The sequence below is a fragment of the Schistocerca piceifrons genome, chromosome 1 (genome assembly GCF_021461385.2).
Source record: "Schistocerca piceifrons isolate TAMUIC-IGC-003096 chromosome 1, iqSchPice1.1, whole genome shotgun sequence".
Taxonomy (NCBI): Eukaryota; Metazoa; Arthropoda; class Insecta; order Orthoptera; family Acrididae; genus Schistocerca; species Schistocerca piceifrons.
In genome coordinates, this window is record NC_060138.1 from 833,638,418 (window position 1) to 833,782,596 (window position 144,179).

A 144,179-nucleotide genomic window follows, 5' to 3' on the forward strand; every position below is an offset into this window, starting at 1 on the left:
CGTATTACCCTCCTGAACCCACCGATTCCATATTTTGCTAACAGTCATTGGATCTCGACCAACTTGAGCAGCAATGTCGCGATATGATAAACCGCAATCGCGATAGGCTACAATCCGACCTTTGTCAAAGTCGGAAACGTGATGGTACGCATTTATACTCCTTACACGAGGTATCACAACAACATTGCACCAGGCAACGCCGGTCAACTGCTGTTTGTGTATGAGAAATCGGTTGGAAACTTTCCTCATGTCAGCACGTTGTAGGTATCGCCACCGGCACCAACCTTGTGTGAATTCTCTGAATAGCTAATCATTTGCATCTCACAGTACCTTCTTCCTGTCGGTTAAATTTCGCGTCTGTAGCACGTCATCTTCTTGGTGTAGCAATTTCAATGGCCAGTAGTGTATTTGGACGATATTGTCGTAGCGGGTCGTACACCTGAACACGTCGCAAATTTGCATGCTTTGTTTCGTGTGTTGTCTGATGCAGGACTAATGTGTGCACTGGACAAGTGTGATTTTTTTAAAACCTGAGTTACAGTATCTTGGTCATGCCACAAACAGTCAAACTGTACATACTCTTCAGTCACATTTGATGGCCATACATTACTTGCCAGTTCCTCGCAATGTTACAGAATTGCAGCCAGTTTTAGAAAAAATGAACTATTATATTCGGCTCATACCGAATGGTGCACAAATCGCAGGTCCACTGCACCGCTTGCGTCGCAAGAATGGCCGCTTTGTTCGTACAGATGAGTGCCAAGAAGCTTTTCAAAAGCTTAAAGATGCATCGCTCAGTGACAGATGCTTCGTTCACTTTCATCCTGAGAAACCGTTGTGCTGCAAGTTGATGCTTCAGTACACTGCTTACGGTATCGGTACACTGCTTTAACACAGAATTATTGATAAAGATAGGCTTATTGCTTTTGCATCAAATGTGTTGTCCAAAGCTTAGTGTAACTATTCACAAATAGCGAAAGAGGCATTGGCTATTGTGTATGGTGTCACCAAATTCCGCCACTATTTGTATGGCAGAAAATTCAACTTAGTGACGGATCACAAGTCTTTGTAGTCCTCCTTTCATCCGACAAAGCCGGTTCTTGTACGAACTGCCTAAAAATTGCAACTATGGGCTTTGCTGTCTCCATATCAGTACGAGATTGTATATCGTCCGACAGCTCAACATGGTAATGCGGACACACTTCCGTGTCTTCCGATTCGCCCTGATACAGACTTTGACGGCTCTGCAGCATCTTGTCACATCAGTGCTCAGGATTCTAACTTGCCTCAATCCTTTCCTCTGAACTATCGGAAAATGGCACAGGCCACGGAAGATGACTCAGATTTGAGCATTTTGCTAAAATACATCCGCACATCTTGGCTTCCCTCATTGCATACCCTACAGAACTCTGCAGTGCGCCGGTACTTCGCACATCGGCATTGCCTCACTGTACAGAAAGGTGTGATACGTGTTGAAAATGACAGTGGAAAGTCACGTGTGCTGATCGCCAAAGCTTTGCAAAAAGAAGTGTTGCTGTTAAGTCACCAAGGACACTGGGGATTGAATGTACTGAACAGCACGTCGACACTGCAAAAAAATGGTTCAAATGGCTCTGAGCACTATGCGACTTAACTTCTGAGGTCATCAGTCGCCTAGAACTTAGAACTACTTAAACCTAACTAATCTAAGGACATCACACACATCCACGCCCGAGGCAGGATTCGAACCTGCGACCGTAGCGGTCGCGCGGTTCCAGACTGTAGTGCGTAGAACCGCACGGCCATTGCGGCCGGCGTCGACACTGCACTTTGCAGGGTATGGACACCCTAATAAAACTCATGACGTCAGAGTGTCACGTGCGAGTGGAAAGTCAGTTCCCTCCTCCACAAAAATACTGTTTGGCTCAAGTCACAATCACCAATGCAACGTGTAGACATAGACTTTGCGGGACCTTCTTGGAACGCTCGTTGGTTGATTGTGGAAGACTCTTACAGGAAGTTTCCTTTTGCTGTGCCAATGAACTCGACAACTTCAAGTAGCACAGTTCAGGTGTATTCCTCTATTTTTTGCCTCTAACCTTTGCCTGAAGTCATCGTGTCGGACAACGGCCCTCAGTTCGCGTCAAAGGAATCGAAACATTCTGTAAACGCAATGGCATACAGTATCTAATTAGTGCAACGTTCCATCCACAGTCAAACGGCGAAGCGGAACGTTTCTTCAGAACATTCAAGCAGCAGTTAGCCAAACTACAGACCGCACACACCATGGATCAAGCATTGCAACTGTTTCTCGCCTCATATCGTTCGCACTCATGAGATGGAGCATCGCCGGCAGAATTGCTTCACGGTCGCTGCCGTCGGACACTGCTCCACCTGCTCCATCCTCCTCAGCATCTGCCGCCGAACGAAGGCTGCAAGTATCGCTTCGCGCCACGTGATATTGTGTTTTACACGGTTTTTAACAGCAGCAGACGGTGGGCGCCAGGCGAGATCCTTCGTCTACTTGGCGCATGCGTGTATCTCATTACAGGCCAAGACGGATTGCAGTGCCGACGTCATTATCAAATTCACCACTTTCATGTGCATGGTGATCCTTCTGTATCTCGGCCATAGCAGCCGCCAGAGGATGTCATCACGACACCGCGGGACGACTCCATGGAGACGGAGCCTTCGCCTCCTCTGCCTCCTCTCGTCCTACCGATGGAGCTGGACCCGCCCACACCGCAGTAGCCGACGCCTTCTACTTCTTGCTGTGGTCTTGAGGAGGTGGACGCGTATCCTTCTGGTCGTTTTACAGGGGTATCACCGGAAACCTGACGTTCCGTGCATCCGTCGCTTTGGTGGGGGGGGGGGGGGGGGGGGGGGGGGAGAGAGGAATGTTTCGGCGTTAAGTCAAGCGCCGACACGCCCGTCGGAAACGTTAGAGCTGAGAAGAAGACGTCAGCCAATAGCACGCTCACCGACCCCTCTTTAGAACGACAACGCGACAGCAGTGGCCTCTAGGCGAAGAGAACATAGCGCCCCTCCCGACTGATCGTGGCCCCAGTTCTACAGAAACGTCAAGACCAACGACCTGGATAGAAGCATCCACTGTATTACTTTGAAATCGTATACTGAAGGATATTGATTATATTGCATGTCGCCCTTTGCTTGCGACACATCTATGTATTTCTCAAATTACTGTCATTTTCTGTAATAAAACTCTTTAATATTATCTTCTTGAATTGTTGTCTAACCATCCGAGAAGCAGGCTTCCTAGAAAATGGCTCAAATGGTTCTGAGCACAATGGGACTTAACATCTGAGTTCATCAGTCCTCTAGAACTACTTAAACCTAACTGACCAGAGGACATCACACAAATCCATGCCCGAGGCAGGATTCGAACCTGCGACCGTAGAATTCGCGAGGTTCCGGACTGAAGCGTCTAGAACCGCTCGTCGACAGCGGCCGGCGGCTTCCTAGACAGCCTATCTTTGACAACTAGGCAGGATACAACAGATCACATCATAAAATTGTCAGAGTACTACTTTATCTAAACAAATTATGTCGTGCCCAAATTGCACGAGAAATTTCAGAAAGAAACAAGTGAAAGAAAGCTGTTCCGCTGGAAGCATCTTACTTCCTCTGGCTTGGCCAGAGATGTTATTGAATGTTATCGATTGAATGAGGCATACATGTCTTGTACGTACCCACCACCCACTCTCACCAGGAGGTATCGAGGTACCGAAGGTAAAAAAAAATAGAGTATGTGTGTGTGTGTGTGTGTGTGTGTGTGTGTGTGTGTGTGTGTGAGGGGAAGAGATTCGTAACACAGCAGTTGTACAATAACACAGCTGACGTGGATTTCATTAATCATTAACATAGATTTTTGCGGGGCTGGGGGGGGGGGGGGGGGGGGGCAGGAGGACTTACCAGTGTAAAACAAGTTCACACACCTGGACAGGTATGGAGCAGAGTCATAGTGAAAAAGACGAAAAATATATTTAGTATATCTTCTACAGCTTAGGGTACATAGGCATATATGGTATGTAAAATGAAACTGGTCTGGAAAGTACAGCATGACTGCTGCGCAATTCGCGCTTGTTAATGAACGTCTTAGAGGAATGCTGTGAATGGCCACTATTAACGTCGAGAGTCAACGCTGTACTCGATTAAATTGTGAGATGTGCGTGGCAGCAATGCAAGAGGAATGGTAGCAACAGCGTTTTCAGTGTTCTGCTGTAGCCATTCTAGAATGAGTCGATTATCTAAGTACACATGATCTTTCTACTTGCCCCACAGATGGAGGCAAAGCAGGAGGCCGAGCTGGCCGGAAGATTACACTACCCCTGCTGATTGTCCTCTGCCCACCGAGTAGCTCATCCACCCGTGACAATTGTCAAGATGGTGTGTGCTGTCGGTCCGTCTTGCTAAAAATATCCATACAGTCGTTCATCTGCTGCTACTTGATCCACGTACGACACAAAATGTTTCTGGACATACCAGTTATCATTAGCAGTTTGTCGAAAGAACTGTTACGATTCGGACACCATTGAGACGCAAATACCAAACTTGATATGCGACGGCTTTTCACACTACTGACGGGGATTTTATGATGCATAATGGGGGAGAGGGGGTTGTTTTGTGATGTCACATACTCAGTCAGGGTCCAAAAGCTGTCAGCACTTCATTCAGAATCACTAGTACGCCTCAAAATGCCAATGATCGTCTGGATGCTTTAGCTCCTGCACAACAAGAAATTTGTAAAGATACAGACACTGATTCTTTTCGACAATGTTTCGAAACGACGACCTCATAATTCCCACATGCACAGATAAAAAGTGTTGTGTTTCATCCTTTCCTTTGGAGCAATGTCTTTTAGCGTTTGAAATCCTTTCCGATAGTTACAGGTTTTACTGGCTACAGAGCCCGTTTTGTGTCATTTTCTCACTGAGCTTTGCATTGCACACATTTCCAGTCTTATACTCTTACGCAAACAGTTTAGCTCACGTTTTCCAGGAATGTTGTATCGCGTAACAGTCGACAATTAACACACGCTGTTTAATCGAGAGCATCATTTGCTGTTGGCTCTGAACAGGTCTGCTCCTGTTACTCACTCACACGTAACAACACAGCGAATTCCTCCGGATGGAGCATGCGGCAGTTGCGCATGCGCGCACACGTGACAGAAGCCGACTGGTGCATCTAAATCGTGGTTTCCACCGTTTTCTGTGAGGAGCAGTTCTCCAGTTCATTAACAATGCTCAAAACCGCGCCAGTCTTACAAATATTTTCCTGGCCAATTTTATTTGCACAACTAATATTCACCGACGGAAACAAAATCGCAACACCAAGAAGGAGTTGTTCGACATAAACGAAAGATTGTAGGCGTGTTTCTGCATATGAAAGATTTAAATTTACATTTTGCGTCAGTCGCAGAAGAGTGGCGCTAGTAGCGTTACTGTGAGGATGCAAATCAGGTTTGCTTTAAGTACACGCTGTGACGCTCATGAGCATTAATTGCCTTTGAGACTGGGCGTGGTGCGTTGATATTAGTCGAGAATGCTTTGACAAAGATGCCATTATCAACACGTCACTGAGTTTCAACGAGGCCGTGTAACAGGGCTACGAGAAGCTGGATGTTCCTTCTGCGATATTGCAGAAAGACTTTGCAGGAATGAAGCCACTGTACATGATTGCTGGCAGAGGTGGTCACGGGAATGTACGGTCGCAAGAAGACCGGGCTACGGAAGGCCACGTCGAGGAGTAGACCATTGTGTTCGGAAGCGGCTCTGGTACAAGGACAGCTCCGAGCCAGATGCCGTGTAGCATAGATTCCACTAACCACAAACCACCGCAATTTGCAACTTCAGTGGTGACAAGCGAGGGCTCGTTAGAGGGCAGGTGGAGGTCTGTTGTGTTTTCTGATGAAATCTGGTTCCGCGTCGCTGCCAGTGATGGCCTTGGTGGGTTAGAAGTAGGATAGTTGAGGGCCTGCAACCGACGTGTCTGCGTGCTAGACTCACTGGCCGTACAACTGGAGCTGTGGTCTGAGATGTGATTTCGTATGCCAGTAAAAGCAGTCTCGTCGTTTTCGTACGCACCCAGACTGCAAAACTGTGCGTCAGTGTATCATCCGACCTGCTGTGCTGCTATTTATGAACAGCATTCCTAGCCCACACACCGACGTTGTAATCCAATGTGCTTTACAGAGTGTCGCCACGTTGCCCTGGCCGGCCTGATCACCACGTCTATCTCCAATCGAGCACATATGGGGCATCATCGGACAACTCCAGCGTCATCCACAAACAACGTTAACTGTCCCTGTACTGACCGATCGAGTGCTACAGGCATTGAATTCCGTCCCACAAACTGACATCGGGCACATTTGCAACAAAATACATACACGTTTGCAAGCGTGCATTCACCATTCTGGCGTTTACGTCGAATACTAACGTATCACCTTGAAGAAAATGACTTATTGATGCGTAACCAACAGGGATTTAGAAAATATCGTTCTTGTGCAACACAGCTATCTCTTTATTCCCATGAAGTAATGAATGCTGTCGACAAGGGATCTTAGATCGATTCCATATTCCTTGATTTCCAGAAGGCTTTTGACACCGTTCCTCACAAACGACTATTGTTGTGGATTGGCAGCAGCCAACCCACGGAGTTTGGAGGAAGCCGAAAGGCACGCGTTTAAGCTCACGCAGGCTGGCGTGAGGTCTGGAACAGGACAAGGAATTTAGACTTCAGAAAAAAGGTGGTACTTAGTGGAATACTTAACTTTAATCCATTAATGTTGAACGTAGCTCTTGTCTGCACATTATTTACAATATCAATAGTAACTGAATAATGGCGCCTTGCTAGGTCGTAGCAAATGACGTAGCTGAAGGCTATGCTAACTATCGTCTCGGCAAATGCGAACGTATTTTGTCAGTCAACCATCGCTAGCAAAGTCGGTTGTACAACTGGGGCGAGTGCTAGGAAGTCTCTCTAGACCTGCCGCGTGGCGGCGCTCGGTCTGCAATCACTGATAGTGGCGACACGCGGGTCTGACGTATACTAACGGACCGCGGCCGATTTAAAGGATACCACCTAGCAAGCGTGGTGTCTGGCGGTGACACCACAACTGTTAATCAAATTGCGTGCATATGGAGTATCGTCTCAGTTGTGTGATTGGATTCGTGACTTCCTCTCAGAGAGGTCACAGTACGTACTGATACACAGTATTCATCGAGTAGAACAGATGTGATATCTGGCGTTCCGCAAGGTAGTGTCATAGGCTCTCTGCTGTTTCTGATTTACATAAATGATCTAGGTGATAATCTGAGCAGCCCCCTTAGATTGTTTGCAGATTACGCTGTAATTTACCGTCTAGTAAAATCATCAGACGATCAATTCCAATTCCAAAGTGATCTAGAGAGGATTTCTGTATAATGCGAAAAGTGGCAATTAGCACTAAACAAAGAAAAGTGCGAGGTCATCCACATGGGTACTAAAAGAAATCCGATAAATTTTGGGTATACGATAAATCGCACAAATCTAAGGGCTGTCAATTCGACTAGATACCTAGGAATTACAATTACGAGCAACTTAAATTGGAAAGACCACATAGATAATATTGTGGGGAAGGCTAAACAAAGACTACGCTTCGTTGGCAGAACACTTAGAAGATGCGACAATCCCACTAGCCGGACGGTGTGGCCGAGCGGTTCTAGGCGCTTCAGTCTGGAACTGCGCGACCGCTATGGTCGCACGTTAGAATCCTGCCTCGGGCATGGATGTGTGTGATGCCCTTAGGTTAGTTAGGTTTAAGTAGTTCTAAGTTCTAGGGGACTGATGACTTCAGATGTTAAGTCCCATAGTGCTCAGAGACGTTCGAACCATTTTTAATCAACCCACTAAAGAGACAGCCTGCATTACACTTGTCCACCCTCTGCTATAATATTGCTGCGCGGTATGGGATCCTAACCAGGTAGGATTGACAGAGGACATCGGATAAGTGCAAAGAAGGGCAGTTCGTTTCGTTTTATCGCGCAATAGATGTTAGAGTGTCACTGATATGATACGCAAGTTGGGGTGGAAGTCACTGGAACAAAGACGGTTTTCTTTGCGGCGAGATCTATTTACTAAATTTCAATCACCAACTTTCCCTTCCGAATGGGTAAATATTTGTTGTCACCCACCTAAGTAGGGAGAAATGATCATTACAATAAAATAAGAGAAATCGGAGCTCGAACGGAAAGATTTAGGAGTTCCTTTTGCCCACGCGTCATTCGAGAGTGGAATGGTAGAGAAGTAGTACAGAAATGGTTCGATGAACCCTGTGCCAGGAACTTAAGTGTGAATTGCAAAGTAATCATGTAGATGTAGATGTCGATCACCCTTTCACATTTGCAATGTATTATATCGCGTTTACATTAACCCATGATCTTGTAACGTTAATCATTTAAATATGTTTTTTTTTTATGTTGCAACATTCTTCCGTCAGTGAATGGCTCTGGCGTAGAACACGCACTAGAGTTAGCTGCTAATAAGACGATAGTACACGCGTTAACAGTTTAACGCAATGTCATTGTACATCTATCTATATACTCCACAACCCGTTTATCCCTGTGTCTTGCCTGGCTTCCCCTTCCAGCCTTCAGTGGTTCACGGAAAGAACAGTTGTTGGTAAGCCACCGAGTGAGCCCGAGTTTCTTTGATTTTGCGTTCGTGGTCTTTTCACAGGATATACGTAGAAGGAAGTAATATACTATGTGACTCTTCCAGGAAAGTATTCTGTGGGAACGTAAACCAGTAAACCACACACTGATGCAGTACGCCTCTCTTGCAACATCTGCCACAGGAGTTGCATGAGCGTTTTCACGATGTTTTCGCCCATGTAAGCAAAACTGTGACTAAACGAGCTGATCTTGTTTGGATGAGCGAAATGTTAGCCCGTGTGGAGGATTCTGGTAGAATAAATAAGTCTCGGATTGTCAGTAAAACTGGCCATGCTGAACTGGTGAAATTTTAACGGAAAATTGCACCTCATTCAGTGCGTAATAGTAGCTCCGGATGTTGACTACACGGAGCGAAAAGTCACTGAAACTTTGTAAAGACATGAATGCACGCTATAGGCTAACGCAAAATCGACGTCAAGACCATCAAAGATTCAGCACTTCTCCATCTGGGCAGGAAACTAGATAGAAATAATCCATGACCATTTTTATTCAAATGACTTGGCATACGTCTACGATAATTTTTGAAAACAAGAAATCTTAGTGAAGATGACCTGATGGAGAATTTAAACCGGACGTGTCGAAAACGAGACCGGTTGCATTGAAGATTGCACCATTTTCTCCATAACAGTTGTGTTCTGAAACTGTGGAATGTGTTTGGTGAAATCGTGAGTCTACAGCTGTGGCAAAACAAGTAAAACTGCACTATTGTATGTTCTGCACGAACGAGCGATGAATCTAGTTTATGAAATCCACAGCTCTGATTCGACAGCAAGTGGCTAATTTCCAGTACTGCGTGACTGGCATATTCATATCAGAGCAGAACATCGCAGTACCGGGAGAACGCATTCCGCTGTACCTACGTGAGCCTTACACTACACAGAAGTTGGAATTTACTCCAGAGTTCGCATTCCAATTCACTCTGTTCATGCCCGCTGTGCGTTGCTGCGTTCCCAGAGTACAAAATTTTCTCCTGGTTGAAAAACATCGTACTCCCGTTTGCATTTGTTTTGTAGAGATTGACTATAGTTTTTCTTCGGCCGATTAATGTGGCAAAAGGTAGGCAATAACATCAGAAATTAGAAAGGGGTAATAATACTTATTACACCACTGATGTGTAGTTATTATAAAATTACACGTCACCTCTACGAAGGACTCCGGTTATCTATTTGTGTGAAAAACAACGACTATACGTACAGCTCCCGTGTCCCTCCTCGTAAAGACAATGCTGCGGCGTAGTAATTAGGGGAGCCGTGTATTCTTTCAGCTACTTCCTTGTTGATATGAGATTTTCGTGTTTTGTTTGTCATGATCTTTTATTCTGTAAAGTTATTTTCAGAACTTTTCAAGTTACTTCCTGTGTGCACTATGCATGCCAACAGCGTTGTGATTAAGCAGTATGGTTTGTCTAATACTGTTCAATAAACACGGCTTCATTTCTTGGCAGTGTCAAATTTTTTGGAATCCCGTGTTTTATACAACATCCACAGCATGGTATTTTCCCTAATACCATCGAATTCAAACCGGGTTGGAGTTGATATTTGTGTTTCATTGCTACCGAACACATTTGCATTTACACTGAGGTGGCAAAAGACATGGGATACCTCCCAAAATCATGTCGGGCCTCCTTTTGCCCGGCCCAGTGCTCCATCTCGACATATCATGGACTCAACAAGTTGTTGGAAGTCCCCAGCAGAAATGATCCATGCTGTCCCTGTAGCCCTCCATAACTGCGAAGGTAATGCTGGTGCAGAATTTTGTGCACGAACTAACCTCTCGATTATGTCCCAGAAATGTACGATGAGATTCATGTCGGGTGATCTTAGTGGCCAAATCACGCTCTTGAACTGTCGAGAATGTCCGTCAAACCAATCGCGAACGATAGTGGCCTGGGTAAATGGGGCAATGTCATCCATAAAAATCCCATCATTGTCTGGAAACTTGAGGCCCATGAATGGCTGCAAATGGTCTCCAAGTAGCTGAACATAACAATATCCAGTCAATGATCCACTCGGTTGGACCAGAGGTCCCACATCATCACGAAGCCACCACCAGCTTTCACAGTGCCTTGTTGACAACTTAAGTTCATGGCTTCGTGGGGTCTGTGCCACACACAAACCCTGCCATCAGCTTTTACCAACTGAAATCGGGACCCATCTGACCAGACAACGGTTTCCCAGTCGCCTAGGGTGCAATCGATATGGTCGCGAGCCCAGGAGAGACATTGCAGGTGATGTCCTGCTGTTAGCAATGGCACTCACGTCGGCCGTTTGCTGTCATGGCCTATTAACGTCAAATTTCGCCGCATTGTCCAGAGACTGGCTTGATGCAGTTCTCGATGCTACTCTATCCTGTGCTAGCTTGTTCATCTCCCAGTACCTTCTGCAACCTACATCCTTCTGAATCTGCTTAGTGTACTCATCTCTTGGTCTCCCTCTGCGATTTTTACCCTCCACGCTGCCCTCCGATACTAAAATGGATATCCCTTGATGCCTCAGAACATGTCCTACTTACCGATCCCGTCTTCTAGTCGTGCCACAAATTTCTCTTCTCCCCAATTCTCTTCAGTACCTCCTCATTAGTTATGTGGTCTACCCAACTAATCTTTAGCATTCTTCTGTAGAACGACATTTCGAAAGCTTCTATTCTCTTCTTGTCTAAATTATTTATCGTCCATGTTTCACTTCCATACATGGCTACACTCCATACAAATACTTTCAGAAACGACTTCCTGACATTTGAATCTATACTCGATGTTAACAAATTTTTCTTCTTCAGAAACGCTTTCCTTGCGACTGCCAGTCTACATTTTATATTCCCTCTACGTCGACCATCATCAGTTATTTTGCTCCTCAAGTAGCAAAATTCATTTAATACTTTAAGGGCCTCATTTCATAATCTAATTCCCTCAGCATCACGAGATTTAATTCGACTACATTCCATTATCCTCGTTCTGCTTTTGTTGCTGTTCATCTTATGTCCTCCTATCAAGACACTGTCCATTCCGTTCAACTGCTCTTCCAAGTCCTTTGCTGTCTCTGACAGAATTGCAATATCATCGACGAACCTCAAAGTTTTTGTTTCTTCTCCATGGATTTTAATTTCTACTCCGAATTTTTTTTTTTTTTTTTTCCTTTACTGCTTGCTCAATATACTGACTGAATAACATCGGGGATCTCACTCCCTTCCTAAACGCTGCTTCCCTTTCATGCCCCTAGACTCTTATAACTGCCATCTGGTTTCTGTACAAGTTGTAAATAGCCTTTCGCGCCCTGTATTTTACCCCTGCCACCTTCAGAATTGAAAAGAGTATTCCAGTCAACATTGTCAAAAGCTTTCTCTAAATCTGCAAATGCTAGAAACGTAGGTTTACCTTTCCTTAATCTGTCTTCTAAGATAATTCTTAGGGTCAGTACTGCCTCACGTGTTCCAACATTTCTATGGAATCCAAACTGATCTTCTCCGCGGTTGGTTTCTACCAATTTTTCCATTCGTCTATAAAGAATTCGTGTTAGTATTTTGCAGTGGTGGCTTATTAAACTGATAGTTAGGTAATTATCACATCTGACAACACCTACTTTCTTTGGTATTGGAATTGTTATATTCTTCTTGAAGTTTGCGCATGGTCCTGACGGATATGAAACGTACAACAAACGTATCCGCATGGTCCTAACGGATACGTTCTCTGTACGTTTGATATTGATTTCTGCAGTTATTTCACGCAGTGTTGCTTGTCCATTAGCACTGACAATTCTACGCAAACACCACTGCTTTCAGTCGTTAAGTGAAGACCGTCTCCGTGATGAGAGGTAATGGTATAAATTTGGTGTTCTCGGCACACTCTTGACATTGTCGATGTCGGAATATTGAATTCCCCAAGAATTTCCGAAATGCAATGTCCCATGCCTCTAACTCCATCTACCATCCCGCGTACAAGGCTGTGAACTCCCGTCCTGCGGCCATAAACACGTCGGAAACCTTTTCACATGAACCACCTGGGTACATCTCCATCAATACGCTGCCCTTTTATACCTCGCGTACGCGATACTACCACCATCTGTATCTGTGTAAATCTCTGCTCCATGAATTTTGTCACCTCAGTGGTTCAAATGGTTCAAATGGCTCTGAGCACTGTGGGACTTAACATCTGAGGTCATCAGTACCCTAGAACTTAGAACTACTTAAACCTAACTAACGTAAGGACATCACACACATCCATGCCCCAGGCAGGATTCCTACCTGCGCCCGTAGCAGTCGTTTGGTTCCAGATTGAAGCGCCTAGAACCACTCGGCCACCGCGGCCGGCTCACCTCAGTGTATATCCTCTTTGCCTTAACATAATGCTACGCGTGTCGATCTTGCGCTGCTGATCTTTAGGGGTGTTTATAGACATACGTATTATATTTAGAGATAAAATGTGTTAATTAATCTAGATTAACGCAAAATATTGTACAATTTTTTGCGCTGGTCTATTTATGGAGTGCATGATCGGTGATGAGGGCGGAAGAGGGGGGGGGGGGGGTGCAGGTTGGAAGGAAAACATGTGGAACCTATACTTATTGTTTTGCATCAGTTTCTGCGGTACATTCCGGTGTGATACATGTTTAACAAGTCTAAGACAGTTGTTTACGCAAGATACGAAGTTCGAGAGCTTCACTTGCTTTGTATTTCCTTCTGGTACTCCAGCAGTAATCTTGTGTAACATAAAAAAAATTGTAATGAAACTGCTTACCATGTGTTTCGCTTCAGAATACGATTTTACTTGGAAGTAAACGTTACACACTTACAGGAGTTGGAGAACATGTGGAAAAACCGCTGGAAATATATGCTCTAACATAACTACAGATGCTAGCTAAGCATGAAGGTAGCAGTGTTGTATTTGTGAACGAACAGCAAAATCTTACCCACCTCGTTCAAACCGGGGGGTGGAGGATGAAAACATTACGTCAACTTTTTTATTCAGAAAATATACATATTAAAGCAGTTGGATCTTGAACACTCGTTGCTTATAGGGTGTCTAAGGGATGCTCCGTTCTCGGAATGATATACAACAATTCAGGCAGGTAGCATTAATAGCTTTATTTCTATAAAACAGACTGACAATATTTAACTTTGGAGTTACATCGACGTCGCAAATAACATGCAAACAGTAATTGATCTTCGCTATAGACATAGTCCAATTGAGCACTTGATACGGATCACTACAATTTGATCTGTGAGTGCCGATCTGAGCTGTCAATGATGGCAGGAGCGGCGCTTATATTCACGTCTTGCAGATGCTCCTGGCGCGGCGTGGTTCTTGTCAACGGGCTACTGGCTGACGTTTCCCCACCGCCTTCTCTGGTCTTCCGTTCTTTGTCTTCGTTCCGGCGCTTGTGCTTATGCCAGAACAAAAGCGGACAGCATTTTATTTTAGATAATTAATCCTGAGCGTAGACAGTATTAAAGTGCTCACCAATCTTTAAGGCCTGTCTGAAATGAACTGAATGGAATACTTGTGTACATGCCCGGGATTCCGGATTTGATTTGAAACGAGTGCCGCAAAAGTGTCAGATTTCACTCGGGGAGATCTCTGTTGCGCTGATCCAAACTACTGCATGTCGGTGACCCAGTCACGTTAGTTTCACGCATATAAAGTCGATGTTATTGTGTTCAGCATGAATTCGTATCAAACCTATTGCAATGTGCCTGTTAAGCGGCTTACCGACAAGTCGATATAAATGTGTGAGTAATAACTTAATTGTATGTCAAAGCAAGCTAACAAGAATTCTCTCAGTGATCATTTAATCAGGGGATTGAAAAGCTACGTAATCGTACAGTTCAAAAGAAGGTGCTGCAAGACTACTCTGGAAATGTGGATATTTTGGAAGGTGACAAGCGACTACAACTTTACATCCTGACCGCAATCACTTTAACTATTAAGGCTTCCACTTGACTATCTCGTACATGTGTCTGCTAAAATTGGTTCTGTCCTTTGACTGTATACGTTTTTGTTCATAGCCTGCATTAAAGATTATCACATTTATCAGAATCTGAATGAACCTAAATGCTGAAATAATATTAATGAAAATGCGTCCCTGCAATTATTTTAGTCCATTGTTGATATGTGATTAATATATCAACAGGGGACTGATCTTTTAGAAAAGTTACAGCCCAAATTTGTTGACAAAAAATCGGACAAAACATACACATTAAGCGTGATGACAAATACACATGGCAGTACAAATATGCCACAGACAGTTAACACTTCCCTGTGTGGCAGCTGGTTGGCAAAGACTAAGGTTTGTCTGATTGAGCTATTTACTCTGGCTCAAAACATGGATAACGCAACGTGAAATTATCTAGCACTGGATAGTTTTTCATGGATTTATTATACACAGAAGTTATACTTCGTTGGTGTAGCTGAGAAAAGTAGCGAAAGTGTGATCCTGTTTACCCTAACAAGCCGGAGCACTAGTGCAATACCGCCTTCTCTCGATGTGTGGCAATGTCTCTGGTGACAGTCGTGGTTCAAGCGTCTGCAGGGCAGCGAGGTGTAGCGCCTGTAATTCGCTGTCGAGGGCACGAAATACGCCAAGTCGCGACTGGCGATCTGTTAGATAGATCTCAATTACTCTCTAATGGAGCCCTGAAATCTCAGCAGATTCCAGAGTGACTCTCCCATTCGCTGGTCACACCATGGATCGTTTTGACTGACTCATACGACAGTGCACCCAAGAATAAATGTCTAGGCCGCAGATCTGTCACGAATAAAATTGCCCTTGGCACAGAGAGCTGTCCAAGATGACACAGGTCTAAACTGTTGGTACAGCTAAATCCTCACCACCGGCTAACCAGTCAATACCAGTGCTACTGCTAAGTCATGCTCAGGACAAGTGGCCCAAGTGCAGCCCACTCACAACAAAAGTCACACCATAATCCTCTCCAGACCAGAGTCTGAATCAGAAGTCTTCTGCTGACTTTCCATCAAACCTCGGCAAACTCCACAAAAGCACTTTCACAGGCGTCCCCCAAGGGGAGTTTGTACCAATCACAAAGCTCCGTGAGCTCCATGTCTTCCCTCTAACACATCTGCTGTACTCCTCAGCCAATCTTAACCGAAGTTAACAATATTCTTCTGTTTTCAGGAGATGCAGCCAATTCCCGACTCGCAAATTCCCGTGCAGAGAGGAAGAGACATTAAGCTCCCCATTTGTTTTTTCACACTGCATTTATGGCTGCTCTGAAATGATCTATGTTGGGACACAAATGCACTTATCTCAGTTTAGCTAGGGCCGTTGGTCAGACACCTGATGTTTGGGCCATCTTGATTATGATCTCCATGACAGATGTGTTGTTGACTTTAGACCTACATGGAAATTCGAAACACGCTGCCCTATTGTTCCTGAATCTGACGTACGACACACCAGCGTGGCTTGCACTGTACGTGCTCAACGTTCGCATTGTGCTTTGGCTACGGCACTCTAAAGGGGCCAGAAAAACACAAAGAACTCGGAAAAGGCTTCATCGCATGACTGACGATGGCCCAGAATCCCAATGAACTTTGCGTCTCCACGAACCTAAGCTAATACCACTCGTGATATACCACCCAGAAACGGAGACAGTGGCGTGGCCGCAATCTCGTCATCGCTAAACAGCAGAAGCAACGTGCACTCGTTTCTTGGGCAGTGCATCAGATACGGCAAAGAAAGAGACAGAAATACTCTCACAGGCCATAGTGATATTACGGAAGATACTACCACGAGAAATATACAGCTGAATTTGATGTTGATAATGCGGCCGTTTCTTGTTTGACAGTCATATACTCCTTGGAGCATGACAATGGATAACAACAGTGCGATCCAAAGACATAATGGCCATTTCTCACAAAGATAAATGCATGTTGGACCCTGGGATCAAGTCAGTCAATGTGCAGAAGTCATCATGCCACAGAGAGGTGTCAGTTAATATCATCAGCTGTCACATATGTCGAATTTCTCTTCAATCCTGACTTTGATTTTCATGCAGGCAGTGCCGTAACAACCACGCCACTCATTTGATCACGTTACTCGAGGAGTCATATCATTAGCTAATAAATGACAATTACAAATACATTAATTTAAGAAATTCAGTAAATGAATAATGTTGACTGATCTACGCAATATCACCTAGAATTTGCTGATTCATTGAAGATCTATGTACAAATTGATTCTAAACTATATGAACTACTATAAATGGTTTCACATGACAGGTATAATGAATACCAAGAGATTTCCTTCATTTCAAGCTTTCAATTCCAGTGTGTACACGTGACCGATCCTGTGGATTCGGACAAGTCCACTGCAGACAGGGTATAATTTGTGGCAGCTGTTGCTGCTTGTTAGACAGACAGAAACTTTTGACTAACAGGTTTTGACGAATCAAGAGTTCTCTGACGCGTGCCATTCTATCCCAGATCTCTTTCCGTCTCACTCCTGCCTCACGCAGCCTCCTGAGTACCAGGTCAACAATTTGCTTGTGTTGCACTCGGGTTCTTGGGGGGTAAATCTACGTCTTCACAGATTAGATCTCTGGGTTGCCTGTTCTTCAGAACAGTCACTGGCGCTATCTCAGTGATTTCATGTGGCAACTCGTTCACCACGTCCTGGAAGTCGTGTAGGAAAGCGTCTCAGGTGATGTGTCATTTCGTGCAGTAAATGCAGAAAATGGCTTCCAGGCTTTTCATTATCCTTCCTGCTAGGGATAATTGGGCATGCCATATGGATGAGTCTATCTAGTTAATCCTGTGTTTCCTTAAACCAGCTTTCCATCTCTCTGACAGGACTGGGGTCCGTTGTCGCAGATAATCCTATCTAAATGACCTACCTCGGTGAGGAAATCTTTGCAGAAGACTCTGCACACTGTGCTGTTGCCTTTTTCAGGGGGTTGAAGGTGACATACTCCATTGTTACCAGGATGTAACTATATCCTCTACCTGTGCGCATAAGAGCGCCCATTAAACCGGTTGCAGCAAGGTGTTTTAGTTTCGTTGGAATTATGGGATGCAGAGGTGCCTGTATCGTCACAATATACTGATTTGATTTCTGACAAGCTTTTCACACTGCCAAGTCCTTCCGAATTCATCTGTCAATATCTTTAAAGTGACACAGCATGAGTAATTTCGGGTAACATTTACTGGCTCGAAAATTTGCATGGGTAAGGTGGGTGTGTCCAATAACCTTGTTCTGGGGATACGACTTCCAAAAGCGATTATCTTATATACCATGCTCCCCCCTTGCTGATATCTCTGGAAGATGGATGCGCCCAGTCCAGAGTATGAGCTGTTCGTTGCCGTGCAAAATTCCTCCGCCAGATTGGCGTACGATAAAATCGGTGCCTTAACCAGCGCGGTTTTGAGGATCTTGAATTCATCTTCCTCCACATCTTCCCAGTCTCATGGCGCCTTCTTCCCAGTGAGCTGGCATAATCGCTGTGTAACTAGTTTCTTCACGTGAATGAATCTCTTATAGAAATTTGCAACACCAAGAAAGCTGCAGAGTTGTTTCTCAGTTGTTGTCATAGTAAAGTTTGCTATTGCCTCGATCTTGTCCGGGTCTGGTGAGATTCCTTCCACAGTGATGATATGGTTGAGGAATTTTACTCGTAAGGTTCCAGTACATGACTTCGAGAAGGTGGCAGTTACGACGCATTCCTTGAAACTCTGTAGTATTTCCCTTAAGATCACATTGTGTCCTTTCCACGTCGGTTCCGAAATTAAGAGATCGTCTATGTAAGTGGTGATTCTTTGTTTCACGGAATACTGTAAGATACCATCAAGTCCCCTGACGGAGGAAGCTGATGACACCTTTAACCCGAATGGTAGCCATTTGAATTCGTAATATCTGCCGAGGGCGAGGAATACAGTATATTTCCTGCAGTCTGGGTGGAGTGTAATTTGCCAGAAACTGGACCGTAAGTCGAGGGACGAGAATACTGTTACACCAGGGAAGTTTTGTTGGAGTTTTTCCACCTTCTTGGGACGATGTGTTTCTGGTTTTACGATGGTATTAATTTGGCTTGAATCTAGTACAAAACCTCTTGAGCCATCGGACTTTCCTCCTACTGTGAGAAGGTTTTTGTACACTGAGGATGCTGGTTTAATGATATCATCGTCTATCATTCTCTTGATCGCTAAGAAAACTATGTGACCGTAGGCAAAGGGGATCTGGTAAGGTGGCACGAAGAATCTTGTGTGCTCGTGCACTCAGAATGCATATTCAAGATTACGGACAGCTCTCGTTTTGGCGGGAATACATACGGGTTTTCAAGTAAGATTTCTTCCAGGCCTTCCACGTCATTCATTTGAATGTTTTCTAGGTTCCTTAACATGTTATCAATCGCATTCCGCGCCTCCCGTCGAGTTTCTTCACCTTCGTGCGAGGTGCGACAACGCTCATTACGCCATGATTGATTTCTATCTTCCGCCTGTTTTCTGGTGTAATTCAGGTTGAGCCATTCGGCAGAAATTTGCGCACGTATTGCGTGACCAACATATGTAATTTTCTTGGCAACATATTTTTGCAATGTGAGCTCTCCTCGTCCCACGTCCAATACGGCCTGATTTTGGTTCAGGAAATCCATGTCGAATATCATTTCCATTGCCAGCGAAGGGACGACCAAAAATTTCGCTTCCAAGGTGTGTTTTTCGCAGCCGAACGTCACCCGTGTTTGTATCCGCACTTCCGTGTGCTTTCCTCTCAGTGCGCTATTGATTTTCGGTTTCTTCAGCGTGAGTGATACCCATGGGTGATTTGCAATGCATCTCTTGTACGCAGATTCCGATATCGCGATAACGTGGCTTCCACTGCCCACAATTCCGGTCAGAGTGATGTTGCCTACGGTGACGTAAATAATAGGATGTAGGTCCGTCATGATGCTGTCATGACTTCCTTTTAGTCGAGCAAAAGCTCTCTTGTGTCTTAATAATCTGGCATGTTGAAGCAGCTCGTTCCGATTGTTCCTGTGGCCTTATTTTGAGCTGTGTCCGCAGTAGCCGAGTGCCAGTTCCTCTCTAGACTTCTGCATGGTTTCCCCTGTGAAGATTTGACTGGCCTAATCTGGATATTTTGATCTTTCTGGTTTTCTTGCTGCCATCGATGTTGTTGTCCCAGTTGTTTCTTTGCTGCTGTGGTTCTCCATTATCCCGCTGGAACTGGTTTGGATTTCGTTGTTGTCTCCAGTTTCCTTTTTACCGTTCGATGTAATTATCGTTGTAATTGCCTCGTCTACCTCTGTTCTCCCACGCTGTATTGTTACTCCCTCTATAGATCGAGATGTTTCCTGTCTCTTGCATTTTGTATCTCATTCACATAGTCTAATTTGCGTAACACGGTCTTGAAAGATTCAGTGGAATCGTTGTACCTTCCTATGAAGAGTTGTTGGTAGAACAGAGGTAAATGGAAATGAGCGTATGGCATCGTTAGTTTGACGTAAAATTCCCTGAACTCTTTACATGAGCGACAGCTCTCAGCAACCCTGCTCATACGTTCTGCAACTGAGCCGTCTAAACATCCGCATAAAAATTCCAGCTTGTTTATCAGTGGGCACGATTCCGGTAGCACTTTGCCGTACTGGGCTATCCAACTTTTTGGATGTAATATGTTATTATTTTCTTTATAAACTTCGAAATTTTGAATGGATGTGAAATGTATGTGGTCGAATGGTTCGACATTTCCCTCGTTTCTGCAGCACGCATTTCCATAAATCGCTGCCCAAACGATCCGTGTGCATTGTTAGGGCCTCCTCTTGTTTCGTCATATTCACGGAGTAATGTTTCCGTTCGCCGAAGACGTACACAGTTTGGTTCTGGTTCGGTTTCTGCCATACTTTGCGTCACCGACGGCACGCTCTCTGTCATGCGCCCTATGGCGGCTGGTGTGTGTGTCATTCGCCTTTGTGCCTCATAGTGCGCATCGAAATGTCGTAATGCATTCTCTTCTCTCCTTCCCTGAGCATGAGAGAGTGCTGCCAAACTAGACCGTGATTCTGACGTGTTTGCTGGAATTCTTTTGCTATCTCGTTTTGCTGTGAGGTGATCCGAGTTTTCTCTTCTTTAACCTTCGATATTTCTTCTTGTTTGTTCTCCATAAACTCGATGCCCTTCATGTTCTCGCTCATTTTTTCTTGCGTTTTGTGGACGATCCTTCTTAATCGTTTTTGTAGTGGTAAAAACCTTTTTGCTTTTGCACATTTCTGTTTTGTCCTGTTTTATTTTTTCTTTCGGTAACAATGCGTCCTTGCTTGCACATTGGGCTACAAATCTTGCCGACCTGGCATCGCCTTTTGCCTCGTTCGCGACCTCTTGCGTCTCAGTTAATGTTTTCTTGACGCCTTCTAGCTATTCTTTAACACCCGTGACTTTCTTCCTAATCTGTTCCATACTTTCGACAAGCTGTACAGCTACCATCCCTATCTCCTTCGTCTCCTTAGTGACTAATTCCTTCATCTTCTTCGTGGCTATATCCTCTCTCTCTCCTGTCTCCTCCTCTCCGCATCGAGCATGAATTGCATGAGGGCCTCAAATTGTGATCCTCCGCTAATACCTCCAGGACTAGACGAAGGCGATTATTCACTCTGTGACATATTTTCCGTGAATCTAATCTGCTACTCTCACTACCGGTACGTCTTGCCGTCAGAATCTAAATGAATCTGAGTGCTGAAATAACATTAGTGAAATGGTGGCCTGTTATTATTTTAGTCCGCTGTCGATGGGTGATTCTTGTATAAACGCGGGATTGATCTTTTATAAAAGTTACAGAACAGGTTTGTTGATTAAAATTAGGACAAAAAATACATGCTAAGCGTGATGACAAATACACATGAACTGAAGGCAGTACAAATATCTCACAAACAGTGAACACTCCCCTGGGTGGCAGCTGGTTGGCAAAGACTAAGATTTTCTGGCTGAACTATTTACTCTGGCTCAAAACATGAGTAACGCAATTAGAAATTATCTAACACTCAACAGACTTTGATGGATTTATTCTACACTGAAGTTATATTACGTTGGCGTAGCTGAGAAAAATAGCGACACTGCTATCCTGTTTGCCCTAACAAACCGGAGCAGTAATCCAATACCCCTTCTCTCGATGGGTGGCACTGTCTCTGGTGATGGTTGTGGTTCAAGCGTCTACAGAGGAGCGATGTGCAGCGCCTGTAATTCGCTATCGTGGGCACGAAATAAGCAAAGTCACGGCTGGCGATCTGTTAGAAAGTTCGCAGTTACTTTCTAATGCAGCCCTGAAATCTCTGCAGATTCCAGCGAGTGACATTCCCGTTGACCGGTCTTACCATGGATCAATTTGACTCACTTTTAAGGCAGTGGACAAGAAGATCAAACGTCAAGACGGCAGACCTGTCACGAATAAATTGCCCAAGATGAGTCTGGTCTAAACTACATAATTCTTCATGCTTTCCCGGCGGTCTGTTGACACTGAAAAAACGGGGCTTCTTCCAGATGTTCACGTCGTTCTCACTCGATATTTCGACGGCGTAATTCGCTGTCATCTTCAGGTGCTACCCGAGAATGGTCCTTGAGCGGATCGAGTCCAGTATTTATGCCTGTAAGGCACTGGACACTCCCTAGTCGGTCCGCCCGCATCATGTGTTCTCTCTTTGGTCAGCACCTGCCAGACGCGGCTCCTATAGACCTCTCTGGTCGCTGGTGTTCCGACCACCGTCCGCGCCCGGCTCGGCTGTTCTTTGTAGTCACGGTCGTCATCTGTAGTGTCTGGTGCTCTGTATCCTGGATGTTTCCTTGGTCTTCACTTCTGTTTCTTGCTGCGCGCTTCGTAACTGGTCCGCGCCGCGGCGAGTGTTTCGTTCGCGCTCCGCGCCCGCCAGCCGCGGCTCCAATGGTTCCCTCTGTTTGTTGGTGTTCCGACCGGCGTCCGCGCCCGATTTGGGCGTCCTCTAGGGTCGTGTTCGTCATCTCAGGAGTATCAGAACAAATCTGTAATGTCTGGTGCACTGTCTAGTGGCTGTTTTCTCGGTCCGCACTCTTGTGAAATCTTGATGTCTTTTGCGTTTTCAGGAGTTCAGGAGCCGGATCCCAGGCCGAGCTGAGCTAGTATCCAGTGTCACGGTTGATGAGGTTCTCCGAGATCCTGATCTCGATGTGCTCTTTTATGACACTGTTCCAATATCTAGGGGTCTGTGTGACAATCATGGCGTCAGTGAAGTTCATCAAGTGACCAAGCTCTAAACAGTGTTCTGCTATGGCTGATTTGGTTGCTTGTCTCAGTCTGGTGTGTCTCTGGTGTTCTCTACATCTGATGTCCACAGTCCTTGTGGTCTGATCGATGTATGAAGTCCCACACTTGCATGGTATGTCGTAAATGCCAGGCTTCTGTAACCCCAGGTCATCCTTTACATTCCCCAACACTGTCCCACTCTTAGTGGGTGGGCAAAATACGCTCTTGATGTCATGTTTCATAAGAATTCTGGTGATGTTAGAAGAGATAGGTCCGGAATATGGCAAATATGCCACCCTCTTCGCCTCTTCTGATTCTTCTTCTGGATTCTGTGGTTGACTGGCAGGTCAAAGTAGATAAGAATCTCTAGATAAGAATCCATTCTTGCTTAACACTGGTTGTAAGTGTTCTGTTTCCATCTCCGAAATGTCAGGGTCTGACAGAGCACCCGCTCTGTTGGACTAGAGTTTTGCGTACTCCATTCATCTGTGCCGGATGGTGGCAGCTGTTCCGTTTTTTTCAAAATGTCAGGTCTAAACTGTTGGTACAGCTAAGTCCTCACCATAGGTTAACCAGACAAGCCCAGTGCTAGTGCGAGATCACTCTCAGGACAAATGTCCCATGAGCAACCCACTCACAACAAAAGTCAAAACCGGAATCCCCTCCAGATCAGAGTCTGAATCAGAAGCCCAAGTTTTATCTCTTCTTTCCATCAAACTTCAGTAAACTCCACAAAAACACTTCTGCAACTGCTCTGCACAAGGGTTTTGTGTCAACCATGAGACTCCACGAGGTCCACGTCTCCCCTCTAACATGTCTGCTCTACTCCTCGTCAATTCTAATCAAAGTTAACAGTAATCTTCGGTTTTTAGGAGAAGCAGCCAATCCCTGACTCACAAATGCCCGTGCAGAGAGGAGAAGGCGTTGTGCACCTGATTTGTTTTTTCCCATGGCCACTTTAGGCGGCGTGTTTTCAGTTTCCATATAGCTCTACAGTGAACAACTAATTTATCATGGAGATCATAATTTAGATGGACCAGATGTTACCACATGTCCGACCAGGGGGCCTGGTGAAACAAAGACAAATGCTTTTGTGTTCCAACATAGATCATTTCAGAGCTGCCATAAATGTTGTGTACATTCTAAAATTGTTTTGAACGCCTGAGGCTTCCCAAAAAACTCTGCAAGCAGAGGGACGACACCACCTTATGGCTCCCTCGATAGTGTCTGGTTCATGGTGAACATAGAAACTCGGAATTTTTTTGGCTGCCTTCTCTGTTCACAAACAGCGTTTACAACATTGTTGTACCACGTTGGCCAGGTGACCAGACTTCTCCCACCTTCCTGCCACTACTGTGCAAGAGGCGCCTAACAGGTAGATCAATGTAGGCAGTTTTCTTACATCTTCAGCCAAACGCATTGACCGCCCAATAATGCAAGAAATTCTTGGGCCCAGCATTCTGCTCCTAGTAAAAATACGTAAGCTGCATGTAGCTTTCAAGTCCCAAACGTCAACTGCGATATTTACTGTTGAATACCAAACTATCTGCTAGTTCTCAACTCAAGAAAATACTATTCATAAGAGAGTCACCATAAAGGTCCCACACGCATGAGCAATGCACATGCTCCCATCAATGCCTACTCATCCTGATAACTTCCTTTTGTCTCACAAAAGGTGTCATGGGTGTAAAATCGACATTAAATTGTACGCTTGAATGTGGAGAATAGCGAGAGAGTGACTCGTTCTCTCTTGGTACAGACAGTGTTGTCTTTCATCTGCAAAGCAAGTAAAGGTTAAATGGCATTTAGTTTATATATTGTACATCAATAAAATGTTAATATTTTAGGGATCCATCAAAACAATTTGGAAATTTGTGGTAAGGTCTTACGGGACCAAACTACTGAGGTCATTGCTCCCTAAGCGTATACACTACTTAATTTAACTTAAACTAACTTACACTAAGGATGAGACACACACTCATGCCCGAGGCAGGACTTGAACCTCTGACGAGGGGAGCCGCGCTCCAACAAAACAATTTTTCTCTCTCTGCCTCTGTCTGTCTGTCTGTCCATACTAACTCAGGATTGGCATGCACAAAGCAGTGTTTATAATCCCCTCCTTAAAACACTGTTTAATACCCTTCATAGCCTAATGAAACATGGTTTTAGTGAACTGATTTAATCAGTGTCTAAAACAAATAAAAAAATTCATTTTACGTATTTTTACTGGACTGTGGGGTAAACTTCACTCGCGGGGAGTGTGTGTGTGTGTGTGGGGTGGGGGGGAGGGGGATCCAACACATCTCATGATATCTCACCAAGCGGGGAGGGGGATGTCCAGATTTTAAACAAAACGCGTCACACAATTAATGGACACCACCTAAGTGAATTCGAACGTGAGCAAATTGTTGGTGCTCATATGGTGGGTGTTTCCATAACCGAGGTAGCCGAAGTGTTCAGTGTTCCAAAAGACATGTGTTGAAGATTTACACGGCATGCAGGGAAAGAGAAAAAACATCATCCGTTAAGTCTCAACGTAGACGAAACTGTGTGCTGAGTGATAATGACGAATACTCACTGAAGAGGGTTGAATGTCGTACTCGTGAACCCTGTGGCAGAACAATGCGGAGGAAGCTCGATAAGGTGGGAAATAGGGTTACTGGAATTCCGAAACCACTCCATCAGCTGTGCAAATGCCTGTAACAGGAAACGTGGTGCTGAAGCCATAAAATCTTTACTATGGATTAACGGAAGAAAGTCGGATGAGCCTTACTTCACACTGTTTCCAACTTCTGGACGAGTTGATGACCCAGGAGTGAAACACGGCTGGGATTCAGTGACGATTTGGGCAGCCATATCGTGGTATTCCATGGGTTTCATGGTTATTCTGCAAGGTCGCATTACTGCCAACGATTATGTGATTATATTGTCTGATCAATATCATCCCATGGTCCAATGTTTGTTCCCCAATGGTGATACTGTTTTCCGAGAGGGCAGGGACCCTGTTCACCCAGCTTGCATCATCCAGAACTGGCTTTGTGAGCATGAGGATGAATTCTGGCACCTCCCCTGTCCACCAAGTCACCAATCTAAATATAATTGAGCCTTAATGTTTCACTTTTTTGCAAGAAGTGCGGTAAAAGATTCCATTGAAAAACACACAGGACCTGAATTTATCCATTCCGAGACGACTGTAAGCTGTTTTGAGAGCCAACGGTTTTCCTACACGGTATTAGGCATGGTAATGTTTTTAGAGTTTCCCTATTTTTGTCCACCCCTGTATATAAATATGGCGGTCTTGCAATGTCTATTTGGATGTCTACATCTACATTTATACTCCGCAAGCCACCCAACGGTGTGTGGCGGAGGGCACTTTACGTGCCACTGTCATTACCTCCCTTTTCTGTTCCAGTCACGTATGGTTCGCGGGAAGAACGACTGTCGGAAAGCCTCCGTGCGCGCTCGAATCTCTCTAATTTTACATTCGTGATCTCCTCGGGAGGTATAAGTAGGGGGAAGCAATATGTTCGATACCTCATCCAGAAACGTACCCTCTCGAAACCTGGACAGTAAGCTACACCGCGATGCAAAGCGCCTCTCTTGCAGAGTCTGCCACTTGAGTTTGCTAAACATCTCCGTAGCGCTATCACGCTTACCATATAACCCGGTGACGAAACGCGCCGCTCTTCTTTGGATCTTTATCTCCTCCGTCAACCCGATCTGGTTCGGATCCCACATCGATGAGCAATACTCAAATATAGGTCGAACGAGTGTTTTGTAAGCCACCTCCTTTGTTGATGGACTACATTTTCTAAGGACTCTCCCAATGAATCTCAAACTGGTACCCGCCTTACCAACAATTAATTTTATATGATCATTTCACTTCAAATCGTTCCGCACGCATACTCCCAGATATTTTACAGAAGTAACTGCTATCAGTGTTGTATCGATTTATTCACAACTACATAGTTTCTAAACTCAGTTGTTTCATTAAGAATGTTACACCGTTTCTTTGTATTGTGGATGAGTAATTAAATTTCTTCGATGATATCTATACTTTTACTTTTTCAAGCATGTGTAAAATTTGCAGGTTGCCTTTAATTTTCAAAGTGTGCCCTGTGTCTTTAATAAGTGTTGTTACTGCTGATTCGTTATATTTCTCCAGGCTGTAGCTGTCTGTATATTCTTTAAATCGAGCTCTGAAATTCCTGTCAGTGTGTTCAACATACATATATTGCATTGGTTATGTAAATGTCAGAGATGTCAATATCTCTACCTGTTGGTTTTTTATTGTAAATGTCTCCTACCCACCTCAAACCAACATTCTGTCAACCGTAAGCCATACGTCATTATGAAACAAGGTTACACGCTGCATGCATCTCTCTAGTGGTACGTGGGCTGCTTGTCGGCATTGTTACTTTTCGTCAAATTAGATTCCATAACGTCATTGCCGATACCGCCTAGACAGAATCTTTGTCAGCACTGTCTTTAATTCGTGCGGTTGCATCTCTACATCGAGGTGACAGGTGTAGAAATCTCATAGTTTACTAACAGCAGATAAGTAGTTCGTTTTCGATTGAAGTAACCTATTGGTAAATCATTGAACTATCTCTGGAATAAACGTAGAGATACGTACGCTGACATAGACCTTAAAAGTGTATGCAGACAGTTCCTGGTACCTGTATTGGGCACTCTCTATCGGTACGCATGCTCGTACCTAGGGTTTTATTTGTCATAGGTAGGTAGGGTCAAGTGTTTTGGATAGCCCTTGGTCCAGGGTCCATCTGTATATCCAGCAGATGGATCGTCTTAATGTCACTATTCTACAGCCAGGCTGAAAGTATGAATATTACGCACTTTCTCCTGCTTAGGGACATGGAACAAATCGGTTGGCTGTTTTTTTTCTGCATATGATGTGGTCTATGTTGGGCTTGATGGAGGTACCATTAGTTTCTGAGCAACTCCCCCGAAAACCCCATAGGTAGGGCTTTTTACTATATTTTCGCCGTCGCCAGCGGACCAAAACACACCCGAGGATTTCAAGATGGCTATGCACAGCAAATGCCTGAAATTTTTCCGATATATTGCTAAGATCCCGATCTTGTAAACCTTGAACATGTTTTTGATATCTTTATCCGTTTCCGAGATACAGAGGTTCAAAGTTGCCATACTTCGCGACATAAAAGACGCTCATAAAATCCGGTGTGAGGCGAAATCTAAATAATAAATGACCGCATGCTACCACTTTAACGGTGTATTCTCTAGGCATCAGTCTCTAGGCATTTATCTTCCCGTGTTCCAAAAATATTTATGGTTAATGGGCTGTTCCTTAGTAAGCCCCCAAAAGCGTATTTTACCAGATTTTCGTACCAAAACCTAGACGCGGGTTCCAAGACGGCTATGCAGAGAAAATGGCTGAAATTTTTACAATATATTCCTAAGATCCCGATCTCCACCAGACTTGAAAATTTTCGTGATGTCTTTATCCGTTTCCAGGGTATACAGGTTCACATTACCCTACTTTTACGTGTAAAATATTCATGTAAGATGACGTGTGAGGCGAAAAAGTGGTTCATAAAGTGACGTTGTAAAAGTGTCTCTGTTACCACCAGAAGCATTCTCGCAAACCCAAGTTGTAGAGCTGAAGCCCATGCAAAATTTTTGTGCATTTAACATGCAGTCTGGGGTGCAAAATTATATAGTTTTGCGTAATTTCAATTTCACATAAGTAAGCTATCTAAATTTTACTGACCCCTAAAGTTGTTTTCATACGAATTAAATGCTCTGCTTTGGCACAAAAAAAAGGGAACCAGCGCGAAAAGATGAATATGCTCCTGTTTAAGACTAACTTAAAAGTTGGGTACCAGGTGCTTCCTTCTATCCTCCTCAGTACTTTTAAAATTTTCCTAAATATTTTGGCATGTGAACATAATTGTGCATTTTTATGCGGAGAGAGGAGGAGACAGTAACACTGGGTAAGAGACGAAAAAGTAATAAATACTAGAAGATAGTATAAGTGACTGTGGTACAAAAAGAGCTAAGGAGACAATGGCAGTGTTACAGAAAGAGAGGGACACAGTGGCAGTGGAACGCAGTTGACATTGACGGAACATTGTTAGGAAGAGAGTGAAGGAGATAGTGCCAGTGGGACAAGAATAAAGAGAAGGAGAAAGTGGAAGTGGGTGGATACTGAGAGAGTGTATGACAATGAACACGAGAAAGAGAGGGATAGTGACAGTGAGAAGAGACAAGAGCAGTGGGAAGGAAGGAATGAGGTATAGCAGAAAGAGAGATACGAAGAAAACAGTGACAGACGAAACTAATATTAGTAGAACAGAACGAAGGAGATGGTGGCTGCGAGGTAGGAGACAGTGACACTTGGGGAAACACAAAGAGATAGTGACAACGAATTGTGCTCAATGTGTAAATCTGCTATGTTCCAGTACTCATTACTTTTCCATCTCTTTCCCAGTATCACCGTCTCAGTACAAAAGAGAGCGAGTATGGTCGCATACCCAAATTTTTGAGAAAATTTTTAAAAATGCTGAGGAAAGTAGAATGAAGCAACGGGTACCTCGATTTTCAGTTAGTGAAAAAGATTGTATTTCTTGCGAAAAATTCAATTAAACTTCAGTGCGTATCTCTAAACTGAGCCGCTCGCATAGCGTAACGAGCAGCGCACTATCTTTCGTCTCAGAAAGGTGAGCCAGATACATATCGAATTCACCCAGTGCATTGACGATCGTTAGTCTGGCACGCTGGCCACCCTGAGTGAGGATTTTAGGCTGTTTTCCACGTTCATTCAGGCAATGTCTGCGTTACCCCAAACCTCTGTCACAGAAAATATCATACACGAATAGTTAAAACACGATAGCACACAACACAAATTTTACACGATTCGCAGACAGATGGCGTCCACGACTTCCCTTCCAGAGGGTAACTGACGACAGTGACGATGGAAGGGCGCCCAGCGAAAATGTTTGCGAGGTTCCAAGAGTGTCGCACCATTTAATGCACGTCGCCACTGAGCTACGGCTAACGGTAAACAGTCCCCCTGGTCTGTAACGAATGAAGCTAAGATGTGAAATGCCGGCCGGGGTGGCCGAGCGGTTCTAGGCGATACAGTGTGGAACCGCGCGACCGCTACAGTCGCAGGTTCCAATCCTGCTTCGGGCATGGATGTTTGTGATGTCCTTAGGTTAGTTAGGTTTAAGTAGTTCTATGTTTTAGGGGACTGATGACCTCAGAAGTTAAGTCCCGTAGTGCTCAGAGCCATTTTTTAAGATGTGGAATGATAAACTGTGCGGAATGGAAACGATCTAGGAATTGCTAGTCCTAACAAATCAGTCGAAGGTGTGATCCTTACCAAAATCAATAGGAATAATCAAAGTGTGCGGTTCATTTATCTAACGAAATCAAAGCTGGGTCTCCTGTGACAGTAATTTACTGTTAAAACGCAAAAGGAAAAGATACATGATTAAGAAATGGTACAACAAATTTAGCAAACCAGTAGAAATAAGTGTACATTTGAACATAAAATCCTTAGAATAAATTCAGTTAAATACAGCCACTGAACAGCAAGGCCCACTGGGAAGGGGTAGTGAGAGGGATCTGGTACTTAATGCACGCTCCACCTAAGTAAATCAAACACACGGTTTCATGTTGGGCTTGATGATTGCATGAATCTACTGTGGGGTAAAGGAAATCACCTACAGAGATGTCAAGAACTTGAGTCATGAGCTATCGAACATCAAGCCTGACTTAAGCCAATTTCCCCTCAGCTGTAAAGAGAAACGTGTCTATCACTATGTCAACACTCTCGTCAATTCTGGCAGAGTGGACTTACCATACATCTTTGACACGAGAAGACAGATCGCACCTACCACCCAGAAAATCGAACGTCAAAGCTGACACCTCTAGAGTCTAGGTCGCCTCCCATCTCCACATCTCTGAGATGGAAGTCAAGTGCTCATATATAAGACAAAGTTCCAAGTAGAAATGTGCCCAACTTTCATTAGTAATACTCAATATCTCTGCTGCATGTCATTAAATAAGTGGAAATAAGTCAGTAAGCGCCCCTGAAACGACGCTCCTCTGTGCTCTCCGTGAAGAAGCCCCAAAATCCCCTATTTGCCAACATCAGATTTTGTTAGATGAGCTTCCAGTGCGGTGCTACGAAACCAACCTGGCCTTCTCTCCTTCAAAAAGTTTATCTGCACACTATCCAACCACTAATTTTCCCAAGTTAAACGAATTCTCACAATATGGTAACAAACTTCCACTCTCGAGCAAGGCCACTCTCTCTTTTCTTGGAAAGAAGCGCCCAACCTCCCACTCCGTCTACATTTTTAGACGCCGTCCAGTCATTGTGTGTCCCGCTCTCTCCTTTAGATGTCAAGTCAACAAACTCCGTGATGCTTGCTACGCCGGGTTTCCAAAACGGGTCCAGTATTCTGCACTCCCACAGATGTGGCCAGATGTTATCTACTAATCCACCTGTCCGCACTCTGTTCTTTCACGACCAGCGTCTGGTCTGCAGCCAGCAAGCACTGCAGATGTGATTTGGTGGAATACGGGTGTTGGGGCAAAAGTAGTTGCAATTTTTTTTTTCTTACAGACACCAGCCAGGTCATAAAATGCGTCATACGCAGATGGAAGGACAAAGTGGAAACTACAAGTGTACTGGACACTGAAGAACAAGCGAACATTGTGTCTGCTATATTTATTACAGCAGTGTGAAGGACAGACTGGTTTCATAGCACAAAATGATAACAGCAATAGTAAACACACTGTTGACACTACAAAACTGGGTCTGAAGGCCTTCAAAGTAGTCCCCTGTGGCGTTCACCAAATGCTTCTATGTGGGAGGTGCTGAATACTATTTGCGTCACCACTTGCTGCACCATGTCTCGGGTCATCTCACGCCACTGGTATTATCCGCCGACCAGGGTGGCCGAGCGGTTTTAGGAACTTCAGTCTGGAACCGCGTAACCGCTTCGGCCGCAGGTTCGAATCCTGCCTCGGGCATGGATGTGTGTGATGTCCTTAGGCTAGTTAGGTTTAAGTAGTTGTAATTCTAGGGGACTGATGATCCCAGATGTTAAGTCCCATAGTGCTCAGAGCCATTTGAACCATTTTTGGTATTATCCTCTCACGTCGCAAACTGTTCACAACGTAGTGGCTCATTTTTACGGCGAAAGTTCAGGAGAGTACGGCAGGTGCTACAATTCTTCCCATCCACTGTTGAAGTCTCGTCATTTCATGTGGTACCACCGTGACGTGAATTGGTGCGGCTGCAGCTCTGTCCACAGCATCCAGTATATGGTTTGTTTTGCGATGCCACTTGCCCTCTCTAACTCCAGTAGCGTCCATCGTTTGTCTTTCTCCAGGAGCTACTCGTCACATCGGTCGGCACGCTGACAGGTCGTCCCGAGTGTTGACGATCACCGCTTTCCACACATATTTTCTTACCGATCATGCTACTGTTCGGTATGGGAGGCTAATATTCTCAAGGGCTTCTGTCAATTCACTGTGAAATTCTCTCTCATTTCTTGCAAAGAACGGCTGCTCAACACGGGTTACTTCCATCTCGCCTGAAGCTCGCCATACAACTGATTCCAAATTGTGCTCTGTGCTACTGTCAGAAATCACAGAGCCATTTGTTGTTGTGAATACAGACTACACCTGCATAGCTTCCGTACAACAAACTGAAGTTTCTGATCCACTTACACATCTGCAAGGAAGAACCCTCGTGGTATGCTGTGTAAAAAAACGCATAGGTCTCCTTCAGTTTCAGCTATTTCTGTATTCCCCATTGTTGCAAGCTATTTAATCCTTCCCATCCACCTGACGCCTACCCAATTTCTACGAAAAAGTCATCCTGTTACGCCGATGCGGCGCTTACGGTACAGTGGTCGGTTGCGCATCAGCCTACCTCTGGGTCTGGGCGAACCAGGGGCGGCGGAGTCTCCCTGTGGCAAGGCCACGGCTCTTAGAACACGAGTTAGGGTTAGGCAGTCGCTAGGGGGCCCGCGCTCTCCGACTAACAGGACGTCAGTTGCTGCAGTGGCTAGTTTACCAGCCTAGTATAACATGCAACCTGAATACTCACTTAACTGAAACAACATTGAGAGAGGGAAGTTACGACCTTTCCAATCGTCGGTGTCCTATGTGATTGTGATTATTAAATAATCCGACTGCGGCATGATTGACGAGTGAATATTTACAAACACAACGGCTCTTCAAAAATTTACGGAACTTTGTCCACAAATTTTTCTACCGTTACTTTTTACATAATGTGCATGATCTTCCAAACACTCTCCTCCGCAACTGATACACCGCTCCCAATACCGTTTCCACTTCCGGACGCAGTCTTGATACGCCTCTTTCTAGATCACGCGAATTTTCTTTTATCTTGCCTATCGTTGCCAATCTTCGTCCTTTCAATGGGGTTTTAACTTTGTAAATAAAAAGAAGTCCGTAGGGGCCAAGTCTGGAGAGCACGGAGGCAACCTCCCTACTGACTCATTTTGCCCAACCCAGACCACTGAGGACAGAAACTTGAAGTTTGGAGATGGTGTTGATCTTATACTGTAGCTGTCGTTTACAAAGACAGTTTTCTAAATTTCACACCAAACGGGTTCAACAGGGGATGAAGGTTTTTTGAAAATCTCTTGCTATTAGAGCAGTTTTGAAGCTAGAGCTACAAAACTTAGTATTTCGTTTCTCGGTCCGAAATAAAGAAACGCGTGTTTCAGCAGTTTTTTTTTAAATTTTAACGCCTATGGGCGTGAAACTGGAGATGAAAACTTTAATGGAAATATTTCATTACGCAAGAATTTTTGAAGCTAAATCTATGAAAATTTGTATTTGACTTCTGTGTTTGAAATAAAAAAATACACATGTCATTGTTTTTGGAAATTAAATCCCTCAAGAGGTTAAATAGGGCCACGCAGATAAACTGGCTCATCATCACCCAGTGCAAACCGCTAAGGAAAAAAATTTGGAAGTTGGAGAGGGTATGGGATCTTATACAGTACACATCGTTTAAGAAGTGATTTCTTGAAAATCCATTCCTAAGGCGGTGAAATAGGAGAAGAAAGCATTTTTGGAGAATGTTTCGCTATTAATGCAATTTTGAAGCCAGAACTATGCAAATTAGTATGTGTATTCTCAGTCAGAATAAAAAAAATACGTGTTTTAGCATTTCACGAAATCCAGCCACTGAGGTGGTAAAACGGAGGGTGAGTTTTTCTGAAATAAATTATTGTCAAGGAACTACTAAACCACTTTAAAAGCTGCATCTATGAAAACTGGTATTTGACTTCTCGGTTAGAAATACAAAAATACTTGTTTCAGTACTTTTTTGAAAGTAATTCAACCTCCCTAAGGAAGTGAAATGGAGAATGAAAAGGTTTATGAAATTATTTTTCTCAGTTGAAAATAAAAAATACATCTTCCACTGTTTTTGGAAATTTAATATTTCATTATATTAGAAAATTTATACTAGTATTTCATTATATTAGAAAATTTTTTAAATAAAATCTATAAAAACTGATATTTCACTTCTTGGTTAGATATAAATAAATATGTCTTAGGAGATGATAGTTTCTATGGAAATATCTCAACAAGAACACAAAAGGTACGGTTAACAAAAGCCTTGGACACTAGCTACAACAATCGCTTTTTGATCAGATGTAAATTCGGCAAAAACCATGTTGCTATGGCCCTAATTAGCGTAAAAAAAGTGAAAATTCTTGCAATACGTGAGCAACATAAAAATTCGCTAAAATAAAAACAAAAAAATGAACATACCATCAGTAGTAGGACAAAGTTCATGTCATCCCAAAGTACCGTTATCCAATATGGCGGTGATGACGTCATCCAAGATACGGCCTGTAGACTTGGCAACAGCACATGACGGCATCCAAGATGGCGGTAGTGACGTCAGCTGATGACGCAAGCACTGTTATGCAAGATGGCGTCTTTTGGCGGCTAAGTGCCGTGCCCCCCAGCCACGCCCCCTGGCAGGAAGATTCCACCAGGACAATGCAACACACCATGGCTACCTCCACTAACCTAAGAAAATGGTGGGAAAAACGGCACTTGAGCTACCTCCTCTAACTTAAGTCATCTGACCACCACCTCTTCCTATGAACTGGCGGGAAAGAGACTGGGTTTGTGTTCGACATGTCTTTATTTTCAGTCTTTATTTAAAAAATTAGAGGTAGTACCACCATCAAGTGTGTTCGCCATGGGGTCCAGATTCCAACTGACCTAGAACACAGTACTGCCATCAGAGGGCACTGTCGTCCATTTCTTGACGTAATCCAAGATGGCGGTCTGGGTTGGGGGAAAATGTCACGAAAAGGCCTCAGCCTGTGCTGGACATATGTCTTTATTTAAACAACTTGAGGCAGTACCTCCATCTACTGTGTTCACCAAGGGGTCAGGAGTCCAACTGACCTAGTACGCAGTACTGCCACTAGAGGTCACTGTCATCTCTCCCATGACATAATCCAAGATGGTGGTTTGGAGGGGGAAAAATGGCGCGAAAATTACTCAACCTGTGCTGGGCTGCTGGAGAGAGGAAGGAGTGCACTTTATTTATTTTTGGAATGATTTATTTAGAGATGGATTTCACAAAGTTTATTTATTACCCTGATACCAAACACAGGCTCTGACGTGCTTGAGGTCGCAATTCACAGCCGACAGACCCATAAACTACTCGTAAATTACCGAAATAGCGCATGTTAAACGCTATGCAGACACACTAATTCTAAACTGTCCAAATAATTCACTACACAATACACAGCATGCAAAATACTCGTAAATTATCAAATTAATGCAGTACACTGATGTAGTAAATTTCCGAAATAATACACATATAACGTTCTGCCAACACACTCACAACGCTTAAAGAGCTGAAAAAATAAGGTACTGCACAAACATTCAGTGCATGTAAAAAACGCTTTCAAACAATAGTCAATCACGATGTATCAGAGGCCCAACGTGCACACGTGTCGACGCCGCTGCAAGCCACCGCCGCTGCTGAGCCAAGCACAGCTGAGCAAAGCACAACTGTGTATTTGGGTTCCGCAAGCATGATGTGGCGGCATCCCTTTCATAGTTGACACGTGAGAAATTCCCGTCGAAAATACGTGTTCACCTAGGCACTGTAACTGATGGGATGACGCATAGCTGCAGTGAGGGTCCAGCGCCGAGAGAGATGTGTGCATGGCCACTAAAAGGTTCGCAATGTTATAGTAACAACACAGGTTGCACTATAGAAATATGTTCGACTGCAATTCTAGCTGGACAGCCCATTCATCACTGAATTTACCTGTCAAACTGCTGCTGGTGTGGAAGCACTGTCCACCATTGTTTTCAACAGATGAGACTTTCATCGACAAAAGCTATTTTCTTTTTTTTTACAGATCGCCATATTGCACTGACAGTTAAACCCAGAAAAAGAGCCCTACTTATCGTCAAGTGCGGAAACACTCTTACTCAGTTACACTGCTGTGCCACTGAGGACAGGAGCCGGAATATACTGGAGAAATATCTAGTGGCAGTGGCATGATGGAGTTGCAAATACTGGTTTCTTACCACATTCCCTAGCTGAATTACTTTCTAAGTTTGGTAATTTTATTACGAAGTTGCACCATTGGCAACGTGTAAGTGCACTGTTGGTCTGATATTATATACTTAAGCGATTACCGTCTATATTCAGTGTTACAGTATTTGTCTGGACAAGAAATCTACCTCATTCAGTGATTTGTAAATCAGGTATAGCTTTTAACATGGCTACATGTATGCACCTGTAGAACAAAGACCACATGTGATGGTAATATGGATGTGTTGCTTTGACATTTCGCTGTAAGACGATTACGCCTCTCCTTCTAGGACAAAGTGGTACCACTCACAAGAAAACTTATAGGACATTTCCACCCATCGTTGATTTTCGGTCAGTATTATTTTGTGTCGCCAGTAATCAGTTATTGACGAAGTATTACACTTAGTAGTAGGGGATGTGTGATAGGTGCGCCTTGAGCATCAGGCTTATAAGTTTATTGTTTGTGTTCAGACATGTGTGAAGGAAGTGACTATGCCCAGTTGTAAGTAAGGTATGGATTTGACGTGGAATACTGTGATGGCGAAGGGAGGCATACGCCTAGTCATAAGAACGGTACAGATATTTCTGTTTCCAGAGCCATAGCCATCAGCGGGGTGTATTTCTGATACTTCACTTATTGTCAAATGTCATTCAACTGAAAGCAAGATCGCCAGCCTTAGTGGCCGTGCGGTTCTAGGCACTACAATCTGGAACCGAGCGGTCGCAGGTTCGAATCCTGCTTCGGGCATGGATGTGTGTGATGTCCTTAGGTTAGTTAGGTTTAATTAGTTCTAAGTTATAGGCGACTGATGACCTCAGAAGTTAAGTCACATAGTGCTCAGAGCCATTGTTTTTGAAAACGAGATCCTAACATTTAATTGTAAGTATAACAATCAAATATATATGTAACCGATTTCATAGGATGATTCTGTCTATGCATGGCCTGTGGTGAGAATGATTCACATATCCTGCTAATGGCAGGGTCTGTACGAATGAAGAGGGCTGTTGCAATGCAGGAATGTAGTTCATTTAACCGTGTAGTCCTCTGGATGGTCGAGTAGCGAACTAGTACTTATTATGTGTTGGACAGCTTTCGTGATCAAGTGGAAATTTGACAAGATTCAATATGAATGTATGTTTGCGCTGGACCATTATTCCCTCCCATGTAAATTGTTCCATTGACTGCTTCTTCTCATTTTAATTCCTTATTTAGTTGAGAGAAGACCGGTTGTGGCATGTGCATCTAGCAGCTGGAAGACACATTTGCCAGTTGTCTAGCTATGAGAAAGACCTTATTATAGGGATGATTCAGAATCTGTTACATCACCAACATCAGTATTCACAAGTAGAAATGTCAGATTGCTATAATTTTTTTTCGAGTTTTCACGTAAAGGTCTTAGCAGACGGGATAAATTACTGAGAAAGTACCGAGAAAATGGTATGATATTCTAGCAAACCATACGAAATTACATATGTTCTTGTAATCCCGTAGTCTGGAGATGTATGTAGAAAAGCAAGCAAACAATCACATCCAGACCAGAAACAGTAACACGTCTGTGCCAAGGGGGAAACGAGCCCATCTTTACACAACAGCTCTGAGGGTGACTTCGATCCCCTGAGGGCGGTCTTGTCATTTGTTTAGAGTGGCTGACTACCCGACCTCATGGGAAGTATCTAGTGCCATGAGGATATCTATGGTGATTGTGCTTATGCAGTCTGGCTTCATGGTATATGTACGAATGATGTAAAAGGGGTGCTTTTGTATGGTGCAGGATATGAATTCTATGTTTACTATATTGACATGGTATGTAGTGATATATTCATGGTTGGAGATCGGTTTCATGCTCTCATATTCAAGCTCCTGTCTTCAGTGGGAAAGCACTGTAATTGAGTAATAGTCCTTTCATATTTGATGAGATGTAGGGCACTTTGCAACGTTTAATTGTCGGTGCAGTATGGCGATCTGTGTAAAATTGTTTTTTGCCACTGGAAGTCTCATCTGCAGAAAGAAAAAAAAGGTGGGTGGTGCTTCCACACTGTTGGCATCAGTAATTCGGCGCGTAAATTCGATAAGAGCCAATCATAATGCCCCATTCATCCACAAGACATCCTTTGTGCTGGGATATGGGAGTTTCTACATAGCAGTGAGAACGTTTTGTATGTCGAAAGTGGAAAAGGTAGCATGTGACGGATGGGGTGCCACATTATGACTGCGAGGAAGAATGCATTCGATGTTATTCTGCGATACTTTCGTAAACAGGTTCTGTTACAGCAAGAATTTCCATGCATACAGGCAGTGACAGCACAAAAGCTCATACAAAAGCAAGTGTTAACTATTTCTGGGACACTATACAATTTCCGAAAGGTCGACTTGGTTCTTATTTTACATAGCCATATGACATCAGTATTGCACTGAGAATATTTTTAGATGCACTTGTAATGGTGTGTAGCTACCCACATGCATTTCATGGTGATATGTCAGCCACATTGGGCAGGTAAGAATGGCTAGACGCAGCTTGAATGTGCTGTTAGGATCACAAGGAAGAGAAAGCAGCCTGTGGTATCCTGAGAAGCAATGGAACGGATTTCAGCAGTGGTTGCGAGGGTGAGTCGCTCTGGAAATAGGTCTTTGCTCCTATCCAGTCTTTGCTCCTGTCCTCAGTGGCTGAGCAGTGTAACTGAGTAAGAGTTGTTCCAGTTTTGGCGATATATAAGGCTCTTTTGCTCAGTTTAATTGTAAGTACAATATGGAGATCTGTAAAAAAATAAAAATACTTTGTAGCCAATGAATGTCTCGTCTACAGAAATTAATGATAGACCGTGCTCCCACACCGGCAGCAGTTTGACAGGTAAATTCAGTGACGAATGGGCTGTCCATATAAGTTAGCAGATGAACATATTTCTATACCAGCGACCTGTGGCATCAGCATATCATTTGGAACGTTTTAGCTGCTATACACACATCTCTCTTGACACTGGACCCACACTGCAGCTATGTGTCATCACATCAGCAATGGTGCCTAGGTGAACACATATTTTCGACAGGAATTTCTCACATGTCAAGTATGAAAGGGGTGCCACCATCTCACACTTGTGGAACCCAAACAGACACCTGTGCGTGGCTCAGCAGCAGTGGTGGCTTCCAGCGGCATCAATGTGTGTGTGCATTGGAGGCTCTGAAACGTCGCAATTGACTATAGTACGAAATTGTTTTATACATGTACTGAGTGTTTGTGCACTGCCTTATTTTTGACTGACTAAGCATGTTGGCACATCGGCTGGCCAATGGTAGTACTACCTCTAATTGTTTAAATAAAGACTGCATTCAAGAAAAGACTTATGTCTAGCACAGGTTGATTCCTTTTCAAACCATTATCTCCCACACCAGACCGCCATCTTGGATTACGTCATTTGAGGGATGACAGTGCCCTCTGGTGGCAGTACTGTGTACTAGGTCAGTTGGACTCTGGATTCCTTGGTGAACACGTTTGATGTAGGTACTGCCTCAAATTGTTTAAATAAAGACATACATCCAGGACAGCCTGTGTCATTTCCCGCACTCTTCCCCCCCACCCCCACCCCCCCAAACCACCAACTTGGATTATGTTACAGTACAGACAACAGAGCCGTCTGGTGGCAGTACTAAGTCAGTTGGACTCCAGACCCCATGGCAAACACACTTGATGGTGGTATTGCCTCTAATTGTTTAAATAAAGACCGAAAATAAAGACATGTCTAGCACAGGCCGAGTCACTTTCCTGCCAGTTCCTAGGAAGAGGTGGCTGTCGGGTGACTTAGGTTAGTGGTGGTGGCCCAATTGCCCTTTTTTCCCGCCATTTTCTTAGGTTAGTGGAGGTAGCTGTGGTGTGTTGCATTGTCCTGATGGAATTTGAAGTTCCCACCACAGAGTGTGGCAGGCGGGTATGGCACTTTCCCACCAAAAGTATCCACAGTACTTGTGTCATCAGCTGACGTCACTGACGTCACAGCTGCCACCTTGGATGGCGTCATGCGCTATTGCCAAGTCTACAGGCCACCATCTAGGATGACATCATCGCCGCCCTCTTAGATAATGGCACTTTGGGGTGACACGAACTTTGTCCCACTATTACCATACAGTCAATGCAAGTGAAACAGCAGGCGCTAAGTTAGCCAGTAGTAAAAGAACTGGATCGATGGAGTGGCTCCAGCCTAAATCGTTTCAAGTTAAAATAAGTTTGTCAGGTCATGAAAAAGGCGGACCCTGTACGACGAGACAAAGGCTACAGAAAAAAATGAAGAAAAAGAGGGTATCACGAAATTTCTCCATTGTCTTGTGTTGGCATTCATGTCAAAGGTACCGAATACTGAAGCAACATTCTAAAATACGCATGCATGCATTTCGCTAAACCCTCCCGTATTCTTCTCAACAGACCAACCTTCATTTCGTCTAGACAGTTATTAGAATAATATGTTCGATTTCATACCACTACGTTGGAATGAAACAATTTGCAAACTCCAGAAGCTTACGAGTAACGGTATACGCTGATACTGTTCAGCTTATTCTCTTATTATGAGCATTCTCTTACCTTTTCACACATTAAAAGAAATACGTTCAGTTAGCCAAGTCGAAGTCCATTAGATTCTACCCATGCAGGCACAGTTCTTCAACTGATATTTCTGCCACATACCTTTCGGCCAGCTTCCCAGTGAGCTGACAGACATAGCCGTTCCATGATTAAAATTTACTTAGCACATACTTGAAAAATAAAAGGTCAAAACTCTGTCTTCCTTGGTGATAAATAGTACGCTTTCACTACCAAAAAAATTTTAAACTCATCGATTATGAAAATGGGTGAAGTGGGACACGTGTGACCCATGAACCTACCTACATACATCAAAATTTTCATGTGAACCTAGGATTTTCAGAGTTAACTTTTTAATTATACGATTATTTTATCAGGATGGCTACTACAGAAACAAATCAGTACCAAAACACATTTACTCTTTTGACAATGGAAAACATGAAATATCACACACAAGTTTTCAACATAACATTTGAAGATGCCTTTGACATACCAGACATCAATGTTTTCTAAATTCTATGACTTGCGAATTATGTACAATTCAGCTGAATTACTGCAGTGTGTAGTAATATTTGAAAAGAATGTCTATGAAATAGAAGAAAAAACAGTTAGTTATTTCAGGCATTTTTGGAACGGAGAAGATGGTGATTTTATCTGATTTCCGTGAAACAGACACACTACAAACGCGTGCCGCCAGATGTGATCGCTCACAGCCATCTACAATGAAGACCAAAGAAACTGTCACACCTGTCTAATATCGTGCAGGGTTCCCGAGAGCTCGCAGTAGTGCCGCAGCACAACTTGGAATGGACTTGACTAATGTGTGAAGTAGTGCTGGAGGGAACTGACTCCATGAATCATCCAGGTCTGTCCATAAATCCGTAAGACTACGAGGGTGCGGAGATCTCTTCCGAACAGCATGTTGCAAGGCACTCCAGATATGCTAAATAATGCTCTTGCTTGGGGAGTCTGGTGGTCAGCGGAAGTGTTTAAAGCAGAAGAGTGTTGCTGGAGCCACTCTGTAGTAATTCTGGGCGTATGGGATGTCACATTGTCCTGCTGGATTTGCCCAAGTCCGTAGGAATGCACAATGGACATGAGTGGGTGCTGGTGATCAGACAGGATGCTTACGTACGTGTCACCTGTCAGAGTCGTATCTAGATGTATCCGGGGTCCCATATCACTCCAATTGTTCACGCCACACACTATTACAGAGCCTCCACCAGCTTGAACAGTCCCCAGCTGGTACGCAGGGTCCATAGATTCATGAGGTTGTCTCCATACCTGTACACGTCCATCGTCTCGATACAATTTGAAACGAGACTTGTCCGACCAGGCAACATGTTTCAACATGTTTCGAGTCATCAAGCGCCCAACGTGAGTGTTGACAGGCCCAGGTCAGACGTAAAGCTTTGTGTTGTGCAGTCATCAAGGGTACATGAGTGGGCCTTCGAAAGCGCACATCGATGATGTTTCATTGATTGTTTAGCACGCTGACAATTGTTGATGGCCCAGCATGGAAATATGCAGCACTTTGCGGAATGGTTGCACTTCTGTCACGTTGAACGATTCATCTATGGTCCCAATCTTGCAGGATCTTCTTCCGGCCGCAGCAGTGTAGGAGATTTGATATTTTATCGGATTCCTGATATTCACGGTACGCTCGTGAAATGGTCGTAGGGAAAATCCCCACTTCATCGCTGCCTCGGAGACGCTGTATCCCATCGCTCATTCGCTGACTATAACACGACGTTCAAACTCACTTAAATCTTGATAACATGCCGTTGTAGCCTGCGCCACACACATGTTTTCTTACATAGCCGTCGCCGATCGCAGTGCTGTATTCTGTCTGTTTACATATGTCTGTATTTGAATACTCATGCGTATACCAGTTTCTTTGGCGCTTCTGTGTGCTCCCTGCCGCCGTTGGATAAGCAGCTGCAGCAGCAAGTCGTATACTCCTAGCTCACTCATTCGTTACATAGTTTAATTCTTAATTTCTTTGCGTGTTTTTGGTACTTGCATTGTTTAATTCATAAATTTCGGGCGTATTATAGTATTTGAGGGTTGTAGCATCGCGTTTTAGTACCTCAATAGTGTAAATTCGCGTAGTCGTCTGTCTTCTGTTTTTGTTTTGAACGGCCAGTGTCGGTTGGTCACAGTCAGTGTGCTCCCTGCCGCCGTTGGATAAGCAGCTGCAGCAGCAAGTCGTATACTCCTAGCTCACTCGTTTGTTACATAGTATAATTCTTAATTTCTTTGCGTGTTTTTGGTACTTGCATTGTTTAATTCCTAAATTTCGGGCGTATTATAGTATTTGAGAGTTGTAGCATCGCGTTTTAGTACCTGAATAGTGTAAAATCGCGTAGTCTCCTTCCGCCGCCGAGCAGTGTGTCAGCAGTGCACAAGTAGCAGCATTACTGCATTTACTAGGCAATCTTGTATTTTAATAACCGTTTAAATTTTGTGTCGATTTGTTTGCGCTCTCTGTAGATTAGTTCAGACGTTCTTTGCACAACAGTTTTTAGCGTGGATAGGGACTACAACTGCTGTGTTCGGATGCAGGCTTAGTTGGCGTCCCTTCGCTCCCAGCTTCAGGCAGTGTTGGCTTCGGTCACACAGCTTGAGGCTGTTGCCAATGGGCATCACTGTGGGGATCCGGATGGGGGTTTGTCGGGGACGGCCAGCTCGTCCCACGCATCCCCCGATCGGACTACGACTGTGGTTACCCAGGGTACTGTCCGCATTGAGGCTGATCCCTTACCTGTGGTAGAGTGGGAGGTCGTCTCAAGGTGTGGCAGGGGGCGAAAGACATTCCGGAGGGCTGAACGGAAGGCCTCTCCAGTTTGTCTGACGAACCGGTTTCAGGCTCTGTCTCAGGCTGATACTGATCTTCGGCCTGACATGGCTGCTTGCCCTGTTCCAGAGGTTGCCCCTCAGTCTGCAAGATCCGGGCGGTCGCAGAGGGTGGGCTTACTGGTAGTTGGGAGCTCCAACGTCAGGCGAGTAATGGGGCCCCTTAGGGAAATGGCAGCAAGAGAGGGGAAGAAAACCAATGTGCACTCCGTGTGCATACCGGGGGGAGTCATTCCAGATGTGGAAAGGGTCCTTCCGGATGCCATGAAGGGTACAGGGTGCACCCATCTGCATGTGGTCGCTCATGTCGGCACCAATGATGTGTGTCGCTATGGATCGGAGGAAATCCTCTCTGGCTTCCGGGGGCTATCTGATTTGGTGAAGACTGCCAGTCTCTTTAGCGGGATGAAAGCAGAGCTCACCATCTGCAGCATCGTCGACAGGACGGACTGCGGACCTTTGGTACAGAGCCGAGTGGAGGGTTTGAATCAGAGGCTGAGACGGTTCTGCGACCGTGTGGGCTGCAGATTCCTCAACTTGCGCCATAGGGTGGTGGGATTTCGGGTTCCGCTGGATAGGTCAGGAGTCCACTGCACGCAACAAGCGGCTACACGGGTAGCAGGGGTTGTGTGGCGTGGGCTGGGCGGTTTTTTAGGTTAGATGGCCTTGGGCAAGTACAGAAAGAGCAACAGCCTCAACGGCTGCGGGGCAAAGTCAGGACATGCAGGGACCAAGCAGCAATCGGTATTGTAATTGTAAACTGTCGAAGCTGCGTTGGTAAAGTACCGGAACTTCAAGCGCTGATTGAAAGCACCGAAGCTGAAATCGTTATAGGTACAGAAAGCTGGCTGAAGCCAGAGATAAATTCTGCCGAAATTTTTACAAAGGTACAGACGGTGTTTAGAAAGGATAGATTGCATGCAACCGGTGGTGGAGTGTTCGTCGCTGTTAGTAGTAGTTTATCCTGTAGTGAAGTAGAAGTGGATAGATCTTATGAATTATTATGGGTGGAGGTTACACTCAACAACTGAGCTAGGTTAATAATTGGCTCCTTTTACGACCTCCCGACTCAGCAGCATTAGTGGCAGAACAACTGAGAGAAAATTTGGAATACATTTCGCATAAATTTTCTCAGCATGTTATAGTCTTAGGTGGAGATTTCAATTTACCAGATATAGACTGGGACACTCAGATGATTAGGATGGGTGGTAGGGACAGAGCATCGAGTGACATTATACTGAGTGCACTATCGGAAAATTACCTCGAGCAATTAAACAGAGAACCGACTCGTGGAGATAACATCTTGGACCTACTGATAACAAACGGACCCGAACTTTTCGACTCTGTATGTGCAGAACAGGGAATCAGTGATCATAAGGCCGTTGCAGCATCCCTGAATATGGAAGTTAATAGGAATATAAAGAAAAAGGAGGAAGATTTATCTGTTTAGCAAGAGTAATAGAGGGCAGATTTCAGACTACATAACAGATCAAAACGAAAATTTCTGTTCCGACACTGACAATGTTGAGTATTTATGGATAAAGTTCAAGGCAATCGTAAAATGCATTTTAGACAGGTACGCGTCGAGTAAAACTGTGAGGGACGGGAAAAACCCACCGTGGTACAACAACAAAGTTAGGAAACTACTGCGAAAGCAAAGAGAGCTTCACTCCAAGTTTAAACGCAGCCAAAACCTCTCAGACAAACAAAAGCTAAACAATGTCAAAGTTTGCGTAAGGATGGCTATGCGTGAAGCTTTCTGTGAATTCGAAAGTAAAATTCTATGTACCGACTTGACAGAAAATCCTAGGAAGTTCTGGTCTTACGTTAAATCAGTAAGTGGCTCGAAACAGCATGTCCAGACACTCCGGGATGATGATGGCATTGAAACAGAGGATGACACGCGTAAAGCTGAAAGACTAAACACCTTTTTCCAAAGCTGTTTCACAGAGGAAGACCGCACTGCAGTTCCTTCTCTAAATCCTCGCACAAACGAAAAAATGGCTGACATCGAAATAAGTGTCCAAGGAATAGAAAAGCAACTGGAATCACTCAACAGAGGAAAGTCCACTGGACCTGACGGGATACAATTCGATTCTACACAGAGTATGCGAAAGAACTTGCCCCCCTTCTAACAGCCGTGTACCGCAAGTCTCTAGGGGAACGGAAGGTTCCAAATGATTGGAAAAGAGCACAGGTAGTCCCAGTCTTCAAGAAGGGTCGTCGAGCAGATGCGCAAAACTATAGACCTATATCTCTGACGTTGATCTGTTGTAGAATTTTAGAAGATGTTTTTTGCTCGAGAATCATGTCGTTTTTGGAAACCCAGAATCTACTATGTAGGAATCAACATGGATTCCGGAAACAGCGATCTTGTGAGACCCAACTCGCTTTATTTGTTCATGAGACCCAGAAAATATTAAATACAGGCTCCCAGGTAGATGCTATTTTTCTTGACTTCCGGAAGGCGTTCGATACAGTTCCGCACTGTCGCCTGATAAACAAAGTAAGAGCCTTCGGAATATCAGACCAGCTGTGTGGCTGGATTGAAGAGTTTTTAGCAAACAGAACAGAGCATGTTGTTATCAATGGAGAGACGTCTACAGACGTTAAAGTAACCTCTGGCGTGCCACAGGGGAGTGTTATGGGACCATTGCTTTTCACAATTTATATATAAATGACCTAGTAGATAGTGTCGGAAGTTCCATGCGGCTTTTCGCGGATGATGCTATAGTATACAGAGAAGTTGCAGCATTAGAAAATTGTAGCGAAATGCAGGAAGATCTGCAGCGGATAGGCACTTGGTGCAGGGAGTGGCAACAGACCCTTAACATAGACGAATGTAATGTATTGCGAATACATAGAAAGAAGGATCCTTTATTGTATGATTATTTGATAGAGGAACAAACACTGGTAGCAGTTACTTCTGTAAAATATCTGGGAGTATGCGTGCGGAACGATTTGAAGTGGAATGAACATATAAAATTAATTGTTGGTAAGTCGGGTACCAGGTTGAGATTCATTGGGAGAGTCCTTAGAAAATGTAGTCCATCAACAAAGGAGGTGGCTTACAAAACACTCGTTCGACCTATACTTGAGTATTGCTCATCAGTTTGGGATCCGTACCAGATCGGGTTGACGGAGGAGATAGAGAAGATCCAAAGAAGAGCGGCGCGTTTCGTCACAGGGTTATTTGGTAACCGTGATAGCGTTACGGAGATGTTTAACAAACTCAAGTGGCAGACTCTGCAAGAGAGGCACTCTGCATCGCGGTGTAGCTTGCTGTTCAGGTTTCGAGAGGGTGCGTTTCTGGATGAGGTATCGAATATATTGCTTCCCCCTACTTATACCTCCCGAGGAGATCACGAATGTAAAATTAGAGAGATTAGAGCGCGCACGGAGGCTTTCAGACAGTCGTTCTTCCCGCGAACTATACGCGACTGGAACAGGAAAGGGAGGTAATGACAGTGGCACTTAAAGTGCCTCCGCCACACACCGTTGGGTGGCTTGCGGAGTATAAATGTAGATGTAGATATACCCACCCTATGGTCCGTAACATGTTCCTCCAAGTTCCGATTGCTTCTCACTATATGCTAGCACTAGATAGGTAAGAGATATAGACGTCCCAAAGCTCAAAACTTTGTTTCACTTTAGAGGGCCATATGTATTCCATCAACTACAAAAAAGTTAAACTAAAGCACAAAAACGAGTTTCGTACACACGAGAGACGCACACTGCACAAGGACAGTCAGTTGAAAAATAAAGTTTCTGTTGCTGTTCGCCCGAAAAATGATGAAGCAGTCAGTACAACAAGAGAGTATGAAAATGCTCAATAAAGCCTTTCTGCATTTCCTTATAAATAAATTAGAGTGGCTTGTACAGACGGACCACTGCGTTCTCTGTGGTGAGACAGTACGCTTAACATGCGCTGGGAAGATTAATTAGAAAGAGCGGCTGGTCTCTGGGAACGGCCTCGAGCTGTGCAAAATAATCCTTCCGTAAGTCGCCCAGCGAACGCCAATTGCAGTTAGTGCAACGAGCGAGCTAGATGACTGGCGCAATGTGTGAGGCGCGAGGGCGCTCGCGGAAAACATCGTCCCAGCCGGCGGCGGCGGCAACGGCGCATCGCTCAGGATTATCTGACGGTGGGGCCGGCCTCCGGGGGGCGGATGCGGGGGTGGTCAGGGCCACGCCCCCGCATCAATCACCGCGACGGCTGCGCCGGACGGCGTGCTGTCCGCCGCCCAGGGAAGCGGACAGCGGCGGCGGCTGAGCTGCTCGTGCACCACTGGGCAGCGAGGGACGGGGGACATAGCTCTGGCCCAGGTGCGTACGACGCACGTAGCATTCTTTCTCTCTGCGCATCCCGCAGATTGGATGCTTAGCACGTTACCGTTCTAATTTACACCATCCATCACCACTCTCCTTGCAAAAATCTAAATCTGTAACCGGGTGCTGTGATTATGATGATAAATTGTTCTTGCGGCGGCGTTCAGATCTCTACGCGACCATCGCGTTGTGGGTTTTCAATTGTTACCCCAAATCCCTAAAACCCAATGCGGCAGATACCTCATCCAAGAATGTGACAGCGGATGCATTTCGTTATCCTTGTCCTCGTAAGCGGGTGCTACACCCCTAATGACCACTTCGTCACTCTGACATTCCTAATCACGTATTAAGTGAGCAGTCCATTTCATTTCATAGTTCTTCGACCAAGGAAATGATCGGACTTTTCGTGTCGATAGCAGTGTTGATGTTTTCCATACTTTTCTCACGCAAAATTTTTCCTGTCGATGCGCAGTGACCAGTTTTCGTCCAAGGGGCTGGCAGAGTTCATTCGTTTGTTCAAAAGGGGAGGCTAGCAAGTGTTTTCCACCTTTCGGCCAGTCAGCGAGGACAGAATCGAGGCGCGCGTGCTACATACTTTCTCAAACAATTTTACAGAGACTATGTGGTAAAAAAAAAAATCATTTTTGCTTTTCTTATAGCTTTATATATCAGGTTCATGATGATGTGCCTATTTCTTTAACGGTCAGGTTATTGTGATATTTACGTGGAAGTAAGGCAGTGCGCGAAATTCGGAAAACTGTGCAATGAGAAATAGAGGTCGCTATGATTTTGCGTTTGGTGCATAATATTAGGTCTACAACTTTGCTTCCGCCATTTTGCAATAGACGGCAGTAGCGGCAAGTACGGTTCGGGTGGTTGGCCATAGGTGTAATAAAATAAGCTTAGGCATCTGTAAACATAATGGCATACAACTATTAGTCAATTTGTGATTGCATCATAAGCTTATTCTCGATTAATTACGTCAACTTACGTACCAATTTCTCGCCATTTGCGGGAAGTTTTAATTTTCTGCTTTAACATGAAGAAATCTGCGGCGGTGGCTCTTAAAATTCGGGGTAAAACCAATGGCGAGGGAACTATTAGTGGAAGAACGTGCAGAGAATGTTTTCAACGCCCTAAGAACGGTGATTTTTATGTCGAAGACTGGCATGGAAGTGGAAGACAGAGAGTTTTCGGAGCTACTGGAACAGACGAAAACAGTCACAGGACATCATTATCGAAAGTGATTGATGCGTACGAGCCCGGCACTGAAACACAAACGGCCACAATACAGCGATAGACACGTAAACATAATTTTGCAGCAGGTCAGTGCTCGACCCCAATTTGCAAAACCCGCCAAAATATACATGGAAACGTTGAAATGAGAAGTCCTATCCCTCCCGCCGTATTCTCCATAAGCTTCTCTCTCTGACTACCACATTTTTCGATCAGTAGCATACAGTCTGGCTGACCAGCACTTCCAGTCATATGAACAAGTGCAAAATTCAATCGATTCATGGATCATCACAAAAGACAACCAGTTCCTCCGCCACGGGATTCGTATGATATCCGAGTCTCGTTTCAAATCGCATCGAGCGGTTGGACGTGTACGGGTATGGAGACAACCTCATGAATCCACAGACCCTGCTTGTCAGCGGGGGATTGTTAAAGCTGGTAAGGTCTCTGTGATGGTGTCGAGGAGCGTGTGCAGTTGGAGTGATATGGGACCCCTGATACGTCTAAATACGACTCTGACAGGTGACAGGTGCGTAAGCATACTATCTCATCAACAGCATCCATTTATGTCTATTGTGCATACCGACGGACTTCGGCAATTCCAGCAGGGCAATACGACAACCAACACGTCCATAATTGCTATAGAGTAGCTCCAGAAACACTCGTCTGTCTTTAAACACTTCCGCTGGCCACCAAACTCCCCAGAAATTAACATTACTGAATAAATCTGGGATGCCTTGCAACGAGCTGTTCAGAAAAGATCTCGACCCCCTCGTACTCTTATCGACTTGTGGACGGCTCTGCAGGATTCATGGTGTCAGTTCTCTCCAGCACTACTTCATACATTAGTCGATTCCATGCGACGTCGTGTTGCGGTATTTCTGCGTGTTCGCAGGGGCCCTACGCGATATTAGGCAGGAGTATCAGTTTCTTTGGCTCTTCAGTGTATATAAATGACCCGGCAGCATGCTACAAGAGGGTTTTCGCAGATGATGCTGTTGTATACAGCGTAGTCAAGGTGTTAGAAAATTGTAGGGAAATGCAGCAACACGTGCAAAGGACCGACGCAGGGAGTGACAATTGATCCTTAAAATAAGCAAATGTAACGTTTTGCGAATACATAGTCAGAAATACCCTTTATTTTATGATTACACAATTGAAGAACGATCACCTAAAGTTATTTCCATAAAATACCTAGGAGTATGCATACGGATCGATTTGAAATGGAACGACCAGATAAGATTAATCGCGAGTAAGATGCTAGACTAAGATTCATTCAAGAATCCTCAGGAAACGTAGTTCATCAACAAAGGAAGTAGCTTACAAAACACTCATGCGACCAATACTTGAATATTGCTCGACTGTATAGGTTCCGTACTAGACACGATTGATAGAGGAAGTAGAAGAGATCAAAAGAAGAGCGGGGTCTTTTGTTATGGGTTCATTTAGTAAGTACGAAAGCATTACAGAGATGATTAACCAATTTCAGTGGCAGACGTTGCTAAATGAGGCGTTTGGTATCACGGTGTGGTCTATCGTTAAAGTTTCAAGGGTGTACGTTCCTAGAAAAATGGCTCTGAGCACTATGGAACTTAACATCTGAGGTCATTAGTCCCCTAGAACTTAGAACTACTTAAACCTAACTAACCTAAGGACATCACACACATCCATGCCCGAGGCAGGATTCGAACCTGCGACCGTAGCGGCCACGCGGTTCAAGACTGAAGCGCCTAGAACCGCTCTGCCACACCGGCCGTCCGTTCCTAGAAGAGTCAACAAATGTATTGCTTCCTCCTACGTATATCTCGCCATGAAGGTAAAATCAGAAAGAGGCCGTACAGAGGCTTACTGCAATCTGTTATATCCTAGCCAGTAATGCCACCCGAGCCCGCTGCCAAAAGGTTGGCAGCATCAAAGTCCGGACGCCGTCCGCATAAGCAGCGCCAGCGAGACAGCAAATCGCCGCAAGTCTGCGCGCGCCACCGCTGGCTTCTGGCTTCTTAAGCGCTGGAGTCGCGAGCGCTAGGACAGTTCTGTATTCGCCGCTCAGTTGTATACTCGCCACCGAATTGTGTACTTGCTAGTCAGTTGTGTGTTCATCGCAGCAGAGTTGTTGTTTGTAGTCAGCCGACGCTGACCTATCCACTCCGACTCGAACTAGACAGATTTCTGTAGACACGGAGTTCACTACTGTATTTCTGTATCTTCGTAATAAAGATAAGTACCGACTTTTATTTAATCAGAGTGTTTGGATTTTCATCTTTCTGTTCACTGTTCCAGCGGACCGGTCGGCCCGCTATTAAAAGTGTGGCGGTGACTTCGTAAGCCATTTCTACAGCGAATTGTTTGTCGCTACGAACACCGCCACAAAACAATCCTTCTTCCGGCTGCTGGAGGGGGAGAGGGGAGAAGCGACGGTCGCACACAAAGTAGCCGCCGCACACACTGCATATCGGATTGCTGAGTAGAGATGTAGATGTAGGTGTAAATGGTTCCACATGTATTCGGATCTTTCGGGAACATCTAGTATGAGTTTACAAAGAACACTTCAGAGGAAGTATCTGCGAAAAATTTCGATGTGTGTCGTGGTTCTAAAGAAAATTTTTAAAAAACGTGAAATAGAGAAAAATTTCATCAAAAACCGCTCACTTGTTGAAATAAAATATAACTGGAATGATTTACAGGTTCAATAACTTAGATAAAGAGGCAGTCGACCCATATCCCTCAAGGACGAACTGGAATCACTTATCTACAGACAGGAGCATGTAGAACAACTGCATTTAAGTTAAACTTAAGAAAAAGTTATTATGTTACGCAGGCTACTATGAGACTGAGTTTTTGACTCCAGCCGTAATGTCGACCCATGCCAATGGTGGTTCAGCACATTAGAACTACGCGTTTCTTTTAATTCCAGCCCTGCCACAGTCAGCACTTCACACCCTATTCCCATCCACGACTGGTTAATCGTGGCGACAGGGGCACCAGGTTATGAAACTAAATGTGGGTGCTCTACATCACAGTTCACAAGCGGTGAAAACTAACCTCCTGAAAATCCAGTTTCAAATTCTTTCCCCACACAAATTAATTAATATATATAAAAATTATATTTTTTCATGTCTTAGTGTAAGTTCTAACCCTAACTCATGGATAATGTGTTCCTATGAACAATGGATCACGTAATGAAATGTTCGCCACACTCTCAAGATTCAGGTTTTTTTTTTCTTGTTTACGGATAGCGTTTTCGTTCAGTTTCTATTGCTTCTTGGTATTGCGCAGGTAAGTTTTGAATCATCTAAGAACAGAAAAAGAACGTTCTGGTATAAAGGTATAGTTAAAGCGATCTTTATAAAACATATCAAACCACTAATATTATGATCATGAAAAACTTCCGCAGTTACAGCGGAACTGTTCTTTGACTTCATAAAAGTTCAGGGGAAAGGGTGGAAAACTTTAATTTGTTGCAATGCTTCTTGGAAAATGTCATGCACTGTGAAGGAAGTAATATAGAAGACACTATTACGACCAGTTGTAGATGTTTTTTGGAGTGCTTATGACGTAAGCATGACAATAGATATCGTACGAGATCAGAGATGCTCTTATATGATGATGATAACTGTGCGCAGCCGATACGAAAAGGTAGTGATATGAACCAGGTTAGCCGGCCGGGGTGGCCGAGTGGTTCTACGCGCTACAGTCTGGAACCGCGCGGCCGCTGGTTCGAATCCTGCCTCGGGCATGGATGTGTGTGACGTCCTTAGGTTAGTTAGGTTTAAGTAGTTCTAAGTTCTAGGGGACTGATGACCACAGCAGTTAAGTCCCATAGTGCTCAGAGCCATTTTTTTTAACCAGGTTTGACGAGAAATTCGTTTCTTTAGGTATAAATTTCATTGATTTCGATAATATATTCGTTAATTCCAGCATAAAACTGACGTGGAAACTCAATGATTTGGTATATGTATGTTGCCTGCATTTACGAATCCTAAGGAGACTTGTGATATTACGTCTGCTACATGAAAACACACAGTGAGGCAGGAACCCTTATATGTAAAGGTTGATTCATCGATGTTCATTGTCAGTGATAGGGAAGTAGGTCTGATGCAGAAATTCTCTGATTTACGTAGAAAATTGATTGATTTCGGTACTATATTCGTTTATTTCAACATAAAATTAAGTGCTGCCGGATAAATATAAGTTGGTTTCGATCTTATTTCACTCGTAAATGGAGTGACCAAACAGCTTCCCATAATTTTAAACTTAATGTAAATGGATTTTCTCACCATTTTAAACTTAGGACTTGTGACTATTCCCTCCGTTTTAAACTGAGGATAAGTGAGCTCCGCGGTTTCAAACTTAAGGTAACTATGGTGGAGGAATTTGTTTAAAATGTGATTTCAGATGGGTGAAGGGAAATTATGTAAACTGTAATGAGACAGTGGAAATTGATTAAACTTTTGGCAGGTAGCCTAGCAAAATTTTTAAACTCAGGTCCTGTGGGCTCCCATTTTTTGGATTGAATTGAATTTGAGTTGAACTGAAACTGAATTCAAATTATTTAAGGTTGAATAACAAGTTGAGTGTTCTTCTTCTACTGATTTTTGTTTATTTCAAAACAGTTTTCGGCTTATTGGGCCCAATAACTCCGAAACGAATTTCAACTACTGATTTTTTTTAAAAAATAGGTAGACCAAAAACAGTGCACTTGTTATTCAGCCTTAAATATGGAATTGTTCTCCCAAGAAGTAACAGAAGAATCCACAAATCAGAACAGGAACTGAATTGAATTGTAGCACGAATGGACTTTAACTTAGGACAAGCAGTGTGTGTGACGTCAGGGAGGGAAAAATCCAGTGACCATGTCGAATTTTATACTTCGAGAGCCATGACCGTTATATGTGAATAGCCCTTCAGGTACCTCAGTGAGTGAATATCAGCTTGGGGAAAACACGTTAAGTGGTTTTTCATGTTACTGAAAGTAGGTCAGCAGACAAGTCCAGACTGGTTACTATCTATGGTGTGAAAACCATACTTACGTGTCCAGAAAATAGCCAACAGACTCATACTGCGAGGAGAAAAACATATTTAGTCTAACAGGCATGCTTGGACATGCAATGGAAACGAACACCTTCTGTCCTGGCTGCAAATAGCAGCTCATGCCCGCTCAGTCTGGCATGAGGGCTGGGTAAAACCCATGAAGTCTGGGTACAATGCAGCCTGCACCAGTACGTCAGGTCATCAGGTCATACATCTTGTAACGTCATCTTGGGTACTGACATCATAGAGCTGTATCAGTATGCCTGGTCAGCAATCTTAGGTTGTCACCTTGATTTTTTTTTTTTTAATTTCGGGCCAATAGGACATCGTACTGTCTTGAATTTACCACCACTTTTTACTTAAGTCAGCAGCCCTACTTCCGCAGTCACATACTGTACCAGAATTGGACTATTTTCGAATTTCCCAACCCTTTTAGATTTATCACCTTTTTTACTTTATCATCATTTTTTAAAATTTCCCACCCTTTACTTAGTTTTCCACCATTTTATACAGTGAGAAGTTGGCCAGTGTCAGAGAGATGAAGAAATCTAGTAACAATGCATGATGGCATAGATGATGTCAGAGGGGAGAGCGAGGGTAAAATCTGACAAAAATGCATTTGGTGCCAGAACTGATACAGTCTGCCTCCTGACGCGGCACCAGCCGGATGACGCACAGTGATGTGACGGCTCTCATTGTTGATACGAGAAGCAGTAAGCATCAGGGGATGGACAGGGATGTCGTTGATGCTTGGTGCCGCAGTGAACACGATTTATTTGGGGATAGCTTTTGTGGGATCGTGAGCAGTGATATTGTGGAAACATTGTATTTGCAGGAGCAATCGTTCGCTTTGGGAAAAACCGACTGCAAACCAATCCCCTTTTTTTCGTGCATGTATACCGACGGCAAGGAAAATGCATCGCTAATTATCTTATTAACCCGTGTTCTTTTCGCTGCCAGAATACCGGATGGCCACGTGCTGCGTAAATTGGATGATGACACTGACTGTCATCAATGAATTGACTCACATAACCTAAATAGCTAGACACAGGTACTGTGCTAATACTGTCGTCAAACAAAACTTGTGTGAAGGCGTTATTTTGGGAACATTAGAGATTTTAAATGTATACTCCGCCCACAGGGCCTGGAGGGTTCATTGGTATCGAGCAACTGCTGTGTCACCCTCCTCCAATGGCTTCATTGGATGCAGTGGGATCAGTACGCCGCTCTCACGGCTTTTGTCAGTTTTCGTGACTTACAGTCCACATTCCTCTTTCAGGTAGCTATTGAATCTAAATTCTAAAGCATTCGCCCTGGCATGTTTGTCAGGAGTTGGACAAATGATGACCTTATGGGTTCGAGAAATAGCACAAAATGAGTGATATTGTTTATATGGAAAGTTATACTTGCAAACTAGGCGCCGTAAGTCAGGCAGGTGTGAAATGAATGTGGCAACGGAAAATAATAAACGCTAAAATTATGATTTGGCCCTGTCTGACTAACCCCTGAAGCAGATCTTAGAATCTCTTAATGCTCTTTTTTTTAAGTATAAATTACAATCTAAACATAAATGAATGATGAAGGCAACTAATACTACTAAATGATAAATGTTGTTGTTCAATATATATTTAGTATAGATTAAAACCCACACTTCAACTACAGATGTCTATATTTCCTAACTAAAATTATTAATTAATTGCCAAACTCTGCCCCTTATTATGACTTCGCGGTCTAATATCACTTACGCGAAATGACTGACATCCTCTAAGTACCACACACTAGAAGACACTACTTTCAAAGATGATCTACGGTGCTGTGGAACCTCAGAGGAAATAAACTAACGTGATCACAGCTGTTTCGCTTTTTAGCCCTAATATGCGGAAGCAGTTTGCGATATCACCGTATGTACTGCGTCCGGTGCGTCGAACTGATGGTTCTCGTACTCGTCTGCGACGATGGAAGAACTCTAGCCACAAATAAACTCTTTCAAACACTAGGACGGCAGAAGGTGGTTCTCTGACTCATATACTCTGATACTGTCTTTTCCTCTCTGTGTTCTACAGACAAGAAATGCGAACTCCTAGCCACAAGGACGGAGTTCAGGTGACGTCTCAACGTAAGTATAGGCAGAAGAAGTGCTCTCAATTACTGAACGCTCCGTACTCAACGACGACTTCCAACCCAGAGGGGAAGTCCAGAATCGTATCGGTTCGCAACAGTACAGTGCCCAACTGTCCTAACTACAAACTCTACTGAGAACAAAGACAGCAAGTCCGTCTGTACCAGCGAAGCTGATACCGAGCGACGGTCATACACGGGCGCTCACAATAGAAGACATCGTCTCTCCACCTCTGGCTTCCCAGCAAGGCTCGGCTCCCCACCCTCGTAATTCTGGAAACAAATCATATTCCCGAAACCACGGAATATTCTCCCTCTCTACAGATTCTTCCGAACGTCGACCAACCAACCATATTTTAGTCTTTTGTCGTACAGCGCGGAAAGTTTGCGAGGAAAAACCTATACTTCTACAATGGTACGCTTCTGAGTAAAAATCCTTGGAAATAACCCAGCCTGCGTGGCTCCCGAGGTGTCCCTTCTTCGTTCCTCTCAACTACATCCAAGATTTGCAGGGTTCCCGGCTATCCCTCCGGTCCTGCTACAATAGCGGCCGGCCGCTATTTACGAGGCGTGCATGACAATGTCAGTCTCCTTCAAATATTCATATATATGATGAACAACCTATCAAATGATACGTAATTATGTTTGTAGTTCACGGCAAAGTATGTGAATGAGTGCTTGTAAGTTGCGAAATTATAGACACCTTACAAGCTTACTTTTTTCAACACACTGAATTTCAGCCTTACTGTTAGACGTGGATTTGGTGACCGAAGTGACACATCAACGAACCACGAATTTCAGACAAGTTCAGACTACCAAGATCAGAGGATAGCAATGTTTTTGAACCACTTTGTAGAATTTACTACTGAAAGACAGTATAAGAGTACTCTGACAGCTGGTGTCAGGGATCTGACTTCCCTTTCAATAGAAAATGAAACGATGCGGTTAAGCCTTCAACTATCGCTTATTTCCTCGAAGCAGTCAAATGGCTGAGGAGAAGACGATGTAGCTGCTGGCTGCTTTCGTCATGGTCGACGTCATCGTTGTTGCTATTTTTGTAGTGGGTGTAAGAACTGCTGTTGCAGTTCCATCTTTTGCAGCAGCTCCTCTTGTTTGTAGTGCCACGTGCTGTTCCCACAATTTCAAATACTTAGGATCAATGCAAGATGAGTAACGTCCTCGTCGTCTCTCTACTATCCTAATCGGCATGTATACGAAAATTTCATTACTGCTCGCCACTCAGTGACACGGTGACCGGTGGAAAAATTGCTATTCCGAGTGCTTGGTAAGAAGTGAGTTCACATAGTGAACACCTGACGATAAACAGAGCCCAAATCACACAAGGTCTTCGTAAGCCTACAATATCAATCCTAGTGGATGCTGAAAGAGAGAAAACTGTAGGTCAAGCAATACTCTAACATTGTGTTAATGGATGCGGTCTGAAGACTTCAAGTGATAATACAGAAGTGGCAGTGTGTAACCGCAAGCGCATGTTTAATATTCATTCTACTTTCTGCTTGCGGCGCTTTCGGAAATGCGACAAACTGCGGCTATTTGCCAACTGCAGGATCTAAGATTTCATTTCAATTCTGTGGCTTGGCGGGAAGTACGAATCATCGTTCGATACAAGAGATGGTGATCGTTGTAGTATTTCATGGCCACGAAGCACGAAAATGTTGATAACGTCAGGAATAGAGAATAAATGTTTCGGTTAGGCGTTGTAAATAATAACTTGGACAGTCGCTTCCGGAGAAATTTCGTGAGGTAGACCAGAATGGTCTTGGGTATTAACAACCGATTCAGCTGTGTTTTGGTCCTTCATCACACCTGCAGGTGACATTTTTGCGATGCCTCGGCATGGTAACCTGAATATGTGGCTTTAACGCCACAAAACCGGTAGTGGTACAGAGATAAATGATCAAAATACAGCTGAAGCGGTTATTAATACCCGAGATGTATACTCATAGCTGTGGTTGCCCCAGCTACGAGGTTGTCTGCAGACCAGAATGGGTTCGTGCCTTGTAAGATAGAATAACTGTGTCACAGTGTAGCATATTTTCCATTCCATTGTGGACTACATCAACATCCAGAGGCAAGGTTTCACCACTGTGGACATAAATATGTGTCTCAGTAACCGATGTGATGATGAATTTAGTGAAGACTTACTCGGATAGTATGTTACAACTCAATGTGCATCATCTTTGAATATAGACGATTGGATAAATTTGCAATGGACGGCGGCCGCTTCTTGGCCACGGGGAGCATAAGGTCTCCGTGAGTATTGGTCCCTGGAGAAATTCGTGTTTCGTAACCTACAGTCCCATCTATATAAAACAGTACACACTCAGACATGAGTAATGGACTCACAATCATTTTGGCAATTGTGGGGTCCTACGTGCCATTGAAGTTCATGGTCAACAGAGGGTACAGCGCTGCATAAGGACCAGCGGAATAACTCAGCACCTTAAATGCATCTTGAAGGAAGCAAACGTGTCCATTGTAACGTATGAGGATGCCAAGCAGACGGACGGTCATCAGGTTACCTTTCATTAGGAACGGACGTGCACTCAACGACTGTGATATGCAGGTTTTATTCGACAAATGTAGACGGGTAGTGCCTAGCCATTATCAACGCACCATTTCATAGTATCAGTGCATGTTCTAGTGCCATGTTGTTCTGGTTGACGTACTGGAACATGCGTTGATACTACGAAATGGTAGGCAATAGCCGAAATATATATATAGGATACAGGGTGAGTCACCTAACGTTACCGCTGGATATATTTCGTAAACCACACCAAATACTGACGAACCGATTCCACAGACCGAACGTGAGGAGAGGGGCTAGTGTAACTGTTTAATACTAACCATACAAGAATACACTGAAGTATGTTTTTTAACACAAACCTACGTTTTTTAAATGGAACCCCGTTAGTTTTGTTAGCACATCTGAACATATAAACAAATACGTAATCAGTGCCGTTTGTTGCACTGTAAAATGTTAATTACATCCGGAGATATTGTAACCTAAAGTTGACGCTTGAGTACCACTCCTCCGCTGTTCGATCGTGTGTATCGGAGAGCACCGAATTACGTAGGGATCCAAAGGGAACGGTGATGGACCTTAGGAACAGAAGAGACTGGAACAGCACATTACGTCCAAATGCTAACACCTTTTTATTGGTCTTTTTCACTGACGCACATGTACATTACCATGAGGGGTGAGGTACACGTACACACGTGGTTTCCGTTTTCAATTACGGAGTGGAATAGAGTGTGTCCCGACATGTCAGGCCAATAGATGTTCAATGTGGTGGCCATCATTTGCTGCACACAATTGCAATCTCTGGCGTAATGAATGTCGTACACGCCGCAGTACATCTGGTGTAATGTCGTCGCAGGCTGCCACAATACGTTGTTTCATATCCTCTGGGGTTGTAGGCACATCACGGTACACATTCTTCTTTAACGTACCCCACAGAAAGAAGTCCAGAGGTGTAAGATCAGGAGAACGGGCTGGCCAATTTATGCGTCCTCCACGTCCTATGAAACGCCCGTCGAACATCCTGTCAAGGGTCAGCCTAATGTTAATTGTGGAATGTGCAGGTGCACTATCATGCTGATACCACATACGTCGACGCGTTTCCGGTGGGACATTTTCGAGCAACGTTGGCAGATCATTCTGTAGAAACGCGATGTATGTTGCAGTGCTCTCCGATACACACGATCGAACAGCGGAGGAGTGGTACTCAAGCGTCAACTTTAGGTTACAATATCTCCGGATGTAATTAACATTTTACAATGCAACAAACGGCACTGATTACGTATTTGTTTATATGTTCAGATGTGCTAACAAAACTAACGGGTTTCCATTTTAAAAAAACGTAGGTTTGTGTTAAAAAACATACTTCCGTGTATTTGTGTATGGTTAATATTAAACAATTACACTAGCCCCTCTCCTCACGTTCGGTCTGTGGAATCGGTTCGTCAGTATTTGATGTGGTTTACGAAATATATCCAGCGGTAACGTTAGGTGACTCATCCTGTATATATACGAACAAGGGAACCTCCCCATCGCACCCCCCTCAGGTTTAGTTATAAGTTGGCACAGTGGATAGGCCTTGATAAACTGAACACAGATCAATTGAGAAAACAGGAAGAAGTTGTGTGGAACTGTGAAAAAATAAGCAAAATATACAAACTGAGTAGTCCATGGGCGACATAGGCAATATTATGGAGACAGACAGCTCACGAGCGCCGTGGTCCCGTGGTAGCGTGAGCAGCTGCAGTAAGAGATGTTCATGGTTCAAGTCTTCCCTCGATTGAAAATTTTACTTTCTTTATTTTTGCATAGTTATTATCTGTCCGTTCGTTCATTGACGTCTCTGTTCACTGTAATAAGTTTAGTGTCTGTGTTTTGCGACCGCATCGCAAAACCGTGCGATTAGTAGACGAAAGGACGTGCTCTCCAATGGGAACCGAAAACATTTGATCGCAAGGTCATAGGTCAACCGATTCCTCCACAGGAAAACACATAATATATTCTATACGACACTGGTGACGGCATGTGCGTCACATGACAGGAATATGTTGTCGACCCACCTAACTTGTACACTTGGCGAATGGGTAAAAAGATTCTTCTACCTTGCCCGATTTAGGTTTTCTTGTGAATGTGATAATCACTCCCAAAAAAGTGATGAAAACATAAGAGTTTGTCACGTAAACTGAATATAAAAAATTAAACTTTTCACTCGATGGAAGATTTGAACCAAGGACCTTTCGTTCCGCAGCTGCTCACGTTACCACGAGACCACGGCGCTCCTCCGTTTCCATTGTCCTTTATGTTGCCTATCTTCCCATGAACTACTCAGCTTGTATATTTTGCTTATTTTTTCACAGTTCCACACAACTTCTTCCTGTTTTCTCAATTGATCTGTGTTCAGTTTTTCAAGGCCTACCCACTGTGCCAACTTATAACTAAATCTGAGGGGGGAGCGATGGGGAGGTTCCCTTGTAAGATGGTATCTGTTCTTCAGAGATAATTCCCTGCAGTCGCGCTATCCTCTGTGTCCTCGATGGCTCATATGGATAGAGCGTCTGCCATGTAAGCAGGAGATCCCGGGTTCGAGTCCAGGTAGGGGCACACATCTTCATCTGTCCCCGTTGACGTATGTCAACGCCTGTAAGCAGTTAAGAGTGTTCATTTCATTGCAATTTCACTAGCCGAAATGTAGATTTGTCGAATAAAACCTGTCATTTGAAAGACAGATGGTGTCTCTGTGTGCATATATGTCAAGAGCGATGCAATAATCGGAGAAACTTCAAGACACAGAGGAATTAAAGACATTAGCTGCCAGATGACTTTGATTTATGTCAATAGGACAAGTTGAAACTTTGTGCTACACTGGGATTCAAACCTGGGTATCCTGCTTACCTGGTAGATGTGCTGACCACTACGCCATCTGGACACAGTGTCACCACACCGACACGGACTACCCTAGCATGTCTCCTATCAGACCCAAAATTTCAACTTACACCACACACTACAGACGTAGTGCCCCTCCTCACTAGCTTCATTACTCGGGGCATCTCGCCAGTTCCTGTAAGAGTTGGAACCTGTTGAGCATCCGCACTGAAAGCATCATTTGCCGTCATCATCTAAAATATAAAGGCCTCGTCTGTTCTTTTGGACTTGCCATTGTTGAAAGAATACATGGAAGTTTCGGGTAATCAAATAAATTGAATGAAGTTTTCATGTGGGAGGCATTGTGGACCAATAGCGTTAAGAATCTATACTGGGGAATCATATTAATACATCCGATGTGGTCATCTTGTAACACCAGAGCTCCATAGCTTTACTGACATAAATTTTTCTGTTTTGTCTGTTCTACCTTCTATCATTAAGATATTGTAAATATTGTTTGATTGCATTAATAGCACAAAAGTGTTCGCTCTTTCCTTTGTATAAACTTTGATGTCATAGTTTGATTCTATGCAATGTAGTGTATCTGCCATTAAAATTCTTTGTCTCATCTGGAGGGAGACAAAACTAACTGTATATATTTGGAATTTGGGCGAATACTTTTTGTAGAAATGTCAGTATGTGCAAATGTTTTGTTTTATTTAATATGTTTGTAAACTGCTGACCTTCACTTAGGGTTCTTAGTTATTTCGTATGTAAAAGTTGTTGTGGCTCACCTCGGGAACGGAACTGTGTAGCGAGCGCAAAATGTGGTTGGCCTAGGTAGAAAAGGTTGAACAAACAGTCAGTCGGGGATGAGCTACCAAACTATCAACTGTTCATGTAAAAGTTGTGTATTGTACTAGTTCCGAGAGAGGATTTTCCTGACGCTTTCCAATGCCTCGGATGGATGGATAAAGAGCTGGAAAAATTCTGGAATTGGTAACCAAGAAATGACAGAGTCCAGAAATTCTACCTGCAAATCCACCTACCAACATGCAATCGCCACCACTTTGCGCAACCAGTGTAATGGAACACTATAGTAAAGTACAGTGCAGGATCAGCTCATTGGATGTTTTAGTGTGCACAAATATAAGGTAACTTATACTCGGACTCTTATACCTACCTTGACTTTTATGCCTAGTTACACAACCACTTAGGATCCTTCCCATGCTAAAAGTGATTAACAAGTGTCCTTATTGAAAGAACAATAAAGCTCAGTCTTTTAGCAGAACTGAGTAGTATAGTGAATAATGCTTGCTGAAAATAATTTTTCTGTTAAAACTGCTTATTAAAATTTTGTTGCCAACTTCTAAACTGAAAGTTCTCAAAACTGAGGTTTACAAAGTTTTGCTTAGTAAGTAATCACAGTGCAGTCTGTTGAAAATCAACCAAAGGTGAGCTATTGTCTTATAACCACATCAAGTTGTGTTCTACTGCAGTAAGAGTTGAGAACTAATACTGTTGAAGATTTCATGCTCATACTTCTTAAGGGCTTGTTTCTTTAGTGTATTGAAAGTGTGTTTAGTATTCTCTGCTACAGTGGGCAAGATTAAGGGCCCCCCTCCGCTGAAAGTAGTTCAAATGCACAAAGTTACTTCATTATAGCAAGTTTCAATTACTCTTCCTACTCAAGTGAACTTCTGTACAATATTGGACTCCTCTTGTGTACTAAAAGTGCATATTAATGGTGTAACAGGATCAACAGTTTGTCTATTGTGCTCATGCTAGATAACGATTAATAGAAAGACCACTATCTATGAAAACAATAATTTATTTATCCAAAATACAGTGAGAAGTAATCTATTAGTGAATTCCATTTAATTTTCATTCTAAATAAAAAGGTATTTAGCTGAGAGAGACTTAACCTATGACCAGTTTATAATTTTGCAGTGAAATACATTTACAATTTTTTGTCCGATAGGAAAATGTTTGAAAAGTACTTGAACTTATGCCCAATTTACGATCGTGCAGTGAATATCAACAGTAACATTATTGAGACCATTCAGTTTGACTAAGTCCTCAAGCTAATAGCGTGTTTTGTTATCTGCTATATTTATGTAAATACACTCCTGGAAATTGAAATAAGAACACCGTGAATTCATTGACCCAGGAAGGGGAAACTTTATTGACACATTCCTGGGGTCAGATACATCACATGATCACACTGACAGAACCACAGGCACATAGACACAGGCAACAGAGCATGCACCATGTCGGCACTAGTACAGTGTATATCCACCTTTCGCAGCAATGCAGGCTGCTATTCTCCCATGGAGACGATCGTAGAGATGCTGGATGTAGTCCTGTGGAACGGCTTGCCATGCCATTTCCACCTGGCGCCTCAGTTGGACGTGCAGACCGCGTGAGACGACGCTTCATCCAGTCCCAAACATGCTCAATGGGGGACAGATCCGGAGATCTTGCTGGCCAGGGTAGTAGACTTACACCTTCTAGAGCACGTTGGGTGGCACGGGATACATGCGGACGTGCATTGTCCTGTTGGAACAGCAAGTTCCCTTGCCGGTCTAGGAATGGTAGAACAATGGGTTCGATGACGGTTTGGATGTACCATGCACTATTCAGTGTCCCCTCGACGATCACCAGTGGTGTACGGCCAGTGTAGGAGATCGCTCCCCACACCATGATGCCGGGTGTTGGCCCTGTGTGCCTCGGTCGTATGCAGTCCTGATTGTGGTGCTCACCTGCACGGCGCCAAACACGCATACGACCATCATTGGCACCAAGGCAGAAGCGACTCTCATCGCTGAAGGCGACACGTCTCCATTCGTCCCTCCATTCACGCCTGTCGCGACACCACTGGAGGCGGGCTGCACGATGTTGGGGCGTGAGCGGAAGACGGCCTAACGGTGTGCGGGACCGTAGCCCAGCTTCATGGAGACGGTTGCGAATGGTCCTCGCCGATACCCCAGGAGCAACAGTGTCCCTAATTTGCTGGGAAGTGGCGGTGCGGTCCCCTACGGCACTGCGTAGGATCTTACGGTCTTGGCGTGCATCCGTGCGTCGCTGCGGTCCGGTCCCAGGTCGACGGGCACGTGCACCTTCCGCCGACCACTGGCGACAACATCGATGTACTGTGGAGACCTCACGCCCCACGTGTTGAGCAATTCGGCGGTACGTCCACCCGGCCTCTCGCATGCCCACTATACGCCCTCGCTCAAAGTCCGTCAACTGCACATACGGTTCACGTCCACGCTGTCGCGGCATGCTACCAGTGTTAAAGACTGCGATGGAGCTCCGTATGCCACGGCAAACTGGCTGACACTGACGGCAGCGGTGCACAAATGCTGCGCAGCTAGCGCCATTCGACGGCCAACACCGCGGTTCCTGGTGTGTCCGCTGTGCCGTGCGTGTGATCATTGTTTGTACAGCCCTCTCGCAGTGTCCGGAGCAAGTATGGTGGGTCTGACACACCGGTGTCAATGTGTTCTTTTTTCCATTTCCAGGAGTGTAGTTTGTTCCGATCTGTTGGCTCCAACCTTAACGTGAACATACTGTATTCAGGTGCCAGAGTTCATTGCACTCGCGAGTGGCAAAGTATAGGTTGTGTTTGTCCGTTGAAGTTACTCATACCTATTTTCTTGAACAAGAATGTCAATGATTCTCATGCCTAATTAGGCTGGCGACCGTTTTCTTTATCCTTTGAACAGTGTGGATAGGTTAAATATTGTTTATTACTGTTTAAATATTTACGTACTTCTGGCTTTCTCTTCCGATAAGCCACCTCCGTTAGGTATATCACGCTCATCACAACTAAAATCCTTTCAGAAGGTAACACTGCTCTGCTTCTTCATACTATAATTACTTGAATAAAAATAATTTCACTACACGAACTGCCTCCAGCTTTGAGGTTATGGTATAGCAGTAGCGGATAGTAGTGTTATAAGCTTCCTTCAGGAGGGAATACGGGAGCACCGGCGGCTTTATGTTGGCCACTATCGGTGTGGGCAATGCACGACCTAACTTGTTGGCTTGACTCGTTTTCGATCGGAGTGGTCGGTCATGCAGTGTCGCTTTGAAGCCTCTATATTCATTACACAATCAATCCTGAAACCCTTCTTAGTAAGTTGACAAGTTAGCGAATAATTTAAAAATCTGTTGAATGTTTGGACTTTGACGAAACCAGAGTGTTATATTTAAACCAAACAAATGTAAATTAAATAATATCCACACATCAGTGAATAGTGATCCCAAACGAATTTCAGATTCAAAATAAAAAGTTAAACACTAATTAGATTACGTGGAAGCAAAGTTCATTTAACTGGACTGTAATTAACGGAAGTCAACAGCAAACATTCTGAGCCTGAAACTATAGTTTCCCGCTATCAGCTATTACGCAAATTAAAGTTCTTTATCCTAAAAACACATGAACATAAATGTCAATTACAGCAATAATTACAGTTCACTGCTACCTCAAATACTGTAAAAAAAATTACAGTTTGTATAGTAACACTAAAGGTACTAGAAAACAGAGAAAATTATTGTAGTCATTTTGCGGCCTCTCATTAAAATAACAACACAGTGTCATCAAGTTATTAATGAGGTTCACAAAGCATACTTGCATGCCTATTTGACAAACTTTCATAAAATTATAAATACTTGAGAAGTAATGTTGTGGTTACATATCCACTAGGAATCTAGGAAACTCATGTTGCTTTCATATTATGTGCAACTGTGGCGAATTTTAATATTGGTACATTTGAAGATAAATTTTTAATAAACTCGCCTGTATTTATTGTATACGCATGGCTGTTTTGAAATGTAGCTTGTGACATTTGCTGATGCCATCGGCTTTCACACGATGTATCAGACCATCAGCTTGCTCCGGTGGTTTAGTTCTTATTAATTTTGTAATGTAACATAGTTTAAAACTATGTCAACTTCCTTAACATTACCCCTAGAATCGTGCTCGAAAATGCAATTAACTCGTGTCATCGCCACATTTTTTCTGGTGTACTTGGTTTTTCTGCATTTAGTTTGTCGGATATGTAACGTAGTTTCGTTAAAACTGTGCAGTATCCATCTTAGCTGCCACTGAGTCGTCTGCATCCCATCAGTCAAACACACACTACGGCATTTGAAAAATCTGCGGCTCCACTCCCCGCATGCCTCTCTCACCTGGCTAGAAGCCGTCGGCAGTCAAAACACTTATCACTACGTCTTGCTCCGTGAAGCGGCTTCTTGTATTGTCACAGAGACAACATACTGCTATGCATCAAGACAGTGAGGGGGTGAAAGAGAGAAAACTTTTCTAAGTCTCTACATCCCTGCACAGTTCACGTCCCCACGGAAGTATCATCATGAGGCAGCCGTTAGGAGTAAACATCTGAACACAGTTAGTCCGTCATCAAGAGTACGACATCAAGCCTTTGTCTGCGAGCGAACTCAGTGGAAAAGAGTAAGACAAGTGCAGACCAACATGCCTCCATTACTCTCATAACGTTATGTGAGAATCATTAGCTATGACGCAACACCCCCTGTCACTGGTTTGACAAAGCGTTTATGATGCTGATACAAACTTATCAAGCCAATGCAGGAAAACTGAAGACCGCCAACGACTCGAAATGAACGAGACCAATTCGGTCATTACAAGTGACATGCTACAGCAAAGATGCTACTCAATGCCGTAAGTACTCCACCACGCTAGCGTAGAGTCGGTTGATCAGTGGGGTCTATGCTATTGATGTAATCTGCATTCGATTTTCTGATTATTATATTGTAACATTGAAACCTGGTGATCAAGGAAGGCAGGATTCGGTTACGATTGTAGACGGGGCCGTGATCAGTTACTACTGGTTCCCTTTTGCAATTACACACATTTATTTTAACAACTGTGTAATTAATAGTACTTTCGGTGCGTTACAATTTACCAAATGAGCATGAAATACAGACGCAGCAAATAATGTTTTAAAAACAAGCCAATGTGATCCCATTAGAATTATGAGACAAGTAAACATAGTCACGGCTGAGGGTCATTAACACCAAGAACGGCAATTATAAAAAAAATTACAAACATACTGTAAAACAGCAATGCAATAGCAAAGGTTAATTTAAAAAGGCAGGCAACTGATCAACAAACGGATGAGACAAATCATGGTAAACTTGGTAGCACAATCATTTAAACCTGCTGCAACGCCAAGAATGGCAATTACATAAAAAAATTTAGAAACATACAATAAAACAGCAAATACAATAATAAGACACCAGGGCCAGTCACAGATGGTGCACCAGGAATCAACCTCTGAGTAGGTCTGGCAAAAAACACTTTCGCCAGCGATGAGATACGCAGCCAAGAGTTGCATTCACTTCACAAAATGGTAACTCAGACTAGTGGCAGTCTAAAGAATGACTAATGATAATCTTTCTGAAGCTACCTGACGTCCAATAAACCAAATGCAAAGATGTAAAAATACGCCAAAGGCGGAACCGGTGGTCTGGACTCTGCCCGCAGAATACTGTGCTTAGAGCGCCTGGAACGAGAAAGGAATCACTACCCCCAGAGTAGAAGAATCACCAACCAACCTACAATCAAGAAAGCTGTCAAAACTACCCGCCCCACCGGACAGCAGTGGCAAAGCGAGGACACGTGCACTGCCGTTACATACACTAACCCCCAGGGCAGGTAACTGGGGCATTAGCGGCCACGAGGCAGGAAAAATACCGCTGATTGAACATAACAAATAGTAACAAACTGAACGCAATAAATAGTAATTAGAAGTCGAGGAAAGCTAATCAGATCCGCCTTCCCCAAGCACTCCATTCGCTGCTCTTCGTCTCGGAAACACTACGAGCAGCAACACCAACCCAAGTCACTGGAGAATCGCAAGATCTCCCAATGGTGGAGGTTTCTCTGCTTGAATCCAAATGCTCTCAACTTAAAGCTTGTAGGATCCGGTTTACGACGAGGTCGTGCACCCTCATGACCACAGTCCATGTGCGCCGCCAGTGGTCCCAGCGTGTTCGCACACTGCACGGACGTGGCTTCACCTGAGTTCCTCCCTCTGAACTGCACATTGACACGACCCGGAAGAAACAACCACATCGCCCCAAAGATAGGGCCACAGTTACTACATATCGATAACCGCCGTTGCTGCCACTAGCGGACAGGTAACGCTTATGAAACCAAGTGGTGCCAGTCAATACGAGAAGAAGACAAACAACTGCAACCATGTCAACTACACGATAGGGTCTGGCCTCCAGCAGAGGACGGAAACCTACAAACAGCACCAACGCGAGCCGCAACACGGCTCAAACGTCTTGTGTGAGATTGTTCCAGTACTGGTCATACTCTTGCTGCCTGCTGTTATGACAACCAATCCATAGCCACAGGTAACTACCAATCAGCATCCAGTAGGCTGTCGCTGATGGGTAGTCAACGAGTCCACCAGCATCATTCCAATTCAGCATCATTCAGGTCATATGGTCCTATGAACAGGCGAGCCGGATGAGCATTCAACTTTACATCACAGCATTTGACATCGTTGACCTTCTGATTGAACAACATAGGGTGTGACCTGAGAGGGATAGAGTACTCTCACGACAGTGCGTGAGCCAAACACACATCCGCCCATGGTCAGAGCCTCATCTGTAGCAGACCAGATGCCAGGAGGCCCCTTGTGAACCATCTGATGGGCAACCCAGCACACCCCAAGTCATTGGCCTATACTCAGGGTTCAAGCAGCGTTGTTTGGCAGCCCTGACTCTGCCTCTGGATTCAGCAGATTGCACTCCAGCTTATAAAGCACCAGCTGTTATGGAGGATACGCCAACAAGATGTATTCTGAGGGAAAATAAGTAATGTTTAATCTTGTTTTATTTTACCTGACGACACCACACCGGTTCCTCAGCCTCCGTCTTGACGAAACAGTACAGGTTTCCAGCCTGGAAGTGGGCGACCTCTGCAATATTATTTGTCACGATAATGCAAGTTGTAATCTATAAGTATTAAAACATTGCTGGAAGAGGGTGATCAACGTTTTAACGTGATTCGCTCGTCCTTACGCTGCCTTTTCAGGGTGACAGATCTCTTCTGAGAAGGTAGTTTGGTATCCTGCGCATGGAAGGAATATCATCGCCAGTATATGGCAGACAAGTGGAGCAGATAGAGTGCTAGACAGGTTCCCATTACCGGACTTTGTTAAAAAGTCCTGGGTCTATCCAAAACTCTCCACATTTCATGTATAGAGAGGGTATGTAATATTGCTGGTAATGACCAGTCCCTCAGATGGATAATTAAACTCTGCAGCCATCCTGGTGGTAAAGATGAACAGGTTTATATGTCATCGCTAGGTATCATCCCTTTCTTCCTCTCTCTCTCATCGCCATTAACAGTACCACTCTACATGCATTCTTGACAGTCACATGCATAGGAAAGATACCCCTGACAATCATTCTTGGACAGGTAAAGAAAACCTTTCTGATTAGGAGGCTCAACAGCTCCTCTCCGACCTTCCAGACAACAGTGCCATACAGACTTACCTCTTTTACTTGCTCCCTGAATTTCCTAGATCGTACCTGATTTGAATGTCTGTGCAGTCATCTCAAGTTGCGGTTCTCCGCTATGTACACCCTGTAGTTGTGGAAAACATGGTAGACAACGTGCATCCAGATTCACTTGGAGACTTACTAGCATCTGGTAAATGACCTGCAGATCACCTAGGCGTATATAAAGAGTACATGGGTATTCCACTATATGGCATGCACTCTGACTAAATAGAAAGAGGTGTATCCAAGATTACTGTACAATATAGGGATATGTCTTCTTGTTAGCTGTGAGAAACGTATTTGAGGATTCCCAAAGATCATAGATAGACCATAAATTTATCAGAACATTAATATCCTTCCATTTCCCTCCATTTGACCCAGTTGCAGCCAGCTAGTACGGGAAGAAGCATACTATCCGAATAATATACAGACCATCCATGGTGGCGCTTAATGCTGTCAAGGGTCTACAAACCTCGGCTCATTTCCTCACGAACAGCGAGTTGCGTCGTTTGTACACACGTACATCTCACTTGGGTAACCTCAACCCTAGTTATAAAACATCCTTAAACTCATATTTTGACCCTATGAAATATTGCGCTCTCTGATATTTTTGATTTACAGCGCCTTGCGTAAGAATAACGCTAATTCAAATGTAAGTAAATTACTTGCACTAAAACTTACTTTTTTATAGTTCACGCTAAAATTGCTTGCGCTCTCGAAATCATAGTCTAGAATATACTATTGCTGTTTAAGTTTGTCAAGTGTGTTTTGTACCCTTTCTATGAACATTTCAACAAATATTTCGTAAACAGTTCTCTTGTAGTCGGACACTTAATTTCATACAACGTGTTTACGTTCTTTCCCCCTTTTGCGCGGCAACATGTTATAAACATACCTCTTCTGAACAATAATTTCTATTTGTCGTTGTAGAAATATAAAAAAATAGGTTTTAAACATTCTCAAATGAGTATAGAAAGAATTTTTATTTAAAGTAAGCAGCCGTCATTCTGCATGCTAATCTGGTCATATATTCGGTTCATACAAGTAATGAACTTTCGATTTTGCTGCGCATTCCATTTGCTTACTTTTTAATTCATTTAATGAGCAATGTAATTCCGTTTGTACTGAGATTAAAAATCAAATTGCACAGGGATGTGCAATTACGTAAATGAGGAAAATAATTTTAGCCTTGTCAGTGAGTAGCCATTGTCAGATAATCTTACTTCGTATTGAAAATGCACATTTAAAATCCAATCCTTTGTTGGACGCTACGGAGTTCCAAAACTCTTATAAAAATTGACAGTTTGAGAAATGAAAGTTTCCATATTGAACCTCGGTTGAATGCTGGGTCACACAGTCGTTCTGACTCAAGGATAAATTTAAGGAACCCTGCACGCCTTCACCCCTCACTTAATTGAACGCCAAGGGTAATAGACCGCAGGTGTGTGTGTGTGTGTGTGTGTGTGTGTGTGTGTATGCGTGTGTGTGAGAGAGAGAGAGAGAGAGCGATAGTATGTGCTATCCTAGCTCTGAAATTCTGGGACCAATTGCAATGAAGCCAGGCAAAACATATAAGGTGTGCCTATCTACCTACAGGTTTCAACGAAATGTGTCGGAGTCCCCTCGAAAGGAACTCCTCTGCAGGAATTCAGACTCGTAGGCTCCTACAATGGTCACTTTACTTCCTTGTCACCATTAAAATTAATTTTATTTAATGCGACTGTATATGAGTTTAGGTACAGCTTTCGTACTTTTGCCCAAGAATGAACAATAATGCAAGAAATGCGAATCGGACCATCGCACGCTGTTTTGGACTGTGCTCTTAACGTGGACCTGACAGAAATGACTGATTCTTCGATTACTCGGAAGTCATTACGTTACGAAGCTGATATATTTAAATAAATCTTCCTTATTTTCGAGCGTGCTAACAATTCAACCTGGCCTGAAACGGATTCTGTCAATGACATTACATTTTTCATCAAATTTTAATTCCGTAAACAGAAGCTTAATGATTTAAATGTTTTCAAGGAATTTTCTACAAAGTGGCCCCCGATTCGTACGCTGAATACGCTGAAATCGGCAGACAGCAGTGTCTGGGGGCCTGGCCCTCCTTGTTAGTACTAGCAAGACTATTACGGTGGGAAGCAAGACAGCACGAAAACTTTTTGAACAACATGGTTGTGGAGAGTAGCAGCGATTAGTATGATTAATCAATAATTCAAGAACAATCTTAATCGCATTTATTATTGTTATAATACCGCCAACCGGTTTCAACCCGACGTAGGGGTCATCTTCTGGGCGTTTACACCATTGATCGACTGCTGGTGATGTCACTCCCGTCTACATAACGGCCGTTATGACATCACAAGTAGTCGATCAATGGTGTAAACGCCCAGAAGATGACCCCTACGTCGGGTTGACACCGATTGGCGGCATTATAACAATAATAAAGGCGATTAAGACTGTTCTTGAATTACTGACGAAAACTTTTAATTGTAGAAACGAAGTGCAGCATACCTCTGGAACGCTTGGAGAAATTTCGATAAAACTAGGTACATCAACAGGAAGCACATGCCAATTCGAAAACGAATATACACACCGTCTGCTTTTCGAACTGTGGAGGCTCAGACTATGGTATGTGAAAACCACGTGCCCTCTGGCGTCACAATCTAAGACGGCAGCAATCAACGTACCCCTTACCTATCATGTAAGAAGCCCTTATCAATGATGTCACATACCGAAATGATGGTAAAGAATCACAGTGCCATATTTTGTCATGAAACGACCAATCATATAATAGTATTATAGCTGACATACTGTGAAGCAACCATTCAAAATGTAGTACCAGTGCAGCCATCTTGAACATAATCAAAAGTATGCGAATGATCTGAAGTGTTTATCCAAAAAATTATTTGAATGGTGTTATTTTCAGTATTCCCCCATTTAAAATACATCAGCCAGCCCACCCCTCCCCCACTCACACACGCAGATGGATGTACAGGTTAAGCAGCTCTGGTGAATGTCCAGATTTTCAGTAATGCTTCAACTTAGCAAGTACTATTTTACGCGGGAAGAAGATAATGCATCATCTTTCCACTGTGTAAAAATGTAATCAATGTCATTAACAGCCTAATGTTCCTTTTTATTAACAGTTGTACTACTTATAAATCACTAATACGAACTATTCTTGAGTACTGCTCAAGCGTTTGGGATCCCTATCAGGTCGGATTGAGGGAGGTCATAGAAGCAATTCACAGAGGTGGCCTGCTAGATTTGTTACTGGTAGGTTTGATCATCACGCGAGTGTTACGGAAATGCTTCAGAAACTCGGGTGGGAGTCTCTGGAGGAAAGAAGGCATTCTTTTCGTGAATCGCTACTGAGGAAATTTAGAGAACCATCATTTGAGGCTGACTGCAGTACAGTTTTACTGTCGCCAACTTATATTTCGCGGAAAGACCACAAAGATAAGGTAAGAGAGATTAGGGCTCGTACAGAGGCATATAGGCAGTCATTTTTCCCTTGTTCTGTTTGGGAGTGGAACAGGGAGAGAAGATGCTAGTTGTGGTACGAGGTACCATCCGCCACGCACCTTATGGTGGATTGCGGAGTATGTATGTTGATGCAGATGTAGATGTAGGTCCTACTTGCAGTTAGTTACAAAATGAATTTTCGAAGAAGGCTGTAATATTTGTCGGCTAGAACTGCGGCGCTGAGGCTCTCAAACGTATTTACAGACTGTAGTTCCCGTAATCAACTACTAAATTATGAGCCGTATCGAGTGGCACGTTTGTTTCTCGGATGTGCAGAAAGTCATGTTCGGCGGCGTGTCACACTGGCGCCATGAGATCGCCGTGAGTACTGCTAGGGACAAGCTGGAGCACTGATAAACTGAATGGATGTCAGCTGGTGCATAGCCAAAAACAGAAGGCTTTCTCCAAGCTCGTACTCCGAGAAGCTCTCTGTGGGATACCACTAATGGTCAGCTGGGATTGGCCACTGTGTGTACACAAACAACACAGTGGAGCAGTTAGTATCTTGTCCTGCACCAGACGCCAGCGATTCCAGTGGAGGCAGAGAAAGGGACTTCTGCATCTCAAGCACTGCCTATGTGCTGTAGCAGCTGAATGCTGCATCTTGATGGTTAAGTGATTCAATATTGTGCAAAGTATAAATGATGCATTGAGAGTTTTAGTTAGCAAGTAATATTACACGTGGAAGTCTGTGGTTATAGTGCAACGTCTTATGGTTGTTGCGTGATGATACGCTGGGCATGTGAATGTGCTCTGTAAAGTCGAGGGTCATTTTTATTTTATTAATTACGTGATTAGTTAGTGTGTTTTATTGTAAGCATGGTGATCTTATTTTTGTTACATTGTGAGTATTATGTGGATTTATGTCGTTTGTACAAAGAAACTTACCTTGTTATTTCGCTCTGTGACTGTAATTCATTTACATGATTCATTGTACAGAAGATTGCATTGAGATGTACGCACAGGCAGCCCTGTAGGTAGTTGACAGTAGCTTGCTGTAGTGACAAGTAGGCGATGGGAATAGTAATAGACCAATTTTTATGTGTATGTTATGTGGGTGATGTTAATTAAGTCTGAAAGTTATTTTACTGCTCAATGATTAACTCCAAAATCAATATTTACTATCTTTTCATGTGTGTGCCCAACAGGCATACATTGTAATTATTATTTTTGTTCACTGATTGTGTGTGCTGTGGAAAAGTTGATTTTAATTCTGTTTCATTGACTTCTGCTTCAATGTGTCTGTACCTCTCTTTCATGAACTCGTAAATTAAGTTTTGTTTGTTATTGTTCTCTTGTCAAGAACATTTTATATTCATTAAATTAGTTTTTAAATTGTACACATGCCTAAACAACTCCCAGCCCAAGCCCCACTCTATTCAAACCCTATGTTACAATAATATAAAAATTCTAATCAAAATACATTACGTAAAAACACACAACGTAGTAAAAGACAAACAAACTCATAAAGAAGTAAGGAAGAAAGTACTTTGATGAGATATTTATTGTGATGTAATATTTAAACTATATATTTTCATAATGCGCGAGAGGAATTTCATAATACGAAATGTTTTGATACAATACAAGCAAGGACAGTGGTGGAACAAGGCAGAGATGTAACATTGCCAAAGAGAGAGATAAAAGACTGATATCTCAAATTACAATCTTTCCACCGAGATAATATTTTTATTTAATTTATGGGTTACGCAGCACCTGAATGTTCATAGTTAATTCTTTGTACCACAATTAATCCCCAAATTCAACATTTCTACATCTAAAATGTCTATACTACTTACGAAAACACAAGGCTTACTTACTGAAAGAAATTATAGGTATGCCAACAAGCACAGTTCAGTCTTCTCTGTTTCACAAGAGTGTTTTCTATGTCCTCCGTCAATCCTATCGGTAAAGATCCCACACTACACAACGGTATTCTAGCAGAGGATGGACAAGCATAGAGTAGGGAGTCTCTTTAGTGGATTTGTTATGCATCTTCTAAGTGTTTTGCCGTTAAAATGCATTCTTTGCTTCATCTCACCCACAATTTCATCTATGTGATCGTTCCAACTTAAGTATTTCGTAACAGTAATCCTCAGTGGTGGACTTTCACGTAGGACCAACAGGCACATCAAGGGGGACGGCATTTTTTGCTCTGTACTCATTTTAACCTTTTCGTTTTAAAATAAGTGCGCTTACAAACGACAAAAATTTGTAATGTTGTTAAACAACTTGCTAGTTTAAATAAGCCTTAAGAACTAAATTCGACCATACAAGCTTGGAAATATACATTGTTTAATTGGTGACTGAATGGAAATTTAACATTGGGTTTCTGTCTGGTATCATCTTCATCATTGTTCAAAATATTTTAAAGTAAGCTGTCAGGATGGCAATCTACAATACAATGTTTGAAACGTTATTATTCCAAGAATATTGTTGGCTTCTACTTAACCCTACCATATTTTCCCCGAGAAAATACTGGGACCCCTGAAAAGCTATGATAAATTAATCAGTAGTTTCTTAAATACTGTGACATGTGTGGGCCTCAGTATGTAAAACACGACTCTACTTAAATTTCTTGTAGAAATTACGGGAAAGTATCAAGTCAACCCTCCATTACAGTAAGTAATGTGAAAGCTCTGTGGTCTTCAATATCTGAGCTTTGATTTAATGACACCCATTTAACAAAACATGTTGATACCGGGAATGTTTTACATTTTTAAACCCACGTTTATACGAAAAGAACATATGCAGAATATCTAATAATGTGTGAAACGCACTTCGCAACAGTCTAAAATCTTTATTTATTTATTTACTTAGTTACTTTATTTGGCGAAAAAAAGAAGAAGAAACAACTTTCGTTTGTCTCATTTATTCTGCTGCAGCCTGCACGATATAAAGTTCCCACACTGTGCAATCGAGTAGTACGTGACATTGCAAATTTTGTATTAAACTTCTTAACAAAGCTTTTTTTCTTTGAGGAAAGGTTATTTTTTTATGTTGGAACAAAAGGTACATTTGCATGTAGACATAACAGCAGTGTTCACACAAATGACAACACACCACATCAACTGGCAGCAAGACTAATTAAACTCTTTAGTCTGTCTTCTCTGCCCAAAGAAACCAGAAAAGTGTTTATGAATAAGTGCTCACCTCACTGCAAGAAATTGCAAAAATCATTTTCTTTTTAAATTAGAAAGACAGTGTCAAGAATATTCAGAACATATTTACGTCCCAGCTAAAATTACTGCGACGCGGGAAACAGAAGCCAAAAAAGGGACTGCCCTATTTTCTTTGCAAGACGAATTCCAGCCAGCACGTGTCCTTCTACTGTTCACTGACAACAGAGAAACAAGCGACAATCAAATTAAACTATTCTGCATTGTCGTTCATTCATAGCACAGTTACGTCGAGTAATCCGAGTTGGTTAGTATATTGCTCTGTGTTTAAATGAAAAATCTTTGTGCTTGTGTGCCATGTTTAACGTAAAAAGCTTTGTGCTAATGAGTAGTGTAGTACGACTGGAACTGGCAACAGTCTTTCTTCTTTCTTTCGTTTTACATTTTTTTCTTTTGTTTTGACTGTTGGTTGACTATTTTGTAAGTGCCTTAACATGAATAACAGTGAAAAAAGCCAATGTGCAAAATTAAGTGGGGCGGCATTTCGGAAATTATCGAAGGAAAGGCGAGAACGAGAAGCCAATCTTCTAAAAGCGCTTGGCAGAGTAGATAATTTTTCGCAAAAAAAGTTGCTGGTTCGACTTCGAGTTCAAGTAGTACAGATGATATTTATGGCACTACAGCTGTTGTAAAAGAAGTAAATACAGACGAAAGTTTAATAGGAAGAAAAGCAAATTCTTCTTGATTTCGAGCTTCACGAGAAATTAAGTGTCGAGTCGGACATTACAAAAAGAAATAACCTCGTTAGTGATAATCCTGCAGAATGGTGTGTCAATGAATCAACAATCGACATTCTCGTACAACGTGGCATTAATTAAAATTGTAACGGTGATTTTCCTAATTGAAGAAGGTCAATAGGCGATAAAACCAGTTATTTGAACAAATATGTATTATACCGTAAACTTTTAAATTGTGAATCAACTTTGCGTGGTTTTCTAGTATACTCCTGTAGTACCGATGCTGTTTTTTGTGCACCATGTAAATTTTTCGAAGGTAAGGCCGCGATTGCTACTAATGGTATTGCAGTTTGGAAAAATATTTCTAATATTTTATCTCATCATGAGAATTCACTTGAACACAAAAATTCTGAGTTATCACTCTTAACAAGAAACCTAAGTCACTTGGAACAATATACAACCATTTTGAGTCATATATTGAAACAGAAAAAAAAGTGCTGGAGCAGTGTGGCGGGAAGTGTGTTTGCAGTAGTGAAGAAGCTAACAAATCGTGGACTTCCCCTACGTGGACACTTTGAAAGATTCCATTCATTACATAATGGTCAATTTATGATGTGTCTTGAAGTTATAGCCGTGTTTGATCCTTTTCTAGCAGGGCACATTGAACGATACGGAAATTCAGGGTAGGGACATACGAGTTATCTTTCTTCAGCAATCTGTGATGAAATAATAGAGCTTCTTTCTGAACGAATAAAAGGAATTATCATGAGTGAAATAAAACAGGGCAAATATTTCTCTATAATAGTAGATTCTACTGCGGACATTCCACATATTGATCATTTATCTTTCATATTAAGACATGTGAACGAGAATGGTGGACCTGTTGAACATTTCCTTCTGTTTATACCAGACCAGGGACACAAGTCTGAAAACTTAGCTGAGGCCATACTAGAGGTCCTGTCTACAAATTCCATTGATATTACTGGCTGTAGAGGCCATTCATATGACACAGCAGGAACCCACACTGGTTTGCAGACAGGCATTAAAGAACGAAATCCGAAAGCGCATTATGTACCTTGTGCAGCAAATTCTTTGAATTTAGTCGGCACTAGTGCTGCAAGAAGTTGACAGGAAACATGTTCATTTTTCAATGTAGTGCAAAACCTTTATAATTTTTTCTCTGCTTCTACACAGCGCTGGGATAAACTTCTTTCTTTCATGAAACCAGGAAGCAAAATGGTAAAAAGTTTTTCAAAAACACGTTGTTCAGCACGAGAGGAAGCGTGTGAAAGTCTATATGAAAATTGGGAGGGCGTTATCAATGCCCTCACACATATTGACAATCATACATTTGAAAAACCACTTGTGCGAAATAAGGCTTCAGCTTTACTGAATAAACTCAGCAAACTACAAACAGTATTCATGTTGACAGTTTGGAAGGACAGACTCCAGAGGTTTAATAGTGTAAATCTGAAATTGCAAAGTGTAATTATTGATACTACAATAGTACATGAATTATATGAATCACTTGTAGGATTTATTGCAGCTATTCGTGACATTTTCGACTATTATCAAAATAAATCCATGGAGATTGTGACTGATATAGGCTATGAATGCACCTATAAACGATCACGAAAACGCAAACTTAATGATGACGAAGAAGTGGACTGTGAAGAAGTTTTTCTGACTGGAAAAGAAAAATTTAGAGTCGAAACATTTCTCCCAGTATTGAACAACTTGTACACCGAATTAGTAAGGAGGAAGGAAAGCTATAGAACCCTGCTGGACTCCTTTACAGTTTTCAGTAACCTTAAGAACAGTTCACCTGACGATATTGCTGAACATGCAGCAAAACTCCAAATATGACACACATTTAGTCTTCCTTCCCTAGTGAATGTGTACATTTCGCGGAACTTTTGAAATCTTCTGAGATTAGTGATATACCAGTTGAAATGAGTAAACTTTTACGAAAAGAGAGGTTACAGTCCGTGTTTCCGAATGTTGACGTTGCTCTTAGAATATTTCTATGTATGGAACTTACAAATTGTTCAGCAGAACGCTCGTTTTCGGCTCTTAAAAGACTGAAATTTCACCTACGTTCTACGTTGTCTGAGGAAAGATTAAACGCCTTGTCCATTCTTCACACTGAAGCCGTCCTCCTAACTGATAACCGTCTGAACTATGAAGATATGATCACCGAGTTTTCTGCCATCGAAGCCAGACACAAACTTTGCTGACTGGTCACTTTATTTATCTATTCATATTTGCTTCAAAAATTTAAGATTATAGTGTGATTTTTATTATAACTTAGAGCACATTCATTGGATTTACAAACTGCGTATTACCTGTTTATTTTACAATTGCTGATGGTAGAATGCGGAACGAAACCTCGTTTAACTGCAGACATGACCGAAGGCGCCCGACATTACTAAACAATACCTGAACGACCCAGGCCGCTCGGCGATGTACAGTCAAGTCATAGTGATACTGTAGTATATTACAACTGATGCGTATTCTTGGCGTCTGCTGAAATGTATAGTCATCGCGGAAATATACGTTATGGGAGAGTACGTTCAGATAAAAAAGTATTAATAAACAATGTAGTTCAGTTCTGTCGATAAATACGTAAAAGCTTTGCTAATACTGTTAGAAAGAGCTATGGTGAGAGCAGTAGCTGCAGTACAAAACTGTTCAGCCCTTACATGGATTAAAGGTATTGTGTACACTTATTACGCAGCACCTAGTTACGCAGACGCTAATGCTTTACACGTTAACTGTCAGATTATAAAACAAATTTGATTTTTCGACAATAGTCTGTCAAATTATGTAATAGCAACTTCAGTTCGGTGTATGTTCGTCTGTATTTAGTTATTAGTTCGTACACCGAAATCTCTATTTCATTTTCATTTCTTACGCTTACCTACAGGTTCACGTATTAATACCGAACGTGTCTGTTTTATCTGCTACACATTTAAGTTATTAGATTGTAAAACGATAGTTTAATTTTGATTTTGAACGCATCTCTGTAAAATTACTTATTAATTTCTAATATATGACCCGTTCACTTCAATTTTTAGATCGTAACACAACTTTTTTATTTTCATATTCAACGGTTTCGTGTAAGAGAACATATTAAAAGCGAATGTATAACAAAAATCCGTTGTCTCCTACACGCTCTGCTGAATTTTTTAGACAATAAACGAAAAGTAAGTTTCCTTGTGTTCGTTTCTGTTGTCTTTTTACAGAAGGGTGTACTAACACAATGCAGTTTTAAGTTTTTTTTAACCGCTGCCGTACATCAAGTGCAGTTCAGGAACCATATAGTATTTTGATTGAGAGCGACTAGACCGCTGGCGCGTCCTTCAGAATATCGAATAAAAGAGTACGGAAACAGCCCACAGCGCTCCCACCCAGAACGGCAATTATGAAGTGATCGGGTAATTGTTATTATTTAAAACATGTTTTTTTTGGGAGGGTGGGGGGGGGTCGAAAAATTTTTAAATCCGCCACTGGTAATCCTCAGGTATTTAGTTATGTTGACAGCCTTTAGCCGCGCGGGATTAGCCGAGCAGCCTCAGGCGCTGCAGTCATGGATTGAGCGGCTGATCCCGGCGGAGGTTCGAGTCCTCCCTCGGGCATGGGTGTGGGTGTTTGTCCTTCGGATAATTTAGGTTAAGTAGTGTGTAAGCTTAGGGACTGATGACCTTAGCAGTTAAATCCCATAAGATTTCACACATGACAGCCTTTAGATTTGTGTTATTTACAGTGTAGGCGAAATTTAACGGACTCCTTTTAGTACACATAACCAATGCGCTATTTTTGATATGTAAAAGAAAGCGCTATATAATCTCTTTGCTTGGAGCCTAGCAACGGCTTGCCTCGCGGCTCGCATGGAACGTCTGCACGAGCAGTAGCGCCGACATAACAGTAGCGTGCATCATGTCGCTCTCATTCGTTCACCACCGATAGCTGGAGCATGGCCGTCATACGGTAAGTGTCAGCAGTCACTTGGGACGTGGACGCTTTGAGCAACAACTGGAAAAGAATATTATTTCGAGTGAGCCTATGGTGCTATTCTATCAACTTATACGCTCGAAAAGCACGTTGCTCGGATTTGGTGGATGATTGCCCTGGAACTTAGTTTGCTTTTTATGGCTACAGAATTTACATTCAGCGTGAAATTACCGAATTGCACGCACTGGCGCCTGTTGGATATCCTTAGTGAACGCATGATGTGTACATTGTAAGTACAAACATTCAGAGCTACCCACTCAGTTATAGGGATCATTCATTATATTATGCACTTTATGTCTGAGTCAGTTTCATTTTATTTACCTGTGGCTAATCTACATTGCTTAAAGTTTCTGTCTGTTCATGGCACAGTCATTCCTGTTTCGCGGATCTGATCCCGGTTTTTAAATTAGCAGTATTCTTATTGCCTTTACACGATTTAATTTTGTACTCAGATTAATTTAACTGCTTTTTGTTTTAGTGAAAGCCTTGTAGGTGTTTTTGTTTCAATTTTATTTATACTTTCTGTTATGCAATCAGCTAGAGTCATTTCCATTTTACCTTTTCTGGGCTAACAGGTCTCAGTTGATGTCTTGACTACTGAAATATTTTTTTCTTTCGAATGTGCCTTTTCTAGCAAGTCCTGGATTTCATGATGTGCCATTTCAAATTGTTTTGACGGAAGTCCACACTATCTAGTCCTTCCATACATCAACTGAAAGTTTGTCACTTTTCAGTTATTAAATTTTTTGATTGTTTTTCTTTTAATTTAGTTTTGATTGTTAAAGTGCTTTCAAAAGTCAACTGAAAGTTCCTCGATTTTTAATTATCATATTATCTTACTACTTTCTTTACATTTAATTGTTATTTGAATTCCATAGGCTCAAAACAAAAAAGCGAATATAATTTTTTTTGTTAAAGTCTTTTCTGAATGACATTATGTTTTTTTGGCCAGGTATCTTACCAGTCCCAGCTCCTCGCTTGCTTCAGTATTTCAACTCGTGTGGATGCCCTCACATTTTTCATTATTTAGAGTCGGTTGCCACTTTTTGCACCTTACATATATATATCTTACTTAAATCATTTTGCAATTGGTTTTGATCTTCTGATGACTTTACTAGACAGTGACTGCATCATATGCAAACGAGCCAAGACGTCTGCTCAGATTGTCTCCTAAGTTGTTTATATAGATTAGGAACTACAGAAGACTTACAACACTTTCTTATTCGACGACTGTCCGTCAGTTTCTGCCAACTGTGATCCGCCTGACAGGTAATCACAAATCCAGTCGCACAACAGACACGATACTCTGTAGCCACATAATTTGATTTCAATCCGCTTGTGAGGAACGGTATCAAAAGCCTTCTTGAAATCAAGAAATATGGAATGACTCCGAGATCTCCTATCGATAGCACTCATTACTTTGTCAGAATAAAGAGCTACTTGCGTTTCACAACTACGATATTTTCTGAATCTGTGCTATTTGTCAATAAATCGTTTTCTTCCGGGTAATTCGTAGCGATTAGACTCAGTATACGTTCCAGAATCCTACTGCAAATCGAAGCCAGTGATATGGGTGTGCAGTTCATCGGATTACTGCTGTTTTCTCTCTTCCGTACTGGTGTGACCTGCGCAACTTTCCAGTCTTTAGGTATAGATACGTCGTCGAGCTAGCCGTGGTATATGTAGCTACGTATGGAGGTTTTACATCGACAAACTCAGAAACGAGCGCAATTGGTGAACTATCTAGACAGAAAGACTTGTCTTTCTTAAGTGATTTGATTTTCTTTACTAACTGAGGATATCTTCTCGTAAGTCACTCATGTTGGCAGCTGTTCTTAATTCGAATTCTGGAATATTTACTTCGACTTCTTTGATGAAGGAATTTCGACAAACCGTAGTTAACAACTCCGCTTTTGTGGTACTGTTATCGGAAACATTACCATCGCTATTGTGCAATGAACAATTTTATTGTGTCTTGTACCTGGTGTACTTTAAATACGACCAGAATCACTTTCCATTTTCTGCCAGTTATCGAGAAAGAGAGTCGTTGTGAAAAGTATTAAAAGAATCCGCATTGAAGTCCGCACTAAATTCCGAGCTTCTGTAAAACTTGGCCAGTCTTGGAAATTATGCGTATTTCAATTTTGGCATGCTTCTTTCGTTATCTCTGCAACAGTGTTCTGATCTTTATGTGGGATCACTTCCGTCTCTTATTCATCTGGTATAAAGCTTTCGATTGTCGTCGGCACTATTTCTTTGAATTTAAACCACATTTCGTAATTTGTTCGGAAGGTGTGGAGAAGGCGATAAGCCAGTTTTTGTCTGCTTTTTGAATACATATCCTTTGCATTTATTTTTCGTGGGTTTGGAGGTTATAGTATTCAGTCTTGCTACAATAACCTTGTGGATACTAATCTCCGTATCCGTCATGATGCTCCCGGTTCGTTCAGAATTATTTGTTGCTGAGAGGTCAAGCATATTTGGCACTCATTCTCATCACGAGTGTGCTGTTGAACGTACTGCTCAAAATACTTTTCTCAGGAAACATCTGCTACAATTTCGGTCCATGTTTTATGCCTACCATCGACTTTCGCTTGTGTATCCAAGATATATTGAAGTCACCACTAACTATAATTGTATGAATGCGGTATCTATTTGAAATGAGACTCAATTTTTCTTTTCACCTTTCAGTAAATATAAAATCTGAGTCAGAGGTCGGTAACAAGAACCAATTATTAATTTAATTTTAACCATATTTCGCAGCTTCAAACGTGACTGTATTCAGTACACTGGAAGTATGAACTAAAACTCGCCTTCGGTCATAACCTTTCGTATTTTATTAAGTACGCGATGCATATGGGTACACCATCAGGTGTAATTTGTCTCTCCTGAATGAAGTAAAATGCATAATCCTGTCATGAAAAGGTTTGATGTTAAGTTATGAATTTCATAAGTCAAACGCGGAACATATATGCGAAGTACTGAAGAAGATGAACAGTGAAAAATTACCGCATGATCCAATAAAAGCGTTTTTAACGTTTTAGCACCAGCATACATTCTTTTCTCCATTGTTTTCGTACACATGACTTCATTCAAGAGGGACATTTGCGTTCACGTGTTTGTAAACACTTCACAGCTGTTTTTGTACACGTGTGATGAATTTATTCGTAGTGTTGTTATTAAACAAATGACATATGCAGGAAATAACTTTAAAATAGGTCTTTAAATTTACTGAAATAACCGTGCCTTGCGAAATCCGTTTGTTCACTTAACATAGATTCTGATGTTGTGGAGGTATATCTCCAGTTGTTCTAAAAGATTTAGGGTCTTAGCATTGGCTTCATTGTGTAGTACTACCAGGCTTTTTTCTAGACTGTTGATGATATGTTTGGTTTCCAAGACATGTTTTTCAAAGACTGATTTTTCTAAGTAGTTGAACCCGCAAAGATTTCCGTGTTCTTGAAAACGGGTTTTGAAGTTTCTGCCTGTTTTCCCTACATAGTAGGCAGGACAGCTGGGGCATGATACGTTCTACACCCCACTGTTGTTGTATGTTTGGGTATTTGATTTTATGTTATTGACGAGGAAGTCCTATTATTGGTTGAGAACGCAACTGTTACATGTGTCTTTTTGAAAAGGCTAGCGATTTTTTGTGATACGGGGCTCAGGTATTGGATGCTGGGAAATATTTTCTCTTCTTTCACAGTGTGGCATTCGTTGTCTTACTTTTGTGTATTTGTCTGCCTAAATTGTCAGTTCTTTTGCTCTGTAGCCATTGCTTATGGCAATGCTCTTTCTTGTATCTATCTTATTCTTGAGGTTGTTCTCTTCTAAATCAAGAGAGTGTACTCTGTGTAGCATGGACCAAAATGAAGCATGTTTCTGTGTGGTATGATGGTATGATGAGTTATCCAGTCTTATGTCTGTGTATGTGTGTCTTTGTTTGTATTTCATATACAAAACAGAAAGAAAGTGTGTTCCTTAAACACATCTGTGGTAATCATTTCTCTATGTTATCTCTTACTTAATTTTGAAGTGTATCCAAGGTCAAAAGACGTGCCACTTACATATACATAAATACCTCTCTTGGTGCTACATAAAAATAATTCCAATATGAAAGATATGCATTATGTTCATAAAAGCGGAGGCACACACATCTCTGTATTTTATGCATTAAATATACTGTATAATCCTTAAACATACGAGAATATGTCATCAGTAATTAATTCTTTTCAATTTTCCCAGAAATCACAATAAATTTCCCATAAAATTACCCTCTTTAATGTGTTGTCGTTTAAATTCCTCATTAAGTTTCATCTCACACATGTGTTTGTGCTCCTATGTCACGTCATTGAATGTCATCTCTCACAATTTTTTTGCGAAAAAGTATAAATACTCCTATTTCTCAAGCTCTTTCGTCACAGACATGCATACAGTAGACATATTACAGATCATTCCGTGTCGTCACTTGATTTTTCAAGACAGAGAGAGTGGATCCAGTGGAGAGAGACGGAGAGATATCCCCGCACATCTCAGCTATCCTGCTAACATGCATCACAGTTGAGAGATTGATAGACACTCACCAACGTTTTGTGGAGACGGGCTATAGAGTAAGCGGAAAGGGTAACAGAAAAGATATCTACAAAATTTATTATAAAAATTTGTTTACGTACAACATATGCACATTCGAGGTTTTTTACATTCAGCTAGTGCTGACCTCAACTCACAATCTAAACTTTAAATTTTTGAATTATAGATTTCTTTCTGAATTAAAAAAGTATCTACTTCTTGAATAAAAATAACACAGGCAGCATTCGTATATTACAATATAGTCATGAGAAGGACTAACACTGCGCGCTGCGAGCGTAAGGAAATTTTTTTGTAACAGAAATGACAAATCTGTATTATCAGCAATCTGCAGCGTTAACGGTTTCTAGTGACTGTCATGACAGTATTCTGAAATATGCAGTGGGACAACTCGAAATTCTTCGTCTTTTTTGCCATCTTCTACCGTCATCCATTCATTAGCTGAGTACTGACGTTTCTAGACACATCTTCATTCAGTTTTTCTATAATTTGAACATGTCTCAGCAGTATGTTGGCGACGTTCTGTGTGTTTGGACATAAAATATATTAGACACAGTTTGTGATTCTCATTTACAGGATAGGATACCGATAGAATTAACCGCGTAAAACATGAATTATTCTTTGACTGAACGTTTCTTACTGCATGTTTATCCGCTATTACCTAAGAAAGTTTCTTATGTTCTCTGGCATAAAATCACTTATTTTCATATAAGTTAACGCACAAAGGAATTACTTTCTTCAGTGCCCTGCCAGCATCGCAAACTTGAAAAGTTTCCAGTTTTTGACATTACTCGAGTACCATTCACTGATGTCATTTGAGTGCGATGGTGTCCTTGGTGCTCATATACATTCAATAATTTTACCTGTTTGCCCAATAGGATCTTACAAAGCAGTGAGACATTTAAGTGATGGGTTCAGCTTCCTCACTCTTTTGGTGGAAACTGGGGAACATGCAGCAAGAAACTGTTCGGGAACGTTGAACCTATCTTGATTGGCTATTACGCCAGTACATATCCGATTTTTAAAAGCGAAATTTTCAGGAACCCATTCTAGACTGTCATCACTGAGTTTTACATGCTTTTTAGATGGCTTACCAATTATTTATACATATGTAAAGTACTACTTTACTTCGTCTGAAGCTTTGGATGACGACGACGATGATGTCGACAAAGTTCAGTTGGTCTTCTACTTCTTCATCATCATCTTCTTCTTCTTCTTCTTCTTCTTCTTCTTGTACCACTCCTGCTGCTCTATCAGGAGGAAGAGGTACTACGTAGCACAGTTAGAGATCAGCAGTCATTGCAGTTCAGTTGACAGACTATTGTTAGTAGCGGTCGCTAGGACCAGAAGTGTTCGTCTGTTCTGAAGAAGACATTATTTGGGATGTCGGCCTTTCCTTGAGACACATTTGTGTAGTTGTGCTTGTGGATGATCATTTATAAAGGGCTACAAGAATTCTCAGATCAAAGTTAAGTATTTGTACTCGTCTTGTTGTAATAAAACTCATTAACACGAGTTGTTTGATTCTTTGTGTAGCGAACTGAGTATGCGGGATTCCTAGACACAAAATTAATGGTAAAGGTTGTTGGAAAACATCTCGAAAGGTTCTTGATTGATTTACTTCATCTATATATACACTCATGTTCATAAATTAAGGATAACTGCAGAATGTGGTGCCACACAACGTGGCACTACACAAAACTGAAGCTAATAGCATAGGCACATAGTGAACAGACACGACACAGATCTGTACGTCCACATTATTGGTGATAAGTTGAGAAAACCGTCCCGAAACACATGTGCTACAAAACGCCACTGTTTCCTGCACATGTACCCCGACATCAGTATGATACATGAGCACCATGCACGTGTACATAGGCCGCATAACGGGTTGGTATACCCTGGATCAGATGGACGAACAGCTGCTGGGGTGTAGCCTCCCATTCTTGCACCAGTGCCTGTCGGAGCTCCTAAATTGTCGTAGGGGTTTGAAGACGTGCAGAGATACGTCGACCGAGAGCATCCCAGACGTGTTCGATGGGGATTATGTCTGGAGAACAGGCAGGCCCCTCCATTCGCCTCGTATCTTCTGTTTCAAGGTACTCCTCCGCCATGGCAGCTCTGTGGGGCCGTGAGTTATCATCCATCAGGAGCAAGGTATGACCCACTGCACCCCTGAAAAGGCGGACATACTGGTGCAAAATGACGTTCCGATACACCTGACCTGTTACAGTTCTTCTGTCAAAGACATGCAGGAGTGTACGTGCACCAATCATAACCCCACCCCACACCATCGAACCACGACCTCCATACAGGTTCCTTTCAAGGACATTAAGGGGTTCATATCTGGTTCCTGGTTCACGCCAGATGAAAACCCGGCGAGAATCACTGTTCAGACTATACCTGGACTTGTCCGTGAACATAACCTGGTACCACTTTCCCAATGACCATGTACTGTGTTCTTGACACCAGGCTTTACGGTCTATCCCGTGACCAGGGTTCAGTGGAATGCACCTTGCAGGTCTCCAGGCGAATAAACCATGTCTGTTCAGTCGTCTGTAGACTGTGTGTCTGGAGACAACTATTCCAGTGGCTGCGGTAAGGTCCCAAGCAAAGCTACCTGCAGTACTCCGTGGTCGTCTGCGGGCACCGATGGTGAGAAATCGGTCTTCTTGTGCTGTTGTACACTGTGGACGTCCCGTACTGTAGCGCTTGGACACATTTCCTGTCTGCTGCAATCGTTGCCACAATCTTTAGAGCACACTTTGTGGCACACGGAGGGCTCGTGTTATGACCTGCTGTGTTTGACGAGCCTCCAGTCGCCCTAGTATTCTACCCCACATAACGTCATCAATATGTGTTCTTTGAGCCATTTTCAACACACAGTTACCATTAGCATGTCTGAAAACGCCTGCACGCTTACTCGCTGCACCGTACTTTGACATGCACCAACACATCTCTGCGTATGTGGACTGCTGCCAGCGCCACCGTGCGACGACCGCAGGTCAAATGCACCGCAAGGTCATACCCCGAGGTGATTTAAACCCGCAAACCGCCCACCAAAGCGGTGTTTCATCATGTGTCAGCATTATCCTCAATTTATGAGCATATATACATATGTGTGTGTGGTAAATGTTTTCAGCAGATATCTAGGAAAGTTGTTGACTGATTTACTTCAAATTATTACATATTATTCTAATAAATGTTCGGACAGGCATAGGCTAAACATTTTTAATATATACACACTTCTATATAAATACAAGTCATAGTTTACGGTTATTACTAAAAATCTCCAAAAGTTCTGCACCTTCAAGTTCTTGCAGAACACTCTAATAAACGTTCACAAAGACATAGGCTTAACATAATAATTTGCTGCACTAATGCTATAGGAAAAAAAATCAAAATTTTAAAAAAAGACAAAAAAAACATTTAAACATCCCTGTCCACTTTGTGCATTAGCAGTCGTAATACTGGAAAAAAATTGAAGGGACATACTTATTGCAAAACGGTTGGCAGAGGCTCCCCCACCTTTGCGCATTTCTTTGTTTTTCAATATCTGTATTCTAAACTACGACGCAGACGTCACGGGTTGCAAAGCCTATGGTCGCAAAGTCCACGGCACGGCTCAGTGAGCAACTAGGTTGTGAGGTAGAGAGCAGGTAGTTTCTAGGAATACTAGGCGCAAATTTCACAGATTTCCCGTCCGGAACAAATTTCAGTGAGCGCAGTTTCCATATACCCTCACCGCATTACCTACTGAAGGGCTGGGAGCGTGGAAGGAGTAAGGATTTAAACAGCACAGGGCGTCCCATAAAAACTGTGGAACATGGAGATCAAAGTTGCTGGCCGCCAACATATGGCCAAGTAACACTGTAACGGTCCTGGCGGGGAACAACATATCACCCACACAGCCTTGGACAGGAAAATCACAGGATGGCCTATGTTGAGATAGAGTAGTTATACTGTGTCATTCTGCACCATTGGTCAGAGACTAGCAGCTAGTGGATTGAGGAATTAGTCCCATACGTAGGCTGCCATTAACATTAACACCACATCACAAACGGCTGCATTTGGAATGGTGTCGTGACTGGGAAGCACAGATTTCTCAGGAATGGTATCGCATTGTGTTCAGCGATGAATAGCGGTTCTTCACTACCTCCGGCGAGTAGTATGGCGACAAGGGGAGAGGTCACCATCTTCCAGTGTTTGGAGAGCCACAGGGCTGTTACACCTGGCGTCATTGAGTGGGGATCCATCAAGTTTGACTTCAGGTCCCAGCTGGTAGTGATTGAGGGATCTCTGATGGCACAACAGTGCGTTAGGGACACCTGGCACCATCATGTGTTACCTCTCAAGTGACAGTATCATGATGCCATTTTTAAACAGAACAACGCTCGTCTGCATATGAAACGCGTGCCTATGAACTGTGAATGATGTTGAGGTACTCTCGTGGCCAGCAAAATCCCCAGACGTGTCTCCTACAAAATATCTGTGGGACCAATTCTGAAGTCAACTTCGTCACAGTGTCATTATCCAGGATATCAAGGACAATTTATAGCAGTTTATAGCAGGAGAGGATATAAATGCTTTATGACACATTTCCCAATCGAATCAGTATGTGTATGCAATCAGAACAGTACGTGTATGCATCCAGGACAGAGGAGGTGCAACGTCATGTTGATAAGTGAGCTCATACTGCCATGTTATTTGTAAATCTGAATCGATTTTGTAATCGCTGAAATAACATACGTTCTCAACCTGTAAAGGTTAATTCCGTTTACTCTTCCTGTTCTGGGTGCTTTCTTTCTTTTTCTTTCAGTTACATATAACTTCATTGTAGCACTGCAATAATGATATAACGTCAAGAAATAAAGACAGCGGTACCGATACAGCCAAATATGGAGGACAAGTTAAAAAATCTGGGAAAGAATCAGCTATAAGTGGGCTAAAGTAGCAACGGAGAGGAAAGGAGAATAAAACATAGACAGGGACGAGAAAAATCTAGGGAGTGTTTCACGAGGTGACGGTTACTTGTTTACCGTTGGACGGAGGGGGGGGGGGAGGGGGGGAAGACAGCTGGAGTATGCCAACAGGGAAGCAATGACGGTAATAACATACCTATGGCAAGCAGTTGTTGGCGGACCTACTGTTTAACATGAAATCCAAAGCAAGCTGCACCTTTGCATTTCTTAGCTACCCGAGGTGTAGATAAGAAGTCCGCCTGAAAAGTCTGATACATTTAGTGCTTCAGTCAATTTTGTTACCAAACATAATTTGGCACGCCGTGTCTTGGTACCACGCTGTCATCTTCAGGTGTCCAAATATCGATGCAGATTATGCTGTGCTGTACATACTTCTCCGAAGTCCATGAATGTGTTACTTTCGTTAGGTCAGGGAGAGTTTTAATCTCTGGTCAGAACGTCATGTTATTTCTTCCTCCAACGCCTTGTATGATATTTGTGTATCCAGAAAGTGTACCTGCCACACCGGACAATTGCATGGCACTTTCACATGAAGTTCCATCTGCGTATCATTGACCGTACATCAAGAGACACTGATACTTCCATCCATGAGGCTGTAGATGGCACACAGCCCATTTAATTTTACGTCCTATTTAATACCGCATCGAGCTCCTGTGCGTCTACCAAGCAATATACTCCCCGCACTATGTCAGTTTACGAGACCGGAGCCGCTACTTCTCAATCAGGTAGCTCCTCAATTTGCCTCGCAAGGGCTGAGTGCACCCGCTTGCCAACAGCGCTCGGCAGACCGGATGGTCACCCATCCGAGTGCTAGCCCAACCCGACAGCGCTTAACTTCGGTGATCTGACGGGAACCGGTGATACCACTGGAGCAAGGCCGTTGGCTTATTTTCTTATACCATTTTTAAATGATGGCATTCAGTTTTCATTTGCTTCAATCTTCCTCTGAAATTACTTTGCAAAATCAAGTTTTTTTTTTTCCCTAATGTGAAAACATGTTCCAATGTGCAACCTGGTAATGTTCTTAGGAACAAATATTCAGTTGAAATTTAAAAGCGTTCCAGTCGAGAAAATCTTGTCAGTACTGTATTTAATAGTCTATTGGTTACATTATTTCTCTACAACATATCAATAATCAGCTCGTTAAATCAAATGGAGAAGAATTATTGCCAGAAACCAGTTACAAGTGAAATACGTTTTGAAATAGAGGCTACTGGAAACTAACGCCAACTTCCATTTTCAAGGCAGGTACAACTGTTGAGACACTAAAGAAACTCGATGAATTGGCAAGTGTCATATGTTCCATGCTAAAAGACCGTCTTCTGTTTCAAGGTAAGAGTATGGTTTAAGTGTCTGCATGTTATATAAATATTCTAAAAGTATATAGCATTTTACTCACAGTAAAATTATGTACCTGAATAATTAACAATTACAAAAAACGGTTTACTATATAATACAGCAGTTAAATGTCTAGAATACGAAATATTTACAAATGGCGCGCAATACACAACTTCATGTCTCGCAACAACAAAAACTGCAGAAAATGGTTTTTGGTGGTCTCTGGTTTGCATCCCTACCTATGAAATTAAAATCAGTAACTAGCCTGAAGTACCGACCCAAAAACATCGTGTGTTCGTAAGCACACTATCCTCTAGCTAAAACGCTCTCCCCTACTGCAGAATGCAAAATACTGAATAATATCAACGGAATAATACCAGAAACCTGCAGACAGCCTGTTTTCATAACTTTTTGCTTGCGCCCTTCCGTATACTGCTTGGAGCCGTGTATGTGCTCGACTCTCATACGCACGCAAGCACAGTCCTTTTGTGACATGTTTGTTTCGTCTCGAGGGAAGAAACAGTCGGTTTCTACGAACGCATGGACTAGAGTTGTTTAGTCACATGAAAGCCAAATAAACTACCAAATAACTATTTTAGTATCACAAGAAGAGTTTGCCTCGAATGAGAGGATTCGTCTTGTCGTCTCCAACATTTGACGAATTACTTTTCTCTAAAAGCTGCTGTTCGAATTGCTGGAAGCGAATATTTGTGTTTTTAGCAATGTGTTTTTGACATAAAATCCAGCACTTTTGGCGTGTCTGCGCGGTTTTGTGGCCATTATTTGGTTTATTAAATGTGTCGACGCAGTGAATATGTTATTTGATACTCCCATTCGTTTTATTTTTGCATCTTTTTTGTGGTTGTTCTTTTCTCAGTTCAATTACAGTCGTACGTTTTTTTATTAAATCAAATACATACAGGCAAAATATATTTTTGGCGATTAACTGTTGAACATTCTCCCTAATTTCGAGCCTCTATCGTTGCTACGTTTTCTCTGCGTCTTACTTTATATTATTGACAATGAACGAACTAGATTCCAAGCGGGATAAGTATTTGTAAATGTAGGTTGAAACTCGGCCTTCATAAAGTCTATCATCATTTGTTTACGAACGAATAAACGTAGTCCTTAGTAATTTATGACTGATGTCCAGAATCCAGCAGAACAGTGGAACAAACAATGTACCACACCGACTTTTCCTAGTACTTTTCTCGCATTGTTGACGCAATTGTTACCCAAAGAAATACTTTATTATAATACAGTATAAGAAAACAGATCTACACCTTTGTTAGTAGCGTTCGGAAATCAAAGGTAGAAACATCAATGGCTACTAACGTTGCGTCATGCCGAAGGTGGGCTCAGTTAACATAACGGTTAAGTTGACTTTCATAATAAACAGGAAATCCGAGTTCGACTTTTTGTATGGCACAAACGTTCAATTGTCAGCACATATTAATTTCAGTAAATCTTCTATTTTGTATAAAATGTTCTTTTCAACAACTCGGTTAATAAACTTTTTATTCTTTTTAGATCCTGTAGTCCTACGTTACAGTTTCCTGATTAACATTACCGTTACATTATTCATCATAGTGATTGTGATCTTTCGAAAGTGCTGGTTTTATCGAAAATAATTTCGAAGCTTTGCTGTGTAAAATGCACTCGCTGAGCACTCTGGATTTAATGTGTGTTAGTCATTCATTGATCCAAGTGAAGTGTATGTAATATTTGGAAATTATTTTTTTATTGGAGAAGAGAGGCATATCTTCCTCACTTCTTCATTCTACTAACAAAAGTATTTACTAACTTGTGAGGCACCTCGTTCGGACAAGCCACAGTACGCTGTTTTGAATTTACTGAGCGTGTTCTGTGAATGTTGTTTAAGTCATACGCTGATATATGGAAAATTTGTATCCAAAGTTTGTTTTCGTGATTTACAGGCGCTAAATCTTGATGTTTAGAGCCCAAAAGCTAAACAATAACAATTTTATGTGTAGGATTCAATGTGGATTAATGCACATTTTTCAGAACTGCTGTTGTTTGCGAAACGAGATTCAATCAACAGAATGAAGTGATGTTCAGATGTATATGCTCGCTAAGTCGTGAGCAGTCTTCCAAACTTCATCGCTTTGTTAAGTACCTTATTCGACTCACACAGCATTTTTTTCGGTACTACACAGTTTATGGGTGGTTAAGTGACACTAGTATGATATAAATAGTGTGGTGAATAATGGACTTTGCCAAGCGAAGTGCACGGTAAGGCAGTGCTTGAACTATTGCGAACGATGTCATATCGTATCAGTTAGCAATTGTTATTAAGTATGTGACAGTTTACTTTTGAGTGACTATTTTGGCATTTTATTTATGTTTGCACTATTGTCTCTACGTTTCCTGTCGCTAATGTTGTGTGTTTTATAAACGGGTACAGTGTTCTGAGCTGTTTCATAATGTAGCAGCTCAGAGAACCAATACTCGCGATATTTGACGCCCAACAGACACTGGGGTATGTTTTTACAGTTATCAACGTTCCTCCAGATTTAAACTGTTGGCGATTCAGTTAGACTGTGAATTTTTAACTTGTTATTTAGAACGTGTTTGTTGATTTTGTAGGTTGGTTGGTTGGTTGGTTTGGGGTGTGAAGGGACCAAACTATAGTGTCATCAGTCCCTTTCTCCTCATGCAAACAAGTCTCAAGTTAAAAAAGTCCCAAAAGGAGTCGGGGACCGTGAAATGCCGTAAAATTAACGGGAAATGACACTGAAACAGAAAACGAAAGAAGCTGACCAAAAGAGGAAAACGTACACTAAAAGCAAAAGTAGTGGAAGGTATTAAAATAATTTAGCAGATGGCCTGGACTGGCTGATCACAAGAATAAAAAAGGATGAACCAGACACACTACAACCTAAAAGACAAGTAAGGAAATCAAACAAGCAAGCCCTGCTGTCTTTGCAAGGCTTGCTGTCTTCGCAAGGCGTGCTGTCTTGGCAAGGCCTGCTGTCTTGGCAAGGCGTGCTGCCTTGGCAGTGCGTGCTGTCTTGGCAAGGCATGCTCTCTTGGCAAGGCGTGCTGACTTGGCAAGGCGTGATGTCTTGTGAAGGTGTGCTGTCTTGGCAAGGCGTGCTGTCTTGGCATGGCGTAAATTTGTATTATTATGCGTGTGAGCTGGGCATCAAGTCGAACTGAGCTTCGATGACAGATGAGTAAGTCATAGTATTTTGCATCAGTTCTATGCCAGAATTCATCTATCATAGTGGGTGGTTGGTGGCGTGACGGTCTTTCAGTCACCCATAACCGGATGTTTACAATGAGTGAGAAATGTGGAGCACTTTCTGGTCATCCTAAGAGTCGACCAGTGTCTGCATCGAGGTAGGTCAGAACCACACAAGTAACAAGTGCTCCTGTATTATCTTGTTGAATAATAATGTCATGGAGACCTCGAAGATAGAGCACATCCACCAGCCTTAACGCAACAAAACCGTAGCAAACGCTGTTCAAATTACTGGCTAAGCCAACCAGAGGTGATAGTAATGTCTATGCAGTGGCACCCCTTACAATGACGCCAGCTGGTGGGCAATATGACAACAAACATTCTCCTTGGAGCCTCTAAAGAGAGATACACTTACCGTGATGCTGTGCACAGAACCGTGCCTCATATGAAAGGATGACGTGGTGACACTACTGTGCCAAGTGCTGACGATTGGCCAACCATTGTCGGTGTGCCTCATTAAGTGGAAGCCGCAAATCATGGCCGGCTTGTTGACAGTCTGGGCACTACAGCAGGCGACACACTGTCCATGCGGATACCTGATACCTATCCTGCTGCAAAGGAGTCAATTTCCTGATTGAAAGTACATGGCATGCTCGTATTATTCTGCACCGGTGAGCAAATGGTGTATCTGTCCTCTCTGATGTTAGTCGCATGGGGCCCCTATCAGACCGCGTATAAGTTCCACCTCTGCTCTTAAACCACTGAACCAATTTCAACCAAACTTGGGACACATATCATTTACCGTGTGGAAAGAATCACTGTGTACTCACGTATCAAGGGCGCGGGGTTGGTGGTGAAAAAGCAGTGTAGCCCACGACGCGAGAACGAGAGCATTCAAAGACTTGCAACACATTTTGCACATAATTACAAATTTTTATGAAACTTTTTCTCGCTGGCGACCCATACAAAATGATGAAAGGAAAACAGTTTATCACTTACGACATTTTCGCTGTCCATGCAGTGAGACAGCCGTATAAAGATTGATCTTTATTACTTCTTTACTACAAACAGTATTCGTGACAGGCACTGTTTGCATATACCTCTGAATGTACCGGAAAATTACATCATTGTGCGACACATAGTTCATGAGATATGACTTCATACACACTGATATGCACGAAAAACTACCGCATCATGCAAGACGTTTTATTTTATTACCACGCTGCTACTAATTCTATTCGCAACACTTTTCGCAGATACTATTCAAATCTGCCACCGAGTGTACCTATAAAAATATGTCATTGTACGACAAACAGTTCAGGAGATATGGCGTCAAATACTGAAATGCATGAAAAACTAGCGCATGCATGACGTTTTCGTTTATTGCTTCATTGCTATTAACTCAATTCACAATATATTTCGTAGACAGTAGGCACATACACCACCGGATGTACCTGCAAAATTACATCATTGTATAGCACATAGGTCAGGGGATACGACGTCACAAACATTGACGTGCGTGAAAATGAAACTGTAGGGTGAAATTCGCTTGAAACACACAAGTAGTACGTGTACAAATTCGTATAGAATATACACTCCTGGAAATGGAAAAAAGAACACATTGACACCGGTGTGTCATACCCACCATACTTGCTCCGGACACTGCGAGAGGGCTGTACAAGCAATGATCACACGCACGGCACAGCGGACACACCAGGAACCGCGGTGTTGGCCGTCGAATGGCGCTAGCTGCACAGCATTTGTGCACCGCCGCCGTCAGTGTCAGCCAGTTTGCCGTGGCATACGGAGCTCCATCGCAGTCTTTAACACTGGTAGCATGCCGCGACAGCGTGGACGTGAACCGTATGTGCAGTTGACGGACTTTGAGCGAGGGCGTATAGTGGGCATGCGGGAGGCCGGGTGGACGTACCGCCGAATTGCTCAACACGTGGGGCGTGAGGTCTCCACAGTACATCGATGTTGTCGCCAGTGGTCGGCGGAAGGTGCACGTGCCCGTCGACCTGGGACCGGACCGCAGCGACGCACGGATGCACGCCAAGACCGTAAGATCCTACGCAGTGCCGTAGGGGACCGCACCGCCACTTCCCAGCAAATTAGGGACACTATTGCTCCTGGGGTATCGGCGAGGACCATTCGCAACCGTCTCCATGAAGCTGGGCTACGGTCCCGCACACCGTTAGGCCGTCTTCCGCTCACGCCCCAACATCGTGCAGCCCGCCTCCAGTGGTGTCGCGACAGGCGCGAATGGAGGGACGAATGGAGACGTGTCGTCTTCAGCGATGAGAGTCGCTTCTGCCTTGGTGCCAATGATGGTCGTATGCGTGTTTGGCGCCGTGCAGGTGAGCGCCACAATCAGGACTGCATACGACCGAGGCACACAGGGCCAACACCCGGCATCATGGTGTGGGGAGCGATCTCCTACACTGGCCGTACACCACTGGTGATCGTCGAGGGGACACTGAATAGTGCACGGTACATCCAAACCGTCATCGAACCCATCGTTCTACCATTCCTAGACCGGCAAGGGAACTTGCTGTTCCAACAGGACAATGCACGTCCGCATGTATCCCGTGCCACCCAACGTGCTCTAGAAGGTGTAAGTCAACTACCCTGGCCAGCAAGATCTCCGGATCTGTCCCCCATTGAGCATGTTTGGGACTGGATGAAGCGTCGTCTCACGCGGTCTGCACGTCCAGCACGAACGCTGGTCCAACTGAGGCGTTTGGGACTGGATGAAGCGTCGTCTCACGCGGTCTGCACGTCCAGCACGAACACTGGTCCAACTGAGGCGCCAGGTGGAAATGGCATGGCAAGCCGTTCCACAGGACTACATCCAGCATCTCTACGATCGTCTCCATGGGAGAATAGCAGCCTGCATTGCTGCGAAAGGTGGATATACACTGTACTAGTGCCGACATTGTGCATGCTCTGTTGCCTGTGTCTATGTGCCTGTGGTTCTGTCAGTGTGATCATGTGATGTATCTGACCCCAGGAATGTGTCAATAAAGTTTCCCCTTCCTGGGACAATGAATTCATGGTGTTCTTATTTCAATTTCCAGTAGTGTATTTTACAATTGTGTATACGGGGAAAGCCACGGGAAAATAGCTCATCCCAGACCTCTAGAACGATTTCAATCACATTTTGTACACATATCAATCACAATCCGGAAAGAAACACTGTAGGGGTAAGAACCATCAGGCTCCTATTGGAGTGAATGTGTTAATGTGGAGGGTGAAGGAATGTTGAGTAAATGGACAGAAAGCGAGGAAGAAGGAGGAAATAGGCACAGGTAGGAGGAGGAGGAGACGGAACTAGGGGAGCGGTAAATGAACAGAGACCATGGAGAGGACGAGATGGACAGTGACAGGAGGAAGAAGAGACAGGCAGCGAGGTGGGGGAGGAAGAGATGAACAGAGAAAAGGGAGGAAATGAACATGGTGAGGGGGAGGAAGAGATGGGCAGAGAGAGGGGGAAGGAGGAGACATAATTAGAAGAGAAAGAGTCTCATGGACAGAGGGAGAAGGAGCAAGCGGAAGAGAGGGGAGGAGCAGACTGACAGAGAAAGAAGGAGTAGGAGATAGAGTGGGGGAGGTGGAGGAGATGAATGGAGATAGGGGGTTGTGGAGATGGACACAGAAGGGGTGAATATATATACTGGGCAACGCCAGGTACTCGGCTAGTAAACAAGTAAGTAAATACTATGAACTGAAAAACTGCAATCTCGATAGGCCATGATCTTCTGACTGTCGATTTCCCACACGTGCTGATACGTCTTTTTCTCGCACGAAGCACGACACTGTCTTCTCACGAACATGGATGAATCTAGATTTGTTAATGAAAGAGCCGTTGTGCAATGTTTTATTATACACCGAATGTATACTGTGTTACTCCTATTTAAATTGTGTAGTTGAACTCAAATACTTTCCTTGTTATTTATTCTTTCCATCCACGCTTAGGTATTAAGAGACTATGCCAACAGTCAATATAAATGAAATGAAAGCGCCCCATTTGAGAGTTTTATTTGTTTTCTTAAGTTTACTTCTTCTTATTTTTCCAAATGAATAATACTGTAAGAGCGCTTTAGCTGCTTTCTTTATCATAAGCAAGTTGTTCATGGAATTCTCAGATATTTGTGGAACATTCATACGTTCTCATACTTCTAAAATTGTGATTTATCTATGATTCCATTTTATCCTGCATGAACGTATGTTGCACTACAGAGATGTTATTTAAATCTGGGTCGTAAACATTTAATGTTCTGTGTATTGTAACAGAATTACTAGTACTCAGTGTCAACATTTCACTGCAGCATGTTTCTTTATGCAATGAAATTTATTAGTGCTGTAGTTTTACAGAGGGCTGAGTGGAGACACATCTGCATAACGTCAGGATAGCTGTTGGGAACCTGTGAGGTATGTTCGATGCTAGTAAACATTATCAGAGTTCAGTCATTTATTCACAACGTTAACAAGTCGCCTTTCTCCTGCAACAGCCTCAGCTGTTGCTCATTCAGCTGCTTGCTGGGCTCTAGGTGACGACTGTCGTGTCAGCTCAACATCTGCATGCCCAAGCAATGGCGTGAACATCGGCACATTGGTAGGATGCTGTTTGGCTGGTGTGGCCATTGCCCAGCATGAACTGGTTCTCACGCTAGCTGTTGTAGAGTCCTAGGTACCATTCCGAATTCTATGATGATCCTTTGTGGCCGGCCGTTGTGGCAGAGCGGTTCTAGGCACTTCAGTCTGGAACCACGTGACCGCTACGGTCGCAGGTTCGAATCCTGCCTCGGGAATGGATGTGTGTGATGTCCTTAGGTTGGTTAGGTTTAAGTAGTTCTAAGTTCTAGGGGACTGATGACCTTAGATGTTAGGTCCCATAGTGCTCAGAGCCATTTGAACTATTTTTGACCCTTTGTGATCCATTCACGTTGTACCTGGTATTGGTACTCGTGAGGTTGGTTGATCTCCTCCCGATCCCTGGTAGGTTTCAGCATCCAGAATTTCATCACGTGAAGGCCATCATCTCGAGTATATTTTCGATTAGTTTATAGACCACGCTGGAGCATCTAGGATGTAGATTCACTATGGCATTCCCGGGATAGTTCCTTCGAAAGGGCACAGCCGCTTTCCTTCTCCATCCTTCCCTAATCCGAGCTTGTGCTCCGTCTCGATTGAGCTCGTTGTGGATGGGCCATTAAACACTCCTCTCCTCCTCCTCCCTTACTATGACATCGTAATCATGGAATAGAGTGCTGTTACTGTGAATGTCATCAATCCCAATGATCAACTCCTCAAAAGAGCTGGAGTATTTAAAGTGAGTTGGTGTGATGCTATGATGCAAGGCTCAGTTCATAATGACTGCTTTTGTCCTTCTTATTCAGCTAACATACTGTTCACTTCTGTGTCAGTTCATCACTATGTGCTCTTGTGAAAGAGATGAGTTTCTTGCAACATGTCTTAAGTACTATCGAATATGTTTGTCACACTTCCTTTGGTTTTCTGTCACAATCTCCTTTCTGCTGAATGCGTGTCCTCATTTGACAGACAGTGTCATAATACATTGACGACCTGACCCACTTGCAACACAATGGCTCGCTTCCTCTTCCGCCTCTCTCTGACATAACCTGAGTCTGACCCTTACTGCTGTGCCGCAACAGTTTTTCCCACATAACATTCAGCAACCAGTGAAAGAACTCCTTTCCTCCCTTTCTGGGTGATTGTCTTCCAGCGTCCTTCTAGCAACTAAACGATCAGATCATTAAATACAGTAATAATTAACGTAGTCTATACCTTGAAATTCGTCATTAATTGAACCAAAGCTGCTTGATAGGTTCCCGGGAATTACTCCGGATAATATTGTAAAAACTGCACAATATTTCAGCGAGACAACTGCCTGTCATCTTCAGGTGCTACTGTCGCGACTGCTGCTGCTGCTGCTGCTGTAAAACACTGGCGACATCTGCCAGGTGTGGGGGCAGTGTAAGCAACGTAGCTGCTGTTCCTGCTTTGACCTCAGGGTTGAACTGAGTTACCTATCTTTGTGAGCTATCCTCAGGGAGCGTCTCTGTCTATGGAGACGCTCTAAGTGGCGTCATCAACACCGCGGGAGTTTGGCTACTCCCGCAGGAGGTCGGGCCAACGTGTGGTAGGCCTGTGGTGGACCTGGCGGCCCAGCGCACGAATCAGGCGACTGCCAGAGTGTTCTGCAGTGTTGTAGAACACACTGACGATGTGCCGGAAGCGATCGAGCAGTAGCGGGATGCTTGCTTCCTCGTGAAGCAGCCTCGTTGGGTAACGAGGTGGCTTGTGAAGGGCAAGGCATAGCGCCCTGTTTTGGCGCGTTGGAGTGGCGCGATGTGCGTGTCGGCAGCGTTGCCCCACACCACGGCAGCGTACTCTAGTATCGGCCGAACCAAGTCCAGGCACAGAGTGAGGCCGTGGCGTGGAGGGAGTGTGGAGGAAGGGTTGAGCAGTAGGTACAGCGCTCGAAGGCGCCCCACTGCTCGCCCCCTGACGTCACGGACGTGAGGCAGCCACGTCAGGTGCCGATCGAGTGTCACCCCGAGGTATTTGCCGGTCCGCAACCATGGGATGGGGCCTCCCATGATCGTAACCGGCTGTAGGTCCGGAGGCAGCCTCTTCCTACTGAAGACGAGGACCTGGCTCTTCGCAGCGTTAAATTTTGAACGCCATTTAGTGGACCAGGCACCCAGGACGTCACATCCGAGCTGGAGGTGACGGCGCATCTCTGCCGCGTTCATGCTACGGGTGAACAACGCCGTGTCGTCAGCATAAAGTGCTAACTCCACGCGTGCCACCCGGGGAGCGTAGGCTGTGTAGAGGGAGTACTGCAGGGGGCCGAGAACCGACCCCTGCGGCACTCCCGCGCGAATCTGCCGATCGGTGGAGGTGCCTCTGTAATCTCGGACGTGGAATGTACGTCCTGAGAGATAGGAGCGCAACAGGACCACGTGCGACGTCGGTACCCCGTGTACAAAAAGTTTATAAACGAGGCCGTCACGCCACACGCAGTCGAAGGCCTTGGAGACGTCGAGAAGCATCACCCATAGGTACTCCCGCGTCTCCAGCGCTCGCATCGTCTGCTCCACTAGGCACAACAGCTGCTGGCTGGTCGAATGGCCGCTCCGGAACCCGAACTACTCCTCAGGGATGAGCTGCTGGTCCGTGACGTGGCGTGGCAGCCGCCCCAAGTACAGCCTCTCAAAAAATTTTGAGAGGGACGGTAGCAAGCTGATGGGCCGGTAATTCGCTGCCTGGCGGGGGTTCTTCCCGCTCTTAGGAACGGCTACCACTTCCGTGTTTCCACGCGGAAGGGAAGGTCCCAGAGCGGAGTATGCTATTGAAGATGTCTGCCAGAGTCTGGTGCACCTCTGGCGGCAGCATCTTCAACAGGCAGTTGGTGACTCCGTCCGAGCCACCCACCTTCTTGGGATCGAGGCGACGGAGCTGCAAATCGACATCATCCGCCGATATCACTTCGATCGCGTCGTCGTCGGCCCGCGTAGCAAGGAAAACCGGCAGGCGGTCCTCCATTAGCCGGACGTGGTCGACAACAACCACGCCCTCGGCGGGTTGAAAATTGTCTGCAAACGTATTGGCGAGGGCGCTGGCCTTTGCGTCGGGCTCGCAGATAACGTTTGCACCCACTTGGAGAGGCGGAACGAGCTGGTGTCGACGAAGGAAGCGCTCGGCGGTCCGCCATGCGCTGCCGTCCGTCGTCGTGAGATGGCTACAAGGCCCGCCCAGTCCCAGTTTCGGTGCTCGTCGATGGCGGTCCGAATGTCGTGCCGCACCCTGTTGTGGCGACATTTCGTCTCCGGCAGCAAAGTAAGCTGCCACTCCCGAAAGAAGCGATTCTTGTGGGTAATCGCCTCCAAGATACGCGGCGGGAGTTGGCGTGACATCTCTCGCGGCCGTCCTGGCCGCCTGGGAGTGGCCACCTCCTTGGCCGCGAGTGTGTGGCGCGTGAAAAAGGCCAATGCCCCGTCGGTTCCTTCCACGTCCGGATCAGGCGCTCCCTCAAGGCGGTCTAAGACCTCTGCTCGGAAACGGGCCTCGTCGATGCCGCAGAAGTTGCGGCGGGCAGCCGGCAAAGACACGCCAATGACATCCATGTCGAAGACGACCGGGAGGTGGTCAGACGACAGGGCGCACCGGAAGGTGGCAGATGTGAAGTGCCCGACACCTTTCAATACAGCGATGTCGAGCACGTCGGACTGGCCTCGGTGGGGAAAGACGGTGCGGTCCTAAGGCCGCAGCACAGTCGCGCCATGCCGTTGCGTGGCGCGAAGGAGGCGGGAGTTCCATTGTGCGTGTTTGGCGTTAAGGTAACCCGCAATGAAAATCTTACCGCGCAACGCCAGTAGAGCGTCGAAGTCGGCCTCCTGGAGCAGTCCCCTCGGCGGCCTGTAGGCTGCAACGAAGGTGATGACCCCTCCCGTAGTGGTAACAGCCACCCCAGTAGCTTCCACAGCGGCGAGGGGTGGAAGCTGCACTTCGTGGTGTTTCAGGGAAGCCTTGACGTAAACGGCCGTCGCTTCGCCATGGGTCAACCTGTTAGTGCGGTAGCACCGATAGTTGGCCACCTTGACATATATCCCAGGCTTCAGGAAGGTCTCGAACACGAGGCAAATATGAATTGCCTCATCGCGCAAGAACTTCCTGAATTCCCCTTGCTGTGGGAACAAGCTATTTGCATTAAAAGCGCAGACGGTGTGGCCATGGACATGGTGATTATCCATGGCGTGGTTGAGGAACAACGCCGACCTGGAGGGCCGCCGTGACCGCGGTGACGAGCACCGGGAGTTGCTCAAGCAGCTGGTTCAACGACCGCAGAACTGATCGGAGCTCAGCTGCTTCTGATGCAGTGGAGGTGGCGGGGGCCGCTGGGGCGGCCTTCGCCACAGGGGCGGCTGACTGGGGCCGCTCAGGAGGTGTCGACTGTCGTGGAGCGACAGTTTCCGGCCGCAACTGCGGCGCGGCGCGAGCTGCTTGCCGCTGCCATGGCGGAGTGTCGGTGGCAGTCTGTTGCGCAGCGGCGGAGGTGGCATGCCTCGCGCGCCGGCGACGCCTTCGCGGGCGGGTAACCCGCGCGCCAGGCGCGGCCACGGGGGTAGCCGCCTTCTCGAGCGAAGCCGTGGACTGCGCAGTCGGCTGCTGCCTCTCTCCGATGCGTTGGTCAGAGCGCTGGGAGGGGACAGGTAACCCGATCTTGGTGGCGGCAGTGAAGCTGGTGGAAGTGTGCGCCTTACGAGAAGGAGCACCCTTGCCTCGCTGCTGGCCCCTCTTGAAAGCCGAACAGGCAACATGCGGTCCGCCGCAGTTGCAGCAAGTCGTCTTGTCCTCACGGGCAAGGCAGCAGGATTTGCTCTCCTCTGCGCCAAACTTGAGGGGAAGGTGGCGGTATACCACCTTCAGAAGTTTGAGCGGCTCGGATGGGTGAGTGTAGCAGTGGAGGCCGTCCTTGCTGATGGCGTCCATCACTGCCCGGTGTGTGTCGCGACCGTGACCTTGTAGAAGTCACGGTCGGCATTCTTGACAGTAGTGGCCGTGGCCACCCTATCGAGCTTCTGTTGGAAGCCCTTGTACACGCCGTCCCATTGGACGATGATAGGCGGCGGGGGCGGCAGCTTCTTCTGGAACGGCACCAGAGGCGCCTCGCCATCCTCCATCTCGTCGACGTTTGCCCCTGCAAACGTGCTCGTTGACGGCAGCAGTGTCTCTGTTCACCTGAGCAAAGCCTGGGAGCCAGCCTTTGCGGCACTAAGGAATCGTCAGCCGCAGGTTAGCAACTTCACCGAGTCAACGCAGATGGGAAACCTTAGCGCAGATGTTTAAATCGCGCGCCAACATCTCGCGCACGCGAACGGGGTCCGTCGCTCCCGGCCGGCTGCGCGCTTCCGCAGACCGCGATCCGTTTCTCCAGCAGAGGGCTCTGGTATTCGACGCCGTCTAAGATTGGCCTACGATAACGTCATGGCCCCGCTGGCGCCTGCGCTGTTCTAGAAAGCCAACATATATATTAGCGAACTTCTCAGCGACGCGACAGAAGCACCTGAAGATGGCGGGCAGTTGTCCCGCTGAAATATTATGCGGTTTTACAATATTATCCGGCGTAATTCCTGGGAACCTATCAAGCAGACGCAGCGCCGGGAAAGCCTCAAACAGAACATCTGAATCAAAGCTGTTTACTAAGCGTGAGTGTGCCTCTCTTACCGTTTACTCAGTTCAACTGAAACGAAACTTGTAGTCCTGTTATATATTTTTCTCAATAAATTCCGGTACATGAGAATTATGGCGAGAGTGTTTTTACTCAGCAGAAGTAAGTCTGTGAGTAACAAGCAGAAGAGAATGGACATTTATTTTTTATTTCCTTGCATCCTTTCCCTTATGCGACTTTGGAGTCTGTGGATGAGATATTATGTGAAGTAGCAGAAAGCTTTGGCCACAGGTCGTAGCATTGCATGGGTAGAGTAATTCTGTGATAGGATAGTACCCACCCCTAAACGCGAACAAGTTTTGCAAAATTAGTGTGCAAGTCAGGTCAGCGAAGTCGCGAAGGCACGAGTATTGGCTCTGTCAGGTTGACGAACCATCCCCTCCACCACCTTCTGAACGAACAACATGTAGGCGAGGTGTTCACAGCCCCACTTGTTCTGGGTAGCGGCGCTGGACTGACGTGGAGACGCAGCTCATGATTTTGGTAATGTAAACAAAGGTACCAGAATGTCTCAAAACTGCTAATAACAAAGTCTAGATTTCGAAATCAGGTGTGAGATTACCACCAAACCCCCATAAGGGAGTTTATTTTCATAATTTAGTCAAATTTCAGTAGAGCTTTGCGATTGTGCCTTGGTCAGGCCATGCACCATGGGCGCGAAGCTGACGGTAGCATCAGTGCTCTGTCTTTAACGGAAGTTCACTCATTTAATGTATTTTAATGTGGTCTCTCTTTTACAGTATTATTTTGGGGGATTTTATTTATTTTTCATGTGTTTCCTTTGTGTACTTGCTTTCACGCTACGTGGTCGGTTGGAGCAACTGCCTCATTGGTAAACTGCAGTTTCGGTCTGATAATGTCTAGTAGTCGAGTCAATAACCATACGGTAGTGGGTGAGCTTAAAATAGGGAAGGAATAATCTTGTGTGTCCGTATTTTTTGCATTTCTGTTGGCTAGCAAAACTTGGCCACGCCTGTGGAATAGTGTTAATGCTGTAATTAGTTTATGTTTCTTGTGCCCTCCATAACATGTTGCACGTTACATAAAATATACGGGTAAACTCCTGTATCCAGAAAAGTTCAGATTTTAATGCCTGTTGATGGAATAAAGACGTGCAAGGTTTTCCCGCCGTATGATAATAAATGTTCTTCTCCCCAGCCGAGTAACGTGGTGTTGTTTCTCAAAGCAAAATTCATTCATAGTTGAGTGCGTCACTTGATACCGATTCTTCAGCGTACGTTTTAACTAAATTTGAAATATTGAGGCAAATACTCTTCCGCGCTGACCGAGTTCGCTTATAGTGTCTTTGCTGAACTTTTTCTGCGTGACTTATGGTAATTGATTGTAATAAGCATGGGTTTAGGTATAATTGTGTGCGTGCATAAAATTACATTGAAGCCAGATCTGCGCTCCCCTCTCCCTTTCCATAATTACGTGGCGAAAGTGAATCTTGTAAAATAGAGAGACCAGTTGTGATGATGTATATTCCAACAGACACACGGCTAGTTATTGAAATGCCATCGGTATTGAATAAACATCAGTTAACCTATACCTTATGACTGATTATTTCCTCCCTTCATCATAAAGGATAGGTGAAAGTCAGTACCACAGTTCAATGCTGGGTCATGAAAGTAAGTAATGGCTTTATGCTCCCTATTAAGCCCTGCATAGGTGCCTTCTGTAGTGGTTCCAAAAAATATTGTCTTATTTATCCGTTGCTTTCAAATTTTTACTTGTTGGTTAAACCCACCCGCTAGAAATTGTTTATACCCTAGCAGTAACTCGCAGGATTCTGTAATTTCGTGGACCACACGAATTTGTTTAACCATCACTACAGAGGGTAGCTTGCAGGAGCTGTAGGACATGACAAGCGATTGTAAACATCGTACCAGGTCGAATAACAACTTTAACTATACCACCAACAGTATAAAGGTTGCGTTGCACAACATCCACCAGGAGAAGACAAAACACATCTTCATCTGCCATTCTAGTTATTTTAAGACTGCTGGGAACAACACGACAGAGATAAAATTGCTCAAGTCACGCGCCTGGGCTACCTTTACGGGTAAGTAATGAGGAAAATAAATATAAACGCGATTAGGGTAGATTGCTTCATATTTTCTTCCCAGATGTGTTTCGCTGTAATTATGGAATCATCAGCGGGATTTTTATTCTCTTTCTATTAAATAATTGGTAAAACTGTTTTTTTGTTATCCGTGCTTAAAGAAAATTCAAATTTTAAGTAAAGTATTCACGAATTCGAAAAATAGAAAAAAATTTATGCACTTTGTTAAAACACGTTTTGGTTTCTTTATCTGTCTATACACTGCATCACAGGTGTAGAATGGTACAAATCCATTTAATTCCTGTGCTTTCTAGGGAAAGTATTGGAATGTATTACCCACAGAGCCCTTACCCAGTTCCTCAAAGAAAACAACATAATCACACTTGAGCAGTTGGGCTCCATTCAGAACTTAGCACTATCCATCAACCCTTGCGTTTGGTGGAACACATATACAGGGCGAGGGTCAAAAACCACAGTACAGACGCTGTCTTTCTTGACACTGAGAAGTCGTTCGACAAAGTCTGACGGCAGTTAGACATTCGAGGACACATGATCGACATGACTGACTCGTTCCTGGCAGGGAGGCAGTACTCTGTTAGGTGCGGCAAACATGCCAGTGCGATCAGGAACGCTGTAGCCGGATTCCCACAGGGGTCCATTCTTGGTCCCACACTTTACACGCTATATACTGACGATGTGCCAAAATTGACGACGATGTGCCAAAATTGACATGTGGTGGAATTGCTCTCTCCACAGACGACACGATGGTGTACAAAAACAGCAGCAACATAAATTTCATAGTCCGAAAGCTGCAGCAACGTCTGGACGCTATCGCCAAATAGTGTAATATCTGGAAAGTCAAGTTAAACCCAGAAAAGGGCGCTACAGTCATGTTTACGAAGAAGATAACTCTCCCTGACAGACAAATCTCTGTTGCTGGCAGATTGTTGGAATGGAGCGACTCGGCGAGGTATCTGGAGCAACGGTTGCGCTGCTTTTCACCAACTGTATCCGCTCCTAAAGAGGTGGAGGATTAAAGATAGACACCAATTTAAGATTGTCCATCGCAGACGTCGACCAATACATCCCAGACACACATATTGGGGACCTATTAGACGAACCATCCATCTTCACAGATAAAGAAGTCTGACAACTTCCGTGAGAAGGCCTCCACTTGTGCCCACCAACTCATCCGTCAGTTAGGCACACAGTACCCAGATACCTCACATAAGAGATCTGTATCCACACTCAAAAAAATGGCTCTGAGCACTATGGGACTCAACTGCTGAGGTCATTAGTCCCCTAGAACTTAGAACTAGTTAAACCTACCCAACCTAAGGACATCACACACATCCATGCCCGAGGCAGGACTCGAACCTGCGACCGTAGCGGCCTCGCGGTTTCAGACTGCAGCGCCTAGAACCGCAAGGCCACTTCGGCCGGCTATCCACACTCAGCAGACAACTGAAGTTATAACAGTCTGCATCGCCATTTTTCTCTAATCATAACGTCATGGTGGCATTCATAAAGGACGAAAACACAGACACCGAGACATTTTCTTTCACAGTCTGTCATCTGCAGTCACAGAGAACAAAATATAGGAAACTTACTTACATAGAATATTTACGACTTTGACTGTGAAGTTGACGCATCTGCTCATGCAAGATTGCTAAAATTTGGTTTTAAGTACAAACTGAAATTAATCAATGTAAAGAAAACTGTTAAAATTAACTGGAGCAGACGGCAATTGTTATGGTGGATTCATTTTTGTTAGAGAACATACTTCTAGAAAAATGCTGTAAAATTTAGAGAAGATCACATCTTTTAATACCACCATCAATTTTGCCGGGCAAGTGATTGTTATTTACGGGTGAAATGGAGTCGTAGGTTGGAGACAGTGGCCAGGTCATTTAAGGTTCCGCGCTTGCACTGAAGTTTGCGAAACGTTTCGTGATGATCGGTAGTTAACAATAGTTGCAAACGAATACTAACTGGATTATGCCATTGCGTCTCCACGCCACGATCCGTTGAGCTGGTATTGGTTGTGAGCTATAACAATAAAACAGTTCATGTATCTTATATCTACTAGGAGAACTATTAAAGTGAGAACTCATGAGACTTAACTAAATGATATTAATTTAATTACAATGGCTCTAAAGCTAATACGTGACGCATCAGATTTGTCTACACAAAAGAAAGATTGGTGACTGATACGCAAGGAACGCAGCTATAGTGCGTCCTGTCAGTACCCAGGCTAACAGACAAGAGAGAGAGAGATAGGAGCACGAAAGCTCTTCACTTACTCTCTAAAACGAGAAAGCTATTATAATCGATCGCAATCAGCCAAAGCCTGACTGCCGCTGTGTCTTTGAATTGTTATTTATAATTATAATTATATTCCACAAAATTAATGTACATAAGTTATTTACATATGAAGTTATTTACAGCAAAGAAATACACTCCTGGAAATGTAAAAAAGAACACATTGACACCGGTGTGTCAGACCCACCATACTTGCTCCGGACACTGCGAGAGGGCTGTACAAGCAATGATCACACGCACGGCACAGCGGACACACCAGGAACCGCGGTGTTGGCTGTCGAATGGCGCTAGCTGCGCAGCATTTGTGCACCGCCGCCGTCAGTGTCAGCCAGTTTGCCGTGGCATACGGAGCTCCATCGCAGTCTTTAACACTGGTAGCATGCCGCGACAGCGTGGACGTGAACCGTATGTGCAGTTGACGGACTTTGAGCGAGGGCGTATAGTGGGCATGCGGGAGGCCGGGTGGACATACCGCCGAATTGCTCAACACGTGGGGCGTGAGGTCTCCACAGTACATCGATGTTGTCGCCAGTGGTCGGCGGAAGGTGCACGTGCCCGTCGACCTGGGACCGGACCGCAGCGACGCACGGATGCACGCCAAGACCGTAGGATCCTACGCAGTGCCGTAGGGGACCGCACCGCCACTTCCTAGCAAATTAGGGACACTGTTGCTCCTGGGGTATCGGCGAGGACCATTCGCAACCGTCTCCATGAAGCTGGGCTACGGTCCCGCACACCGTTATGCCGTCTTCCGCTCACGCCCCAACATCGTGCAGCCCGCCTCCAGTGGTGTCGCGACAGGCGTGAATGGAGGGACGAATGGAGACGTGTCGTCTTCAGCGATGAGAGTCGCTTCTGCCTTGGCGCCAATGATGGTCGTATGCGTGTTTGGCGCCGTGCAGGTGAGCGCCACAATCAGGACTGCATACGACCGAGGCACACAGGGCCAACACCCGGCATCATGGTGTGGGGAGCGATCTCCTACACTGGCCGTACACCACTGGTGATCGTCGAGGGGACACTGAATAGTGCACGGTACATCCAAACCGTCATCGAACCCATCGTTCTACCATTCCTAGACCGGCAAGGGAACTTTCTGTTCCAACAGGACAATGCACGTCCGCATGTATCCCGTGCCACCCAACGTGCTCTAGAAGGTGTAAGTCAACTACCCTGGCCAGCAAGATCTCCGGATCTGTCCCCCATTGAGCATGTTTGGGACTGGATGAAGCGTCGTCTCACGCGGTCTGCACGTCCAGCACGAACGCTGGTCCAACTGAGGCGCCAGGTGGAAATGGCATGGCAAGCCGTTCCACAGGACTACATCCAGCATCTCTACGATCGTCTCCATGGGAGAATAGCAGCCTGCATTGCTGCGAAAGGTGGATATACACTGTACTAGTGCCGACATTGTGCATGCTCTGTTGCCTGCGTCTATGTGCCTGTGGTTCTGTCAGTGTGATCATGTGATGTATCTGACCCCAGGAATGTGTCAATAAAGTTTCCCCTTCCTGGGACAATGAATTCACGGTGTTCTTATTTCAATTTCCAGGAGTGTAGATTATCTTGCATTTTTGTGCCTTTTTGCAATGTTACATTCACATAACATTACATGGGTCTGTCCATGTAATGCTTCAATGTTTCTGTGTGAATGATTGTGTGTGTGTGTGAAAGAGAGAGAGAGAGAGACAGACAGACAGACAGACAGAGAACAATAGTAAGAGCGTGTGAAAGTGGGTGTATGGAGAGAGAGAGAGAGAGAAGGAGGGGGATATTTTTGTTTCTATGTTTATACGTCGTCTGACAGTTCCTTAACTAAGCAGAAAGAGTCTCACCCGAGGGAGGTGTAATATAATTTATATTCCATATTTCTTCGAAATTTTCAGTCGAAGACTCGTAATTACTTGCAAGTACGGGCTGTTAGTCCTGTATTTTGGTTTACTCTGGCTAATGTCTTTGGAACATATAACTTTATCCGTAACAAAGACATCATGAGCCTCTATATTAAAGGAATCGCCCACGAGTTCAGCGTCTATAGGAAACCAGATGACAAAGAGCCCGCTGTCGCGCAACTGCAGCCTACGTGTTCCCATCTTGACCCAGAGGCATAGTCAGTTACAGTTGAGGTGGGCACGGGATCAATGGAAACGTGTCGCCTAGTCGGACGAATCAAGTTTTCTGATACAGCTGGTCGAAGGTCACATACGCCTTTATCCAGACGAACCGTTGCTCGAAACATGCTCCAGGTTACGGACGCAGCCCAGTGGCCGCTGTGGAGTATTATGGGACCTGCAGTAATAATAGAAGACACCGTAATAGCTGTGGACTACGTGAACGATGATTGGCGACTCCATGGAGTGCTGCACGCTACTGCGGGCCATCTGTATCCCTTCGTACCTCGTCTGTTACCGACGGTGATGGCAACTTACAATAGGGTCTCTCTTCGTGTCGCAAGGCAAGAACTGCGCTCAGTGATTACAGAAGCATGAGAATGAACTCACGTTGTGACTTGGCCTTCATATTCGCCTGATCGCAGCCCTATGACACACATCTGGCACGTTATCGGGCACCAGTTCCATGCCCACAAACCGCCGGCCTGTGAGTTATGGGAACTGCGTGACTTGTGCTTAGAATGTAGTGTTACATACCTCTGGAAATCTACTAAGGACGTGTCGAATCCATCCCCTACAGAATTGCTGCTATATTTTATTCCAGAGCTGAATATGTTTTTAAGCAGATGACCATAATGTTTTTGCTCATCAGTATGTCAACCATATTTGAACTGCGCATCCTATTTACGTCCTATCGTATGTTTATGATTCGTTAGTGGCAAGTGAGCAAACAGTGCGGTAAATTTTTCTTTAAAGTTATTCTTTGGCAACGTTAGAAGCAAATATCCGCAAAACCTCAAGAGAAGCCGCGAGTCTGAATCTCCAGTTCGAGGTAAAACAACCATCTCAGAGATCAGAAATATAAATTGTATCCGTGAAAGTTGTGGATTTGCGGATCTACATATTTACCTTCATGGTCACCAGAATACTTGGCAAATAAACTTTATATCGCACTGTGGACGTCATAATATCATAGGTGAATGTGTACATGCAACGACGACTGTAGCATTGCTGCGACAGGGGACATGAACATTACATCATGATGTTGCATACTTGAATGTCCTTTAAAGCAACTGCAGACTTATTTTATTTGCTTACTTAATCGTCTAGGATAGGTCTTAGGGTCAGTGTTGCCTCGCCCGTTCCCAATTTTTTCCGTAAACCAAAGTGATCTTCCCCGGTGTCGGCTTCTACAAGTTTCTCCTTTCTGCTGTAAATAATGCGCTCATAGGCAGCACATCGCGCCTGGTACACGCGGCGCTCGGGGACCACAGCACAGCTATGACACCTGAGGATGGGCTTATAATAGTCCGAAACCGGTCGTGTGAAAATAAAGTAATTTACAACTGAAGCGGTATATTCAACCTCTGCTATACTGCTCAGTTGCGGATGTTCTTCCAAAAGGATTGTCGGTAGGAAAATAGTGAGTATTAAAGTTTTTTAAGCATTTTAGAGTGATATGATCAACATTAAAACCCCGAAAACTGGACTTGATAACTCGACACTCCGAGAAACTCGACAAGCCTGACACATTTTTTGGCTTTTAAAAAAGAAACAAAACATAAACACGCACAGTATTTTCGTAAAAAGCTAATTTAATTTACAGTGATAATCATGCTTACAGACTATTACAGGGCAGTGAATGAAATTGCAATATATTTAAATAAATCCTAAACTATCATTGAAAGAATAAAATCTAAAATATTGCTGTTGTACAGTAAAAGCACTTTCATTAATAAGTGAAATACCTAATTTAAGCTTCCTTAGAATAAGGCTCAGGATTCATTAAATAAAAACAATATCTCAAAGTTAATGCTTTAATACAGTTAATAAAGTTAATACAGTATGCCTAATACTTTCAGTCAGTATTTGAAAACAACTAATACAGTACTATAGTAATATAGTATTACAGTACTAAACTAGTACTAATATTTCGAAACTGAAAATTTAACATTATGTATGTATTTAATTCTCTATTTTATAAAGACTTTTACTATTGCTCTAAATGCCATTATTAGGACTAGAGTGTGTTTAGAAAGGTGCTATTCCTTGTCGGCATGGAAATTGCACGGTAGTAAAAATTGTCTCAAGAGCTAAACAGCCTTTTTTCAGATCACTGTCTAACTGTTCATTCAATTGGGAGGCCACACTTCGGTTAGTGATACAATTTAGTTTCAGAACACCTTTATGCGTAAACGTATTTTCATGAAGACGGAACTTTTCCGAAGCCTTTTTCCAATTAGAAAACCCTACAGAAGTAAATGCATCTTTTATGAGGAAAATGGTAATAGATTTTTAGCATCTGCCTCTTTGCAGGTTTTGCAAAAAACTTTTTCGGTAGATGCTTCATATTCTAGCCATGTATATTTAATCAACCAAGACTTCTGAAATAATCTTCCCTTACCGGATTTTACAGGTTTCGGCTGTGAATGGTTCCCGCCTGAAGACGACGAAGCAACTGATGGCTAATTGTTGGAGGTTGACTTGCAGTATCATCAACTTCCAAGCGCTCCTGTTTGGTAACAAACTGATCTATTGCAAACTTATTTCGCAATACACTAAGAGACTAAAGTAAACGAATAAAATATAATATAAAATTGTTATATTGCTAGAGAAGGCCGAAATGCACGCTATAAGCTCACGCAGGATGGCGTGAGGTCTGAAACAGGATACGTAATGAATGCTATAAAGAAAAGTACGTAGCTTCTGGGATACTTAACTTTAATCCATCATTTGTATACATCGTTCTTGATGAGACATGCATCATACGATAACTATCAATTGCTATGGCGCCTTGCTAGGTCGTAGCCATTGACTTAGTTGAAGGCTATTCTAACTATCTTCTATGCAAATAAACGAGGCTTCGTCAGTGTTGCATCGCTAGCTAAGTCGTCCGTACAACTGGGGCGAGTGCTAGTCCGTCTCTCTAGACCTGCCGTGTGGTGGCGCTCGGTCTGCGATCACTGACAGTGGCGACACGCGGGTCCGACATGTACTAATGGACCGCGGCCGATTTAAAGCTACCACCTAGCAAGTGTGGTGTCTGGCGGTGACACCACAAAAATAGTCCACTAGACACTAAAGTCGGAAAACTAAACACGTCTGCAGCATGCACTGAACGAAACTATCCACACTGAATGACTGCGACAGCCGGGTGGGCTTTATATAGCCTCAGCGTCGTAATGTCTCGAAGCGTCAAGGCGATGCAAGGCGGAGGGTTCCAGGCACTTCTGCTCCAGTCCTTTTGATGTCACCGGAGCCGCAGCGCTGGCCCGCCGGCGCCAGACTTACCCGAAGGTTCACGCACCGGGCAAATTCTAAGCGTGTCCGCAACACCGTAACACTATCATGATTCACACCACTCATTTTGCCGGCCGCGGTGGTCTAGCGGTTCTAGGCGCTCAGTCCGGAACCGCGCGACTGCTACGGTCGCAGGTTCGAATCCTGCCTCGGGCGTGGATGTGTGTGATGTCCTTAGGTTAGTTAGGTTTAAGTAGTTCTGAGTTCTAGGGCACAGATGACCACAGATGTTAAGTCCCATAGTGCTCAGAGCCATTTGAACCATTTTGAACCACTCATTTTCAGTTAACCTCCTTACTGCCGTAATAATTATTTGTTTTAACTCATTACTGAATATATTTTAAAAGGTGGGCCAAACAAGGAAAATAAAGAATTCCAACATAATTTTGTGATTTTACAAAACATAATATAAGAAATAATTTTCTTAAATTATTGGGGGGAGGGGGGGGGGCCTCAGGCACCATGGAGTCGGCGCCTGTTCAAAATGTTTCAAATGGCTCTGAGCACTATGGGACTTAACTTCTGAGGTCATCAGTTCCCTATAACTTAGAACTACTTAAACCTAACTGACCTAAGGACATCACACTCATCAATGCCCTAGGCAGGATTAGAACCTGCGACCGTAGCGGTCGCGCGGTTCCAGACTGAAGCACCTAGAACAGCTCGGCCACTCTGGCCGGCGATTCGGCGCCTGTGCTGTGGCGTAATTCACATTAAAACTTGTTTTATTGTGGCTTGTTACACTTGCCGTCAGCTAGTCGATATGCCTGCCTTCAGTAATAAAGCAAAACTAGATGTTATTTTAATTTATGGCGAATGTCACAGAAATGCAACTGCAGCTGTCACGCTGAATGCTGAATGCTACCCAGATCCGCGGTGTCTGTCAGATCGAACCATTGGCAACATCTGCACGACACTCACGGAAACAGGAAGAAGGGCTTCCACAAAATGTCGACGTACAACGCCAGCGACTGGCAATGGAAATGAAATTGCTGATCTGGCTGCTGTAGCACACAATCCTCAGGTGGGTCTACGAGATTTTGCACGAGGTGTAGGAATAAGCCACAGTAGTGTGTGCAGAATCTTGCATCGGCATCGGTTGCATCCGTTCCATATCTCACTACATCAAGACGTGTACGGGAATGACTTTGAATCCCGCATTGCATTCTGTCGTTTTGCACTTCAGCAGTTGCAAGTAATCCAGTATTCCTAAGCAATACATTGTTTACGGACGAGGCATCATTTACAAATCATAGTAATGTGAATCTGCGGAACATGCACTACTGTTCCGCGCAAAATCCCCACTGGATTCGCCAAGTTACTCATCAACAACAGTGGACTGTCAGTGTTTGGTGCGGTATCATTCCTAACTGTATTTTAGGTCCATATTTTTACCGTGGAACATTGAAGAACAGCGATATGCATCATTTCTTCAACACACTATAGCGCTCCTCATGGAGGATCTACGATTGGAGACTCGTCTTTCAATGTGGTTCCAACATGATGGATGTCCCACACACAATGCAAAAGTTGCCAGAGACGTTCTAGATGCGACATTTTCAGATAGGTGGATGGAACGGGGAGGTACTGTGCGATGGCCAGCACGGTCCCCCGACTTGACACCATTAGACTTCTTTCTCAGGGGCGCAGTGAGCGACAGTGTATTAAGAACCCTCAACGACTGTAAAGGACATGCAACATCGTATTACTGCAGCGTATGCAGCAATATCAGTACAAACCCTACAATCTGTGCAACACTTTCTCGTTACCCGTCTGCAAACGTGTATTGATGCAAATGGAGGGCACTTCGAACATATGTTGACGTAACACAGTTTCATTGGCCAAGACGTGGGTGTATTTTCTATGCTGGATGTAATGCACAACAATACAGTTTCTGTGGACGACAGGGCACTAGTAAATGTGTTCAGCACAGTGAATTCAAGTGTGTTATCTCTAATTGTAGCCCTAGTTGTTATTTCGCTACAATAAACATACATTTAAAATTTGAAAAAAGTAATTTTGCTTTGGACGTGTTGCTGGTTTATTTTTGTGGATTGTGCATACCTTCCTATTGTGTGAGCTCCTGACAAAGGCAGCGTGAGGTGCACGCTTTAGTCTCAGGACGTGCGCTAGCTGAGCGCTTCATTTATTTCAAGCGTCAATTTCACTTCGCAATTTCCCGGGATGTAATTTACGTATTGCAATGCAACCAATGCCACTATTTTCAGGCCCACCAGGAAAATAAAAGAATATTTAAGATCAGCGAAAGATGCACGACACATTTTGGCTGCACCGGGGGTATATAAAATTCTTTGTAGTTGTGGACAGGTTTATATCGGTACCACAAAGAGAAGTGTGAACACCTGTCTTGCTGAACATAAGAGAAATTGCCGCCTGGGTCACAAGGATAAATCGGCCGTAGTGGAACATGTTTACCAGGAAGGTGATCATGATATAAAATTCAGCGAGACGAGCGTCATATCAAAAACCTCGCATTATTATGCACGCATGTATAGAGAGGCTATAGAAATTGATAAACACCGTAATAATTTATAATAGGAAAGACGAAGGTGTTAAACTGAATAAAATTTGGATGTCAGCGTTGCACCGCAAGCGTGACGATAGATTACTTTCAATCGAGAATATTGGCATTACCAGAGACAACCTCATAGCCGACGCCACGGGATCGACAGTGGCGCCCTCTGTACTGCCTGTATAATCAGCTCTTCCTCTCTTCGCAGTTCGCCGCTGTACCTCCGAGGATGTCTCCCGCAGTCGGAGACGAAACGTCAGGGGAGAGTTTTATACTTCGACCACGGCCTATCAGCCCGGAAGTTTTAAGTGAAGATAATACCGGCCGTGAAAGCTTACATTGTATGATCAATGCCATTATTTTTGTGATTTTTCATGCTATTGAATGCATACGAAATAATAGGGGATGTCCATTTAAAATACGTAAGTTTGTGTTGAAAATAATATTTGTTTACATTTTAAAATTGTCACAGAGTGATGTACTTCTCGCAAGTGAGAGACTGTTTGTTTACTCTTAGGACAATGTATCTTTGACTTGTTATATTGTATGCTCTGTGACTATGGAATAAAGTGTTGTTGGACTGCTAATCGCTGCTCTATTGTGATTCACGACGTAACAATTTGGTGCCGAAACCCGGGACTGACTTTGCCCGAGACAATTCCACGATTGTCGTAGTGAACCGAATTCTGGACGCACGTCACGCGGCAATACTACGACGGGGTTTACTGCAGCGATTTGTTACACCACGCAACAAGCTCTTCGACGACGACCGCCATCATACACAGCTAAGTTCAATTGAATTATCACGCAACATGTTTTGTAATGCCATTTGTAAAGGCAACTGATTACTTTAATGCCGCTGTGTACTGCTATTGTAGCTGTTCGATTAGCGCTTTAACGAATTATCAGATCCTACGCTACGCCTGTAGATGGTATATGACTGGTGCTGCCATCTAGCGACCATCAATTAAACTACTTCGACTAGCGATCCAAAGATAACGCCTTACTAGGACCAGCTGATCGCTAGCCGACACTGCTTTAAACTTTCGAGTAATTGGGCGGAATGGACGTGCCAGACCACAAACCAGAAGCGCAATTACACTCTCTAAAGAGAAAACGTATGAGAGAAAGAGCAAACATTACGCGACTCGTGGCGGAAGTTGCAAGGTTGCCCGACACATCGGAAATCGCGGATTATAAATATTACAATGACAGATTGGGAAGCGTTCTGGACCGCCTCGTTAAATTAGATGAGGATATTCACGAGTTGTTAGACGATGGCGAATACGAAGAAGATTTTCCTAAATGCGAAGATTATATAGACACCGCGAGACTCACAATTTCCCGATTGTCTCACGAAATAGAGAAACAGCTTGCGAAATCGGTAGCAGACATAAAGATTCCCGACAATCCGCCGGCACAATCTGTAACAATGAGTGTTCCCACAGCTTCAGTAAAACTTCCGCCGATCAAACTTGAGCCTTTTTCAGGCGATATTGAGACATGGGCGCGATTCTGGGAGCAGTTTGAGCAGTCGGTTGACAAAGATCCGACGGTAACTACAATCAATAAACACATTTTTCTTCGCGGCTATCTCTCGGGAGAACCAAAGCATTTAGTGGACGGTATTGCGGTGACGACCGAGACGTACGCAGAAACGAAGAGGATTCTCCGAGCGCGTTATGGCAACAAGGATCGAATAATTCAAGCCCACTTAGATTATCTCGAAGCCATAAAACCAATTAAGCTGTCCACCCCAGAGGAACTTAATTCAACATTCATTGAATGCCAGCGACGTATTCAAGCTCTCCGGGCACTTGGGGAAGACGTGAACGGATACGGTCGAGTCCTCGCGCCGAAAATTTTACGCGCTTTTCCGGATGACATATGCCGCCGCTGGATAATTCACGCCAAGCGTACAGGAATATCCGAAGGGGACATTTTGCAATTGATGGAGTTTCTGAAAGAGGAAGTCGACGGGGGGCTTACCACGCAGAAGATACGCGGTGAATTTTCAAGCACTTCTAGTAACCTTCCCACAGCGTCCACACTTCACGTACACGCGAAATCTAAAAGATCGACTCCAAAGGATACCAGCGTAAAGGAACCATTCTGCGTCTTTTGTGAATCTGACGGTCATTGGGCGCAAGACTGTAAGAAGATCGTACGCGTTAATCATCGAATAGATAAATTGAAACTAGCAAACAGATGCTTTCTTTGTCTTCAACGTGGGCACAAAGTGTCAAATTGCAAAAAGAAAGAAAAGGCTCGGTGTGTTAACTGTAAAAGACTGCATCATAAGTCCATTTGTGAGGAACAAAAGGATATTAGGGGCCCTGCGGGTCAGACAAACGTTACTTCCGTTGGAAAGGTATCTGTCGCTCCCCACGATTACACGTACCTTCAGACAGCCCAAGTATGCGTCTCAGGACCTACAGGATTGAGCAGGACAACGCGATGTCTACTGGACGCAGGTAGTCAGTCCAGCTTCATAGCAAAATCGCTGATTGATGATCTCAAACTGCAAACGATAGATCGACAAGAACTAACTGTTTGTTCCTTTGAATCAAACCCTACACGCCCACGCCACCGCAGACTTGTTCAGTTTAGTATGAAGGGGCTTTGGCAGAATTCTTCAGTGCCACTTACTGCCTTCGAAAGTACTCACGTTATTTCTCACCAGCCTTCAGTTCCACAACACATAAAGAGTTTACCAGATGCCCGTAAGATTACGCTAGCAGATCCGAAAACCGATTCAACAGAAGATCTTCCCGTGGAGATTCTTGTAGGAGGCGATTTTTATTGGAAGATAGTGAAGCACAATTCGCCCGTACGCATCTCTGAAACCTTAGTGTTAGTTCCTTCTCTGTTTGGCTGGATACTTAGTGGTAACAAGTCACAAGCCTGTGTGCATGCAACCGTGGTAAATTTTGCTCAGACTGACCGATCTCCTCTGCACTCTGACAATGATTTCAGACGCTTTTGGGACTTGGAAACTATAGGGATTACTGCCGATCATGATCTACCTGTGAACAACAAGGATACGAGACTTCTTGAAGAATTTAGAGCATCTTTCTCTATAAAGGATCATCGAGCAGTATGCAACATAAAGTGCTTTCGAGTAACAGACCTATCGCGGAAAAACGATTCAAGCACCTCAGGGAAAGATTTCAACGTCAAGAGACATTTAAGCAAATGTATTTCGATCTTATGCTAGACTACATTACGAAGGGACACGTAGAGGTCGCTCCCACCCCACTCTCAGGAAAGGAGCTATTTTATCTCCCTCATGATGCAGTGAGGAAGGAGAAATACGGAACCACTAAGTGGAGAATAGTCTTTGACGCCTCATCTCACGAAAACAATGCACCTTCTCTGAATGAGGTATTAGAAGTAGGACCGAACCTATTACCAGAGATTCTGGAAATTTTACTGCGTTTCAGATTATATTCTACGGCTATCGTCGCGGACATCACACAAGCTTTCCTTCAATTAACCTTGAACGAAAAGGACAAAGACTTGACCAGATTTTTCTGGTTCAAGATTAGCCAGGATCAAACAGGAAATCTTCAAACGACGGACGAACTAACAGAATACCGTTTTAACAGACTCCCATTCGGCCTGACCTGCAGCCCATTTTTACTTTCTGCAACACTAAGAGAACTTGCCGACAAGTGTATGACAGCATTTCCCACCGTAGCGCCACTTATAAACAAGACTGCATACACGGACGACTTTGTGATCTCAGTAGAAGGTGATAATTTGGTGATAACTATATACTATGAACTTGTAACCCTAATGAAATTGATCAGTCTCCCCTTATCAAAATGGGCTACCAACTGTGAACAACTCCACACTATCTGGAGGGCAGAAGGGCGAGAACTCCACACCCAGACTCAAGTTTTAGGTGTAGACTGGAACACCACGAAATCATTAGAAGGTCGTCAGAAGAGCCAGCCACCAAACGACTCCTTTTACAATGTACGGCTAAATTCTACGACCCACTCGGACTGTTTTCCCCAGTTTCTCTTGTTGGGAAATTGCTATTCCAGGACACATGGTGGCGAGGAATTGGCTGGGATGAACTTATGCCCTGGGACTTAGGAGCACGATGGCGCGCTTGGATATCTAGCTTACCTTCATTGTCACATATACGTGTCCCTAGATGGATTGCTACAGCTCATGGAAGAGACTCTCAGCTGCACGTATTCTGTGACGCCTCGGAAAAGGCATATGGAGCAGCCTTGTACATTCGTACTGTCTTAGATGATGACGTCGTAACCCATTTAGTCTGTAGCAAGTACAGACTTGCTCCTATTAAGAAGGTGACATTGCCTCGACTCGAACTTTTAGCGGCAGTAGTTGGGACCAGACTATTGTGTTACTTTTGCCGCGCAACAGACTTTAAAATTGCCCGTGCGATACTGTGGACGGATTCTACAATAACACTAAGTTGGATTCGCTGTGATCCTAACAGATGGAAGACCTTCGTTTGTAATCGTGTAACTGAGGTACAAACACACACGACTCCCACGCAATGGAAACACTGCCCAGGACCAGACAATCCTGCTGACCACCTCTCACGTGGACTCCTCGGCTACCAAATGAATTCTTTGGACATTTGGTGGCATGGGCCGCCTTGGCTTACACGCCCCCCTGAATGCTGGCCAAACAACGATACTCCAACGATGGTACGACTTCCTCCCGAAGAAAAGAGGAAGAAAACCCAGAGCCAAGTTTTGTCGATATCTACGCCAACCGGCCTTTTGAACTTACTTAAATTCAGCTCGTACTGGAAGCTCATTCGTATCACAGCATGGACTCTCCGTTTCCTACACAACATTCGTCAGAAGAATAAATCTTCAGGAGAACTTACAGCCACCGAATTATCAGCTGCCAAAATGGATTGGATTCGAGTGGGCCAGAGAGATTCCTTCCCCAACGAATTACATGCACTTCAGAATAACTTACCACTGCCAAGAGAGTCAAAAATCGCACGATACAATCCTTTCCTAGAAGATGGACTGATACGTCTAGGAGGTCGACTGCAGTGCACTAGCCTAAATAGGGAACAAAAACATCCTGTACTCCTTGACGGTTCCCACCACTTCACACAATTGGTTATTCGAGAGACACACATCCGCCTTCATCACTTTGGTGTTCGTTCTGTACTATCCGAACTGCGAACCGAATTTTGGATCCTTAGAGCTCGTCAGGCAATCAAAAGAATCCTATACTCATGCCTCGCATGCAAGATCTTGAAGAATCCACGAGGGCAACAGATCGAAGCACCGCTGCCACCTGAACGAGTTTCACCTGCCAAACCATTTGCTGTAACCGGAATAGACTTTGCTGGCCCACTATTCATCAAAGTGGGGAAGGAAACGCACAAGTCATATTTCACTCTTTTCACATGTGCTACCACACGAGCTGTAAACCTCGAACTCTGTACAGACTTGTCAACGGACAAGTTTCTTATGGCACTTCAGCGATTCGCCGGAAGACGCGGACTACCCCACACGATATATACAGATAACGCGAAAACATTCCACGCCACGAATATGGAACTAGCCCCACTTTGGAAGGCATTAACCATCACAAAATCTTATCAGTTCCTCGCCCACCACGGTATTACCTGGAAATTCATTGTCTCCCGTGCGGCTTGGTGGGGAGGATGGTGGGAAAGAATGGTGGGCACTATAAAGCATTGCCTACGGAAGGTATTGGGACTCGCAAAGCTCACTGAGGAACAACTGAACACCACCTTGATCAGTATTGAAGCCGCGGTGAACTCCAGGCCCATCACACCAGGAGATTATTGTGATGCACTCACACCATCCCATTTTCTGACGGGAGAAAAACTTACGACTATTCCGACGGGACCAGAGCCTTCAGCGAGCACGAATTTAACAAAGGAATTCCGACTGAGACAGCACCTCTGTGACAGTTTTTGGAACCGTTGGGTTAAAGAATACCTATTGGAGCTCCGGAACTACCATGAAGTTAAACGCCCATCGGGACGAGTCATCCCCTTTCGCCCTGGCGACATCGTGCTGATCCAAGAGGACCTTCGTCCGCGACATACGTGGAAGAAGGCCAGGATAGAAAAGGTACTACCAGGAAGAGACGGCAGGGTAAGGACGATAATACTCCGGACACCAGAAGGTCACATCATTAGTCGTCCTGTGCAGCTGGCCGTACCTTTGGAGGTCGACCAGGGTGGGGAGGATGTCACAGAGTGATGTACTTCTCGCAAGTGAGAGACTGTTTGTTTACTCTTAGGACAATGTATCTTTGACTTGTTATATTGTATGTTCTGTGACTATGGAATAAAGTGTTGTTGGACTGCTAATCGCTGCTCTGTTGTGATTCACGACGTAACAAAAATTGCGCATAGTATTTGGTTTCCTAAGCCCCTGCCGTACGTTCATGCTGATAAAAACGTTTTTGAATATCTATTGTTGTTCCAGAGATATTTGTGGTGGCAGAGTTAGGTGAGACACCCTGTATATTCTCCTTTCATCAATTAAATTCAATGTCTTTTATATTATAAGGGAGTGTATTTAGTTGCAATGGTGTAAATGGTGTTTTCTACAAGGCTAGGCATTTACTGTTGTTTGCAAAATCTGGTTCCTTCTGTCGAAATGCATGTAAAGAAAACGGCTGTGTGATACAGTCGAACAGAATAGATTTTGGTCTGATAAGAACGATTGTTTCTACTATGTATTTGGAGAAGAGCGTTAATGCAGAATAGAGATAGGAAGGACTGTACGATCTAATCAGACGATAAAGCAGACAGTGTGAGGAAATCTCTGCACTTGTTTGCACGTAGCCTCGATAGCTGTGCACGTGGTGGTGAAATATGATTAAAATGTCGAAGATTATACAGATACTGTGTATCTTATATAGGTGTCCCACCAACATGGAGTTCTATGGCCGTTCCTGAATAATACCTTGCAATATAACATCGCCTTAATCAACAGTTGGAATTACGAGTGTTTATACAGGCATTTTTCAGGTCCAGAGGAAAGAACATTTCATATTTTTATATAGCATACAGAGCTGCTGATGCCTTTCAGCAATTTTCTTTCTTTGTTTTCCTGAAAATGTTTTTAATGTTACTTGTTCATTTAAATGGTTGATTCTAATGTCAAAATTTTGTAACTACAAGTCGTTAAATTTATCAAACGAATGAGTCAAATAAATGAAATTGATAAAGTAAGCGCTTGAGTAAAGTGGCACTGCCATGTACTTGCAATAAAAAGACATTCGTTTATGAGCGTTAACTGTTTGGAATATAGGGCATCAATAAATTTTCGTCAGAAACACACGGCACAAGTTCATATATGTAAGGCAAGTTGAAAATTTTTCTCTTTGTGCCTACTGTTTAATGAACTGCTTGCACATAAATAATTTTTGATACGTATAACATATGTCGCGCTTACATGATGAAAAAAATGCAAATACTTCTTACGTTGACACCCTCTGTTGGGTGCCCACTTACAGAATCAGCAATTCAGAATAATTTAGAACAATGCAGTGTGTCAATCTTTAAATAAAGAACGTATACAGGAAAATCCTCAGGGATGACGACAAAATCCTTTCTGTAGTTTCTTTTTTCTCTGGCAATGCTCTTCGTAATCCGTAGCTTCTTCAAGAATGTGTTTGTAATTGCGTGAGTTCATTATGACAGTTGAATATGAGTTAAGGTTTCGATTGTTTAATGTAAAAATATTGTGTAACACTGGTTCTCTCAAAATTTCCATATTGTTGAAAAACTACCAACAAAAAAGAACTATCCGTATTCTACAGGGAAAGTGTAAAATAATTCCGTTTTCTTTTCGTTTCACTTCCTATTCAAATACAAAGCATGCAGCAATATGGGACTGTCGATTCCCTCTTCCAGATCTCAAAATGGTCAAAATAGAGAAAAAGGAGACAGGAGTGGTAATAGTGGAGAGGAGGTTATTGATTGCTATAGTTGTTGCATAGAATCTTGAAGATGAGTCATGAAACTACTAGTTTTCGACCGTTGTACTATTATTACCTTTAAATTAGTGAACAGTTAAAAATATGTCAGGATCATTTTTGCATGTCCATTTGTATGATTTTGCATGGAAAAAAATTCGACGTCACTCCCATCTTGTTATTCTGCAACGCAAATCATTTTATGTAATGAAAGTGACAAACAATTTCCTTCCCTGTCGGCTACAATCACAGCATACACAGTAAAACCCTGCAACCTTACCACAATGTTTAGGTCTGTGGCATGCAATGGACAGTGGAAATGCTGACAATATTCACTGTATTTTTCCGTAATAAGTACTATAGGAAAAGTATGATATCGGAACCGTTGCATCGAAATGCGTCTCAGTCGGCCGAGTGTAATTCAAGTGAACTTGACCATAAGTATTTTTTGTTTATTACACAAGTTGTCAAAAGGAACTGCTTCCAAGAGCGATCACATATTGTACTATTCTTTGGAATGGATTAAACGGAAATATACAAGGACTACCCGCAAATTAAATTTCCGTCACGTGTAGTATGGGAGCTAATATTGGAAACTGTTCAGTCGCTATGATGCGCAGTGGGTCTGGGAACATGGAGCTATAATAACAAGAAGGCCACTGCGCTTCTTGTTCCCCTGCCATGTCCGTTCAATATGAGCGATGAAACTGGGAATCTATTCAATGTGAATTCCACTCTTAAATACTGTTGTTAATGTAGAAATATTTCAAAATTGTTGATATTCATTTTTTTGTGCTGTACCAGTACATGGACTGAATGTTATGAGTGTAGATGTCACATATCTATGATGAGTCTCAGAAGGTTCTCCGTCTGTTAGTCAGCAACGAACTGATGAATTCATTTCATCAAAACCAACGTTCCACGATACCTGAACAGTCAGACTAATTTCTGCTGGTATCACGCTGTGTTTTACTTGAGATCATGACTAAACAAACAAGTTACTATTTTTGAGTTTCTTAAGTTCAAAAACTTGTATATGAGGACCCCAAATCTCAATGTACTGGACGTTCCTTTGTCACGACACAGAGGAAGAAGACTTTTTGTGTTAACATGAAACCAAAATGTCAGTCATTGGTGTTGGGTCATACCTTTTCGTTCAACAAATAAAAAAAGAGTGAAACTAAACTCTGCCAGCCATAATGGTATTATATATCGCTTTTTGGGTCACAAAAGAACCTTGTTAAGGGATTGTATGGAACTTGAAAGGACGATCGAGAACGTAACCCTTTCAGACCCTCTGGCTACAGTTGCGTACAATAAATTTTACTGTGTCTTAACTGCAATGGGAGTATTTTTCCCCAACGAAAACCAGAGGTACACATTTGTGGATGTTCAGCCTTTTCATCATGCACGAGTGCTCCCAATTCTTGGGCATCACCATGAAAATATCAGCAAGTCAATGTGGTAGTGTACAGCAGTTTGTGGCCACAAGAATGCACAGATGTGGTTAGTTGAATAAATTCCATTGTGTAACTGAATATTAAAATTGATATTTTACATGGTAATTATTGAATGATTATTATTATTTATTACAATAGAGAATATTCAGCAATTAGGTATTTTAGTCCATAAAATGAAGCCAAATGTACAAAGTATGTCTTGAAAACGGGTGCATATTTTTGTATAAATCGTTCATCTAATACCATTAAAAGTCACCAAAGAGCATTACCATACATAGAAGACTTTCCTTCATCCAGAAAAAATTCAGATATAAAAGGGCTAATTGGTTTTACAAGTAGCTATGTTTCTGTCGGCTGTGGTGGCTTTCCATGGCTTTGTCACAAGCACTCTCGTGACATACACAGACGACCCAAATATCAGTTTCCATTGCTTTCATTAACCCACAGCTGCAGTGCACGATCCTCTGTAAACACACGTTTGGAACGCAGAGTTCTTTGCAATTACTGTTCCCACATTGCTGTTCAGTTAAAATAGATAAGGCATAATGCTTGTACGTATGGCTCTATGTGTTCTGAAGGAGAAAAATCGTGGGTAGCGCTGAGAGATAACAGTTCCGGTCATCGAGGCGGAGTTTTATTCGCGGGACGGCACAAGCTGCGTGTAGGCAGACACGAAAAACCTTTCAGCGGCCGCGGTGCGACAATTGGCGCGGCCGTAATCCGCTTTGGGGCCTTTATCGGCGGCGTTGCCTGGCGACCATCACCGGCCACCTTGTTTGCGCTGCCTCCGCCACACCCCAACCCTTTACAGGGGCGCGCGTCCGCCCCGCCAAAGCCAAGCAGACGCTGCCAATTAGGCCGTGCCCCAAGGCGGCTACTGCACAGCTTCTTCTCCGAATAAGAATTCCCCGCGCTCCGCATCCCAAAATGCAACTGAATGCCCAAATAGCGTCCATTAGTGTCATTTCGACAATATACACCCAGTTCCGATGTACGTAATGGGCAAATGTTACATTCGTTTAATGTAAAATATACTTCTCCAATTAAAATCAGTTAATCAGTTACAATGAATGGAAAAGTGTAAGTCCTGAAGAATAAAGATTATCGCCCTTGGAAACACTTTCTTTTGGAACTGTATACGAGGCGTATCATAATTAAGACTGGAAACTGGCATGAGTGGATGGTTCAAATGGCTCTGAGCACTATGGGACTTAACATCTAAGGTCATCTGTCCCCTAGACTTAGAACTACTTAAACCTAACTAACCTAAGGACATCACACACATCCATGCTGCTTGGTCACAGCGGCTGGCGGCATAAGTGGAAGTAAACGATAACATGAAGGGCATTCAGTAAGTAATGGAACACATCTTTTTCTGAATGCAAGTTGGTTTTATTCGGAATCCCAATATATCATATTATTCACCACTCCCTTGGCTACAAAACATTTTTCAACATAGCCTCCGTTCGATGTGACAGCCTTACCCCACCGTCCAGGGAGGAACTGTATGGCTGCATGGTACCACTCGATTGGTCGACGTCGAAGCCAACGTCTTGCTGCATCAATAACCTCCCCATTATCCACATCCTGCTTCCCACAGAGTTCATCCTTCATTGGGCCAGACAGATGGAAGCCGAAAGCTGCGAGATCTGGATTTTAGGGTGCTTGAGGAAGAACGGTCCCATGAAATTTCATGAGATTTTCTCTGGTGGGCAGACTCGTTTAAGGCCTTTCCTTGTCATGGAGAAGAAGTTTGTTCGCATTTTTATGCCACTAGTACGCTGAAGTCATTTCTTCAATTACAATGAAATGAATACTACTAGCTGCATACAGACGATGATATAAGTCAACGGGGACAGTTGAAAATGTGTGCCCCGACCGGGGCTCGAACCCGGGATCTCCTGCTTACGTGGCAGACGCAGAGGATAGTGCGACTGCAGGGATTTATCTCTGGCACGCCTCTCGTGAGACCCACATTCCCAACTGCTTGTCCCACACTATATTCATATTGCCCCTGCACATTATACCCATTACCCGCGGCTTTTTGCCGATTCCCGTAAGAGTTCGGGCATTGTTTGTGCATCCACACAGAAGAAGATGTTCAATGGCCGGTGAGCCTTAACTATATATATATATGAAGATTGTATCTGTTCTTTCGGACATGTCAGAAAGAACAGATACCATCTTCATATATATATATTTCTTCAATTTCCTGAGGGTAGCATAACACACTTCCTAGCTGATCGTTCCATCATGACAGAGGACATCAACTAGAATGACCCCTTTAGAGTCCCAGAAGACTGTCACCGTGACTCTAGCGGCTGTGGATGCGGCTTTGAACTTTTTCTTATGAGGAGAGGTGTTGCGCCTCCTCATGAATTACCGTTTTGTTTCCAGAGATGAAGCCATGTTTCATCGCCTGAGTCGATGTTCAACGAGAAACTGTCACGATCAGCCTAGTAACTCGCAACAAATTCCTTAATGACAGTCCTTCGTTGCTCTTTCTGTTCTTCTGATGGACGGCGACGAAATCAGTGGGCAACATCCCTTTGAGTACCTCAACTGGCCGACGAGTGTGTCAGTACTACAAATATAGACGTCCAGTTAAACAGCGAGCTGTCTGACTGCGATCCGTCGATCACCTCGAATGAGAGTGTCTGCACGTTCCAATAATGCAGGAGCCACAGCTGTGTGCGGCTGGCTGGGACGCGACAGATCGGACAGGTTCGCGCGACCTTGTTGCGATGATGACAGACACCTCCCCCAAAGGCTCACCGTGCTGTTTTTCACAGTCATGTCCCCGTAAACATTTTCCAAGCGCCTGTAAATAACTGTGATGCTTTGGTTTTCTGCCAAATGAAAGTAACAACTCTCTGCTTGGAACACACCTCCGCCACAGACGCCGTTTTAAAGCCTACGTACTGCGTCGTCACCTATCGGAACCTATTAAACCATAGGGGCTGAAGCGGGTGTACTCCATGACGCCCCATAAAAAGTTCTCGATTTTTCAACCGAAATTGTCCAACGAAGAAAAACGTCTTGTATTACTTACAGAACGACCCTCGTAGAAGCACAAACGTTCCAGTACGGTGGACTCACAAGTTAGCAGTTTGAGAGATAACTGCGAATTTCTAGTTATGGGTCGCCACTGACTTCAGTATGACATACTGCCCTAGCTACTACAAAAATTATTTTAAATATGAGTATATACTGAAGCGCCAAAGAAACAGGTATAGGCATGCGTATTCAAATACAGAGATATGTCAACAGGCAGAATACGGGGCTGCGGTCGGCAACGCCTACATAAGGCAACAAGTGTCTGGCGCAGTTGTTAGACATGTTACTGCTACTTCAATGGCAGGTTATCAAGATTTAAGTGAATTTGAACGTGATATTATAGTCAGCGCACGAGCGATGTGGCACAGCATCTCCGAGGTAGAGATGAAGAGGGGATTTTCCCGTACGACCATCTCGCCAGTGTACCGTCATATCAGGAATCCGGTAAAACGTCAAATCTCCGACATTGCTGCGACCGGAAAAAGATCTTGCAAGAAGGGGCCAACGACGACTGAAGAGAATTGTTCAACGTGACAGAGGTGCAATCCTTCAGCAAATTGCTGCAGATTTTAATGCTGGCCATCATCGAGTGTCAAAGTGCGAACCACTCAACGAAACAACATCGATATGGGCTTTAGGAGGCGAAGGTCGACTCGTGTACCCTTGATGACTGCACGACACAAAGCTTTACGCGTCGCCTTGGCCTGTCAACACCGACGTTGGACTGTTGATGACTGGAAACATGTTGCCTGGTCGGACGAGTCTCGTTTCAAATTGTATCGAGCGGATGGACGTGTACGGGTATGGAGACAACCTCATGAATCCATGGACCCTGCATGTCATCAGGGGACTGTTCAAGCTGGTGGAGACACTGTAATGGTGCAGGGTGTGTGCAGTTGGAATGATATGGTACCCCTGATACATCTAGATACGACGTGACACGTAAGTTAGCATCCCGTCTGATGACCTGCATCTATTCATGTCCGTTATGCATTCCGACGGTCTTGGGCAATTTCAGCGGGTCAATGCGACACCCCACACATCCAGAATTGCTACAGAGTGGCTCCAGGAACACTGTTCTGAATTTAAACACTTGCGCTGGTCACCAAGCTCTCCAGACATGAACGTTATTGAACATATCTGGGATGCTTTGCAACGTGCTGTTCAGAAGAGAGCTCTACCCCCTCGTACTCTTACAGATTTACGGAAAGACCCGCAGGATTCATGGTGTGAAGTCCCTGGAGCACTACTTCAGACATTATTCAAGTCCGCGTCATGTCGTGTTCTGGCACTTCTGCGTGTTCGCCGAGGTCCTACACTACATTAGGCAGGTGTACCAGATTCTTTGGCTCTTCAGTGTATGATTAAGGAAGTTTGGTTCTACCTTGATCGAACACAAATTCTACTTGTTTAACACCCAAACATGTTTCGGTGGGGAAATAAAGGGGTGATGATGCGAACATAAAGCCACTCTCACTCAAATGTCAACTTCACCGGCTGGTGGTGTACCTTGCCAAGGGAACGAGACTCTGATGGCTGAGTATCAGAGGTACAACTATAAGATCGTGTGCAGAGGAAATGCCGCACCAACACTCATTTAAGGAGAGGTAAGTTTTAATACCGCACGAAAGCTCATTTATGGCGATATTGTACTCTGGCTCGTACGCTAGAAGATGGCAGCCCCTTCACTAGTCTTACCTACTTTGGGTTGGTAACTGGTAACTCATTTAAAAAACTTCAAGGTCCCACATTTACATCGGAAAACAGGATGGATTTTCTATGACAACTTCAGCTACATAAAAGGATAAGAGAAAGTGGACATTAGAAAAAGTAAGATGAGCTTCATGGTATGCAAGAAGAATTGCTTACAATGAAGAATAATTAACAAAGATATTCTCAGGACAACATATTATGCAGCCATCTTAGAAACTAAGAAGTTGAAAGGTAGTAAATACGTTGAAAACTGTATAATGTTGTATAGTAGAGTAAAAAAGAAAGAAAAGGCAAGTAAATAGGTAGCAATAGACATAATCAGAAAATGAGAACATTATATCAGGAACTATGAAGATATTAAGGAAGGAATTAAAGCAGCAACTATAAAAACAGAAAGAGAAAACCTAACGCTAGTTTAAGCAAATGGTTCAAATGGCTCTGTGCACTATGGGACTTAACTTCTGAGGTAACCAGTCCCCTAGAACTTAGAACTACTTAAACCTAATTAACCTAAGGACATCACACACATCCATGCCTGCGGCAGAAGCAGTTTAATCATCAGAGAAAGTAAGACTGAGGGTGCAGTTACCTTTTTGACACCCTTCAAAAATTGTGGATCAGTATAATCAAAAGCAGCAAGTTGTTCTGTTCATAGACATAAATTCGACGGTAAGAAAAGTTCAGTACCTAATTTTGTTGGAATGTATGGAGAAACAATTTGTAATCAGAATGGTAATTACTTAGAGATTTCTTTCTACCTTTAATTTGAAGCCATATCGACCATTAATTGACTGTGACTGCTTCAAAAATATGAAAAGGTTTTCAGGTACCGCTACCAGCCACAAAATTTTTTTAGTATTAAATTATTTGTTTTGCGACGTGTTTCAAATGGTTCAAATGGCTCTGAGCACTATGGGACTTAACATCTGAGGTCATCAGTCCCCTAGAACTTAGAATTACTTAAACCTAACTAACCTAAGGATATCACACACATCCATGCCCGAGGCAGGATTCGAACTTGCGACCGTAGCGGTCGCGCGGTTCCAGATTGAAGCGCCTAGAACTACTCGGCCACTCCAGCCGGCCCGACGTGTTTCGAGGTGATACTTCATCATTGGGCAATACTGGCAGTTGTTTTGTGTTATCGTTTTATAAAGTAATCCTTGTGAAGTTTGTGAACCATGATGAAGAAATTCAAGAGAGCCATGGAAATAGTGAAACTTCAACACATCACAAGAAGAATGCCACGCCACAAAAATAAAGATCACAACAGTCATTTAAAGAAACATTAATATATTATATTAAATTTTTGTAATGCCAATATAACCTTACAATGAGGTATCACTTCAAATCATGTCGCTAAGTAAATAGTTTAGCAGTGAAGAAATTTTGTGACTGGTAGCAGTATCTGAAAAACTTTTCCTATTTTCTAATTCTAATGATTTAAAAAACTTTTTCATATATTCTACTTATAATGATTCAAAAATAACTAATATCTTTCTTGAAAAAATATATTCTCAAATATACATGAAAGATAGAGCGTACAGGTCAGTAAAAGTTATGCCATAGTGAATAGAAGAATACAAGGTCAAAGAAAAGATTTAATAGTACACAGAAGTTCTGATATTGGGACTGATGACTTTCTTGTAATATGTAGAAATGTCCTTTTTGCTAAATTTAGGCAGAAGAAAATTTTTACTACGCAGAAGCAAGAAGAAGTCTACAAAGTATATTTACTACATAGTGGAAGTGTTAAGAGCCTATTACAAAGTAGTTTCAGAAAAGAATCAGAATAATTAGCTTCCCAGAACACCACTGAAAAAGGGTGGAAAAAAATTGAAAAAGCAATTTTAAAAAGCTCCAATTGAGGCACTAGCAAAGAAAAGAGTTATCGTCGAGGGTCTGGTTTAAAAATTTGATCCACCGATATTCTGGAAGTAATGTAAGACAACCAAACTGCATATACAAATATCTTTCAGAGCCTGCCCTGTAAAATAAGCAAATCTAGAAACAAAATAGGAATGATGCAAAAGAAATAGTGAAGAGACCCCACCAGCAAGCATGAGACAGATGCATTAGTAACTCAGAACATGATACTCATGGCCATAAGTATATAGGGCATAAGCTTTGAAAACATTGAATAAAACAATGAAGACGCCACGGGGGCTTGGGAATACACACACGTACTAAATCAGTGATGATTATCGAGCATTCCCTCTTGATATGCAGATCGCCCCACTACAATTTAGATGTATGATAATGAGGTACATGCAAGGAAACGCAACTGTTGGGTGGCGCTAATAACTAAAACATAGCTTCTGTTGATTTAATAACTGTTGGCGTAGGGGAGCGACGTTCATCTACTGTAAATAAAGTGGAATTCATTGGAATTATAATTTACGACGTTTGACGCATGCAAAACAACACAGGAAATGAAATTATAAATGTGCAGGACAGAATCTGAATCCGTGCAAGTTAGTTCCTTATGATATTGGATCGGAAACGATGCCACAGGAAGGGTTGGGAGAAACTCTGGTAACAAACTCGCGTTGTATCTAATAGAACAGCAAATGCGGTATTCTAATGGACATAATGATTTCGTCAATTCCGAAAAGTGAAGGCTTCAAGCGTGTATAAAGACCCAATAGCAAAGCCGTGACCATGGCAGCAACTAACGGTGTGACTGATCAAAGTCCATAGTTATAGGAAGCACACAAATGCTCCCATTCTCACGTCAGAACTTCTAACTCTCTTCACTGCTGTGTGAATTTATGCTTAATATGTGGCGCTGGTTGTGAGCTGGCACTGTGCTTAGCACTGCAGAAGGCCATTGCACATCTCTCGAATGGTGAAAGTGGGAGCTGTACCAATCGTCAAGAATGAAGCTCTAACTCTGAAGACGAATCTTGTATCTAGCATGTGAATTTAGATTCGTGTGTCAACCATGAATTACCCTGAAACTTGCACTTCGCCGCACCTGCGATCAAAAGCTACCAAAATTATGCATAATCTAATCTGATGGATTATCTCAACCTCAGCAAAAGAGAGCAACCATTTTAGCTTTTCTCTCTGTTAGGCAGAATTTTGTTAAAGTTCTAGCCAATAGCATTTTTATTAGGCTTAGCAAGGGTTGGGAGACTGCAGCTTCAGAAAGTTGAATGATCTCAGGAATGTCAGAACTCCCTTCCCAAAGTCGACTGGTTACCAAGTCAGAAGTCCACATGGACTATTCCTGAAATTGCGGCGCCAGCAGGGCATCGGCAGAGTACTAAGTCTTAAAGTTAGTGCTATGAGTTTCCTACTTTCTGAGCAGATCTCATCATGCTGGGCAGGCCAATGGCACTCTCTGTTCACAGCCTGACAGTAGTGGGCAAGGCCAGCATCAGCACTGTTCGTTAGTGTGGGTTGCCTACATGAGGGGCAAGTATACACCCAGGGGCAAACTTTTTGATTGAGAGGTCTTTAGCCTATTGTTCTGCTAAGTGGATTATGACCCCTGGGGATAACCTATCCTTTTGATTGACAGGTCCTTAAACTATTGTTCTCCAACCCATTCTCCCTTCCCTTCATCCTCCCCCTCCCACCCTCCCTCCACTGATACGGGTACATTTTCAGGCCTGAGTTATTCGAATAGCCCCTCTCACTCTATCAATTTCATTGACTACTTAATTAAATTGCTCAATTAATTAAACCCTCCCCCTCTGGTAAGTCTCCCAACCCTCCACTCCCCTGCCCCTCGGCTTCCTGGAAATTGGCAGCTCTTTGCTGGAGAGGAAGGATCTCATGACAGGAAATTCAGTTACATAGTAGAAGGTATTGCAGGAGTTGGACCTCTCTTGCTCATCATTCTCTGTTGTTTGGGAAGATGCAGTTCTCGTGAAATACATCGAAAAGAAGTAATTAAATCATCGCTTTTTTGTCCCAATTCCACAATGAATACTGCCGTGAAACAGTCAGTTCACTTTTAAAAAAAGATCACAGCACAGTAGTTCGAGTCAGTTTTATGATGTATACCGTCACACTTGAACAGGGACGCTAAAAAGATCACTCACCCCTTATGAATCCTCCCTGAGACGCTTCACACGGTTTTATCAGAAACCAATATCAGCTGCAATATCTCATTTTACACACAAAACCGACGATATTTGGATGTCTAAATAAATATCTCTTTAACTCTTAAAGGGACGCTCATCACTTTTGAGTTTTAGCTGCTTGTTTGAAGGCACTGTCAGACAGAGAAAAACTTCTGAGTCCTTAAGCTGCTGTGGTGTTCATCACTTTTCTGAAATGTTGAGTGGGCTTAGTTTTATATTTGCTGCTGCTGGTGTCTGGGACGTTATTTTCCTCACTTCTCGAAGCACACACTTGTGTCTAAGCACAGACGGGAATTCAGAACAATTACACAAACGAAATTCGAAGCACTGTCCTGTAGACGAGAAAAAATGGCTGGAATTTTGGGTAAATTTTGGTCTGGAGATGCTCTAAAGTCACAATAGGGGAAGAGTGACAGCATCCCGCCATAGTTGGATGGTCTGCTTGGACGTGTCTCTGAACACTCGAACAAAGAAGACATCACGTTACTCTCAGACATCACAGAAGATTCTGTAGATACCTTTCCCCATCACGTTTGAACCAGTGTGTAGAGGCTCCTATGCTCCACAAGAAGGATGCCTTGAATATGGAGGTTTCTGATTGGCTCTTACTGAATTTACCACCAGTCTGCTACTGCAGCTGCTGGTGTGGGATCACTGTCCGCCATTGTCTGCGGACGAGATTTCCAGCAGCAAAACTATTTTGTACAAATCGAAAAACGAGATACACAGCTGTCATATTTCACTGACAGTAGAGCCCTGCAAAAGTAACCTACAGATCAAGAAGTATGGAAAGACACTTCCTCAATTACACTCCTTTGCTGCTGTCAAGGAAAGCTCGAATTCTTTTTTTGAGCATGAAATCTATCTACAACCAGGCTATATCACCCCACAGTAATAGTAAACACAATTCTTACCCTGCACCATTCAAAATCATCACTTCTGTATCCTGCATGTAGCTATTGACCACCAGACATTTGTACATATAGTGCGAAGACAGACAGATCCCAAAAAAAGAAAAAGCCATAAGCACTTGCACTGTATATAGTCCTCACAGCACTAGATATTTCCTGCAAGGTCGGATGGTCATCCACCGTGGCCAGTGGTCATGAATCAACTGCCCTCTCACACACACTGGCCCGACATGTGATTAGAGTGACCTCTTGACCTCTATGGACAGTGACCACTCTGCAAAATGTTGTACAAAGGCTGGACTGGTTCCTCTCGGCACAAAGTCATTACTGTTTCCGGCCCTGACCACCTTGCTTGCTTATTGCCATGCTATCCACACCCATCTCCATACTCTGAGATTACAAGAGCACGTCATGTATTTTCACATGGATTGCCAGAATATCTTATCATTTACGCGATAGTTCTCGATATCTAGCACATAACAGTATAGCTTGCATATCAGTACCACTTGAACAATTTAATTCCGAAGATAAAGAGTGTAAATTATTTCTCTAGAAACCTGAAACCTTAGCAAGGTGTAGTGAGGTGGAACGCGCTGCAAACCACTGAGTAACTAGAAATGTATCTCGTCTGTGAAGGTCTTTACATGAAAACTCGAAAAAATAGAGGAAACTTGAAATTACACTTGCGAATACCGATGTCAGTGATACAACAGATTCTAAATCCTTCTAATTTCTAATGTCTAGAGAACCAGCATATTTCTCTTTCAGCTGTCTTTCACTATCCAGATGCACACAACACACCAGACAATCGATGTTCTCTCAACCAAGTAAAAGACAGGAAATGTGCAGAAGCAGTCAACCGTACAGTTTGCATGGGAGAGAAAAACTGTCCAGTACAAACACATGCCCATATTGAATCTCCTCAAATTTTCACGGTATAGCATTTCACATCGCTATACCTAGAGGGTGAGAGGGTTAGTTCAGCTACATTCCTGTACCCCAGCCGGCTTCTCCAGTCTGGACAGTTACCACCATAAGCAGGAACCATCAATCGTTCTGGCGACAGGTTACAGCCACAACGTGTGCTCCTGCTTCCCAGACAGAACCGACCTAGGAAACCAACTACCTACATTTCATCACTGTACTTACATTAAATATTACGACTGCAGTCTCAATCTGACGACATTCAATAATGATCGAAGTATCGGAAATACCATCCCCTGACGACTGTGGCTCTGGAAATATAAATATCTGTACCATTCTTGTGACTAGACTTATTTTTCCACATAAAAAAAGTCTTTCATTCCCCTTATGTCTATGGCAGTTTTCCATTTCAAACCCATACCTTCCCTAAGATAGGACATAGGTATTGCCTTTGCGCATGTCGGAACATAGACACACTTTATAAGTCCACTGATCATAGCGAACATATCACACATCCCCTACTAAAATATAATACTTCACCAACAACTGAACGCTGGTGATACCAAACGATATTGAGTGAAAATCTGCGATGGATGGATATGTCTCATTCGTTTTTCTTGCGAGTGATATCGGTGTGTCACTAGTCAATCATATTCGTGGCACTCTCTTATCTCAAGACGAGTCACCTTCCTGAACCTATCTGCTACAGCAAAACTTCAACTTTTAGAGAGCCACTGTGCATCTTTAACATGTTCCTCAGTCTCTGCAGCTTTGTCCATGGGATCGTTCCAATTTAAATCGGAACTGAGAAGAAGTTAGAGAGCACTATATCTACCACCTTCTGCAACCAGTGTAGAAACAGAAGGAGCTGAGTTAGGGCGACAGGTTCATGTTTTGACCACATGGCGGAAATAAAAACATATTGTCATAGCTCTGCCAATAGCGTACTATGTGTAAGAGCAATACCAAACGAAGCTTTCTCCCACAACACATGAACTGGATGATTTTAAATAAAAGACGGTCACAACACATGGAAACTGGATGAGTTTTGCAGTGTTGTGGAGCGTTTGCAAAGAACGAGGATTTTGCTACCACATTGTGGTGCATCTCCATACTGCATATAGGTACTGCAGTCCGAAGGAGATCTGTGCCCCTCAGGGTGCAATCACATGTCACCCAAACATTCTATCATCGTTATTTTGTACCATACATAACAGAATAAAAAACCACAAGCTATAAAAACTCCATTAACGTCATCCAGTAGAGAACTTAATAAGATTTTATCGCTTCCCCGTCTTCCAATGTACATATCGAAAACAAATACTATCTACATGCTGGCTTTGAGCATATGCGCTGAACACCATTATATATACAGGTATTAATCCACTCAGTCGCCTCCACAGACCAGTGTAAAGTATCATTGCCTGTACTGTTGGAGGAGGACCATATCCCTCAGTCGCAAGAGAGGATCCATGTGTTGTTATTTGATACATTGTTTTTTTTTCTGCAGCATCACATCCAAGCAGCGCATGACGCAGCATTTCACATCGCTATACATTTTGTTTTCTCCGCCAAAACTTCAAGGTATCTGTCAGGTTCTAAGCTGACATTAACACGACTTGAGCCATTGGCTCTCACACAAAACTAAACAACGCATGGTGTAAGTCATGTTGTAGCTGCTCCCACCACTCACGCACTGGATGATTTTAAATAAAAGACAGTCACAACTTACGGAAACTGGAAGAGTTTTGCAGCGTTGTGGAGCGTTTCCAAATAGCTGTCCAAAAGGTCATTAACGGACTCCACATTTAAACTCATCTGTCACAGCGACAGGATAGCTGATGGCTCGGTGTTCCATTTGACAGATTCTTCATATTACACTTATGTGCATATCACTGTTTTGATGCTAGTCATCACGGAAGATGTGCCACTCCACAAAGACTCTTTCTCGATCTCAAACAAGTGATGTCAGTCAATTATTATGTGGTAATCAACAACTTACCAGTGGTCAGATGCGATGAAAAAGAAACTGTCGATGTACTGTAATAATAAGCATTACATTTGATATTGTGATCAGTTTTAGCAATTTTACAGTAATTTCAGAACTGACCAGTGACACGACAGAACGCTTCCCAATTTATACATTGTTGCTAAATCACCCCTCGACTACTTCGTGATGTGAATGTAGGTAGATGACTGCAGTATCTGCATACATTGTTAACTCTCGACCATATACACCAAAAATGGTTCAAATGGCTTTGAGCACTATGGGACTTAACTTCTGAGGTCATCAGTCCCCTAGAACTTAGAACTACTTAAACCTAACTAACCTAAGGACATCACATATATCCATGCCCGAGGCAGGATTCGAACCTGCGACCGTAGCGGTCACGCGCCTAGAACCGCTCGGCCACTCCGACCGGCATATATACGCCAAAGTATACCAGACAGCGATCTACATATTTCTAGCACTTCGATCACAGTCTACAATTTACGATCTCTCCCTATGCGCATGGAGGTCACAGAGCATTCTCGCATTTTTAGGATAAAGTTAGAGATTGAGAGATCACCTCGCTTTGTCTTTGACCAACACTCCATGCAACACTGTCACCGATGTAATTTCCAGCTGACCAGAAGTAGACCGCTACATTCCATGCCTTGTGAAGGAACAGAGCGAGCCGAGTCCCTAATTGCTGTTCCGCACCACTCTTACTCACGGTCCCCATCTCAGTGCACAATATTTCTCCACATGCACGCATGTCGAGGAGGTTAGCACCCCTTATCAGTGTATAGTAGACATGAAAGTGTTGTGATGTAATAGCAGACGGTTAAGAAGAAGAATCATATGGTTTTTATGCATGATCGAGCTCCAACGGATGAATTTTGAAGCATTTTATGTAAATGAACTGTACTATAAATTCTATTGTTGTAGTGTTTACGGTAAGTGCCAATAAAGTATGGGTAAGAGGAAACATAAACGCATGCACTCCTGGGGCTACAAAACTCTGCACTTAAAACACGCTATAATATTAGAACAGTGCGGTTTCCGACTTATTAATCATGTGGAATGCAATACTGTTAATAGTCCACTGTAGTCAGAAAATGAGTGATAGTGCAGATTCTAACTTCAGCTATTTTACCCCGGACAAGTTTCCAGCGTTATGGATGAAGGAAGTTCATCCTTGCCTTCCTCTTGGCTGTTAAGCACATCAGCTGTAGCTGCATCAATATGAATAGCTGATGAGAACTTTTTCAGTTCAATGTTGTGTTTGTGTCTTTATGGGGAAATGAAGGAAAAGGCGGAAACCTGGTGGCGGCTCTCGAACAAAACCAAGAGAACACCCAAACTCCACGTCCCCATCTGAAGAGTGGGCCATATCGATAGTGTCGCATGAAGATTTATCTTCCTCTTTGCTGTCAAATATGGGTGACGGAACTGTAAAATTCGCATTTAATAGTTGTTGTTAGGTCTTCTTTTAAGCTGATGTCTCATCGTTACTATGTTATATATGAAATTTGTCCTAAATACAGCGTGAATTTGCAAAGTTTCTCTTTACATAACCAGTTTAGCTAAAATATTTTTAACCGTGTTCACGTGTGCCTAAAAAAAAGTAAAATTTGGTAAGGCTATCATTTCTAAAGGCAAATGTAACATCGATTAGTGAGGAAGAGGTTTACAAAAAGCTATCTCTGGGGGCAAATTATTCCGCCTACTCCACTGTCAGTTAAATTTAGTTCAATTATCAAAAATCGTGTGAACATTTATGTATTGTTCCAACGGAAAGGGATACCTCGGGACTCCCGATACAAAACAGTAAACTTTACCAATACTTTTGGAATAAAAGGAAAAACGATCGCCAGCCCAACTGGGCACTGTCTGTTCACTAAGTAATTAAAACTGCGAACAGCATTGAGTAAGGAATAATTATAATACGTGCGGCAACAGAAGGCTACGCACACGTTTGCAGTAACAAGACACGTCATGGGATAATAATGAGAAAGAAATTCAGTTAATACTACAGTCATTATTAAACGCAACGAAATACATTTGGAATGAATAAATCTCACTCTGACTAACTGGAGGCTGCTTATTATTATGATAACTAGTTGCGTAACCTTACAGTAGCGTTTACTCACTTGTGCTAACCTGAAAATGTCAATTAAACTCGAAAGAAAACTTTAGTTAGCTTTAGAATTAGTTAAATAAAAGAACTACCAATGAATATCAACACCTTTGTAATGCAACCAACAATTACAAATACGACCAAGGCCGACGTATAAAACAGCATCACAAGTTTATGTACAATTGTCAAGTATGAATAATTGCTTTCTTTCAAATAAAATCTTTACTTTCAAGAACCAGCGATTAATGTGCTTTCAGATAATTGAATTAATTTTTGATCTGCAAGAATAACTTTGTCTCTAAACAGTATTTATTTCAAAAGTGAAGTTACTGAGGCGCATTAAAAAATACTTTTAGTTCTGCTTTCAAAATTATTAAAAAATATAGAAACGAAGTGGCACTGAAATTAATTTTGATAAATTTCTTTCTTGTCAAATAAACGAAGTCGGAATGTTTCAATAACAGGAATGGCAGTGGTATCTTTTTGGTACTAATGACTCTAAATAATTATTATTAGGTTAAAGTTTCAAAGTTTTTGCAATAATTATTATTAAAAGTAAATGTTCAACACTAATACTGGGTAATTCCGTTACAGTTCTAAAAAACGTGAACTAAATGGAACAGTCTTACAGTCACTCGTTGAAGAGATGAGGCCATAGACGTCGTCGACAAAGGTGCAGTAGCTCCAGATAAAATTTGCGAGCAGAGACTTACTGGCGGAGAAGCATCTTGATGTGAATGGAGCTGCCTATTCATCGATCCAAGCTAGTCAACTGCTATCGTGCCGCTAATTGAAACTTCTCCTTACACTGACTCAGCACGCAACTCGCATGTCCGATCTCATCAACAGTCCGCTGCCAAGCATATGTGCAGTGTGCGCGTTGTGACGTCACTCCACTAGCTTCCAGAGGCGCCGCTACACAGTGCGTTTTCAATCTTTAATACGTCTCCCTAACATTTTCCTTACCAGCACTGACCCAGTATAAATTACAGTTTACATTACTATTTACACAGATCAATAAAAGCACTTTACACATACGAAGAAAATCTATACAAAATATTTATAGTATAGAGAGGGGTCCAAAAAAAATGTATCCACTGTTTAAAACTCCATAACTTGCCAACTAATTGACGGAGTTGTTTCATCTTTGGTGAAAATGTAGCTTAAAGTCCAGGTTAGAAATATCACTGTA

The 144,179-nt window shown here is 43.5% G+C and overlaps 1 pseudogene; it reads right to left on the bottom strand.

The window, feature by feature from the left end:
- Nucleotides 1-92,368: 92,368 nt before the first annotated feature.
- LOC124719404 lies at nucleotides 92,369-92,486 on the bottom strand (annotated as a pseudogene).
- Between the last annotated feature and the right edge of the window lie 51,693 nt (nucleotides 92,487-144,179).